This window comes from Clinocottus analis, unplaced genomic scaffold (genome assembly GCF_023055335.1).
Source record: "Clinocottus analis isolate CAN_PGR_092001 unplaced genomic scaffold, fCliAna1.0.p SCAF_24, whole genome shotgun sequence".
Lineage (NCBI taxonomy): Eukaryota > Metazoa > Chordata > Actinopteri > Perciformes > Cottidae > Clinocottus > Clinocottus analis.
The window spans coordinates 9519042-9628733 of NW_027175976.1; the positions used below are offsets into that span (position 1 = coordinate 9519042).

Sequence of the window (109692 nt, forward strand, 5' to 3'; positions counted from 1 at the left end):
TAATTAGAGCGGATACAACAAACATAATTACTGCAGATCCCCATTAAAATTAAATTTAAAAAGTTACTGCACAATATTAAAAAAACGTGAAACATTATGAGTTCCTCTCAGTAACTCCAAGTCTCTACTCACGATTAGCAACACAACATGTTTCACACTGTAACATTTACTCACAGTATATATTTACCTCTTGTACCTCACAAAAGTCAGAAACAAAAAATATGCTTCTGCATTTCTTTAATACATGGTACCCAGCCCCACCCCTCTACCGGAGCTTTTTCATTGGATTGGCTGTTAGTTTCAGGACAACCCAATTAAACCAAAGAAAAACAAAGATTCACTCTGCTAAACAAGTTAGCCTGTTAGGCAGACTTCACATGCTGGATCAACATGTTTACCATTACATCCAAACGGTTTTGGATGGGGTTGAGATCACGACAGCCAAGATGTTTAACAGCAAACTGGAGGATTTCTTATTGCGCTTGCTTTATGTATAAGACAGTCATGTTGGAACAGAAGAGGGACAAACATGGACAGACATGTAGGAAACATTTCACTTGTTACTTCCAGTGTCTCAGAGAAGTGTTGATTAGATTCCAGTCATTAAAGACACTTTAATTTACATTTAGGCACATCATCGATCACATTCTTATCACATGTTGGCATCCGTGGCTACATGCATGTCTGGTCTCATTCCGGTTCAGAGGGTGGTTGTATGAACCATTTGCTCACAAAAACTATCAAAACTAAGCTGCAGGCTGATGGTGTGGATGCAGGAATACTGACAGTAGGTCAAACACAGGGAACCAGAACAGACAAGACAATAATGTCTGGAACACTGCAGCAGTCTGGAAACTAGACCACAAACTGGTGTCCTTCAACAAGGCAAAGACTCGTAGGTTAGGGGAAAGACTGAATTGCCTGTAGGTGTGAATGTGGGTGTGCACGCTTGTATGAGACAGCCTTGTGATGGACTGGTGATCGGTCCAGGTTGTACCCTGCGACCCTGCCACGGATAAGTGAGTGATGAAAACAGAGAATGGATCGGTGACAACGGGAGCAAGTGAAAGAGACTCAGGCAGAAGAAGACAACGGAGCATTCATCACTATGACTCGATGATGCTCATATGGTAGAGACATATAAAAGATCACAGACGGATCATTGGATCAAACAAAAGAAGAAAATGCTTGAGTTCTAGTACATGTATGTTTTAGCAAAAGTCACTGTGAAGCTGTCAAAGTAGTTGCTTTTATTTAAATGTTCTAACAAAGATGGTGTTTGACAGATTAGTTCAAATGCTTTGACTGTAATCTAAAGATTCTCCAGGTGATGTCTGATTATTCGTACTCCATCTTCTTGGAGTGTTGATTGTAAAAGCATAATGAGACAGTCAAGCTGCTTTCTGTTTCCTAGGTTGAACTATTTTCGTAAAAAAGTATATCACGAAAAACAATAAATATGATGAATATCCATGCATAAATAAAACAATGTATACATAACTAAGTCATGTATGAATGCAAAGCTACTTTTAATGAGCATGACAAAATAGGAATTGGCAAGTGGACACAGTTCATATAGAACCACAACAAACAGTGATAAATGTGTTTTTCTGAGCACTGGAATCGCTTCAAAATGGTCTTTTAAATCCTGAGCAGGTTGGGTGATGGATGGACCAACAAACACAGGACTTTCACCCAGGAAACCGCTGTTTGTGTCCCGAGTGGAAACAAGTCAACATTGAGTGATTTCATGCTCAAAATAACATGCTGACTCGTGGGACGGGAACAAACGGCAGTCTCTCGCGTTGAAGTCTCCACCTCAAATCAATGTAATATGTTTGTTGTGGTAAACGTTACTGTAGCTCACATCTTCCAATCCATCACGCTTCACATTGCTTCACAGCCCTGGTTTTCCTATGAGTCATATTTGGAACCTCCTCAAGTACGATGAGAGCTTGTCGTACCTGCTTTTCAGAAGCAGCTGCCCACAGATTAGGAGGCTGGAATAATCAGTGGATCCTTATCAGAGGGGGCTGGGTCTCTTGGTAGACTGTGGGCGTGACTGGGCTGGTTTGGTTCTGCCCTTCAGGGAGATAAGGGCAATCATGCACCAGGATGTCCACAGTGGCCCGGCTGTCAACTCGTATACATCCATTAACTGTCTTTTCCATATATAAAGTGAGGTGGAGAGGCACACTTGAGGGCATATGATGGGGAAGTGTTTTCAGCTGAGCACAGGCTCCTTTAATGCTGTTCTTGTTATCACTTGACTGACTCTAAGCTATAAATAAGCAGTAATATGAATGTAGGGTAAGTCAGAGAGGCAGTCATTAAATAATAAAGAATAAGGAATCTGCAACAAAAATCACAATAAAACAAAGCCTTGGCCTGTTACCAAGGTCGTTCGCTTTAAAAATGGAAAAATTACGTATTTATGGCAAAAAAAACTGATCTCAATGGGGCATGCTGGGAATTTAAATTGCCGCGGGAGGATTTTCGCGCACGGTGTTCAAAAGGTTAATTAAAATTAAAGCGCCGGTATGCATGTGTGTGAATGAGCATGAGTTACTGAAGAGCAGCTGTATGAATGGGTTTGTGACTTTTAACGAGGAACTTTGACTGGTCAGAAGACGACAAACTCAATACATTAATTCCAGTTCAATCCAAGACCACAAAAATACTACACACAGTTTTTTACACAACACACAATTAATTTAGTTGTAATGATTGGAAAAACACTTCTACTCAAAAGGTAAAAAACACCTGCCCACACACAGACACACATGAAAACACCTAATTGAACCCCGATGAGTCAGAGCTTTCACACAACAAATAGACCTCTTTTTTTAGAACTTGGCAAACATGCAGGCTGCCAAAATAAAAAGAAGTGAGAAAATAGGACAACAGCGCAGGGTCCAGTAGACCCTGACAGCAGACCTGATCTATAATCCATCCATCCCTTACGATGCTAGTTATTTTATTTTACCAATGCACCGTAATTTAACTCTAATTATTTGGGTTTCTGTTAGTTTACCATTACATATTGTATTGATTACAGTAAGGTTATTCCACTTTTTTTGTGTTTTGTTGTTGTAAAAAGAAAAAAATAACGGCTGTATATTTTTATATGAAGTTTTTCTATTTTTGTTTTCATCTCAATGTGAGCAGATGAACCGTCCAAAAGCCTGTATGAGATAAGTGGAAAGTTGTTGTTGATGCAAGCCCTCACATTGTTGCAAACATGCTATTCAGAAATAGGATTGTTAGTTTTGATTGCAGAGACGTTCATCTCCTGATTGTCTTGACACAATGGGCCCAAACAAAGGGACCAAAGTTTAAATACATTTTTCTGCTTTGCACTTTGTTTGCAATTTCGCAACACACTTCTTGCAAAAAAACAGTTTCTTACATAAGACACATATTTAATTTTGCAATTATTAGAAAGCCACAAAGATCTCAGGTGAGCTCAACTTGTATACTTCTCTACTTTTATTGGTATTTTCTGTTAAAACCTATTGATGTGTGCAGATGTGTTGAACATTGTAACATGTACAAAGGACTAAAGACATTGGTGTGTTGCTGCTTTGACAGATTCATCAAAACGTTTTATGCATCAATTTTTTTCAAAAAGGCCATACTGAAAAAACATTGTGAAATTTTCAGTTTGATTTTGACAGAAGTGTGATGTTCATCTATATTTCACTGTATTCCACAAGTGTAAAGGGAATCACAACCAAACCCTTTCATTGTTTGTTGTTTCTAGTTTTGTATTTACTAAATATCCAATTTAAATTTACAAAATAAATGTGGCTGACTATCAAAACTTTACACACAAACCAAACCAGACACAATGTTACCAATTTCAGTCCATTTTGAATAGAACGACAAGGCGTTATTGGAGGATGTCTGTTTTCCTCACACCTCTGCAACCATATGTCAATATAATATGAGCTACACCCATACAGCCAGGATTGCATTAAAATAAAAGCAGGACAGAAAAATGGAAGCTACTTTTTGAATTAAATGATAAAGCAGAGTAGTTTGAAAGAATGGCTGGTCTCTAATATTAGCCTGTTTCAAATAGCTGCTTTCTAAATACCAGGTAAATAAAGATACTGGAGAAAATTATGTTTAAATGTATTCTTCACTCTTCACTTGGAGTTTTGTATAATATATTTGTTCTGTTCATTTGTTTGTAGTGTGGTGTCTTTGTGTCAAAAGAAAGAACCTGCCAATCAAACAGTATTTGGAGATGGGAGGTCAAAAGAGCTTTGTGGAGCATGTGTGGCAGTGATTCAGAGTGAACCTTGTGGATACCCTACGAGGAGACAACATGTGATGGAGTTCCCTCTACGATGCCGCTCCAGAGGGGAAACAAACACTGTGAGGTTCCCTCTTACGTCTTTCTGGTGCAACAAAGACGTTTTACTGAATACCGTGTAGTGTGTGACTTATGTTTCTACTTTTCAGCTGTGACATTTTCTTTGAATCCATGTGTTACAGCAACATTTGACTGAGGTAGAGGATTCCTTATGTCAGTTGAGGAAGTTTCCCAAACAGCAGAGGCAAGAAGAAGCCCTGCCAAGGGTTTTATTTTGATGGATAAATAAATGTCTTGAGCAGCTTAAACATGTATTCTATGCTGCCCGATCCAGTCAAAGGTAACAAAGTATAAACATAAAGTTGGAGTGAAATGAAGCCACTGATCAAATGCTTTGGTTTCCACTGGTTTGGAAATCTGGTTACATGCCTGATCTCTTTCAAATAACATATTACATTATGTTATTTTGATGATTTTCTACATGTCCTGTGTATATATTTGTACATACACACATATATAGTAAAGGTTCAGTATTCATGATGCTTTATACCTCCACGTCAACATGACAACAACAGTGTCTGAAGGAAGTCTGAGTCCTGCACATGGAGACCAGCTGGAGACAGTAACAAAGATACAGACAGAAATGTATCATCACAGATATACATTCTGATTTCCCAGCCTTTCAGAAATGGAATCAGGTCTCAAACATCACTTCACATGACTTTGTGAGGTTTAATTGAACTGACAGCACTGTATAAGGTTATTAGTAATTGTATTACAGGCCATCAGATTTATGAAGACTTATGAACAGTATTTGCTCACTAAGTAAAGGACAAGACCAGATAATGCAAATCCATGTTCTCAAGCATTGCTGTGTCAGGAATAGGACCTCACAAAATTGCTGTAACCAAAAGAGAGACAAAAGTGAAGTTAATCAAATATCTGGATTGGTTGTTTTTATCATTTTTAAAAGTCGATCTTTTTGACGGATCCCAACAGACTCTCTGGTTCGTCTGAAATCCATCATTGTCTGTTCATTTATTTTGTATTTGCGTCAAGAGGTTTAGCAGTCTGTCCATGACATCAAGCAATGTCAAACAGCTCTACCAAGTTCATGAAGACTTAACACGGCCATGATTTTATATGACAGTTACAATGTGCTATGCAACCCAGGACTTGTGTCCCTTTGCCATGGCGGATTAAAGCATTATGAATGCTGAAATTATAATCATCATGTCCACCACTTACTTGATAAACCTTGTTATAAGGTGCCATGCATTATAATACAAATGTACATGCATAGCAAGTTGTGTACAGTCTTAGAAAGGCAGGGCTCTTAAGTGTCACGCATTGAGCGTGACTGTCACGCATTTCGGTCTTAAATCACGCCCTCCCGCCACACATCGTATTTCTCACGCTGAAAAAAAACTCCAGGCTATTTAATGTGCCGCAGCGCGCAGACATGACCTGTTGGGCGCTGCCCTCACCACGGAGGAATCAAGCCCCTCCCCCCGTGAGGAGCCACTCATCAGCCAATCAAAAAAAAAAAAGGGTTACAGCCAATCAGAGAAACATATCGTTTGCATGTGTTGTATCCGGGTAAGATGTAATGACAGGCCGGACTGGAGCCGTCCGGCGGCGCGTATTTGTCGTCGTCACCGTCGCTTCTCTCGCTACCCTCTTTCCCCCCCTCCCTCGTCGACGACGGCGGCTCCAGGGCGATATATGCCACGCTTGCCTGCATTCAAAACTTGAGAGCCCTGGAAAGGCATTATGATATCTTAGAGACAATCTTCATATAAATCATTAACAAAATGTCTTAAAAGAAAGCTTCATTCCGTAGATAATCATTAATATATTGGTTTGTTCCAACCACTCAAAGTGCTTTAACAATACATGACATCACTCACCCATTCACACACTGATGGGAGGAGCCACCATGCAAGGTGCCACATCAGTATTATCAATACATCGTAGGCAAATGAAGCCATTTAGGGTTAAATGTCTAGGACACATCGACATGGGCTAGCGGAGCCAGGGATCAACCCGCCGATCCTCTGATTGAAGGACGACCCTGCTAACCACTGAGCCACAGTCGCCCTGTTATTTTTATCATGAAAAAAGGCTTGTGAAAAGGCTTTCATATCCTAAATTACTCATATTAACCTTAAACAATTCACTATTGCCCATGGCCTATAGATACTGTAAGATAGCTGTGGAAAAAAACTATTTGTGGTCCTTTTTAGAATGACAATAAAACATTCTACTAGTGTTCTACTCGTGAGATTCTGCAACAGATGTTCTTAAATTAGATCTTTTCCACCTCCGAGGCGCGTGTAAATAATTCACACAATACAATGTTGTTCCAATCTGTTCATGAGGAAGTGAACAGACACCGGCTGTCCTAAGGGTCCTTTAGCGTTACCCAGGATTTGCTGCTACGCCGACCTTTCCTGTGACCGCAAAGCTGGGGGGAAATTACCATGTCTTAACTAGCCGCTGGAGCAGCTAGTGGATCAATATGACTTCCACCAAGGCGGACACGGGTCAGAAGTCAGCACAGACCCCCCACAACCAATCCCATCCACTTCATGCCATTACCACGCTGTCTTACCCATCTAAAAAACTACCCCATCAACACCTCTGAGGTCATCACGCTAATCTCTTTACACAGTTACATCTGACATTCCAACTTCTTTAACCCCTACCCGACCTCCCCCAGCCCCCTCACCAGCCTCTCAGCCAAGGGCCCAATTAAAACATTTGCTCTGCTTTGTCGCGATCAAAAAAATTGCAGACGCTTGATCCTCCCGGTACTACATGCTCCAACAGCTCGACTGGGGCCCTCGCCAAAACGTTCTCAAAGTTGCTGCATGGATGCCGGCCTCAATTATTTAGTAAAAGGTGAATATTTCACATATACTGGGAATACAGGTCAGGTCTTGTGGATGTTTGCAGGATAAATATTTAAAGATCAATATTTTATGGGCGTGAAAGAGAGCGGAGAGGCCTTGGGGAAATAGCAGGGAAGTACGGATGAAAGGCAAATAGTGACTTAGAGGGGAATCAGAACGCCCTTAGTTCCATTGTAATTTATTCTGTAGCCGAGGCGGAGGTGTGTTCTGCTTTTGAATTAAAGATCTTCAAGTATCTTTAAAGTTTGAGAGAAAAGCTCATGGATTGAGGCTTTTGGAGCCTAGTTTTCCCATCCATCCCCAAAAGGAAGCATTACTTCCATATATTATGGATGATTATGCGGTCTTGCCAATGCAACCCAGTGCATCCAATGTGTGAGGCTAAATATCCAAGCTGAAGGGATACACTGTCTCTGTCTCTATGTCTCGTGTGATATTGGACAGGTGTTGGGAGGTTAATCTGCAAATAGTTGTGCAGATCCTCACCTTCAAACATAATTTGAAATCAAATTGATTGGATCCAGAGCAGATGTACTTCTCAGACTGCAGGTAATCTGACCGGACACAGGAGTTGGCCAATTATTTTTTCAGTTCTTTTTTACTCTGTCGCTGTTGCATATGAAGACACTGGCCCTTGTAATCCTAAAGGGTCTATTGTTCAGAAGTGTTTGTTTGAGTGGTGGTTTATCGAATGTTTATTTATTTTGGAGATGGAGTGTGTGGGGTGTATTCAGGATATGTTTGTAGCAGACAAACATGTTTGAGCCCTGTTTAAAACAATCCTACAAATGGTCCAGAGTCCTGCATTTAAGGTATATATAATCTCTATAAACAGCTTATTGAAGCTGAATTAAAGCTTATTAAAGCTGAATATGCAGAAAGCAGAGTTTGGCATCAGAAGCGTTTTGGTATCTATTTGCAGTCCAAGTAGTATTGCATAGTTATGTTTGCATGAGCTTTGGTTGCATGCAGGTAAACAGTTCCTGTGGATAGCAAAAGAGGGGGAAACACCCCCAAGAAACAATTTGGCTTTGCTAAACTAAATAAAAATGTAGCTCTACAGGTGATGTTGTGAATCCCAATAAGACTTGCATTGGACAAGCTGTGGAACACTTGAGCAACTTTCATACGAATGAATGTGAACCGCTCTCGGACACTGTATCCAGTTCTCTTTATACAACCATGGGTGGAAAGCATTGGCCTTATGAAGTTATGCCAGGTAAGTAAATAAAACCATTAACAAACAATAAGAATTACATGAGAATATGGAGGGTGTCCATGTCCATTTCCTATTATCCATTTCCTCACATAATGTATGGGGTCTAATATATATAGTGAGGCTACTGACTAATCTTGGTCAGAATCAATCAACACAATGAATACAGTCAAGGACATACACTTCAGGGTGTTAATGACCACATATTTACAATGTTATAATAAATGCAAAGCAGCATGATGACAAATATCATGTTGGGCTGAGATGATCCACCCGCTGAATTACACAGTGAGAGAAAGTTGTCATTATGCTGCTGTTATGCCAGATGGGTTCGGACAGCCTCCTTAAAAGCACTTGAAAAGTCATCTATTTTGCAATGCATGAAATAAATGAAAGCCAGGCAGATTACACTGTACATCTGTTTCCAGTTGGAGATGATTATGATGTATAGAGACTCATGCATTATGGGAAATGTGAAAGTGCTGCAGTTATGTTACACTGTCATTATACAGAAAGGGCCCATTAGCAGAAAGAATGCATTTATATAATCAGAGGAAGGTTGTTATATATGTTGGACTTTGTCTTGAATAGTTTTGACAAAATTACTTTCTGGCAGAGAGAAAGATCATAAAATCAATAATGTACTTTATGTATGTTGGGCAACAGCCAGCAGCAGGTTAGCTTAGCGCATGACTGGTGTTACACCACCTTTTCCAGTATAGGAAAAAAGTTAAGACTATAACACGACAACCAAAGAGCATGAAAGAGTCAAGAGAAAACAAAGGTTCTCAACCAGATGTGGGAGAGGTGACAAAATGGTCATGCCACACAAATATCAACGTAACTAGCCTGGCTAACTCCTTCCACTGAAAACAAAATACAACAACAATGGCTTTACAGGCTTATGTAGCAGTTGTGTACTCTTTCTCTCTTGTGTTGTGTATTATTCATTCAGTCACACTTGATCTTGTATTGGCTCTAACCACACGTTTATTCAGGCAGACAGCTCCAGTAAACTCGTGGCACGAAGATAACGTACTGGCATAGTAACAGACACACACACACACATAGCAACAAGCTGCGGGAACACGGAGACAACGTGCTGTAGACTGGGCACATTCAAACAAAATTACATTTTAACTGGCAATGTAAGACATTAGCTTTCTCATAGACCACTTCGTGTTAACAATATCTGACAAAGCAAAAAAACAACAATTTTAGCTAGTTACAGACATTTTGGCAAACTCACAAGCATCATTTTTAACACAGCCAGTTAGATGTAGATTTATATATATATATATATATATATATATATATATATATATATATATATATATATATATATATATATATATATATATTTGTAATTTTTATAATCTTTTGGGGGAATTATTCTCTGCATGTCATCATCCTTAGTAATTAAGGCGCTTTGTGCTGCTGTGAAGCTTTGGGGCTTTAGTGTCTAACTCAAGGACACTTCAACATGAAACTATGGAGAGACCAGGGATCAAACCTAGTGGTTTCAGGACGAAACTCTCACCGTGAACATAACTTTACATAATACCAAGTACACGAACATAATACATCCTGAATAAATACATGGCAAGATGCCTGCACTTTGGTGGAAATGTTTACGTTTTTAAGAGGTTACAATTGCGCATACGTGACTTGCCAATTCTTGATACGTGTAGAGGAAAGCAGCTCACTGCAGCCAGTAATACTGACACAACCTGATGCTCACACATCTGCACTCATTTTGTTTTGCACAGGTCGAACGTTATTGTTATTATCTCGAAAATATATTCAGTGCAAAACAGATTGTTTGCATCCACAATAGGTCACTTCTTTTTAACCAAATATTAGTTATTTTTTCGCACAAATAGAACTTTATTTGCTTTGTTCTAACAAAATTATTGCACGTTATTAGTTTTTCTGATGGAGCAATCTGGTTTACTTGAAAGGGATTTCAATTTTCATTATTCTGTCATTTGAAAAAGCACAGATGGAGGAGTCACATAAAGTTGGACCATTTTGTACCTTTTGTTGGGGCGGTGGGGCCCGAACATTGTTCTTCCTCCAAAGTGGGACGTGACAGAAAAACAGCCACGGGAGAGATTTGGGGTTAAGGCAGTGGTTGTGTGTGCGATGTATGAATGTCAGTTAGGCCTGATGGGCAGGTGGTCCGTTAGCCACTGCTATCAGTGTATGCATATGTGTGAATGATGACATGCAGTGTTAAAGCGCTTTGAGTGCTCAAAAGACATTTAAAAAAAAAATAAAAGTACAGTTTATTTACCTTTTTAGAGTTGTATCCATCTTAGCTACACAATAGGGCAAATAAGCATTCCATTATCCGAAGCGCTTATCCTATTGAGGGTCACAGGGAGCCGATCCCAGCTGTTGAGTGAAGGCAGGTTCACCGTGGACAGGTTGCCAGTTTATCACAGGGCACACATAGAGACAGACAACTGTTCACGCTCACATTCACATCTACGGGCAAATTTAAAATCCAATAAACCTGAGCGTCGTGTCTTTGAACTGTGGGAGGAAGCTGCCACGGGGAGAACGTGCAAACGCCACACAGAAGGCCCGTCCTGGATCAAAGCCAGGCCATCTGACTGTGAGGTGACAGCCCGCAAATAAGCATATTTTCCCAGATGTTAAACTATTCCTTGAAATGACAACCAATGCATCTTTTGCTTGTCTGTCTTTATTTGTATATTAGAATTCATTCACGCATATTTTTCTTTATACATTTAAAAATGGTATAAACACAATATGAGTGAAACACAGATGACTAAAGGCAGCCCTATAGATGTCACATCAATAGTGTATTAGCAGTGGAAACATAATGAGTTTTCAGCAGCAGAGGCCGGACTGTCAGACTCTGGTTGATAGTGATGGAAAATCATAAGGCTCATTTAGCCCTGCTGGTCTTGCGACACTAAAGGACCCTCATTTACATGTCACAAGGTGAACCTGAGCTCTCTATTGACCGTCCGGGGCCAAACTACTGATGTGTATAAATTGCATCTATAACAGCTATGGACATTTGGTTTCAGACTTGGTTAAGGGACTAAATATGTGAGCGCTAATGTGTGGCTGGTCGATCATGGATTCATTTTGCCATTAAGTAAAGGGCTCTTTCTATTACATAGGTGAAATGAATCCCTTTTCATTCTGTCTGTTCAACTTAAAGCTGGCTAAACATTTGTAAAAAATCCAATCTGAAAGGTGACTGTGTGAGTGGCATACCCATCCAGACAGATTACGAGGATGGACAAAGTTGATATTTCTAAGATCATTTAAGGTTCAGACGTGCTTTGTAAAAACAATCATTGGAGGTTTTTTTAATGGCAGGCTGTTTTGATGACAACTCATCACCGGTCACTGTTTTACAAATGTCACTCTCTTCTTTTTACCCTCATATCCACTTATGTCCACTCAGGATCCCTCACAGGAATGCTGCTGAAGGAGTGACATGGACTAAAAATACTTCAGTCTCACAGTCACATTTTGACAGTTATTCATGAAGCTTCCTTCATGCACTTTTAAACAAGGAAAGGTTCAACGCTGTGACAGAAGCATATTCTTTAGAAGTGTAAAATTAGTGAGTGGATATATGACTATGCTTTGAAAAACAATGTCCTCAACAGAAATAATATTATCTGTTTTTTTTCAATACACTACACAAGATAACTAGGACATCAAAAAAATGGAATTCCAGTTCCCTCCTGTAGTGTATTTTAAAACCTATGTTGCTGCTTAGCCTGAATTTTAGGTGACTGTACATTAGCTAGGAGCGGATTGGGTGCTGGGATAGCCTGGGTTAGCTTATCTTCCATCCCAGCTCGCCTCCCTCTCGACTCGGCTGTGATCCTTTCAAGGTCCACTGCGTTTTATGCAACCCACACGTCTCCTCCTCCAATGTGTGTTGTCATATGCCATATACTGCATCCATAATAAAGACACAAATAAAACATTTAACAGATTCTTAAGAGCTATCGACCGCAGCGTCTACATGCGGCGCCTGTGATGACACGTCATATCAATAACAATATTTTAAGCTTTCTTTAATGCCAAACGCCCAAAAAAATAGGCTTAGTTTGAATTTATTTTTGCAATTTATGATTATGATTATTATTTGTATTCTTCTGTATGTTTGCACATGTAGAAGAAATGACTTTGACACACAGATGCATCCAGCCGCAACATCATTCTTAACATAATATGAATATGCATCATACACTTTACAGTTTGATGAGAATATCATCTAGTCCTCATGTTTGGTGAGTGTCTTACGCTCTATCCTGGGGCAAACATATTGAGCTCAAAACGTTGTGGGATGTGAAAATCTTTTCTCAGGTTAAAAAAGGTTAGAACACATTCAGATAACTTTGGCTTCATGTAGAACTGAATATGTATCACATTGAGAATGTATGATTAATGTCCTACTTTGAGATGCTTGATGAATATGAGTCCATTGATCATCTTCACACCACATCTGTGCAGGATGTACGGTTGTTATTTAGCAGCTTCACAGGCTGCGTGTTTAAAAAGCAAAGCATGAGGAGAGAAAAAGAATCAAGAGAGGAGAGCGAGGCGGCGATAATTCCTTCACGGCATCCAGCCTCTCTGCCACAGATGACCCCAGAGTATCGGTCCTGGCGGCCAGCTACAATTATCATTCAACAGGAGTGAAGGACTCAGTTTGATATCTGCCAAGGTAATTTAGTGGGAAAGATTGAACAGAGCCTTTCTCTTTTTTCCCCCTCAGATTGTGAGTCTGCATATGGAGTGTGGGTGCCTCCAGGAGCAGCGGCAGCGTACCACCTAGTCCTACGAAATAGCAGAAAGCTTACAAAACATCTTTTAATAACTATTTACCTGACTCTTCCTTTGGCATGAAAACAGCAAGCCCTGTCGTGGGCTGTGTCAGTGTGATTTAACAGTTTGCTGGGCTACTTTAACCCTCGTTTGGTGTTCATTTTTTGTTACTCAGCAGGTGTTGTGGGTCTGTTGGACCCACTGTATTTTGGGGGTTTTAATCCAACACAATCAAACAATTTTATGTTAAAATACTGAACAGATGTTTTCTTCATCCCAATTAGAAGCAATATAAACAGCAACTATGGTTAATAATTTAATTCAGGTACACAATTTCCACACCACAGAGCCAGTGGACCTGAACACCCTGTGTGTAATATCAATGTGTAGGGGGGGTTACGGTGTGCAGTTGATGAACATTTTGTCTGATATGTGTTCTTTTCAGAAAATGAGCCAAGGCCAATAAGTCTGAGTGTGAAAAAATAACGAATCATATTATTTTTGCTTTGATGAAAAATGAAAACGGGTCCCACAGACTTTTAGAAACCTGAGAAAGGGCCCTGTTTTTGTTATTTTATGTCTCTTTGCGGCCAAATTTGTGTTTCTTCTTGTTGTTTTTTGCGCCTTTTCAATGTCATTGTAAGATCTATGTGTCTTTTTGCACCATTTCTGCTCTTTGTCCTTTCTTGTTGGTCAGCCTTTGTCTCTTTGAGCGACATTGAAGGTAAAGGGGTTGTGGTTCTGCTACGTTTGGCCTTGGGCCTGTGCCTCCGAGGCCCATGAAGTAATCCATCGATGCCGAAGACGTATCATTTGTGATAGGGAAATAATTTCCAGAGTGCATCTCTATCATCCGCTGCCTGTGATCAACACCCATGGTGCTACAGTTGCACCTTCTACCGATGCACATTAATCATTTCCGCATCACTCACTCTGAGCGGCGCTGCATCTGTAATGACAGTGGAGCCCTGTATTGCAGAGATGCAACTTAATTCTCCTTCAACGTCTGTTGCACCTAAACGGTATTTCATAAGCTATGAATAATTCAATCGCTATTATGTCTTTTAAAGAAGTTATTTATAAATCAAGCACGTCTCTGTAACCAAATGAAAGACTTTGCATTACAAGGAAATTAACACATTAGAAAGTCCTCGCTAACTGTTATTCTTTTGACAGTGTTTTGTAAAAGCCTAATCTTTGCACAAAAGCTTATTGTCCTTTCAAGATTACAACAGTTTCAACTGTCCTACAGTTAACTCTGAAGTTCGGGACATGTCGGAATTGCTGCAAATGAACAATTTTCCACCCCAGGCTGCATACATATTGTGGATAAAATCTGCTCTCTTTAATCTTTCTTCCAACACAGTTTCCCCAATGAAGCAAGTGAACTGTGCATGTGTCTACGTTTTCGTGCCTTATTATAAAAATTCGAAATAAATCCAACCCTTTTGCCCACTGTGAAGGGCAGCTGTGAAAGGACTGTTGTGGAAAGTAAGAAGTGCTGACCAGAAGAACTCTCTAAGATCATTGTGCAAAACCAAGGAGAGCCGGCGATAACAAGGTCAGTCATCATGCCGCGGGCAGCGCTCTGTGAAAGGGCCTAACATTGTGTTTGTTGCACTCAATCCGGCTAAATCACATCAGAGCGACCTGGGATTGGTTGTCAATGCCACTTTTTACACAATTATGTCATTATTTAGTGTCATTATAAGGTGTAACATTAACCACTGGGCTGTAACCCAATGCAGCAGCAGAGCCCAGGGCTGGAGCTAAAATAGATCGCTCTCTTATTTATTTCTGTATCAGCAGCTAGATGTAGGGAACTGCTGAAGCTGCCTCCCGGCAATCTGAGGGAGGACACTGAACAACAATATTTCACAAAACACAATGACACACACACACTGTGTATATATATATATATATATATATATATATATATATATATATATATATATATATATATATATATATATATAGTCCTAACCCTACTCTGCTGGGGTGGGAGCACTTAAACTCCAGGTGTAAGGTCTCCACAGGATGGTGGCATATGCTGTGGGGAACCAGAAGGCAGTCGAGCATCATCTGCCGTGGACCCACACCAGGGGCCAAAAATGTTGAATAATATTAAGAATAATAAACATTTAACATTATAAGCTATTTCTGTAAATGAAGTGAACTTGGTATAGTCTGCTTACATTCCTCTACACTGTCACTTGATTCTAACCCAATAGGAAAACACTTCTTTTTTTTTTAGATTCAGCAAATTTCCCAAGCTTTTGAAAATTTTGAATTTGCAACCCCACTGGCTCTGTAAGTGAGAAACAAACAAATTGAATATTTCCCACTGTAATGCTTCCCTTTCACTGCTGTTTTAATGTAAGGGGCTACCGGTGCTCAAGCCCAGGGGCCCGACACTGTGAAAGGGCCCACAAGACCAAGGAGGGTAAGAATAAAATGAAATTCATAGGGGGATAAAAAGCCATGCTTGACTAAGTGCGGTAAGCTGCCCTCTGTTAATTGGGCAGTCAAACAGCATTCAAACTGCACCATGGATTTCATTTATATAACCACATCAATTCAGATTTCTCCTATGTTCTTTTACGTGTTGCTCTTTGAGCAGCACAACACTAACCCAGCAGGGGAAGGGTCCTGGATTTATTGATGAAAGGCAGTGGGTAAATCTTTCTTCAGAAAAGCTTTAAATATATATATGATGTTACTCGCTTCGCATCTTAAGTATTCAGGACCAGGGCTTTACAGCAGCTCAGGGAGGAACTTGTGGCTCAGTATCTCACACATGCAAACGGAAAGAGCTGGGGATCAGACCGCTAACCTTGTGGTTAAAGAAGTACTCTCTGTCACTTAGCCACAGCGGGCCCCATATTTGTCCATAACAATGATACACATGGTGATGTGTGGTTTTATACCACCAGTGTGGCAAGCTAGTCGACCAAAGTCTCATTTTATAGAATGCATTTTTCTACATCACCCCTGACACTGTTTCACAGGAGAGGAGAGACAGGGATTTGTTTGAGATTTTGATGGAAAAACACTTAATTTTTCAATATATCGAGGCTGTCTGGGAGAAACCTTGTAACTCCATATGTTGTCATTCAAAAATGTTTCATGAATCAATGGTATTGGAGCCCCTTTAGGTCTGTCAGTGGGCTTAAGATATTTATGTTTTATTAAAAAGAGAGAGGTAACAGCTCTGGACAGCAACAGTATGTGCCCTATAACAAGAGAAGCATGAACAGTGAACACAGGATTAAAACGGCCAAAATGTCATTTCAATGTGTCAGTACTCTCCTTCGGAATTTATTTCACTTTGATTCTGTGCATAGAAATGAACAGACTTTATAGGCTCAGGACTGTATACAGTACACATGATTGATAGATCTGTTTGCTATTTTATCAGCTTTAAAGAATGCATGGCATTTACCATACTGTTTATGCTTTGCTGAATCCCATCTGGATGCACAGTACCCTCCCATAAATTGTCAAATAATTATGTGAGTTTATCACTTGACATGTTGCTGTATTTATTGTATAGTTGCATGGAGTGTCGGTACATGTCGTATATCATTTGTGCAATACATTATTATACAGTACACAAAGGGGTATTTGACATTTAAACAAATACCTTTTCCTTCAAGAGCTGAGCCAAGTGCAAAGAGCAGCAGTCGACATGCATAATCAGATGATGTAGCATATATAATCACCCATTTATACATATCAAGAGAAATGTCTGTTGCTGCGGGATTATGGCAAAGCGTCGAACTAATTCTCTGTGGCAAACAGGGTGAAGATTTATGTACACACTCGCCTACTCTTATGGTGTGACAAGGAGAGGGATGACCCAATGCATATCTGCTTCACTTTTAGTGCCTGATAGATGGAGCCGTCCAAACATGACGGTACCCAGCTTAATCCTCAGCAAAGACTGTGTGAACTTTATATACCTTCTCTATTGACAATGGTGACTTATTGGAAATGTCGAAAATGTCTTTGTCCCCACTCCTTCGGCTGGTGCTGCTCAGCAGAGGTTTACAATGACCTTTGGCTGTTGCTCGATCAGCTGAAAGAGATTTATGAGGCTAGAATGGCGTTCAAATTCTCAAGTCGCATTTGCGTCTCATTTGTTTCTCTAAAGGAGGTAGTGTTAGGGTTCAGTAAAGCAAATAACTTGGATCATCCAATGAAATGATATTGATATGCTTTCAATGTCTGCTGGGCTGTCCCAATGTATTTTACATGTCAGACTCATTCCTTACTTTTCCAGCTGCATACTAAGCCCGAGCCATTCCCATGACTTATCTTACTCTTACAGAAGTCACTCCGAAATATGGGATCAAACGTGTGCTAGTTACTGCGCCTGCTGATGCACAACATTGCTTTTTTTCCCAATGTTTATCACAAAACAGCTGCAAAAACCCAAGTTACACACATTAAATCTAATTGCTGAGATCACACAGCGAAATTGTAGAATATCTATCTGTTGGTCCAACAGGGAAACAAACAAGCAGTCAAATTTGAGATACATTTATATGATGTCTGTTGCAGATATGCCCCACAATTTATAGACTGACTCTGCGGTCCAACTACAGTAGGGGTACTTGGCCATACTGTTTTAGATTAACAATTTTCAACAACATCAAAGGGTTTCAAGATTAAAACACACACAACACCTAGAAAATGCTGTAGTAGCTACCTGTCAATCTTAAAATGGCCACGTCCAAAATCATATATCACTGTCCATTTTTACTTTAAATGGGACTGAAAGAACCCTTTAATTTGAAAGACCAGATGACCTTCACTTGACCCTCAGGACAACTATCTTAAATACTGGTGCAGCTCTAAAAAAAATAACAAAACTGTCAGGTGGGTGATATCAGTGTTCAGAAATGTGCAACCTACATTGAAATGTATGCGAATGTGTTTGGAGCAGAGACTTCACTCGAGCAGTGCTGCTCCCAGAACGATGTTTAAAAGGACTCGTTCTCTGCACAGCTGGTCAGTGTGCTAAGAAGTGCTCAGTGAACTCTGTTAGATCCGGTGTCACTGCATTTCCAACCGTTTAATTGGAACAGCAGATGTGATAGTGCTCCCCTATGGACTGACAGCTATCGGCCCTTGGGGACTCTGCTGACTGCCGTCTGGTCAAGCCAATCTAGAGGCAATTTGATTTCTTTGAGCTCATCACCTCAGGAATAGTTTTTAGATAGGAGCTCTCTATGACAATCCCATTTTCACACTAATTAAACGCTGAAAAAAAGGAGATTGATAAATAAATTGCAGATTTTGTTAATTACAAGGATTGTCCTCATTCCTCTTCATTTATTGGTATTTAGTAAAGGCAGAAGTGAGTCATCCTTTTGGAATTGCACAACTAAATACAATATTATATATGGGTTCTTTAAATTGAGTGTAAGTGCATATAGGTTGTTGTGATTCACTTCATCCTTACAAAACCATGCCTCTGTTAAACAATTGGACCCAGAGAATGGCACTTACATTTCTGCAACACAAACATACCTTCAGTGGCAACGTTATTATCTTTCTGTGGTGTAAATCGAATGCAGCTTAGGCTGAGTGATGGACCAAAGCAAGACAAATCTTCATCCTTTGAAAAGTGCTGACTTTAAGGCAAAAAATGGTAATAGATTCCCAAAGTGAGGGGCCATTACTGGGGCAGCATGCAAATGATGGGTGAAGAAATAATCTACAAGGTGTTATTGAGCTCTTGGTTTAAGGAGGATGGGAAGGCCTCTCCTCATTCCCCTGTCGAGGCACCGTAATGTGCGGCTTGTAATTAGATATTGATTTGCTTTGTCAACGAGTATTTCAAACTAGTGTCCTCCTCCTATAGAAGGAAGGGGATGCATAAAAGTCTGAATGCATCTTGTTAGGACCAAAATGTAATATCTTTATACAGGTGAGACTGATAATGTGTAAAGTGAATAATTACTTATCTCTTATGGAACTGGTCATTGTGTCGCATAGAAGTAATACCGACAATGTCCTTGGACGATGCCTTTCAATTCGGGATAAGCATCACTTGCTTAAAATGCTTTAGTTAGAAGAAAAATATGTCATATTCCTTTAAAAGTCAATGGCTGTACCTTTCAGGCTCTATTTCTTTCAAGAATAGATTGATAATGCGTTACCAATCAGTGTTAGTTAAGAACTACAGAGATTCAATGGATTGCATCAAAAAGACGACAAGAAAGGACATTGTGCTGGATGACTGGGTATGATAGGTGTAATTTAAATTATTATCCTTGCTTTATGGTGTATACCATGCAGTGGCTTTTAAATGTGAGGGGTTTTCTCTGTAAAAAGAACTTGATAGTCAGGTCAATTAGGTATTGTGAAAATCCAATAAACAGATTTGTCTAGCCAGGCTACTAGTGAAGCTCTCGGGATGGAAATGTAATTTGGTCCACACTTTTGAATTAAATATCTTGATGCAATACTGAATGGATTACCATCTAATGTTTATAGACATTTCTGGTCTCTAGAGAATCCCAAAGACTTTTATAATGTCCTAATGTTTCACAGAGGAGCAATATTGTGTTTTTTTTGGGAGGGGGCGGGAGGAGGGGGTCTGTGGGCATTCATGCTGAATGTGTTGCCATGGAATTTATACAGATTTTGTAGGATGAATGTCTGACTATGTTAACAATTCATTGCAACTGTAAAAAGTGTAAAACTGATTGACACAAACTTTGACACATCCATGAATGTTTTTCCCAGAAAATGAATCCCAATGACTTTTGGGATCCCATCTTTCCCCGGCTGAGCCCCAGGGGCAGCCAGGTACTTGAGACATCCCTCTCTCCAGAAATGTTTTCCAGATTTTCCTTGGCAGCCCTGGGCAAGACGAGATGTATAATCTCTTGGGCATGTTCAAGGTCTAATTTGGGAACTCTCACCAGTTGGCCATGTCTGGAAAACCTCCAATCCTGATTAAATGCCCCCAACCACCACTGAAGGAGTAGTGGCTGTACTCTGACCTGCCTCCAGATGTCTGAGCTCCTCAAACCTTTCTGAAAGGCTTAACCCAGCCACCCTACACCACCTCATTTTTGGTCACTTCTATCGGCGATCTCATTCTTTGGGTCACTACCCAATGGTAATGACCATGAGTGAGGAATGGAACAGAGATGGATTGGTAAATTGAGAGCTTTGGCTTCCAGCTGTCTTCACTGAAACAGTTTGGTCACGGCCTGCATCACTGCTGATGCCGCTCAAATCACATGTCCCTCTTACACTCCGATTTACGCTCAAACGTAAATGAGACTTGAGATATTTTACCTCCCTCACTTGGGGAAGTGACTCAATCCAGACCAGGACGGATCCATTGTTTTCCAGCAGAGAACCATGACTTTAGACTTAGAAGTAATGAGCCGCTTCAGTCAACAGCTATTGAATGGCTGTTTGTTCCCAATTGGAAATATTTGGTTTTAAAACCACTCACTCTATGTAACACCTTACTGATAGCAACACTCTGGTATTCTGGTTCCAACAGAGACAATTAGTCATGTTTATAAGTGAGGAGATGCAGGTGATTCGTGTCTTTATGGCTGAACTTGGCAGCCATACTGGTTGATCTAGCTGTCTACCTAGTGGGGGATGGACTGACGAGATACTGTGATTCTGACAGGTGAAAAAAATGCAAGATAAGATAATAACTCACCAATTACCACATGTCATCTGGTTCACTGGTCCAATCAGTGATGTGTTGTGATCAGGAGGTTCAGGATGGTCAAGGATAAAAGCACTGAATGAAGTTGTTTTACCTAAGGTTCAGGAACAAGATTACACTTCACTTCCCATTAATTTGATTGTGTCTTGTTAATTCCTCCACCTGTGCCCCATTAGCTGAATCTCCAGCTCAGACCTATATACAAGATATACAAGTGTCCGACATATTTCTCTCTCGCTTGTCTTAGTTCACACAACCGTCCATTCAGCACTGAATCCACACATAGGCCTCAGCCACCACCTTTTTAGTTTTATTTTGTATTTCTTTCCTCACTGGTATGTTAATGTGATTTGTTCTTTTTCATTGTCTATTTAATTGGTTTATTCTGTTCTAATTTGAATTGTACTTTTTTTGTGGACATTTTGCATTACTGTGCAATCCTATTTGCATTCCTAATTATACAATTTATTGTGTAACTACAACAATGCTGAACTCAAAACAGATAATTTTTGCAAAAAGGTGATATTTCAACAAAAAAACAATATCATGTAAAGCGTAAGTAACCTACTTTGACTTGTAGTTCATCAATGTATATGTGTGTATATGTGTGTGTGTATATATATATATATAGATAGATAGATAGATAGATAGATAGATAGATAGATAGATAGATAGATAGATAGATAGATAGATAGATAGATAGATAGATATGTGTGTGTGTTGAACAGGTACTGTTCAGTAGTAAGGGTCCCTGTGAGGGTCAAACCACTCCTTCTTTGGTCCATGTTCAGTCTGTTGCTTACCTTAAAGATGTTAAAGACCAGCCATTGATCCAGATGAACCGTCTGTCAATCAAACTCTTACTGAAGTGAGATGGGAGAGAACATATTTTCAGTCGAGAAATATTTTCAATGTCACTCTTTGATACTCTTTCAACAAAGAAATTCCCTCCATTTCTGATATAATGGTTGCTATTGCAGCATCTATGCTAACCTCTTTGTGAGCCGCCGCCTCTCACACAAACCTCATCCACGGCTGCTCCTCACAGGATGCTGATTGGTCCGCACTCTTGCTTACCGGACAAAAACACATTACTGACAAGATGGATTTTTGTGGGATGTCGGATTGTCATCTGACCTCATGACATTGAAAAAATCCAGCTGCAGTTCATATCTAGTTTCAAGCCAAAATAATACAAAAAAAAAGTTGAACAGACTTTTAAATACAATATAATTATTAGCAACAGAGTAAATACCAACAGGCTAGTTGTGATTTGTAGATGAAAGTTTGAACAGGTTTTTGAACAGGCTCATGTGGAGTTTATTATTTTTGGGGTAGCTCAAAACTATAGAGTGCAGATCTGAAACTAAAGTCCTTTGACTCATTGTGTAAGTTGTTTAATATCGTGTTCACTAAAGTTATAAACTAAACCGAATGAAGGGTTGAATCCTCCTAAACTGCACTGTTATCGGACATGTCTGCGGTGTCACCTGATCTGTGTGTACAAGTTTTGCAGATGAAGTTTGGGGATAAATAAACTGAGGCCAATATCAAAGAGATGGATATTAAATCCTGAGCGGATGTGCCAGCTGATGATCAGGTATCTCCTCCTGTCACGCTGCAGTCAGCGCTCGGCTGCTTGTGCTCGTTTGTCAGTAGTTTGATTTGTCTCTACGGTCTTAAACTGATGTATCTGTCTGACGAAACGAAACAGATGGCCAAGGCTTTACCTGGGTGATTTAGGCCGGTGTGGAGTCAGCAACCTGTCCATCCTAATAGCTTTCAGCAATAGTGAATGGCTTAAAGTAAGGGATTGGATCCTGACTTTCCCCATCTTTGAATTAAGAAATCCAATACACTTGTTTTCAAATGAGCAAAGGAAGGATGCAATTCTACATGAATCATATTAATAAGCATCTCGATTATGTCTTCTGATGTGTATCTCTATTTTGTGTGGCTCACGATGTAGATATTTGTTTATGGTAGATGGTAAAGATATGACTGAACACACATTATCCCAAGATATCATTTAATCTGACAAGAAGAACAACGGAATTTGTGGACTAACATGTATTGTTGTTTTTTTCCCATTAATTAGACCTGTCACTCAACTGACATCATTTACATACAAACTCACACAACTATTTCTCAGAGTCCAAATGAAATGGCTGACCCTCCAGTAGTTCCAGTGCAATGACAGCAATCTAATTCAATGGATTCATTCATAGATTTTTTATTCAGGATCAAAAACATGGTTTTCATCAGAGAGCAATCCTCCATAACTCCCATATTGAAGCCTGGCAATAAAGTCAACAGTAGATGGAAACTGAAGAGGATGTCATGTACAATGATCAAGAGAGCGTTCTGCAGAGCCCTTAGCTTGTTCCGTGTGCCAAAGATCAAATACAAATAACACAGCTGGGCTTCCTGCATGTACAACCTCAACTGTGCAACTTTATTTTCATCTGGGCTTCGTCCCATTATACGCATGAAATAAACTTTTCAAGGAAAACTAATACGATATGGCCCAATTTTCTCTTCGGACTTGTATGACCTATTTCCACACGGCTTCGGTTTCGACATTTTTTTCTCTTTCTTTTGTGGTTGGTTTCCAATATCTATTGCAGGGTGTCATTTGATTAATTTAAGTTTCAAACGTGAATAGAAATATGTTTGTATCTCTATCTGTTTATTTTACAGATTAGCCATGAACATAGCAGATGTACAGCAGCTTGTCATTTGCATAAACTAGCATCTAACCCCAGCTAGCGCGTGCTTCTCTCTGGATTGTGGCCAAGAATTGATTGAATTAACTTCATTTCTCAACATTTCCCACCTACTCCACCCAAAGCCAATTAACTCTTGTGCATTTTTTATTGAATGATAAACTCATCTCCATGTCTAGCTCGTACTCGCTCATTCCTCCTGCAAATAGTCCTTCGCATTATGAATGTAAATATTTGGGACTACAGTAAATCTGTGTTGAGCTGCCGTGAAAGAACTGTCGTCCTGAAAGTCTATGGCTGCTGCGTAAGAGGTGACATCACTCATCTCCTTGAAGGTATTTCCTTCTAGTTGCTTGCCGTACTTTAAGGTATTATTTTTTACCAAACAGCCTATTCTTGTTCACCATCATGTTCTTCTTCTTGTGTGTAACCTTGCTTCCTTGTAGGGACTCTCATCCTTCCCCACAGCACATTGTGAGCTTCGGAGCCTTCATCCCTCTCTCCTTCATCTTCTCTGTCTCCCCCCAGCCAGGCTTTTACTTCTCCGTCACCCCTCCGCTGCGTCTGCATCAATACTAAGCCCTTTACGTGATCCTTGGCTGGTTCAATAATGCTGTGTGCTCTTTTGGGCCGAGGCTCCTCCAGGGTCCTTTCTTGGCAAATAAGATATCGAGGGGACAAATTAAAACGCCACTGTGATTGTCTTTAGACTCTGTTGCAGTGGCTTTGGGGGCAGTGATGCGCGGCAGGGGAAGGCTGTGAGACGGTGGAGGACAGAAATCCACATGGAGGGATTTTGTCTGATGTCTGCAGCAAATACAATTAAAGTACATCATCAATTTCCCTCCTACTTTGAAAACTGGACTATAAAAATACATCCTTATCAGCTAAATCACTGAGCTGTGCTCCAACAGAAAAGAGTATTTATTTCCTTCGACAATAATGTATATTTTTTTTAACAGCCATTATTACACACTACCTCAAGACAGGAAGTTAAATAGGGCTGGGGAATTAAACGGCTTTTACCAAAACTGATAATGTTTGTTATGACGTTTTTGACACTGGAATTTAAAGAGCACAACACCAACGCACCAATGCACCTGATACTACTACTACACATGGTTTATAACCAGGGGAGGCAGCCTCTGTCAGGAAGAGAAATACACAGAAAGCATTTCAACGCAACAACCTCTCCATTTGGAGATGTTTTTTTCTCGTGAGGAAGATTGTGAGATTATCAAACTAATGTTTTTAGTCAAAAGGGAACTTCCATGCTCGTGATTACATCTTCAAGACGAACAGGAGCAATCGTCAAAGTACACTTCCACTCCATTCTTACACACACACACACACACACACACACACACACACACACACACACACACACGCACACACACACACACACACACACCACTGCTCTGGACATGGTCTGTGGAGGACTTGAACTGGTTAGCGCTGTTTCCAAAGCCACACAGGCTTCATTTAGGGATAGAAATAGAGGACCCTTCTCCAAACAAAGCCCCCATGTACCTTTTTACTGTTTTGGACGCGTCAGAGACCCCATGTCAATATACAAGTTTGTTTTCAGATAAACGTTAAATCAATGTTCTTTCCCTTTTTGCTCATTTTTGTGTCTCTTCTAACTTGTGATAAATGTCTCTTTAGCTGCAAAGTGCTCCATTTTGGTCCTTAATACAGTTTATTTTATAAAGCCCAAAGTCACAAATACAATTGTGTGTGAGGGTTTTACAGTCTGCACACATACGACCAGCTGGGCTCTGCTTTTATATGGAAACAAGCTTAAATACTTTCAGAGCTAAAAGGAACTGCAGACTGTTTTATTACGTTTCACATTACTCTCAGTCTTTTCTTTCATTTTGAAAACAGTGCATAATATGAGTGCCGCTTTATTAGTTCAGCAGGTCATTTGAAAGTTGCATATCCTGGCGGTGTGCAAGTGGCTGGATCTCCTGTTTTCTCCATGGAGTGAAACATCAGCAGAGAAGGCTGCTGTTACAAGAACGACCCGTTTAGCCTTTACCCCCTCTCTCTCTCGCGAGACGTGTCACTTGTTCCCAAAATCATTGAGATCTTCGTGGCGTTCCCTCCACGTAAATGATTGACGTCTGGGCGGGATCGGCCTGAGAGATGCTTTGAACTGATGATGACTCAATTTGCTGGGCCAGCCCAGGTCAAGGCCCTCAGATCAATATGTCAATACCACAGACAGTCCTGAGGCACATGTGCATAGAAAGCACACACATGGGCGCGTCTCACTCACACACACACGGTAACTTGCATGCTTGTTCACATTAATACACATTATTCTATGTAAAAAGTATACTTATTATTCAGAAGTGTAATATAACAAGCTTATATTTATTAATTCAATGCAAGACGGTCACGTAACGATCATGTCAGTGTGCTCACGGTGCTGCAACCTCACTATGCAGCACCCTGGGTGATGATTAATTTAGTATTTTATTAAATATATTTTAATATAATCTGGACGTCCTTGGCCAACAGGAAATCAATTCATTGTGCTCGGCAACAAACCGGCATCTGATTCTGGTTAGAAGCTTTAAAGAAACAGGAAGTGAGGCCTTTAATAAACATTCGTGAGCTCGTGGCGCTTCATGGTTCATTTTTCATCTCGGGAATAGTCGAACAAAAAGTCCCACGGTCCATGAACTCGATTTATTCCAGAGCACGGTTCCCGGCCTTCATAAGCTTCTGGAAATGCTCAGTTGTTCTGCAGAGTGCAGAGATTAGAGAATGTATTAATATTTTTTAACAAACACAGTGATATGTGAAAAATAAGATACTTATACATATTTCCTATGATGACAACCATCTGTTCAGTGTATTTTTGTACCACTCCTATCAGAACTTCAATAACATCTAGCAGGAATAATTATTCTAAATGAACCTTACATGCGTGCTCAGGAGCTCCTGTATAATTCAGGTGCTTTGCAGCATGCTAAGGTACCACCGCTTCTGTAAGAGTGACTCTCATTAAATGTATGATTTGATGCATGCTGTATGACACTGCTGCTCCAATATGGATGACTAATTATATGATGATTTCCCACTTTGCACACACTTTAGTTCAGTCAACCAATAACCTTTAGTCTAATCAACAAGTCATTAATTGTGCTCGTATTATCTATTTCGCAGCAGAGTGGCGAGCTTCATATTACTTGAATGAAAAGCCAGAGAGACTTTGATCATTTGAATTGGCTAAGAACATATCGTGCATTAAATATGAATAACTTCATGATGAAATGCAAATTACTGACCTGCTTATTTTAAATGGGAAAGAAATCATGATGTATTCTTTAACAAATGTAACGACGTTTAAAAATGTAAGCACCAGCTGAGTAATATTCATCATGTGAAATCATGGATTTTTAATGACATTGATCACAAAAAACTTACAATTAAATAATTAAGAAATGTAAACAAGCTGGAATAAACATATTCTCCTTCTCAATGAAATAAATGGTAAATAGACCTGTACTTGTTCAGATATGTTCTCGTCTTCTGACCACTCAAAGCATTTTAACCCATTCATACACTGGTGGAGGAGCTACATGAAGGTACCACCTGTCCATCAGGACTAACATTCACACTGATGGAGGAGCTACATGAAGGTACCACCTGTCCATCAGGACTAACATTCACACTGATGGAGGAGCTACATGAAGGTACCACCTGTCCATCAGGACTAACATTCACACTGATGGAGGAGCTACATGAAGGCACCACCTGTCCATCAGGACTAACATTCACACTGATGGAGGAGCTACATGAAGGTACCACCTGTCCATCAGGACTAACATTCACACTGATGGAGGAGCTACATGAAGGTACCACCTGTCCATCAGGACTAACATTCACACTGATGGAGGAGCTACATGAAGGTACCACCTGTCCATCAGGACTAACATTCACACTGATGGAGGAGCTACATGAAGGTACCACCTGTCCATCAGGACTAACATTCACACTGATGGAGGAGCTACATGAAGGTACCACCTGTCCATCAGGACTAACATTCACACTGATGGAGGAGCTACATGAAGGTACCACCTGTCCATCAGGACTAACATTCACACTGATGGAGGAGCTACATGAAGGTACCACCTGTCCATCAGGACTAACATTCACACTGATGGAGGAGCTACATGAAGGTACCACCTGTCCATCAGGACTAACATTCACACTGATGGAGGAGCTACATGAAGGTACCACCTGTCCATCAGGACTAACATTCACACTGATGGAGGAGCTACATGAAGGTACCACCTGTCCATCAGGACTAACATTCACACTGATGGAGGAGCTACATGAAGGTACCACCTGTCCATCAGGACTAACATTCACACTGATGGAGGAGCTACATGAAGGTACCACCTGCCCATCAGGACTAACATTCACACTGATGGAGGAGCTACATGAAGGTACCACCTGTCCATCAGGACTAACATTCACACTGATGGAGGAGCTACATGAAGGTACCACCTGTCCATCAGGACTAACATTCACACTGATGGAGGAGCTACATGAAGGTACCACCTGTCCATCAGGACTAACATTCACACTGATGGAGGAGCTACATGAAGGTACCACCTGTCCATCAGGACTAACATTCACACTGATGGAGGAGCTACATGAAGGTACCACCTGTCCATCAGGACTAACTAACATGCATACACTGCTGGCAGCCCCTAAGGAAGCAGTTTGGGATTAAGATTCTTGGCCATGGACATGCACTAGCGAAGCCGGGGATCGAACCGCCGATCCTCTGACTGAATACTGAGCAAGAGCAGGAGTAACAGCTGACACTGTCACACAATCTCAAAGTCAACACGACCCTCAACAAACAAGCGACAGTAAACGCTTCACTAAGGACATATCTCTGGGTCGTATTATATGATTATGTGAGGTCACATTTCAGCTCCCACCTGCCGAGCTCATGGAACTGATGAAGGACGGCGGTGCACTCGTCTGAAGAAGAGAACGAGTTTAACTCGACAACATGAGGGACGCTTCAGCAGCCGCACACTTCACCCAGCACATATTTTGATTCCTGTAGGTCCTATTTAAGTATTCCTTTTGATGACTTCTTTTATATCTCCCTTCATTACATCCCGCTTATATAAGCTTTTTACATCACCAGTGGGCATGTAATTATCCGTGAATCCACGGGGAAAATAGCCTGCGACCAATATGGGCATCTTAAGTGTTCTGAATATTTGTCTCATCCATTTTCTAATTCAAAGAGTCAGAGGCCCTTTGGAATTCCCACCTCACATCTTTCATGCCTTTACACTCTTTGCACAGTATTTTTAATATATATATATATATATATATATATATATATATATATATATATATATATATATTAAAAATTTCTTTTTCATTTTTTCCTGCCGGCTGTGTTCCTGGCTACATTCTCAACAGAGGATGAGGGGAGTGAAATCAGAGGGGGCCGTCACAACACAACCCAGCGTGCAGCGATGAAGATTAATGACGGTCTGACCTGCAGGAGCCTGAAATCAGGGTTGATACACAAAACAATGTCTTTCAAAGAACAAAGCCTTCCAGAGATATTTTCTCCACGTTGCCTTAAAGCCCCCATCTGTTGATATTTGCTGTAAAGTTAAGAGATAATGTATCCGGCGTTCACCTGTGGGAGATTAATTGTGCAACATGATTAATTATGTAAACAGTGTTATCAGGGTGAGATGCTCACAGATCGTACAGCCGGACATTTGGATTCTGTCAGCATCACTTTGTTTACTCTCATTAATGGAGCGCCAGCGTCCAGCGACAGCAGAGCAACGCGGCGGCCAGCGGGCCGCCTCATGCATATTCCTCATCTCTCCATTACACAACGCTCTAATCATGAAATGAAAGAGGAAACCATCCAGAGTGTATGACCTTGTCAGTTTGGAATAAGAACAAATCAGTATTACCTGAGAGAAGGATATGTCCGGTTGAGATTAAAAAGAGGACTTTAATTTCCACAGAGTGAATATATGCGCCTTCTACTGCCGGCTGTCAGCAGGTTCCTGATGGAGGATTGCAAGTCTGTTGTTAGTTTGTTTAATTGTGTTTATGGGATTTCAGCTCCACATATCAATGCAAATAACGTTTTTGACGGGACAACAAATTAGGAAAAACAAACAAAAACACTCACATCTTGAATAATTTAACATGAGAAGAATCGTGAATCAAGAACTGAGGCTGAGACTGAATTGAATGTGCTGTTGTTCAAATGAGAGGGACGCTCCATCATAACAATTGAGCTTTCCTTTGTTAGTTAGTGAAGAGAAAATAAGTGGAATTCCTGTAGTTTTTGTGAAAAGATATGACAAAGCAGTTTTGTAGAAAGCTGGAAGTGTAACTTGGGTCCAGCTCTGATGCTCCTGTGTTTAGTTCTGTTTGTTTGCCAACTTTCACAAACTCAGACCTTTGATCTTTCTCCCTCTTCATCAATATTCATCACAGATGAGTCTCAGTTACATTCTGGACTAATAATGCTCATAATGAGTTATGTCTCTGTGAGCTCTGGCTGCCACTGGAGAACTTGAATAATTACTTCAGATTCAGTAAAGTCAGCATGACACGCAGTCAGTCAGCAGAATTACAGCTTCCTCTGCAGGTCCATGTGGTGATGATGATGCAGGGTGATGCCCACACGGCAGACTCATTTGTATAGTTTTATTCAACACAGTAAGACATGCTTGATATTTATTAATATCACTCCCTCCATTAAATACACATGGCCATAGTTCTTTGTACTGATGGATTTATTCTCCACCGTGTAAACGCCATCATCCTCAATCCAGCAGTTTAAACATACATTTCACATACAAAAGAAGTTAGCCTTCACTTTACACCATAAACACGTAAATACGCACGACGAATCAGTAACTTGACGAACGTTCCTCTATGGAGGAGTCCAAATGAGTCCAATTGGAACACAATAAGAATACTTGAGAAATGAACGCTTAGTCTTAAATCCTTTAGCGGAGTACTAAAACACTCCTACATGTTCCTACATGTTCCTACATGTTCTTCAGGAGCTTGGAACCATGAACTGTGTGCCAGCACAACATTAAACCTAAAGATAATTCCCACATGTCAACACAAACAAAATCAATATTCAAGAAACGAGTAAAACAAATATGTAAACACACTTATAATAACTGCCCAAATAACTAAACATTATTGTATGAAATCCCATAATGCACACAGAGGTGTCTGTGTCTTGTGCAGAAGATGAGATGATGAGTGATCAGAGGCAGACTGATCCATCCATCTGCTCACTCAAATGAAGAGGAGGCCATGTGACCATGACGCCCACAATGAAGTCATCATCCCAGGGTTCATGTCTCAGCATCGTGGTGTCCGTGGTGATCGTCGTCATATGTCAGGGCAGCGGTCAGAGCTCAGCATCATTGACAACATGTCAGCTCGTCCTTCTAATGCCGATACCCGAGATCGTCTGGATGAAGCGTGTGGATGAAGCGTGTGGATGAAGCGTGTGGATGAAGCGTGTGGATGGAGCGTGTGGATGGAGCGTGTGGATGGAGCGTCCGGATGGAGCGTCCGGATGGAGCGTCCGGATGGAGCGTCCGGATGGAGCGTCCGGATGGAGCGTCCGGATGGAGTGTCTGAATGGAGCGTCTGGATGAAGCGTCTGGGTGAAGCATCCGGATGAAGCGTCTTCCTTACGCAAACGTTTCACCCAAGTTGAAATATTTAAACTTGTCTGAAACACCCAATTTTTCGCGCCCGGCAACTATTCGCGTCTGTCCTTTGTAATCGAGTCCCACGAGAGATTTACAACACTTTATCAGTGTGAACGCAGCATCGGGGTTCTCTGACCTGAAGGTTCTCTGAAATGACCTCAGGGTTCTATGCTCTGATCCTAAAGATATATTTCCTGTGACTTTATGTACTGTCATTAAAACATGTTGTAAAACAGACACCTTCAGTACTGAGGTGAACTAAACCGTTATTCTTCTCTTCAACTTGATATTCATCTTCTCATTTTATATTTACTAACCTCTCAAACGGTCCAACAGCTGGAAGAGCCTCCGTACAGGAGACGCATTTAAAACTCATTACCGTGTGTGTTCTGTTATGGATTGAACATCATGAAAACATCACACACGAAAACAAGTATTTTGTCAGAGCTTCAATATGTTTTTTTATTTAATGAAAGTACTTCAACTCATCCCATGTCTTATTTGTGAAATACGTCTAGTAATAGAACTCTAAATACCTCAAGTGTGTCTGAAAAAAATGCATAAATCATAAATGCCCTAAAATCACACTCTGGTCTTTATTTGTTTTAGTGTCTAATAGTACTACTTGTTAGGCTTCATAGAAATATGATTATGCATTGAAATAACTGAGGATCATGACACCATTAAAACACGATTACACTTCAACGCCTTTCTTTTCCTTTCATGCCGTCACAAGTTAGTCGGAGTACTTGTCCGTCGCTTCAAGTGGAGGAAAACGTGTTTGGAAAATAAAAGAGAGGCGTAGCTGGAGGCAGTGTGTGTGTGTGTGTGTGTGTGTGTGTGTGTGAGAGAGTGTGTGTGTGTGTCTGCGTGTGTGTGTCTGCATGTGTGCAAGGGTGTGTGTGTGTCTGTGTGTGCATGTGTGCGTGTGTGTGTGTGCATGTCTGCGTGTGTGTGTGCATGTGTGTGTTTGTGCGTGTGTATTTGTGTATCTGCATGTGTGTGTCTGCGCGTGCATGTGTCTGCGCGCGTATGCGTGTCTGCGCATGTGCGTGCATGCGTGTGTGTGTGCACGTCTGCGTGCATGCATGTGTGTGTCTCGTGCGTGCGCGTGTGTGTGTGTCTGCATGTGTGCGTGTGTGTGTGAGTCCTGCAGTGTGTCGTGGTGCCGCGCTGAGCCGCTGGGTGTGAATGAGAACAAAGCGAGCATCAGCTCATCAGAGGCAGTGAGTCCTGCTGCTGAGTCCATCCCGGGGTTCTCCTCACAGGCTCTCAGGCTGCACAGCCACGCCTTCATCCGCTCGCTCTGAGAGGAATAAAGGGGGTCAACACATGAAAAAGTGAGATCTCAATATCATTTCCTGCATATATTTTTTCGCACTTCTTTAAAAAAGAAAAAAAAGAAATTAAAATGCAGGACAGGCAAGGACGTGTCGGTATGGGACATAGTCTTCCCTGAAGTCAGGACCTCTTATCATCAAATAAATGTATTGAAAAAAAGAATTATGCTAATTCCTGATTGGCCAAAATACAGGAAATGATGCCCCAAGGGAAGACGTTCTCCCTTTGTTTCCAATTAACAGCCAGAATAAAATATTGACATTGTGTTGATTGGAAATCAATTCTCTCCGCCTGCATGCACGTGTGACCCACTGACAGTAAAGCCATCAAAAAATAAATCATAACGTTTGAAATACGAATAAAGTTTCAGACTATTTTGCCATTTTAGACAGAATCCATCTATCCAGAATATTCTGGTTTCACACGGGGAAGGAACAGCGGTCTCCTGTTTTGATTCTTGGCTGTTGGACTCCACCACGTTCTGTCTTGTATTATCAATTCTGCGCGATGAAACTGCCACTTTCATGATTACGTGCATGACATAGGATGTTGTTTCGCGGGAAATCTACGACTTATAGCACATTATGTGTTTTAGTTGTCCCGGTGCATGCTGGTTGAGAACAGCCTGACGGCATGGAGGACGTTCCCACTGTAACTGTGCTGCGTCCCCATCATACGAGCTTCCAGTGACATTTGTCATGAAGCGTGTGTGGGGATTGTTACACAAGCTTCATTCCAACCCTGAGCCAGGCAGGATTTATACAAAATCTTGCAAGCTATTGTTATACTGCTTGATAAAGAAGTTAAAATCACCTTCACCAAGTTGACTCCCAAGTAGGAAGTCTTGGTGTCTCACTACGTCCCAACAATAATGATTGTTGATTACCTGCCTTATTTCAGAGAGATGTTCATATATCAGATGGCGTATTGGAATCAGTTTGTTCATGATGTACAGGCTACTGGATGGTCTGGATGCTTCTTCATGAATACCTAATCATGAAGGTTAAGGAAGTGTCCTTCAAAATTATTCATAAATATTCCCCTGCCAAATGCTGTATGCAAATAAACAGGAACTTCTCTTTTTATGATAGATATTAGAACAATAGGTTTAAACTAGGGCTGGGCAAGTTAACACGTTAATATTGCGTTCACTTTTTAATCAATTAACGGCGTTAATTACAACTCATCCTACCTTTCAATTAAAAAAATGTAAAGAAACCAAACTTGTGATGAAAAGGTTTATATGTGTTGTATGAGGTTTATCAAAAATTATAATTTGATCAGTATAGAAATCGACCGATATTTCTCCCCGCGAAGAAACAAACACTAAATCTGAATGAAGAATCTCAAACTATAAGAAGTTCAACCTGGATAACTGTTGAACTGAACAGCAAAGTTAAATTACTAATGAATAAATACATATGACTCAGAGTAATAAAGAAGCCTGCCTAAATAAATAGCCTATATGAGAAGTGAACATTAAACTATTAGTAAATGATGAATGTGTGTTAGTTTGTCTGCTCGATCTCAGTTTAAACACAACTCACAAATATGTGGAATCAGTCATTTACAAATGACAATCACAAACAGCAGCAACACGAGGCTTTTTCTATCAAATATTGTGGATGGATTTTGAAAATTTGATTAATCAAAGGAATGGAAACTCCAGGAGACGAGCAGGGAGCGAGGGGAGAAAAGTCAAGAAAGATTTTCAATAGACTAGACACCGACAAATGACGTCCAATCAGAATGTGTTAGTTCAGTAGAAAGAAAAATACACAAAACTGGTAAAACAAATTAAAACACTTTTTTTCTGGTAACAGCAAAATGAAAAAGCTGTGAATGCCCTCTGGAAGGACTGAAATGGAGCTTTAACAGCAACACTTCATAAGTGTTAATGACTGTCTGCCTGCATTAAATATAATGTGCATGCACTTTTGAGGTGTCCCTCACACTAGTGAGGGTTGTTTGTGTGTCCAACGTAAAGTCACACAAGGATTCTAAAAAGCTGCTTTCGGATCAGCAGGTGAAAAGCAGCTTTTGTTCAACTTCAGTTAACCTTTATCCAGCACTGCACAATGAATCATTTTTTAATCAAATATTAATATTGAACTCATCTGTATCTCCCTTTTTATAATATTATTTGAAAGGTTTTCCATGTGCACATGGTAACGAGGGTATGGTTTTGGTTTGAAGCACCCTGTTGCGTTTTGGACCACTCGTCATTCTACTGTTTGGTCCAAAAAGTCACGCATGAGGAAGCACAAGCACATTGTCGACACATTATTGTCAGTAGATAACACAAGACACATTATTGACACATTATTGACAGGAGGTAACACGAGACACGTTATTGACACATTATTGACAGGAGGTAACACGAGACACATTATTGACACATTATTGACAGGAGGTAACACGAGACACGTTATTGACACATTATTGACAGGAGGTAACACGAGACACATTATTGACACATTATTGACAGGAGGTAACACGAGACACATTATTGACACATTGTCAGACACAACACATCAGCACACTGCTGGTCTACAGGAAGAAGACTGCTTCTGTGTTCACTTGCTACCGTAGCAAACAATGCAGGATTTATACTTCCTTAAAACGTTGCTTTGCACATTTGTTTGAAGTCAGGAAATCCAACAAACATGTTTGACCGAAAGGATTTTAGTCTTGCTTGTGTTCCATGTCTGATTCTCTAAATTCTCTTCACTGAACAAATTTGCTATGAATTGCTTGTTTCAGCCCAATGGATGTCTCCGGTCTATCGGCCATGTTTGCTGGTGAGATTAAATCATGATGAAGGGCCCTTGGTATTGCTGCCCATTTAACAGGCGTCATCATATGACCATGTGAGGCTGCGGCTGTTTGTGGGTGACGTTAACAAAATGGAAGTGATTCTAAGGTATTCATCTTCCAGCTTCCAATGATGTGTCAAATGTTCCGACAAGAAGTTAGATGCTGAGAACGGTCTTTCTTAAGCAAAGTGATCCAATGTTTATTTTGTATTTTGTCTGTATTAGTTTTCATTTGAATGTTGCCATCATATTAAAGTTTAAAATGTATTGTGAAGGCAATACTTTATGATCTTTTCTAACGCCAAAGAACTATTTCCCCCTTGTGAAGAAAGGCACATATTTGTTTATACAAAATATGCATATTCCAATCTTCTGCAGCATGCTCACGATACAAGGCTTTAAAAAGGGATGGCTAGTGCTACATTTTATTTATTTTAACCCCTTAGCTAAAATCTCCTAAAACTGCCAACACTGCACACACGTCCATCTGAATGTTGGCACTGAATGAACCGATAGACAGATACAAAAAGTGCAGTATCAGGGTGTGGAAATATATTTAATTAATTATATTCCAATAAAGTATTGAATCATTCTGATGCTCTAAAGGCACCAACATATTACAATTTGAAAAATACTACATTTGCCAACTTAAAATGAAAGGACTTCTGGTGTAAACCACGTCCGGTTTCTATCGGAATAAATACAGATATATAGAGACAAATAATGTTGTTAGTTAAACTGATGCAGGTAAAGATGATGATAGAATAATGTCTTTGTCCACCTCGAGTGTACTTGGCACTGGAGAGAGTGGGTTCTGCTTATCTAGTAGTTTGTGTTTAACGTCTGCATGTTCACGTTTGACTATGTATGACTCTGAGAAGCATGGAATCCTGTTTTGAGGCAAATTGTCAGGTGACCTGTCAACAAATTGGAAACATAAAACAATTTATTCAGCTGCTGTGCTCAGAGCACATTATCTGTCCAATTGTGTCTACGTGTATTCAGTTACTTCCTCTTGATAACTTGTTTTTTTACATTTCACAGCTCAGATCTCACACGACTAAGTCTGACTCAGAGAGCACATGGCGGACGACGACGATTTAATAACTCACACAGTTTCAAGTTAAATGTCTTAAATGAAGATAAGTCAAGTGAGAAATGTAAAACATGGAGTAAATCTTCTCTGGACGAGGGGGATACAATGGCAATACAATGGATACAATGGCAATACTGGATGAATGTTGTGCTGCAGGAGGGGTATTGGTGCAATCCCCTGCATGACGACAGCGTTCAGGCTGCAGCCTTTTTGGGAAAATTTTTCTGGATGGTAGTTGTATTGTTTACTTCTGTAATTGAAACAATGTATGTGTGTGTATATATATATATATATATATATATATATATATATTGTGAATATATTCTACAAGGCGTTGACTCTGGTGTTTCCTCTGATGTTCAGATGGCTGCAAAGTAAATGTGGAGGGATAAAACACTGTTTGTGAACCCGGCTACATGGATCTTCTCAGCTAAGCATCCTAGTCGATGTGCAGGCTTTGGGTAACACAAAGGATGAACTCCGTGCCAGCATCAGTTTCCAATAGGTTCAGAAACTGTAATGTCCTTTACCCGTAACATGCAGCGCCAAACCGCACAACATGTGAGAACAGAGGCCAATCATCCGGAGCCAGTGGGCATGCTGGTCGAGACGCCTGCCTGTAATTGGTAGAGCAGAGGGAGGCGGGTTTGACCTGTTCTGGGACCGCAGCGAGTTAAGTTAGACAGGAACCAAAAAAAAACGTATTGATGAAGCTGTATGAAAACCTTTACGTTAGTGTAAGCATGCCTCGTCACTGGTGTCAGTGTAAGCAATAAACCTCAAGCTGTCTCTGTTTGTTCCCCTTAGCTTCACAGAAACGCTCTTGACCACGACTACATGCCATTAAAAACACTACTTGCTGAGGTCAAAGTATATTAACAAACTGTGCACACAGTGAAGCGAGAGGTCAGGAAGATCCGTGGCTTCATCGTCTTTGTAGCTCAGAGGCAGATGTTTTCCCACCTGTCTTCGTCTCTTCAGGGCCTGTGGACGGTCCACGCCTTTGGAGCAGAGAAGAGCTTCCAGAAAGCCTTTGAAGCTCATCAGGAGCTGCACTCAGGTTCCCCTCATCACTCTTAGGTCTACCATCTTTAAATATGAAGCGATGGAGTTAGTCCGGTATTGATAATGTATTACTTTTCCTAAAGTGAGGCTCCTCTTTTCTCTAGTTAGCACCTCTTCCTGTTCATCGATTGGACAAGACCTCGTTCTGTTAGGTGTTGGTCAACCCAACCCCGCTGGATAAGCCTCAGGCCTTCAACAACAGTTACATAAGCACATTCCTGAGCACATCTGATCCTCTTTATCTGCTCTAATCTTCAGGCTGTGTGACTTTATTGATGAGGGCCTGTGTTCTGGATTCCTTCCAATCCAATACATCCCATAATTGTAATTGACACATTTGCATAATACCTAGTGTCATGTATTTGATATTGCATAATCCATAAAGAGTTATTTATTTGTCTTGATCCTACATGTAAACTCATAATATACAATTTCTCTCTAGGAGTGAGATTTGACCTCTCAACACAGAACGCAGCAGGACCAGATGCTCATTGATCCTAAACTAAAATGAGCTGACCAACTAAAGCCAGTGTTCAGAATGATATTTGACCGATCCCTGGCTCAGTCCGTCATACCTTCATGCTTTGACAAGTCCACCACCCTTCCAGTGCCCAAGAACACACGGCCAGCTTGCCTAAAGCACTACTGACTAGCAGCCCAAACCTCTGTAGAGAGGTCCTTAAAGCACCCCTTGCTGTGCCCCCTGTACAAACACCGCTGTCTGCCATGTTTTGCCCTCAACTGCATCCTGAGGTTTGCTGACCACACAGTCGAGTTGGGCGTGATCAAATATAATGAAAAGGTCGACCTGATTTCAGTAGAGAACCTGACCTGCTGGACGGTAGTGACCTGGGCGCTGCAGACCGATTCAGTAATGAAAAGATAGAGCACTTAAGAATGTGAAAGCGTCTTGACGGGGAACATCACTGCCCGGTGCGAAGCAGCACAGAACAGAACCACGAGGCTCCACACGAGTTGCTTGTTCAGCTGAATGTACAATCAATTATATTAATGATATTCGCAGGTGCAGAGTATCTTAAACAAAGCACAACGGGTCATGAGCTAATGTCCTGAAAAAAACAATAAATTAAATGTTTACATAAAATACGTTGTAAAGAAGTAAAATAAGACTTCTCTAAACTCTTTAAAATTACAACGCAACACTGCAAAATAAAACCACAATAACAAAACGTTGAACTTATGAAGACAGAAGAAAAACTATTATAAGGGTTAAGGATGAATTTATGACTATCACAGTCTCTTCTAATAATTCATTGATTTCTTAATTATTTCACAAGGGACCACTAATTCATATAGATCTTTGGCACACATTGAATCAGAAATGTTTAGATTTTTCCTAACTTGTACACCAATGCCTGGTAATTCTTCACGAGTCGACTACATTTCCAAATATCAGTCATATAAGTCAAAGAACATAAATCATAAATAAACTATTTTATTTTCTAAACAATGTCCTGATTGTGAGCGACTGCACTCCACGGTCTGATTGTGGGACAAATTTATCACATCAAATAAACAAAGATTTGCACATTTATAGCACAACTAATTAAATGCAATCAGAACCATTTTTCTGATTAAACCGCTCTGGGTCATAAAACATTTGGCAAATGAAAGGATTTGAAGCTGTCCCAGATACTATCTTTCAAACTTCTGCCAGAGTTTCCTCCTTCATCTGGGAGGTCAGAGGTCACACTGGACACAGAGCAGCAGCCTGCAGCTTGAGGGACTCGAGGCAACGGGCAGGATGTCTGCTGACAACACAATGTCTCCACATCACGGGGACAAAATACACAATGTCTCCACATCACGGGGACAAAACACACAATGTCTCCACATCACGGGGACAAAACACACAATGTCTCCACATCACGGGGACAAAATACACAATGTCTCCACATCACGGGGACTAAACACACAATGTCTCCACATCACGGGGACTAAACACACAATGTCTCCACATCACGGGGACAAAGCACACAATGTCTCCACATCACGGGGACTAAACACACAATGTCTCCACATCACGGGGACTAAACACACAATGTCTCCACATCACGGGGACAAAACACACAATGTCTCCACATCACGGGGACAAAATACACAATGTCTCCACATCACGGGGACTAAACACACAATGTCTCCACATCACGGGGACTAAACACACAATGTCTCCACATCACGGGGACAAAACACACAATGTCTCCACATCACGGGGACAAAACACAAAACAGGCAGTTGGCACACTTGTACTTTAAGTGTATTATTATGCTCCCTTTCAGACACAAGTAGCAGTTTAGTTTGTAAATATTTAGCTATGAATAAAGTATAACATTTATTTCCTTGGCATCAACTCATGACTTGTGACTGTATTCTCATCAAGGGGGTAATTTCCACTGAGGGACTTGGGGAACATGCACCACGTGCTTTTCAAAGTCCTTTATTTGTCCTCTTCACTTAAAAGTTTCAGTTGGATTCAACCAGTAAAAGACCACGAATGTGTGTCCTTGAGCTGCCACACACACATCTGAAGAGCAGATTTAATTAAAAAAAATGTTCATCTGAAATTTTTGAAATTTGTTTTGTTATATTTGTTAAAATGCTCTATATATATTACACCGACAATTAGATGCTGCCTCTTGCTGGTTTAAAACAATGACGCTATTGGTCTTACAGACAAAAGTAATGTGTGTGTTTATTTGCCTCGAGAACTGAGCGGAGGTCAAATAAATGGTCTCGGTCGTACAATCAAAGACTATCATATGACAGTAAAGAAGCCTTAAGATAAGATACTTTAGCCGTCACAAATACCATTAAAGGCAAAGTTCAATCGAGTTTTGCATTTGCAGCAAAGACAAAGAAGGAGACTATAGAATGAAACATTGCATATAAACACATCTCTGAAGTCACTGGAAGGACAGCTGTCACAGGTAGACAACTGCTCACAACGACAGAATAGAGCAACAGAATTCCACTTAAAGCCTCACTGAGCAACACTGAACCCAACATGGTGGCAGGGCTATCATTAAAGTCCTGGGAGATGGAAGGATTACTAAGAGGACATGTGATGCAACTGTATGTATGGCCTCTACCGGCCCAGAGACAGTTCTGGAGTTCTGGAGATTTTCATTTGTCATTTCCAGTCATGAAGAAGAAATCCCAACAGCGCTACAGACCTTTGGCAAAGAGATGCATCTTAGTGAGTGAACGTGGAAGGCATCGTCCCTGTTGCAGTCTCACTTTGTGATTTATAGGATAATGAGATGGTGGAACATTTACACACAAATCTTTGTCTAGAATCCAGTGAGCACGCGTGATTAACAACATGACTGAAAGTCCGACGCATACGTCTTTTCTCCCACGAGGACAAATAGATTATTATTTATTTATCGGACAATTATTCAAAGTCTGTTGCAGCACAGAATTATATCACCCTGGAAGAACTGCCATGCAGGTGTGTTCTTGTTCAGGACTTCATCAAGAAACATACACAAAGAAAATCCCTGTATATACCTTGGTGCCAGACTTAGACCCCTGGTAATAAGCAAGCAGCGCTCCGGGAGCAGAGGTGCTTTATATTACCAAAGGTCAACATGTGAATGTTACTTTACCTCCAATTTACTTCAGACCAGATCAATGATAGCCGAACACAAACAAGGTATAACTTAAACTACACACATCTTCATAACGTGTGACGACGTTAGCGGCATCCACAGCTCGTTGTCAGGGTAACGTCGCACTTCTTGAGTTGAACAGAGTGAGAAAACACAGAAACGCACAGAGACCGACATCGAGTGCTCACACATACACAAGAGCAGCTCACTGTCGTCCCATCGATCCCCGTTCTGTGGATGGGCACTGATGGCAGTAATGAGATAACTTATCATGTGAGCATCTCCGTGAGGCTGTCGCCATGCTTTATGCTCGGTTTAATATTTACAATGGTACTCTTGGTTTAGCATGTTAACATTTGCTAATAGTAGTCAACACAAAGTACAGACAAGGCTGATGGGAATGTTATTGGTTTTGCAGATATGGTCACAGGCCATTTAAATCTGATTAAAAGTCAGAGGATCACCAAAGATGAGACAAAGGTAAACTGATAGTCAGAAGGAGAATATGACAGCAGGTGAAGAGGCCATTCGGGCACATATTATTTGCCTTTTTGCCAGGAATGTTCCTCATGACTAGATTCCTTGACATTCAAATGCAAGATTAAACTCTAGGCTAGTCAATATACAAGGGCATTAACGACCAAAGATTGCAACTTTAATATCCACAAATTGACTTTGTAGATATGTGTGCTATATGTGACTGGGTGAATTGCAGCAAAAGTTGACATAAACACAATTCATTTTTCCCTCCTTTGTTGGTCAAGAAGGGATTTTAATACAAATATGTTTTTATTTCCCAGCACTACTGCTGATCTGAACCCGCCTCCGACCTTTTAACCCTCAGGATGCATCAACATGTCCTCTGAAGTAGTAAAGCAATTTACCTTTTTACAGAGAATTTGAATTTAACATTTTATTCAGTTTCTAGTTTATTAAGTAGTGTATTGTAAAGAACATTTTAATTGTGTTGGAATAGAAGTATATACTGTGCAGCTACTGCAGCAGTTTCATTGCTCAGCAGATAGTTAACAGGGGACAGAAAGAGCCCAAATTCAGAAGTACTGCATGCATGACGAAGATTTCTGATGCTAATTTTATGGTAATGTATTCCACGAGCTCACTATGAGAACTAGTGAGGTAGCCAGCTCCATTACTCCTTCAACTAGCAGCTTTTTGCAATAAATGCAAAACCAAACTACAGTCCTGTGTGCAGATTAAATACCAGCAGCGTTTTAGTTAACAGGGAATACATAGTCCCTGTGCAGCTCATCTATCATGCACAATATGCTGACCGTTCACTTCTTATGTACAGGGGTCCTCTACAAAGAGAACCCTCTAGTCCTCCAACCCTCCATTTATACCTCCCTCCATCCTCGGGGAAATAAACCAGCGGGAAGAAAAAAAACTCAGGTTGAACTTGGCAAGTGCCCAGCCACATCCAAACACTTAGAAATAAATGACGAGGCGCGTGAACAGTCACAATTTGGACACTAGCGCTGCCTGAGCGGGACGTACCGTTTGTGGTCTCCACATCACAATCTGCATCTAATATGATGTTGCTCTCCCGCGCTAGCGGCCATTACCTCAGCGTCGTGCCACTTTGCTTTGTTTGAGGAGTAATGTGCTCCCCCGAGGCTCTCTCCATCGGGACGCCACAGAAATCGCCTCTAATGACTCACTGGGACCACGAGAGCGACGGTAAATTGCCATGAAATGGTGCCATCAAGCTGGAGGTGAGAGTGAGCTGAAGACAGTGTCATCATGAGAGGAAGACATTAGGATAGAACACACACACACACACACACACACACACACACACACACACACACACACGCGCCCGGACAGTTTCACAGATAGAGTCTCACGTCTTCACATTACGTGGGTTAAACACACCATGTGGGCAGTTTGTGCAGATGATGCTGCAGTATAGTGGCGGTTCAACCACCGGCCACACACCGGTCATAACGCTCTGTCAAACCAACCGTGAGCTCACTCTCTTGTCATGTTTTTAACAGTAACTTGCAGACTTAATTGACGGCATCACTATGATTATTTTAACCCAAGCGACGATCTATTCCGAAACCTAACCAAATGTTTTTATTGCCTAAACTTAACAGAGTTTTCTGTGGAGCCAGGTTTCTTTTTATATAAATGGGAGATGGATGGATGGGTCAAATAAACAGGACTTTCCCCCAGGAGGCCGTTGTTTGTGTCCTGTGTGAAACCGAGTCAATGGTCACTTATTTTACTTACGGCAGTATCGCAGAAAGGATACTTTATTGAACCCAGACCACACTATGCCTTCAGCCTAACTCAATACTTTTGTTGTTTAAGTAAACTTTAAAAAAATAAGTAATCCTACATTGGAAGTTTATTTTGAAAAGAACCTGTAAGCGTATAACAGCGGAAACTGAGAGGAGTACCCAGAGGGCCGCAGTTTAAGGCTTAAGGCTGCCATAGATACAAATGTGTTGTGTGCAGCTTTTCAGTTTTTTGCTCTTAGTGAGGATTTCGGGCCACAATGTCACTGATGGATTATCACAAAATGTGCTTCAAACATCCATGATCCCTTCAGGGTGAACTGTGATAACTTTGGTGATCCTGTGACTTTTCATTTCTCGTGATTAAAGCATAATAAAAATAAGTGTGAGTTAGAGTTCTGTCAAACTGCAAAGCAGTAACACCTTTATCTTTTTAAATCCTCTCCGCAGGAGGACAATGTCCTTCAGTACGCTGCCTGCTGCAGGTCTTTAACCCGCCTCCGTGTAAAATGTTAATCATGCTTTTAATGTCGTCACATTAAAACTGAGCTGGGGAACGCACAGATGAGGAGACGCCTCTCCTGGTGCAAAGACAAAGATATTACCTGCTGTCACTCTCCCAGCGCAACACCAATGTCTTTCAGTTATGGAAATTACCTTATTATTGTTTTGTTAAGAGAAGGTAGGACTTGCTGGTTGTCATTCTGTTGAACTTAAAGATCTGAGATTGGGAGCGTAATACTGCGTTCACCCTGTAGCGGCGTTTCATCTGTGTTTTCATTAAGTCACTGAGGAGCTGTGAGTTCTCTTGCACGTGCATTCAATTTTCCTTTACTTTGTTTTTTATTATAGCAGCAAAAAACGCTAACAAAGAACAAAAAATAATAAACATTATACTGTGAGCATAATTCTGAATATTAAATTATAGAAACTTCTGAAATTTCAATTTATCATAAACACATTATAAACACTTGCACGTGAAATTCGCAATGCGTTTGGTGTGTGTGAGTAGATTACATGCAAAGTCGATGCACAGACGCAAAAAAGTGAATTTCCCAACGCGTTTCATGTTGGGCAAATTCGCGAGAGTTGAAATTTTACAACTTATAGATGGATTATCACAAAATGTAGTTCAAACATCCATGAAAAATGTGCGTGAAATTGCGTCAGCCAATCAGCGTTGAGAAGCTCCGCCGTCGTCACCACCGTCCTGCCGGTGTTGAATCAAACTGCTGCCGGTCCCCATGAAGGAGCGCTGACATTCAGACGCTGTTGTGGGCCGACGCATAATATTATGAACCCAGACGGCATGGAGTTACATGTTTAGGAATTTAGTAGCAAACAATGGTTTTCGCCTGAGGGCGAGTGCGGAAGTCCGCGAGGACGCTGTCGGTCAGGACGCCGTTATCAACTGTAACCGCCGTATGAGAGCAGTGCAGTCCGGCGCAAACTAGCCAGTGGGGCACGCTAACACACAGTAAGAGCACCCGCGGCTGGCCCGTCATGGCAATTCAATTCAGTTTATTTTGTTTAGCCCAAATCACAAATACAAAATTTGCCTTGTTGGCCTTTACAATCTGTACTCATGACATCCTGTCCCAGGACCTCACATCGGAACAGGAACTCCCCAAATAAAGATAGTAAATACCCTTTCACAGGGAAAGTGTCGGGAAGAAACCTTCATCGAGCAACAGACGAGGATCCCTCTCGCCGGATGGACAGAAGTCATGTCCATCCGGGGACAGCAGATGTCATGTGACCAGAATGAACGCAACGGACAGCACATATGAATAATTTCTGTCGTATTCATGGCATAACAAGTACAAAATGTCAACAAAGCAAAGAGATGACAACAAACACAGAGGGAGTGTTACATAATTCAATCCATTCCATCTTTACTTGAGTAACCGTTTCTGCTATATTAATGTTCATAATGTGAATTAAGGCTCCTTGAAGTATTGTGTCTTCAGAGGTCGTTGAGCTGGACCCTCGCCCCGTGTCTTTCTAATGGTGCGTTCACACAGAACGCGTCAAAAATTTAAAAAATCAAAAAAAGTGTTCACACCAAAAGCAGCATGACTAATTGCGGCGCCACAAAAGGGGGCGTGGCTTATCTCAGCCGCTTCTCTCCGGTTAAAGAGCGATCTTTTCCGTTATGGACTATAGATAAAATAACTACAAAATCTGTTGTGGAAGTCACAAACACGTTGAAAACATCAAACTCCTGAATGAAGCTGCGTTTTTGCTGCCGGAGTTGGGAAATTTCAACTCATGCGTCAACCCGAGTTCGCCCCGCGACCAGCAGGCTGTTTGATCTGCTTCTACGCGTCTGACGCGCTGCACGCTGGAAAATACGCGTCTACGCAGCTTCTACGCAGCTGTTCATTGACTTTGTGTGTAATCTAGACGAAATCTTGACTCCTGCTTGTAGACCAGAGCTGCAGCCCCTTTGCTTCCTCCACATGCCTCCAGGTGATATTATGCTGCAGCCGGGGCAAATGTTACAGATAAGACTTGTGTCTGATAGCGATGATACTGCCCATGATTGCCACCTTACCGTGAGCCCATTAGTGCTCTGGCATGCCTGTTGTTATTTGGCCGTAGCCGGTTGTTTACAGCAGTAAATACTGATGGCCAGAACAGGTGCTGCAATGGTTTCTGCTGGCTGCCGGCCATCAGAAGCCTGAAATGTGCTGAGAAGTGTGAGTTTGGCTGAGCATCTGTCCCCCATTTCTGAGCACAGTGAGGAACTGTTCTAAGAAATATTCAGAAATGTACTTCTTTTCCTTTCTGATCAATAGTTTGACACAGACAGGCCAAAAGACTATTACAGAGGTCTGTCTGTCAGCAAGGTGTGTGACACACACACACACACACACACACACACACACACACACACACACACACACACAACACCATTGAAACATGCAAATTTACAATATACAATATAAATAGTGCAAATAGGTCTGTACCATTAACTCAATCATATAATCAATAAAAAAGAGAGCAGATCATATTCCAGAACAAGTCTTGATGCAGTCCCTCAGTGTTTAAAGCCTACATAGAATAAAAGGCTGGCTGGCCTTTAGGATCTTAAATCGATGGCCAGATGGGAGCAGCCTCAAAATATGTCTTGTCTTCCTGTGTACAACCATGATGAATATATTGCAGGGCACAATCTTGGAGTGCATGATTTTGGCTGTTTTCACTCAGGCTGCAGAATCATGCTTTTTTGTTAAATGATGAAACACTTTCAACCAGGCCTCTGGCTGCCGTTTCAATCTGGCTGGCTCTCATAAAAAACTCTACGAGCCCTCATTAAAAGTTCAGGTCAAATCAATAATTGTGCCAATGTACTTATTAAAGTGTTCCAATTTCACACAGGCATTATAAGATCTTTTGTTTTGGCCACACTGACTTTCTAGTCTACTTGTCTGACAGTAGGTCTGAGGTAGAGTGACCAAGTACGCATCCTCATGGCATTGGCCGCGTTTCCCAGATTCGTTAAGACGCTCTTAAGCGCTAAGAGCATCTTAGGAGCGCTGTGAAAGAAGGACGCGTTTCCCTGAGTCGTTCTTAGCTTAAGACGCTCTTTCACTAAGAAGGAAACGTAAGATCAGTCTGACCCACTCCTAACAGCCTTCTTAGCGACAAACGCTCACTGCAGCCGCGTCAGGGAAAGTTATTTCTGACATTCAAAGTAATACTAAAACCATGCGTAATGAGGAATGTGCGCCCACAGCTGCAGAACACTGACGCAAGAAAAATAGCATAAAAAAATAACGATATAAAAATAAAGAATTTGTTCTTGTAGCTACATAAATAAAATGAATCAGCATTACTATCACTCATTACGTTTTCACACACATTCGGCATCTGAATATGAGTTTACGTTAGTTATTAAAACATCAACAACCCTGTGGTATTCTGTAGATATCAGCAAGCTGACAGGTGTAACTGAACTCTGCTGAACCTCATCAAGAGAGGCTCCACGTCTAAAGGCGTTGCTGAAGTCCACGTGAGAGACACCACGGCTGCAATACGACATAATCTCGTTGCGAACCAAAAGCGTCGCCCTGTGCTGTCGGACCGGGCTGTCCAAGTACCGGCTTCCCCGTGTGGAGACCCAACGCCTCGTCACACTGGTGTCACCACACATCCAGAGGCCAACCCGCTGCAATGTTGCCCTCAGCCTGCGTCTTTACGCATGGGGAGCTTCCTGGAGGTGGTGGGGGACGGCACCGGCCTCAGCAAGGCAGCGGGTTCACGGAGTGTGGCAGCGTGACACCGATCCTCCTGCGCCATGCGGACACACATCAGAATGCCACCACACGGGACGAGGTCCACCAGGTCCACCGTGGATTTCATGCCATGGCTGAGATCCCCCGGTGATTGGTGTCGAGGATGGCACACACACACACACACACACACACACACACACACACACACACACACACACACACACACAGCGTAATTGCACCTGTGTGTGGGGACCATAGGGTGTTGTGCGTGAGTCATGCTCTGATAAAGTGGTGGGTGATCGATTAACCTGGCATCGATTGATTTGGTTTCATCACCACGGCGGTGGACAGCTCCCACTAAGAGCGTCTTATGAAGCTTCTTTAGCGAGATCTTAAGAAGGCAGTTAAGAACGCGTCTGGGAAACACTCGTATCTTAGCGCTCCTTCTTAGAGAACCCTTCTTTCGAGCCTTCTTAAGTCCTTAAGAACGATTGAATCTGGGAAACGCAGCCATTGTCTGTCAGCAGAAAACCAACAAGGGCCATATTAACAGCATGTTTTAACAGCTTGACCTGACTGCTGTGGACAGTCACATTTCATTTGTGGAAAGGTGTAACAGCAGTGGTGACAGCACATAACCTTGTGGTGCACCAGTGATTAAAACAAGCTCTTCTGTTTCTACTCTGTTTTAAACTCTCTGAGGGTGTCCGTTAAAAGCTTTCTAGCCAATGGATGACACCAAAATTCACATTCTATGTATGACCAAACAGTGTTGATGATAAATTTAGTCAAAGTGGAGCTGGGCAGCTTTGCCTACATGTACCAGGATGCATTGCGCGCAAGCTTCTTTCCAAATGTTGCATCAATGCAACATTTCCCCTAGTCACTCGACTCAGCTGCCAGGAGACAAGACAATGTAAGTTATTGAGGAGCTACAGTATTTCATATTTAGATATTTGAGCACAAACTGCACAACTGCTCAACTGTGCATTCATTTGATATCTTCAACACTAAACTCCCGACAAACTCCAATGGCTTGCTCGTTTCCAGAGTGTTTGCTCTGGGGAGCTCTGAAACCAAGCCAGCCTGGAAGTTCACTTTTGTAGCCTGTGAAGCTTGGCCCCTGGCTACCTAAAGAAATACATGCTGGAATAGCCTTTAGCTCTTCTTTGACAGGAAGTATAGTTGGATGAATACAATTGGAAATATCCAAATAATTCAAATATTTTGGAAGTCAAGTCAAAATGTTCCGTTGCTGTGTATTGTGGGGACGTGTAGGGGTATTTGAGGAGATGGAAAAATGGAGCTTTCCCCAATTGAGTGGTGGCCTCTACTTGTGCTTGTTCTGGCCTGGTTTCACTTGTTCTGGCGCACTACATAGTAAAGTCTGAGCTGTACGTGCCTTGTCTTTGCATCAGCAACAGAGGGCTTCATTAGCTGATGTTCTGAAGCTCCTCCACACTCTTACCGTTTCAACAAACACTTGGACTGTTGACAATGTCTGCTTGTGTTTGGATTTCTGAGAAGTGTGTGTGTGTGTGTGTGTGTGTGTGTAAAGAGCATGCCTGCACATGAAGTATATCTGGTAATTCTCCCCCGTAATGAATATATTCATGATGCCCTGTGACTGTCATGGATCCAGTATTTCCTCCTCTTCGTGCATCTCCAGCTTAGCCTCTTGTGCTCGTATAAAAATGGCAGCAGTGAGTTTATTCATGGGCCTGAATATTAAGTGCGAGGTCACTCTTCCCCTGTGAGCCAGTGGCTCAGCATTTTACAGACAGATTTACGCTGCGACAAGCGTAAAGTTGGCTGCGTGTACGGGGGAGAACTGTATTTCAAGCCTGCGGAGGAGGAGGCAGACAAAGTACAGTACAGAGCTAAAATGTTTTGATTTAATACCCCAATGTGCAAGAAATCATTGTATTATAGTTTCAAAAAGTTGTGTATTTTGTGTTTGGGGTTATTGGTGAAGTGCAACCGATTGTAATTGAACCCTTTGAATCTTTTGAGGTTTTATTTTTTTTCAAAATGTCGTTGATTTCTCTATAACACTCATTTATATACTGCACTAACCTATATGGATAATCTATAGACATATAGTGCTGCATGCTCCACAACACACTCTTCAATGTATTTACCATTCATCATCTATAAGTTTACATAAATAAAAGGTACAATATTTATTCCAATTAAATCACTTAGCGCCCCATTTGTATGCTGCAGGCTCGTAAGATCAATAGAATGTTAGAGACATCTCCCTGACTAACTATCTATAGACCATTTGTGCTACATTTATGCACTCTCAGAATAATCAGAAAAGTGTGGGTTGGCTGTGATCAAAAAACATGATCAAAACTAAAGCAGCACCGAAGGTAATAACCCAGTTATTAATTGAAACTGAGCAATTTTCTGTTTATTTTCAAAAGAAGTTGATTTTCAAAATTGCGAGAATTCAGTCTTGTTCTTCTCGGGCTAAAGACTAGTCCTGCGGTGCTAAATAGCATTTCACAGGCCGCTGAGGCAGGTAGCGGTGTTCAGCTTCACAGACAGCTGGGAAGGATTTCAGCAGGTCCATGTGATCCGCTGAATAGGCCAACTATCCATATAGTTGTTTGGTACTGTCATGTGCATGAGAGGACTGCAGGGCAGAGGAAAAGTCATCTTCATCAGATGAACTGGACCTGGTGGCATCACCTAGCTGCACAGAGGGTTCTTCCATGTGCTGCTTGATGTAGCCTGCTCCTGAAATATAGTGGTCCCAACCGAAGGTGTGTAACTTGAGGTTCATACGTGTAGTTGCATGCACTGTCCATGCATTCAGAATGAAATATTACAAAGAGTCAAAATGTACACCCATACACTTATTTTTCACTATCCCCATGTTATCTTACCCATTATGATTGTGGCGTCATCCTTTGTCTAAGTTGTTGGGAATTTTTTAAGAAGAATGGCAGCTGCGATCAACTCAAGGTCTCCTGGCATGTGGCCAAAACGAGTCTTTATTCCCACCTGTCGAGCATCCACCAAACGCTTGCAGTACTTCAATGGCAACTTGAGTGTCAGATTTGGCTGTCAGCAGGTTAATTGTTGGAAGTAGCCACCCCATCTGGGCATTTGCCTCTGCTTGCAAGATGTTGGTTGCCTCGGCGACTGGGCTTATGACAGCAGCATATCCGAGTTCAGCTGATTTGAACCTGTGATGAAAAAAAAATGAAATGAAAAATGTTTTATAAAACTACATAACCATTTCATCAGATTCAACAAATAATTGCTGGATGAGTAATTAACTCAAATCAATAAATGCTAAGTGGAACTTGGGATGCAATGTGAAACAGTTATTAGTGCCCAAGAAAGGGCGGGGAAACACATATACAGTTCTGGAGACATTCAAAACATTATGTTCAATTATGACGAAATAATGAAAACATACATCATTCTTACTTACATTGGAACCTTTCGGTCTATGCAGATGACTGATGGCCCCCTCTCTCTCGTCTTTAATTATCCTCAGTAGTCGTTCCACTGCCAGGAACAATAAGTTCCACCTGCTAGCATTTGGGCACAGCAGTTGCAGGAAGCAAGCAGCTACAACAGTTTCGGCTGCAAGTGTGGATGTTCCACATTTGTTCCAAAGTGCATTACACTTGCCAAATGTTGAACTTTACACTTTCTTGAATGGTTCATTGACTGTTCATTTTTTTCAATTAACCTATTAGGGGCGTGGCTCAGTACGTCAATACATATAACTTCCAACTCACTTGGCCGATCCTCACAAACTTCATAGCATATGTCAAAAAAAAATTACAAAGTGGAAAATGCACCCATCTTGTAGAATGACCCTGCTGCTTCCATCATGAAATAAGTCAGAGTAGATGTAGTCGCTCGTGAGCTAGCATCATAGGTAATATAAAAAAATACAGTTCTGCAAAGAATGGGAGAAAAAAACTGTCCAGAAATAGGTTTGCCAAGCTTGTAGAATCAACTCAAGATGACTTGAGGCTGTAATTGCTACCAAAGGGGCTCCAACAAAGCATTGAGCAAATCAGTAAATACTTATGGACATATTGTGTTTCATTCAATAAATTGGACATTTTTCACTTTGTCATTATGGGGTGTTGCGTGTAGAATGTTAAGGGAAACCCATTTTGGAACATAACAATGTGGAAATAGTGAAGAGCTGTGAATACTTTCTGTATTCACTGTATCCAACATTTGATTCATATATGCCACTGCTTTAGTCAACCTGAGACCTTTGATAAACCAATTTCCTTCACCAAAACAGTTTGTCCATATGACTAAAGTTCACAAGCGATATGAAGAATTTCCAAAATCAAGATTCAATTTTTCAGCTTTCAGGCCATAATTGCTCTTTACACTTGTGCCGTATGACAATGGTGCCTCATTATATAGAGCTGAGATTGTTCTGCAATTGTTGATGTAACATGGGTATGTAACACATCTCATATGCAAGTGCCTTTTTTAAAAAGGTGAATTTAAGAAATTATGTAAAATCAAGAAGATGACCTTAGTCCCCAGAGGGTTGAACCTAAAAAGCTGCTCATGTCTCTGAGAGACAATTGTCATTACTTTGAGTCGCGCTGGTCTCAAACACTGATCACGTTACTGCAATGTTCAGGTCTTCATGTCGTCCCTCCTTTCATCCATCTCTTCTCTCGACACTGTCTACTTCTTAGGAAACGGAAAACGTATGTCATTGACAATAACAGGGTTTATTTAATAAATGTTCTGGTGCTTTTTGTCCTATCAAAGCGTCTTCCTCATTAGATGGAGTTTCCCTGTTATGGAAATAGACGTTTCCAATTTCAAATTTTATATGTGCTTCAAGGACACTGCTTCTATGTAAAGACAGTAACCATGGTGACGGTGATGGCAACTGAGGATTTGAACAAACAACTGATGCTGTTGTTTTTCTGTTGAACAATCTTGACTCAGCTCCACCACCCATCAGCCCATGATTTATTTAGTGTCAGGCTGGTAAATCCCTCCGATCCAACCTATGTCATGAAAGAGTAAATATGTATTAATACATTAACATGAGACAGTCTTTATGTGTATGTATGTATTTATGCAACATCTAAGACTGCACTAATCTTCTCAATGCTCTCAGCTTATGAATATTCATGTTTCAATAAATTAATCTGATTATTGTCGGCGAGTGGGGATAGAGGTTGATCTGCGTGTCAGCACATTATTTTACCCCTCGCAGAGAAACATGTCCCCAGTTAACATGACTGCAAGGTCACATGCAAGAGGAAACGGCTCCAATTAATTACCAGGCCTGTGCATTAACATACACTAAATGGATTGAAGCAGCCCGGTGTTTACAGAGACAGCTTCACACCACTCTCCCTCTGTAGGTCATATTTTAAAGATGCTATTAATCTTCTTTTTAATTATGGATAAAATGCCATTGTATAAAGCTGGATTAGATGCACAGATTGATCTTTTTTCTTCTTCTTCCGGAATATATCTGCTGACAGTGTGTGGGCTTGTATAATTATGAGGACGCAGAGGCGAAATGGGGGAGGGGGGGGGGACGTGTAAGCAGCCCAACAACCACCTCACACAAGGCTGATGTCTTCATCCGAGCTGATGAACGGGGCAGCACGAGTTTGGGTCAGACACACACGTCTAACTCACTTTGGCTCATCATTCTTTTTTATGAGCAACATTTTTTTTATAAGATAAAATGTTATCAGATGGTTTAAGTGCCTTGCAGCAACACCTTTGAAATAAACCAGGGGCATAGGTTTACCAATATTTGAGCCAACTCATTTGCGTTATTATGTGAAGTCATATTAGATCATTTGGATGTGTTCTCCCTCTAGCTACATCTTCAGGATGACCTAGCATGCTGGCATTTGATTGGCTGAAAGTTAGAGGGCAATCTGAAGGCTCACGTCACGTGCTAATATCGTACTTACTGCCACACGGAAGAGGCGCAAGCTGATCGGTGTGCTTGAGGTATTTTAATACAAAAGCTTTAGCCTCTCTGGCAGCCACTCGTGTCCTTGTAAATTTTTGATTCATTTTTTTCACGTTTCGCTAAATTCGCTGTTCAGGCGATCTTTAACAACCCAGGCATTATTTAATTCATTGTTGTTTCAATCACCTTGTTGACACTTACATTTTTAGCTGCCTCCGCAGTCGCTTGCTGGGTAAAGAAAGTGTTACCGCCTGCCTCCTCACAACATAAATTATCGACGACAAAAAGTGACGTCAAAAACAAAATTCTCTCTTCAGGCGATCTTTAACGACTAAGCCAAAAACCCACAGAAATTATTTCAAACACCTTTCGGGCAGCCACCTCTAACAATTCACGCACACACTTAAATTAAGAGAAAAGGACATGGGCGGATCTGTTGCTGATATTGTTGTATGTAGGGCAAAGGAAAAAAAACACATGACCAAATATTTAGTTGCAAGTCCGTTTTTTCTTGTTGAATTTAGTTACCAATAACAAAGTATTTGCAACAAACTAATGACCCCCCCCCCCAAAACATAACTTAATCCCCTGCTTCCAACAGTCCTGAAGTTTGTTGGCGTTTCCAAAGTGAGGTCCTGTGACAAAATCAACATAAGGTCCCAAGAGACACCTGGAGAACTGGAGCTCACCCCCTGACCCTGTGGACACACACTCAAGCACATCCCGAGTTAAAACCCTTATTTAGCCAATTTAGAGCTTCATGCCCCTGGTACTCTAGAATACGAGCCTGCTATTATTGTCAATACTGGGGGAACAGTAACTGAACTAACTGACATTTGGGTTATTACACTATACTGTAAAAAAGACACCAGCGATACTAATTGACATTTGGGTTTTTACAGTATGGTACCATACCCAAATGTCAGTCGGTATCCCCAGTGTCATTAGATTTTAATGTTAGTTTATACGTTATTACTTTTGCTACTATTCTATTACCTATATTAATTTATACATACTCCTCCTGAAGGGCCTGCTCATCCTCAGCTTGTAGTTCCAAATGCAGCATTGACACCATTGGTATTTTAGGCTGGGCGGCTCTTAACTCTGCCAGCAGTGAGTGTCTTCGGCCTCTTCAGTTTGGCTAACTCAATCTTACGTTTGTCGATTGAATTACAAATGGCCATTTTTTCCTAGGTGTAAATCTAACCTGGGGCCATGATAGTCACATCTAAGGACTGGGCATGGATCTTTTCTTATGTAAACCCGCCTCCTCCCTTTCCCATTTCTCACATCATGAAACCTATCAAACAGGTTTCATGATGTGAGAAATGGGAAAGGGAGGATGCTGATTAACCTATATACAGCTTCTAAAGTTATGAGCAAAAAAACTCACAATGAAGGACAAGGAATGCTCAACGGGTTTCAAAAGCATGCTGAAACTCGCAAAAAAGGTCCGCTGACTCCAAAAGGAGTTAAAAGTGGTGAGTGGGGCTGGCTGGAAGGGAAACAGAATGATACTGGTTGGCAGTTTCAAAGTCCAACAGGTTGAGTCATAGTTGAGTTGTTTCCTGTTTTATTTTGTAGTTTGTCTGTTTCCCTGATTGTTTGAGTATCTCCTTTGATTGTTTCAGTCCCTGTTGCGCCACACCCGGTCGTGACATGGTGAGGTCCGTCCTATACCATGTCTCAAAGGGGAAGCCCAACCTCTACACTCGGGAATTTCTTGGACATCGAAGCTTTCAAGAGGTAAGTAGTCTTCTTGCATATGCAAATTAAGCGGCTATGACACAAGCCTGATATGAACAGTGACAAAATCAGAGTGTTTTTTTGTGCAGCTATTTGAAGCTTCTGCAAAAAGAAAAAAGTAGCAAATTCTACCTCGAACATGCAGTTCTTTCGCTTGGAACAACAACCCAGTCAGAGTCTATGAAGTCTGGGTGGGTGGTGAGCGGCCGGGCATTGAACCTCTGGGTACAGGACCAACACTGATCGAGCTGTGTTAAAGCTGCCATACAGCATACATCTTTCAAAGTACCTACATTGAACCAGTGATACAAGGGCGACTGTAAAAGAAGAATTAAAATAGTCTAAACTGGGACTCGAATATGGTACCTGTTGGAAAGACTTAAACTATAGCGGCAACGGGTCCACCAAGTGTGGATGCGGGTCTTCTTGGGAGGTCCACATCACTCTAATAGACCCAGACCGGTTGTAGCAAGTCCAGGTGTTTCAGTATGTTACTCTTGAATAAGAGACACAAGCGATACTGACATTTGGGTTAATACAATATGCTATGAATAGGAATGGGACAGCTGTTTGTGTCATAAGACATCACCTTGACAGAGCCCCAAAATGTTGGATGCAATATTGAGTTTGGGACTCTTTAATTGAAATTTCTTACACACTTCACGGCAAAGGAGACGTTGACTGCCTAATTCGCGAATTTTGCAGGCTCTTGTCATGCATGAGGTAAATGCTCAAATGCATTTACTTTGTTAAAATCATCATGAAGCAAATGTTTTAAGACATTGACTACTTTTGCTTGCATTGGCTTAATTTAATCTTAAATCCTTTATGTTGTTTCTGTGTAAATTGAGGCATTCCATTGCACCAAGCTGAATATCCATGTGCCAATCCTCAGGCTCTATATGGATGTACAAAGAGACATAAGGATGGACTTCAGGATGCCAGAGAGGCCTTAAACGGTCTGTTGACCATTCTCCACCAGGAGAGAGATCATGGCTTGGGACATAATTTGGAGATCCTCATTTTTGTGTTTTGGCTGGCTCATGGGATGTTTTACCAGGTGACGCCACAGGCTTTTGATGTGCCAAAAACAACAATATTTGTATTTGAGTTGTGCACAAGATCGTGCACAGGATTGGGAAAGAAATTCGCCGACGAAAATCCAGTCATCTCCTTCCCCAGTCCGAACACCTTGGAGAAAGGTGGCTGAGGATTTGTAAAGCTGGCACAGCATGAGGCCTTTAATAAAGCCCTAGATGGCTGTCACATAACCACCACAAAATAGCAAAGGCGATTATTTCCATTAGAAGTAAACCCACAGGCCTTGTGATCCAGTAGCCCATTCACCAGATATCAACCTACACACATTTCCCAATGTTTTAATATTTAGGGGAACTAAGACGCAGTGGTGGGCCGTCAAGGCCTGTTAAGCCTTCACTGCTGGCCTAAACAGAATCACAAAGGGGTAGCTATTTTATAATTTAATGATTTTTCACAAATACACTGTATTATTGTTCCCCATTAGCTTATGTTCTCATTGCACAGCTTCTGTATTCCTATGTTGCTCTGCCTTCAGCTGGTTTGAAGGAGAAGCTTTCATCTAATCAAACGTTTTCCTCCTGTGTCGCCATGTCAGCAGAGCACTGATTGGTCAGTGGGGTATCACGGTGAAATGCGGAGCTCGACACAAAGTCCACAGGGTGTAAGCTCCTGTGAAACATGTAGGATCACATAGACAGGATGGAGGGCAGGTAGATGGATAGTTGTGTGGAAAGACCAGGCAACAGGACAGGTGGTCTGAGGAAATCTGTTTTCACTTGCATACATTGCCGATGATCAGTGTTGATAAGGTATCATAATTAATGCTGTTTTGTTGATTTCTTGTGTACTGTGTTGTTTCTTAGAAAAATGGACAACCCCACTAAACTTCCCTCGTTTAAACACGGAGAAGTGGAGGATGTTTGGCAGTCACTCCAACTCGTCACTGAGTATTACATGTGGTGGATCGGATCCTTGATTGATATGTACATTAGTTTTTTTTGTAATTGCAGTACACGGCAATGGATTTGACTGTCACACCAGGACGTTTATAACCACTTCCTTCAGATAAGCGGTGAAACCTTGGCGTCATAGTGCGACACCTGCGAAAGCGCAGGGCACAGGAGCAGAAAATGATTCGGCTGCATCTGAAAAAAAAACCTTGTCTGCATACAACAGAATATAATATAAACAAAATGTCAATCCAAAAGATAAAGTAACAGGGTGACCTCAATATGCAAACACATAACAGGCACACACTTATCCAAACTCAAAACCAGAAGAGTCAGAAAAGCTGTTGAACGACAACCTCGGTGTGCCTCAAAGCTGATGGTAAGTGTTCTGCGAAGTGAATATCTAACAATTACAACTCAATTTTGCACATTAGGTGTGTGAAGTGTGAGGGTAAAATGGATGGTTAGCATTCCAAACCAATTAACATTAAACATTTCCTTTTTTAAGATGTAAAGAATAAAAGCACACAGGCAGAGAAGATAGAGACGGAAAGCACTTTTTAAAGATGATTTTACTTATTTGTAATATTTTTATTTCAGTTATTCAATAAATGTCTTATTTTGGTTTATGTGATTGTCTATTTTTTATGAGGGAATAACTTTGAGAGAGTGTATGTGTCGTTGTCATTTAGACAGAGATACACTTTGATTATATGGATATTATATATTCTACATAACGGAATGATGTCATCCCTAAACTGGCACTGTTATCCAAAAATCCACAATTGAGATTCAATTTCCATGCAAATTTACAAATACCAGCAAATTGTGCTAATACAGCATGCATGAAGACACAATGTTATAATCTAATATTAGTTATCTATAGTATTAAAGTATATATCCCTTTATGGTTCAAGTAACCATATATGGTCACTTCCACACCCTGTACATATGACGTCTTTTCTGCTGCTCAGTAAATCCAAGAAACACATGGTCTTTACCCAGCCAATCAGCAAAGATTGCTCTACGTCTCACCACCGACCTTTGTGGAATTTAACCAGTTAGAAGAGACCAGGAGCGCAGTGAACTTTTTTCTGGACCCCAGAAGAGACGCGTGTGCAGCATGACTGTCTACAATCGCGGATCAAACGACTAAAGTAACCATGGTAAGTTGCTGAAACTCACACGTTATGCCTAAATAGTTGCATGTGCATGTTTTTTGTGGATGACTTGGTGAAATTACGCCATGAAAAACATAGGTATCATATATGATCATACACCCCTTTTACGTTGAACCTAGAAAATGCGTGTTTTTGACCTTATAATAGTTTATTGCTTGTGTTTATTTTTTTATGATATGACTGCTCGTCTTTTTTATAGCAAGAGAAGCCAACCCTGCCAGCTAACCCTGCTATCAGTGATGATGATGTCAATGTGGCAGACCCAGACTTTATCCTGACCACCCACGATGAGAACATTAGTGTATTGTGTGTAATTGCTGCTATAATCCTGTAATGTCCCCATTGCGGGACTAAAAAGGATTCTTAACTTATTTCTTGTATTTTGTATATATTTTATTTTCACTAAACGGGCAAGGAACCATATATGGTAATTTGGTGGATGTTCATTTTCTACCTACATTTTTTTTTAAATGTCACAACAGTAAAGAAGTAGTATGCCCTCCAATATCGCCATAGGGTTGACATTTTGAATTTCAAAGTATTTCAATGAGTGACCTATAAAAAGGATATATACACACAATACGTACTACTAAAGTCACAAACCCAAGGGAAAACCAATATTGAAAACTATTGCTCAAAGGCGATGCACATGCAAGGGGTTACAAAGACAATCTGGCAAGTGACAAAGGAAAGCAGAGAAGCTATGCGAGGGGTAAACACAGGTGTAGGGAATGAAAAATCAGCAGACAAACGCATGGAAAGCAGGTGAAGGGGATGACCAATTAGGAAACACTTGGGAGAGGCCACCGGGAGGCAGGGGAATGGCTGAGAGCAAGTGAAGGTAATGAACAATCAGGAGACAGATGGAAGAAACGGGGTGTTACAGTATTTATTATTTAATAGGTCTATGTATTAATTGACTGTAGCTGTTGGCTCTACTCTTGTCGATGACCACTAGAGTTAAAATGCCTATTCACAACATTTTCAGACCTAATTATTTTAGTCTTTTCACATCACACTTGCTTAATTCAAGTTACCCAAGTAATTTCCTTTTTTTTTTAAATACAAAGCTAGTGGGACCTCACAAGTGTCAACTTTTCATACCATGTGTCTAACTTTGCAAAAAAATAAATAAATCTGTTGCCGGCGACAGAAAGTAATATACAAACTCAGATCCCCAATCCCTTCACAGTTCACACGTCAAGTGTCTCTGAGCACGACACTTAACCCCTCACCCCTTACTACCTCTCCTGTCAATTAACAGTCTATGGTAATGGTAGTAGCACTGCTAATGGCCTTTTATTGATGTTCTATTGGAAAGTGCAGTTAAAGAAACTCACTTCTCTTGAAAGATAAGTGACAAGAAAAATGTAGGTGGGCCATGTGTTTAACTCAAATTTAGAATCCAGAACATGCATTACAGCTATATTGATTCAAAATACAAATCTGTTTAATAAAACTACTGTTTTGGAGTCACTGTGATGCTTTGTCATGGTATCGCAGCTCCTTTCCCACAAACCTTCTAATGTGTTACATCAATCACAATATGGGAAAAAAGGATCTCATTGATACCAAGTGATTGGCTAAGTTATTGTCAAGTTATTGTAGAGCAATTAGGCAGTGTTCATGTTTCAGTAGTTCACTCAGTAGTATGTCTTCATTTAAAGAACTAATAATTTCGCCAGGAATGTATATACAGTAGAACCAACAAACAATGGAAACACCAAGCATCCACAAACAAGCACTGGTAGGTTTATGAGGCATGTGGGTCGACAAAAATAAACCAGCTCTGCATAAGGTGCAAAGACCAATCATGCAGCGATTAAGTGAGCAGGAGATGCTTAAATACTGGCTTGATTGCAGACAGGAAGCAGCTGCAAGAGCAGGTGAAAGATTTGTCTGATGAGGTGAAAGTGGTAGGCAGGCGGATTGGAGAGGAGGCGGAGTGAATGGAAATGTACTGAATGGGAGCTGAGTGACTGGGCATGCAGAAATGTCAACTCCCAGCCCCTGGATCCGAACATAACAAATAACATAGCGGACTATTTACCGAAAGTATGTGATTTTGGGCTTTGCAAAATAAAGTGAATTGAAATTAAATTGAAAGGTGCAAGTTTTATTACAATTTACGTGTTCAAATGTAAGTAAATATTTATCTAAAATGTAGCATATGTAATACTATGTATAGGGCCATTTCTAATTAAACAACTACTTTATTTGTCACCTACTGAAGACGCAATTTAAGCTTTAGTCATGCTAACAGGAGGTAACATGGCTCTATTTGCTTTGGTGGTAAGTAGCTCGCGGGCTAGCAAGCTAGCGGTCTATGTTGATGTCTTTGGCATTATGTTGTTAAAGTTTTAAAAGGGAATAATGTGGAATTTTGTCATATTTACTCGCAAAGCAAACTCCAACCCGTACATTTCTCTAATCTATGATTCTGTTGCACTGTAGCTAACGTCAGCTTGATATCTATCTCACTCGTTGAAGATATTATGTGCTTGTGGATGCAGCGTGTGCACAGACTGCTCCAATACTACGACGTTACATAGTACAAATTACTTTGTCATTCAGAAATGCACCACATTATACCTGACGTTAGTGACAGTATGACCATTTAAACGTTAGTGTTCTAGGGTTGAGACGTTCCTTCTTGATACCAATTGTACTTAAGGCTGGCTCAGGTTTAGAGTTGGGGCTGGCTCATGTTTGCCTTGGTTAAGCCCCTAGATATGCTGCTGTAGGCCGAGACTCGACTTTCTATGATACACTGAGCTCCTATTTTATTGTGTATTAATTAATTTCCCATTAATGCACATAACTTACTTTGCTTCTGGCGTGTTGAAGAAAATCAAAAAATCGTAACTTAGACCTTCATGTCCAGTCCACTGCTTAACTTAAACCTTTTATGTCCGGTCTATTGCTTATCTTAAAGCCCGCTTCACAAAGACAGGATGTTTGAAATGGAAGCAGAGTTTACAGAGCTTTTTTGGCGATCTCAGGATATTCAGGATATTCTGCCTTACTTTTAGACCAGAATACCGGCGGAGTTAAAGCAGACTTTTAAGTTTCGTTTTTAAGGTAACGTGTGTCAAGAGGCTCAGATGCACAGATGGATGTATCCAGTCCTTTTTCAAAATAAAACATTTTCCCCAGCTTTTTTTTTTTCCTTCTTAAAAATAAAACCTTTTTTAATTTATTTTTATAAAATTAATTTATTTCTGTGCAGCCCGGTACCAACCTACCGGTCCGCGGCCCAGGGGTTGGGTACCGCTGTTCTAACCTATTACATTTATCCAACATATTACTCCGACTTATTTAAATTGTCAATGTTACAGGACATATTTAAAAGCCCAAATAGAATGCTGTTTGGCAAAATGCCTAAAATAAATATGAACATCAACTTTTGTATGCTTATCTTTCATCAGTTTGAACATGTCCTCAAGGAGGAAGGGAAACATGGGTTTGTCTGTTTAGTAGGCGGTGAGGAATGGAGTGACTTCTCTTGCTACGCTATTGATGATTGCCACTTTCACAATGAAGAGAGGATCTGCACAGCGGCCCTTCAGAACCTTAATGGCTTTGTCTTTGGATTGGGTAGATCACCTTTTCCTACCATCTCAATGTAGGCTTTTACATGTGGCCAGAGTAGCTTTCCTCTTTCCGACACATTGACATTTTCGATCCATTTGTCTTTACAAATCAAAGCATGTTGGTGCTTCAACCAATTCGGACGGGAAAGCGGACGGCATGTCACATGTTAATGTACGTTCACTTGCATCGTGAATAATTCACACTGCGAGTATGAGAGCTTATGCCTGCTTATATCTTTTTTTAATAAGCATATTAAATCATATCAAACTCAGCGTAAATGAATGACACGAACATATGAATATAACAAATTTACATGACTTTTGGGATTTTATTTTTTTCCATGACCTATCTTAATGAAATAATTTCTTTCAATAAAGCAACAAAAGAATGGAAGTGATGATAATTAGCGACCTCCAGCTCTCTCCCCCAGAGATGAATGCATACCTTAATTATTTGAAATGTGCTGATAATGATATTTATATACTGCAATGCAGCAGAATGGAACCGCGTCACCAGGGAGAGGACTGTAAGGGGGGCTTCGCACAAAGTGTAGTGAGGTGTCCACGCTCAGGTGCGACATTCTAGATACAGGTACCTCATGACGCTGATGTGGGTCTCTACAAAGATTAGAATCCAACATTAAAGTTAAGGAATCAGGGCACAATTGACTTGTTCACTACACAAAGACATACCTCAAGTGAGTTCCACAAATTCTGTAGTCTTTTTTATTATGATTGTGATTTTAAACAGGTCTTCAAATTTTAATTCCACATTTAATTGATGATGAATTATCCACATCTTGAAATGTTGGTGTTTTTACATCTAACCAGTTAACTCTGGTGTGTTTGCCTGTTCAGTTCTGTTTTGTTTGTCCTGATGTGAACTCTTCCAGACTGCATGGAAACAAGGGTCTCAGTCCACTTCCACGTGAATTGTGGTCATTATATAACTTGTCTTATTTTAACATTGCATTGATAGGCTTAACTACTAATGTTCAGGAAGCGATCTGTGTAATAAACATCTTCATAAGATTTTTTTAGATTTAAACAGAGGCAATAACATATCACTTTTCTCCCTTGGAACACAGACTGGATGGCATTGGTTCTCAAACTGTGGGGTTCGACCCTCTAGTGGGGCGCGGAGGTATTACTAGTAGGTGAGCAGATTCTTAAAAAAAATCCTTTTTTTTTTTTAAGAATCCTTTATTAATCCCACAGTGGAGGATTATTCTCTGCATGTCACCATCCTCAGTAATGAAGGAGCTTTGTGCTGCTGTGAAGCTTTGGGGCTTCAGTGCCTTGCTCAAGGACACTTCAACATGAAACTATGGGGAGAAAACAGGGATCCAAGCAGCTCCCTTGGTAATCTTTTTGCCAAATATGAATTATTTTTTTGCACATATATAACTTTATTTGCATTGTTTTAACAAAGTGATTGCACATGCTATTAGTTCTTGTCAGATGGAGCGATCTGGTTTACTTGAAAGGGATTTGCATTTTATTTAATCTATTAATTAAAAAAGCACGGATGGAGGAGTCTTAAAAAGTTGGACCATTTTGTTCCAATGTTGTCGGGGCAGTGGGGCCTGAACATTTTGCTTCCTCCAAAGTGGGGAGTGAAAAAAAAAAGTTTGAGAATCACTGCTGTATTGAAAGATGGTGGAATGAAGCCCAAACATCCCTGATCTTCCCCTAGTGGCTGGCTTCAGAATAGTTCATAAATCCTGTCATAGTCTAATGCATTTGGGCATATACTGGGGTTATACAAAAGTGGGAGTTATGCATCTAAGCGGGACACACAGTTATCCATTAAAACCATCTGAGCAAGTTAAGAAGCCTCGAGCAGACGTGCAAGAGTTAAGAAGATTACTGGGACTGGTGAATTATCTTGGTAGATACATCCCTAAACTCAACGGTAGGACAGCTGCTGTATGAGCTCCTGGAGGACAAGAATACATGGACATGAAACCATGCACAACAAACAGCTTTTGGACATCATGGAGCTGTTGACAACTGCACCAGTACTCGCTTTCTATGACTTGTTCAAGCCCTTGGCTGTGTCAGCGTACGCAAGTAGTTATGGACCAGGGGGTGTACTCCTTCAGCTCCACGGGGAGCAGGGAAACTGTGGCATATTGCTATCCAGGCGCCTCACTGAAGCAGAAACGCTCTACGGCCAAATAGAAAAGGAAGGCCTGGCTGGTGTGTGTGGGCATGCGAGAAGTTCAATAGATACCTCAATGGACTTGAGAAGTTCAAGCTGATCTCTGACCACAAGCCTTTAGTGTCTCTCATTAACAGCTGTGGAAGAGGGAAGGAAAAGGCTTAACAGGCTCACTACTTCAACCGCCTGGCTCCATGATGGCGGTTGAAGTAGTGAGCCTGTTAAGCCTTTTCCTTCCCTCTATGCAAACAGGAGATGTTGTATTCTCCAGGTTGGATCATAAAAAGCCGTGGTCTCTGCCAGCGTTGATCTCAAGCGAGAGCCCCACCCCGAGATCCTTCGTCATCAGGACACAGCATGGAGCAGAGCTACCAAAGCAACCAGTGCCGGTTCCCTAACCCATGCCAGCAGAGCACTGGGAGATCCCAAGGACAGACATACACTCTGATGGAGCCACCATGTTAGAGACGGCTCCTGTCAGTCAGAGTGTGGCGACACCCACAACCCCTGTACCCAGTCAGACTGGGACCAGACCTGGACAGGGGTACGAACAAGTAGGAACGTGCAGATCATATGGCCTTTGTACTGACATTGATGTGGATAATGTTTATTTGTTGGTGGATTGGAAAAAGACCTGTGTATGTTGAAATGTCTCCATTTGAGTTCATCTTGGTTTATGCTAGGTGCTGTTTGAATAGACATTTTCAGCGTAACTTTGATGTTATTGACATAACACTCAAAAGAGCGGGAGATGTCATATATGGTAGTCTAATGCACTCACTCATATATTGGGGGTTATAGGAAAATGAGAGTACTGCATGTAAGGGACACACGGTGATCCTTTAAAACCAGCTGAGCATGTTAAGAAGCCTTTATTGTCTTGATTTACAAATCCCAAAGGTGGAAAAAAAGAATCATGTAAAATAGATTATATCTGGTGTCTATCATTTAAGGTAGTTCTTAGCTAACTAATAAGTCTGATCTGTTTGGTTTTAATTAGCTATTTGATGTTAGGAAAAAAAGAGAATGTGATCTGAGTAAAGTACGGGAGCCAGGACCTCGATGACGCTGCTCCAGTCCCCGGTAGTTATCTGTGATTTGATCTGGAAAAATCTTCATTGGCATCTCCATACTGACTCACTGTGCGTCTTCCTAACTGGGCTAAATAGCCCCAACAACATGTAACTTCATCTCCTGCTGTTACAGCACCTTGACAGTAAGTCAAGAATACAAATTACTAATTTGTACCTTCCAATTATTCTTGAGAACAGCAACTTTGTGGAGTCTCCACTGGGTATGGACTGCAAATGGACAGCATTTTGTGCTACACACACACACACACACACACACACACACACACACACACACACACACACACACACACACACACACACACACACACACACACACTCCTGTAATCAGTAAACGACTCTACCTCGCCACCCGACAGGCCTGTGGCCAGTTGCTTGGCAACTGGTCCAGCCCTAGAAATGGTCCAGCAAATGACTCCCTTTAAAACAGTGATAATAAGATAAGAGATAAGGGGTGTTAATTGATGAGCTTGAGAGGGCGAGTAGGGGGGAGTGGTTTCTGGACACAGACAAACTTGTCTCTCCCTGTTTCCAGTCCTTATTATTTATGTGATATGATATATTCTTGCAGTATATATCTTAGCATACAGACTGTATTCTGTTCATACTGTATATTATATCGAGAGTAGCCATCTGTCTTACTGTTCCACATTGTTTATAGTCTATATGTTATGTGGTGTATATATTCTGCATAACTACACTTTATTGCTTTTTGCACTTCTGGTTAGATGCTGAACTGTCATTTGTTATCTGTTAATGACAATACATCTGCATCTAATCGAATTTAATTATTTGATTTCTGAGAACCAAATACTAATTTCTGTGCTTGATATTAACAAATGAAGCTTGCCATGCGCCACACAAATGGTAACACAGCTATGTGTTGTCGTTTGTGTGGAGCACGGTAAGCTTCATTTGAGCTCTTTTTGAAGGTAAAAAAGTTCAGTTTACCTGAGGTAACAAAAAATAATTTCCACAAACATTACATTTTCTCCAACTGAGATAAAAGCCAGAGACAACGCCTACATTTGAAAAACTCTAATAGACTGACCTTTTGTGGATAATTTAGTTGCTCATGAAAAGTCTTCACAGTGGGCTGTGCCAGTCGCTCACAGTCACTGTGACACCGTTACCGTGGAGAGTCGTGGTGCTGAATTGGCTTTTATGGTCTTGCCCTTATAAATTGACTTTATTCATGAGGTCAAACACCAAAGAAAAGAATATCAGAAGAAACATCTACATTTTGCTGACTTCATTGAACTTGTAAACTAGCTGACATTCTAGTTTCCAGAGAAATAAAGAAATTTAAAGTAAAGCTGAAGGAAAACCAGTTGTTCCAATCGTTTTACTGGAGCCACCAGTGGCGGGCTGTCACACTCGATGTAGGCCCCTGACGTTCCGTATAGTCCTATATGATCAATATGCGGTAACGGATCTCTAAAGGGTGTGGACATCACTCATGACACGTTTTCTGCTTAATGTCATTAAAGATCCACCGGTAAATCAAAAATGAGGCGTATCTACTGATCATAATGTTCCATCAGGACAGTTTAATTTTTACTGTAGCTTTGTGGTCCAGAAGCCTTCAGAGTCATAAATGGGCCACGTTCCTTCTGAAAATAAAATGCAGCATTCCAGTTATTTGAAAAGAGCTCAGACCTTAGTCACAAGTCTCTTCACAAACAAAGTGGCAGTTTCTATTCAGTGCAACTGAATACTTAGACTTATTGTTGAGGGCTAAAAAAATGTTAACTGCTTTCCTTCCTCATGAAACATATTATGCAAAGCCTTTATATATATATATATATATATATATATATATATATATATATATATATATATATGTGTGTGTGTGTGTGTCTGTGTGTATATTTGAAACCATGAATTGTGTGCAATTTTTAATGGAAAGTATCTAAAGCCTGCTTGAAAATTGTTTAAATGTGTTAACAGTGTTATTTGCATGTCATTTACAACAAGTAAAAGTCTAGTCAAAAACGGCGAGCCATGGTCAAAATGAAGATGAAATAGAGGGGTCTGAAGTCATTTTCTTGACTTTACATAATTTCTTAACTTTACTTTTTAAAGGCACTTGCATATGAGATACACACCCATGTGTTACATCAAAAATTGCAAATCAATCTTATCTCTCCAATGAAGAGGCACCACTGTCCTAAGCCACAAGCTATATATATATATATATATATATATATATATATATATATATATATATATATATATATATATATATATATATATATATCTTGATTTGGGAAGTTCTTCATATCTCTTGTGAAAACATTTTACTTTACTCATGTGGTCCAACTGTTTTGGTGATGGAAATTGTTTTACCAGAGGTCTTAGGTTCACAAAAGCAGTGGAATATATGAATAAAATGGAAGATACTTGTAAATAAATATCTACTACCAAATTATTTAGTAACATTTCCTCAGTAGAAATGTTGTCTGTCTCTACTTTCATCAACATGAGAGACAGACTGAGATGAAATGGGACTGAGGATTGACAGCTGAGTGTGAAAGAAACTGTTTCTGAGCCTGCTGGTCCTGGGACGGCGGTTTCTGTAGCGCCTCCCAGAGGGGATGATGGGAAACAGTCTGTGGTTTGGGTGAGTGGGGCCCCTGACTGTGCTGTGCGCTCTCCGCAGGCAACGCTTGAGGTGGATGGACTCAATGGCAGGGAGTGGAGTACCGGGGAGGCGCTGGGCGGTTTTCACCACCCTCTGCAGAGCTTCCCGGTCTGAGGCAGAGCAGTTGCCGTACCAAACTGTGATGCAGTTTGTCAAGATGCTCTCGATGGTGGAGCGGTAGAAGTACCCCAGTATTGAAGGACACATGTGGATCTTTTTCAGTTTTCTCAGGAAGAAGAACTGCTGGTGTGCCTTCTTGACCAGGGTTGAGGTGTTGAGGGTCCATGATAGGTCTGAGATATGAACACCCAGGAACCTAAAGCTGGAGACACACTCAACCTCAGTTCCATTGAGATGGATGGGGGAGTGTGTGCAGCACTTTGTCTGCAAATATGCACATGTTAACACAATGTACATAGTTCAGTTTCAGTTTTGTTTTTTGAAGAACAGTTTTCAGAACAAGAGCAACATATGTACTCTGTGTGTGTGTGTGTGTGTGTGTGTGTGTGTGTGTGTGTGTGTGTGTATGTGTACTATGTACTCTGTGTGTGTGTGTGTGTGTGTGTGTGTATGTGTACTATGTACTCTGTGTGTATGTGTGTATTATGTACTCTTTACCAGCGCAGTCATGTGTCTTGTTGCGCAGAGTAATTTTACAGTATAGTGAAAACCATTGTTTTTGCAGCGTGTGTGTGTGTGTGTGTGTGTGTGTGTGTGTGTGTGTGTGTGTGTGTGTGTGTGAGGGGGAGGGATTTCCTGAGTGTTCGTTGGGTAGTTTCACACATGTAGATCAGAGGTAGCCAATACGGTGCCTTGTCGCCCGCAGGGTCCATGTGAGTCGCCACGAGACGTGTTCTAAAAATAAAAAATTAAAAAATATTATCAACCGACCATGGTCGCGTTTAAACTCTTCTCTGTATCGCAAACAGCGGAGTTCCGCCCCAAACACGGCGCGCACACAGGTGAGCACACACACACACACACACACACACACACACACAGACACACACACACAGACACGGGCGTGCACACAGTGGACAGAGAGAGAGAAAGATGGCCAAAAATATGTTGCGTGCTTTTCACGATGTGATTTGCTGCTTTAAGCTAACACTATTTTAAGCTAAAGCCCGCACACAGGCTGCAGGCTGGAGCTCCATGAGCAACATTTCTGACTTTGAGTATCGGGAGTCTCTGGGCGCAAAAGGAGATGCTGATCTGTTAACAGGCTGCTGCGCATGCGCGCCGATCTTTATGAGATCTCTGTGAGGTTTTTTCTTCTGTTGCGTCTTTTATCAGAAAACGGACCTCAGCTCAACATTAAGCATGAATTGAGAGTCTGTATCAAATCCACAAACCTGTTTTAAAAAGATATGTAGAGGAAAGCAGCTCACTGAGCCACTGATGCAACCTGATGCTCACACAAGATGCTCTGCACTTATTCTGTTTTGTTTTGCAAAAATTACCTTGTTTTCCACAATGAGCTATTTAGTAGTAACTAAATATTAGTTTTTATTTTTATTTTTCGAACAAAGTGATGAAAATATTTTTTTTCTAAGATCATTGTTGTGGAAATTGTTAATAATTATTGTGAGGAATAATTAACATTGATATATGATCAGACATATCAGTCACTTCACATATATTATAATTAAAATGTGATCTGTGGAACTTTGTTGTTCAGTAAGTTTGTATCAAACAAGTAGCCCTTCATATTATTTTGTACCTCGAAGTAGCTCCCGGCTTCAAAAAGGTTGGTGACCCCTGATGTAGATGAACACCTGAATTAACAAATCAAGATGGAAGGCGGCGCTCGGCACAGACTCCACCGACTGTGATCTCCTGTTAGAAGTGAATAGAACGACACAGAACCTCCAGGATCTGGAGCATCTCTGAACAGCTTAATCTCATTTCTGCTCCGTTCTCTCGCCGAGCTATTAACAGAAATATCCCATAAACATAATAGTCCGGGTCGGGGGCGGACCAACTCACTGTTATATGCTCTGCGTATTGAGTAAATGCTCATCCTGTCTCAAAGGCTGCAGAGGAACAAGTTGTGGCCCTTTTATCCTCAATCTACTTCTTCCCGTCACTATAAAAAAGCTCATGACCAAAGGTGAGGGCTGGCTCTGCTCCCTCTTCACCTTGATGGTCTGGTGAACCGAGTGGACCATTTAGCAGCTAAAGAGCTGGATGTTGCCCCCGGGAGTTGGTGGAGACCAAAAACAGAGCAAAAAGAGAGAGAACATGACATCTACATGCATCACGTGGACACACACACACACACACACACACACACACACACACACACACACACACACACACACACACACAGGACTCCAAATAAAGGATCATGTAGCTTTGGTTGATGCTGGATGTGGCTGTTGACATATCAACTTAAAGAGTGATTTGTCAATGTGGCTAAAACCAATCTGTTATTCCGCGTTTGGTCCAATGAAGGAAAGACACACGTTGTTGTCTGAGTCGGGTTGCCATGGGCCCTCACATCACACGCTTCTGTTTCAAAGAGCTTCTCAAAGTCCTGCATTCCTTCTGCGTGACAAATCAGTGTGCCGATACAAAGTTCAACCTGACACTTTAGTCAATCCCACAGAGCAGAGCGGCCATCTTCAGCCTGACACATGACAACGAGGAAGGTCTCACTTCAAAATATTGAAGCTGGGGACTCCCTCTGCATCAGTCTTTATGGAGAGAACAACAAGGTGTCGCACAATGTCATCCACGTCGCCTCCTTGACACATCAATCGTCAGCCAGCGGTACTAAACACGCCAGGTACCAGGCAGCCATCGTCTCCGGTCCTTGACTGGGCTCCCCCAGCATGCATCAGGAGGCCAATGAATAGCAATCTGGCCTTGCCCCCTTCGATGCTTTGTGAGTCTGTTGTGCATAATGCATTGCAGCAGCAGGACAGGGGTAATTACCACAATCAGAGGAGAGGATCATCAATCTCAGGTGAACCACAGGGAGTAAATGAAGCAGAGAGGACAAGGAGGAGAGAAAGATGAGTCTCTGCATGTAGAAGAGAGGCACAGGGAGGTGGAGGGGAGGAGAATGAGCTCCGTGTTTGTTGGTTCCGACAAAACTTCAAGGTTTCATTTCAGAAAATTGCCGTCCGCATAATTAATCAGTGAGAAACTAATTTTTTCTACTTTCTGTCTTTCTTTCTCCTTTCTTTCTATCACTTTGTTCTCACACAACCTCCTTCAAATCAGTGGTTCCATCTTCTTCAGCACAATTCTTCCTTCCTTTTCAATCGGCGCTCAGTCTGTCACCGTTTTCATTGTTTTCTTTTAATCCTGTTACGCCTGTGGTCATATTATTTTGTGTGCTTGTTTTGGCGTTCCATGAATGTGTGCAATGTGTCTGTATGCAAATAGCTGCGCCAGGACGAGGACTCCATTGGTCGGGGCCAGGACGACGACGCCGTTGGTCGTCTGCCCCTGCAGCTGTTTGACGGAGGTTAGTTATTGTGTTTTGCCTCTTTCATTTTGCAAGTTAGATTTGTTGCTTCTGAGGTTTTATATCTGTTGGTTTGTGTCGCTGCCTCGGCTCAGTGTGTTTTGGCTTCTTTTATTTTGAGTTTTATTTATCTTGAAATCAAACTCAAATGTTTCACATACGATGCTTCGTTGCTGATGGAAAGTGAGTGTAATCCACATTGTGTCGCAAGTCTCTTCTCCCGATCTAAAACTGGACATATACTTATATTTAAATCATCAGGAGTTCACTGAATAATTGAAGAATATGAATCTGTTTGTGTGCATTTCACTGTGTCTGCACGAGGGACCGTAACAGAGAAATAGTTAAATGTAGTAGATTAGTGTCCGTAAAGTGCTATGCTAATCATAGTTAAAAGGATTTGATGGCAGTACAGATGATTTCATTCCCAGTGTAGTCAAATATTATTTTCTGTTTGTTTATTAATAGTCAGCTCTGTGGCTCTGCTTTGTGGTGAAGTGATGTTGCAGATTACTGTATGATTTATTGCCTGCATGACTTCTTGTTTCTCAGTGGTGAACTAGTGGCAAAGGTCAGGTGCACTGAGCTGAGTGTGTTGCTCCTGATGTGAGTATTTTATAAATATTCTGCCAAATCTTTTCAGCTTTGGCTGCTGCAGAATGCAGAAGAAACAATTCCCCGATAGCTGCAGAATCTTCGATGGGAATAAAGTCACTGTTGAGCAGCTTCAGAGGAACATACACGACCGAATGATACTTGAAAGCTAAGATAATATTGGGTACACCACAAATAATATAACAGAGCAGAATCTCAAGTTAATATTGTATAGTGATATAAAACACGAGACGCTGGAAAGAATTATTAAAGTTCAGTATGTTCAGCTCATTTGAAGTTTATAAACTATAGCACATGTTCTTGGTCCAGGCAGAGCCGTGATATCAATAGTGTAATACTATTCAGGGCTTAAAGTGTGAACTCGTTTCTAGATCTTTTCAGGATTTTATCAGAAGACTTTTAACATTTTTGATGCTGTGTTTATGAACATATATTGTTCATAAAGAAGCGAGCCAGCAAACAAAGCTCCAAGTCTATTCGCTCACAAACTAAAATGCATAACAAACTGATCACAAGTATTCTCATAAATGTTTTCTATATTCATTAAACAAAACTAAAAACACAATAACACTAGCGCAGTAGTGTTTCCTACTCACCCGTTTCCATGCACATCTCCTGATGGTCTGTACTGTTTACATCATGTCATCTCCCATCCGTCCACTAGAGGCCGGCTGCAGGAGCGCTTTGTGGTCAAGAGTCTGGCCCAAGGACACACCACCACAGACCAGCCGGGGATTGAACCGCTGATCCTCTGATTGAAGGACGACCCCGGTTTGCTCATGATAATACCGTTGTTGACATTTCAACTTTGTGATAATAAACTTCTTCAACCCCATTACTTTTGTGATTTGTGCACAAATCATTTTGATTTTCTCATCTTCAGCGTCTCATGACATCGACGATGGTGAATGAAAACCCGAGGTGTTGGCCTGGGGAATGGCAGTTCCCTTGAAGTTATAGTTTTAGAAATTAATTACAAAAACAAAATGATCATTTGGTGGCCCTTCAGCTGGCGGCGCCGCAGGAGACCACCTGCTGTCGCTGTGCTGCGCCAAAGCACCGGCTGCCTGGCAGCCTGGAATCAAACATATTCATAGGAAGTAATGGAGCCGGTGTTCATCTTTTCTGAGCATTAAATGGTGTGTGTGTGTGTGTGTGTGTGTGTGTGTGTGTGTGTGTGTGTGTGTGTGTGTGTGTGAGAGTGTGTGTGTGTGTGTGTGTGTGTGTGTGTGTGCGTGTGTGTGTGTGTGGTCCTCTTCGGCCTGCAGGCACATAACTCGTGTGCCCTCCGCTTGAACAAATTTGCTGACGAAGCTGCCAGGAAGTTACCGAGCCCGAGGAAGTTATGTCTCCTCCACCTCCAAACACACACAACCTCCCTTTCCAAAACCACCAGCAAAGCTTTCTTTACAGATGCTGTTGTCACAGGTTCTGATCACATCATCCTGAACAGAGGAAAAATAAAACTGAGAGCAGGATTGAGCACATATTGGACTCTGAGAGGCTAATAAGAACTATTTTTCTGGACTCTGCCTCCCAAATACTTTAAAGTGAGCCTCCGCGGGGAGTGTAATGAGTTGTCCGCTGTAACAGAGTAGAAGCCAGGCTGAAAAAAAAGAGAGAAAAGGCAAAAACCATCACCCAAAGCCTAATGCACCAGCAGCACCCCAGGGAGCTGTAGGAAGGTTTATATGGGCCACTTATTCTGTTATGGTGAGGTGGGGGAGGAAAGTGATGAGAGGGAAGGAGAAACACAGGAGATGGAGCAAGAGAGGAAAAGAAAACAAGATGCCTGCCCTCAGTGAGTGTCGATCTCCACCAGGTGTGTCTGCAGAGACTACGGCCGTAATGACTGATTCAATTCATTCAAACCACAACACCCCGTCTCCACTGCAGTGTGGCTCACGGCTCACTCATCACTCTCTCTGCTTCTGAGCAGAAACTGGAAGTCCTGCTGTTATCTAGTTCATTTAGTAAAAACTACAGCATCTAAAGCAGCGTTCATTTAGCATTCCTCTTTGAACAGCAGGTGTAACCCCGATGTGTTTAGCAGGCAGCACTGAGCCTCTGGAAAGAGAAACCGACGCTCTAAAAGCAGCGATTCTCAACTGGTGGGTTTTTTCCATCCTGTGGTTTTAATTTGAAGGGACTTTTTTTATGCAGTGGAGTGTCGTTTTTTTTCAGCCGGCTGTGGTTTTCACTTGTTTTGCTCTTGTCCCTCCATGTTTTCAGCAGCGTGTGTCAGGTTGGGTCAAACCATCCTGATATAGGGCGACGCTGGGTGTTTAGGATAATTAAATTAAACAGCTTTCTGAATACAACATTCACAACTGATGGCGCTGCCTGCATAACACTTGAAGGTCGTGAGGAGAATTGAGTGCTGCTTAATTTTCTATAAAGCACAATGTTTTTCAGTATTTACCTCCTGATGAGGTAATCAGAAGAAAAGTTAATGTTGAATATATGAATCCTTTTGAATTGCACTTTTTGTATAATTTGTTTTGAATTTGTGGAAAAGCGGCTCCTCAACACAGGGACATCAGTAAAGTGTTTGAGAATACATACTTTGGGGTTTTTTCATTAAAATGCAGTTAATTGAGTATAAAAGGGAATAGTTTCCTCTCTAGCGTCGCCACTAGCTGGTCGTTTTGGTTTATCATTAAACTTGTTTTTGTGTATATATCCTGAACTCTCTCAGGTGCAAACTGCACCGTCTTTTCATTAAATACATCTGAGAAGTGGAGAATGTTCCTCCATGTGTCGCGGCTTGTCATTCAGGGGTGAAGGGAGTCCTGGAGCAAAACCAGTTGAGAACCACTACTTTAAAGTTCTTTAAACTTGCATTATTCATAATAGCCAGCAGGGGGCGACTCCTCTGGTTACAAAAGGAAGTGTGATACTTCTCTCTTGATGTATTCCCTCAGTAAACATTGTAAACATAAAGCAGGGGATGCTTTAGGGGCGGGGCTATCTTGGAGTATTGTCCAGTCTGGGAGTAATCTCTGTTTTTATCTTCTAACTTTAACCCTTTCACAGTGCGTTTTCAGTTTGTGAACGTTAATCGTGACCTTGTATGCAGCGTATTTGGCAAAGTGCAAAACTCAAGGCTTCACTTCGTCAACACAGTGTTTGAATCAAGAGAGGAGGAACAATTACTAAACAGCACTGCACTGGAGGAGAGTGTGCGGTGTTGAAAACAGGACCCAAACACTGATGAACCGTTTCAAAAATCTTTAATAAGGAAAAAACAAGGACCGGCTGGAGCACAGCCCGGGCCCAAAAAAGCAAAAGGCACTGAAACTGAATCAATTTGGGACATGAATGGGAAACTGAAAAAAACAGGACAATGACAAACACCACGGAGAAAAACAGTACCAACCGACAAGGAGACGGGAGACACAAGACTACGAAATAAAACAGGAACCAAAACTCAACCCTTGACAGAGAGTTGTTGATTATTTGTAGTCCCTACAGGCCGGTTAAGAGGAGTTGGGTGTCAGCAGTCGATGACGATATATAACAGTTATTGAATTATGTTTGTAAAGAGTGTGAATGACTGCGGCCATGAGAGATCCTTAAGCATTTCAGATGAATATCATATTAGGCTAATGGGTCCAGTAGTATCAGACAGCGGGCGTGGACAGACATGGGATGAACAGAATCACACAAGCACAGTCACACCTCATTGAATACATAATCTCCTGGTGGAGATAATGAAACCCAGACATGGTAGAATAATGGAGGGCAGGAAAAAGAGAAAAGGAGATGAGAGAAGAGGACAGTAAAAGAGGGGATACATGGAGAAGTGAAAGAGGATTGGAAGAGATGAGAAGAGGATAAAGAATGGAAATCAGAACAGACGAGAGCAGAAGAGTGAATGCAGAAGAAGAGAGGGGAGGAAACAAGGAAAGGAACACAGCAGGTGATGAGAAAAAAGGAAAGGAGGATAGTAAAATGAGAAAAAAATGAGAAAAAAGAAAGAGTGAGACAACTGACATACATTCAACCTCTTATATAATATATCTTCAGAGAAGAATCATTGCTGAAGACTTTGAACAACATTCTGTATTGTTTTTACTGGGGACCAAATCCAGCTCACACACACACACACACACACACACACACACACACACACACACACACACACACACACACACACACACACACACACACACACTCTCTCTCTCTCTCTCTCTATCAGCTGCATTTTGGTTACATAAACCATTGAGGAGCTATTTGTCTTCCTGTAATGTACGATTGTGCACCACTGCTCCTATTTCAAGTGTACTTCTATTCGTCATAATAAGGAATTCATAATGGCTGCACACCTGCTCGGGCTGAATTATGAGACAGAGGCTGCTGTCAACATTTTTCATAAAGCTCTTCATCCACAGTCTACAGCCAGCATGTTTATCATCTCTCAATGTTCCTAAAAGATCAAAGCCCAGACTGTACTTCATAACTGGACATTGGGCAACTATTTAATTGAATCTGGAAAATCAAAAAACTGGTAAAAAGAAAAAGAGAGACTGAGCCGCAATGTTTCTCACCAGATTAACAATGACTTTCGTTTGTTTGTTTCACCTTTTCTGTTCTCTTTCATTTCTGTTCTCTTTCATTCTCTTTCAAACATTCATTTAAAGACAACAGAGTTGAAGTCAAACTGAAGTTCGGGTTCACCATGTTCACTGTTTTCCATGTTCACTGTTCACTGTTCACCATGTTCACTGTTTACCATGTTCACTGTTCACTATGTTCACTGTTGACCATGTTCACTGTTTACCATGTTCACCATGTTCACTGTTCACCATGTTCACTGTTCACCATGTTCACCGTTCATCATGTTCACCATGTTCACTGTTCACCATGTTCACTGTTCACCATGTTCACTGTTCACCATGTTCACTGTTTACCATGTTCACTGTTCACCATGTTCACCGTTCATCATGTTCACCATGTTCACTGTTCACCATGTTCACTGTTCACCATGTTCACTGTTTACCATGTTCACCATGTTCACTGTTCACCATGTTCACTGTTCACCATGTTCACTGTTTACCATGTTCACCATGTTCACTGTTTACCATGTTCACTGTTTACCATGTTCACTATGTTCACTGTTCACCATGTTCACTGTTTACCATGTTCACCATGTTCACTGTTTACCATGTTCACTGTTCACCATGTTCACTGTTTACCATGTTCACTGTTTACCATGTTCACCATGTTCACTGTTTAGCATGTTCACTGTTCACCATGTTCACTGTTTACCATGTTCACCATGTTCACTGTTCACCATGTTCACTGTTCACCATGTTCACTGTTTACCATGTTCACCATGTTCACTGTTTAGCATGTTCACTGTTCACCATGTTCACTGTTTAATATGTTCACTGTTTACCATGTTCACTGTTCACCATGTTCACTGTTCACCATGTTCACTGTTTACCATGTTCACTGTTCACTGTTCACCATGTTCACTGTTCACCATGTCCACTGTTTACCATGTTCACTGTTCACCATGTTCACTGTTCACCATGTTCACCATGTTCACTGTTCACCATGTCCACTGTTTACCATGTTCACTGTTCACCATGTTCACTGTTCACCATGTTCACTGTTCACCATGTTCACTGTTCACCATGTTCACCGTTCATCATGTTCACCATGTTCACTGTTTACCATGTTCACTGTTCACCATGTTCACTGTTTACCATGTTCACCATGTTCACTGTTTACCATGTTCACTGTTTACCATGTTCACTGTTTACCATGTTCACTGTTTAATATATTCACTGTTTACCATGTTCACTGTTCACCATGTTCACCCTGTTCACCATGTTCACTGTTCACCATGTTCACCCTGTTCACCATGTTCACTGTTTACCATGTTCACCCTGTTCACCATGTTCACTGTTCACCATGTTCACCATGTTCACTGTTCACCATGTTCACCCTGTTCACCATGTTCACTGTTTACCATGTTCACCATGTTCACTGTTCACCATGTTCACTGTTCACCATGTTCACTGTTTACCATGTTCACTGTTCATCATGTTCACCATGTTCACTGTTCACCATGTTCACTGTTTACCATGTTCACCATGTTCACCGTTCATCATGTTCACCATGTTCACTGTTCACCATGTTCACTGTTTACCATGTTCACCATGTTCACCGTTCATCATGTTCACCATGTTCACTGTTCACCATGTTCACTGTTCACCATGTTCACTGTTCACCATGTTCACTGTTCACCATGTTCACTGTTCACCATGTTCACTGTTCACCATGTTCACTGTTTACCATGTTCACTGTTTTCCATGTTCACTCTTTACCATGTTCACCATGTTCACCATGTTCACTGTTCACCATGTTCGCTGTTCACCATGTTCACCATGTTCACTGTTCACCATGTTCGCTGTTCACCATGTTCACCATGTTCACTGTTCACCATGTTCACTGTTCATCATGTTCACTGTTCATCATGTTCACTGTTCATCATGTTCACCATCTTCACCGTTTATCATGTTCACCGTTCACCATGTTCACCGTGTTCACCGTGTTCACCGTTCATCATGTTCACTGTTCATCATGTTCATCATGTTCACTGTTCATCATGTTCATCATGTTCACTGTTCATCATGTTCATCATGTTCACTGTTCATCATGTTCACTGTTCATCATGTTCACTGTTCATGTTCATCATGTTCACTGTTCATCATGTTCACCATGTTCACTGTTCATCATGTTCATCATGTTCACTGTTCATCATGTTCACCATGTTCACTGTTCCTACTGTTCACTAATCCTACTACTTCAACTTCTCTTTACACAATAAGCCCTTTAATTCAGTACAGTGTCAGCTTTTCAGAATACACAATTCACACCGAATTGTTTTCCAAAAAAAACACTCCACAGACTAAATTACTTTGTTGTTTTTTTACATGCAGATTTCTTCCTGCGGTTGTTTCTGCCACTCACCAGATCACTTTGCACCATGGATGCTCCTTTGGTGTCAAATGATGTACAATAAAAATGAATCTGCTTTCCTTTTGTGCTTCATTAGATGATCTGTTCAGTTACATCAAATCTGTTTGATTGGGCTGCCGTTATCTCATGAAAATATTGAATGGCAGATAAGAGTGCAGGGCCTGTAATGGTGGAGATGTTCTGTCTCATGCAGCCAAACAGCTGGCTAAAGATGGCCACTGTCACCTTTATTTATTGGCTTAATTCTAAACCTGGCATTATTTCTCAGACACTAGAAGCTAGCTGAGGTCGTAAAGCTAAATGCTCTGTTATGAATCAATACATCAGACATAAGAAATTCTGCCTAAATGTTGACTTTAGCTTATTGATTTGTATATTAAAGTCTCTCAACTGTGAAGAAAGAAAATTCTACTGCAGTAAATGTGTGTGTGTGTGTGTGTGTGTGTGTGTGTGTGTGTGTGTGTGTGTGCGTGTGCGCGTGCGTGTGCGTGTGTGTGTGTGTGTGTGTGTGTGTGTGTGTGTGTGTCTCCAGTTAAAATCTTTCACGGCTACATTTGTCCCCTGTGCACTTCAAGGGGATGTTTTATGATATCTAGATGAAAAGTTGGAGGGGCATCAATGTTATAAGGGTTCCTCTGGGATTCATGAATGTTTAAGCACAGCGGGGATTTTCTGGCACTCACTTATTTCCAATGTGTGTGGTGAAAGAAAAAAGTCTGAAGAGGTGAAAACTCCAACAACACTTTGGTGGTGTGAAGAACAAATGACATGTCTGACCATCATGTCATCTACAAGCCGAACCAGCTGAAAATAAAGTAGTTCTTTGTACTGGAAGTGTTGCTAGAGTTTTGACTTCAAGGACAAATGTTCATAGGAAATATCATAGCAATCCATCCAATATTTATTAGTATTCTAAGTGTTGACATAGGTGGTGGAACTACCTGCATTACAGTCTCATAAGCAATGCAGTGTGGCTGAAACAGGAAGACGATTTCATACATGGCTGTTTCTAATATAAACATGTTTTCTGGTACTTTTGCAAAGAACAGTTTGTGAATTTAAAGGTGATTTTTCAGATTATATAGTTTAAGAAACAGCAACCCTGTAGAAGACATCCTTTCTCAACTATCTGCTGTTAATTATTCTATCTCCACTATTTCGATTTGTTTTTAAGAGAAAAATAGAAGAAAAAACAATAAAAAAGAGTGATTGTTGCTTCTTTACATCTTATCTGGCTTTGTAGCGAAAGAATGAGCAAAACACACTGCAACAGAGAACGAGGAGGGCGTGGAGGCGAAGCAATGAATAATAATCAAAAGAATCGTGAGACGGCATAGATGTCCTCTGCTTCACTTTCAGACATATCTTAGATATACGTGGGCACAAACTAATTAGTGCTGATCAGAACAACAAGGTCTTAGAAGAGTTTGAGGATTGCAATCACTGCAGGGCAACTTCGCACGGCTCCCTGCAGAACATCTATTTGGATAAAGATGCCTTGCAGCCAGAACAGCGTCAGAGTTATTGGCCTCTCACTGGGTCTGTGGCTCTCACAGCGGCACTGATGACCCAGCACTTTGAAAAGTTGTGTCCGAAATAGATGATGAAAGGCATCAGGACACCTATATATATATGTGTAGGAGGTGAAGACAATGTAGAAAGTCTTCAGAGCAACATGGCTCTGTTATCCAGTGTATATCTTCCCTTGAAGGAAGCTTATATTCAAAACTCAACAGGGATGTTGGGCCACTGTACATCACTGAGAGAAGGCCTTCTTAAACCTTTTCAGCCCCAGGTCTAAATGAGATACTTATTACACATTCAGCTTTTCAGTTTGGCCTTGGGCTTAAATATTCAAGGAATAAATCATATCCCTGTTGCGTTGGGACTCATGGAATCATACTTTCTTATGGTTTTCCAAAAATAGAGCGCTGACCCAATTTTGGACCCAACCAGCAGCGTAGGACTCTCTGATTGAAAGTGACTGTGGTACATAGTGCCTTGTCTGTTCCATTCTCACCCGTCTGCAGCATCCACTGTACCACCTTGTCGCCAACAGGGACCGGCCTCTCTCCAGCTCCTCTTGTCCTCGTCTTGCCCGGCAGCGGCAAACAGAGACGCGGCTCTGTTTCAGAGCTGAGTGAGTTAAAACCATATGAATATGAGCGTTGTGACAAGGGGAACTGACAGAGATGTGCCTTGAAGGGAAGCACATGCCGCCGCTTGAGGCGATATGCTTACGCATTTCAAAAGTATCCACAGCAGCAGCAACAGGTCAGGCTTACGCAGATTGAGTTGAGCTCCTGCCTGGAATGTATCCAGCCAGGGCCAAACACAAGCTGACATGTAGTGTGGTTATAGGAGGAGGTATTGTCATTATGCAACACAGGGTTCTAATGGAGGCCCAATGTAGCAAATCAACGCTTGACAAAGAAGAAACAACTCGTGCTATAGTGTCAAGCATTTGATAGTTCAACATCAGGATATTGTTATTTCATCTGGTGAGGACTGGTGTGGATGTCTCCATAGCTCCATGTTCTTGGTAAAAGGATTCAGTGTCAAAGTTCTGATGCACTGTGTTGCAACACTACGTGTACAACGGGTGTCTAACATATACATGATACTGACATTATGTGTGTGTAACTTTGTATTACATGTCTTTCAATTTAATTCTGTTCATTTAGTAAAGCCCCAAATCACAATTTTGCCGCTGAGGGTTTTACAGTCTGTACACGTACAACATCCTCTGACCTTTCACCCTCACACAGGGTCAGGGAAAACTCCCCCCAAAAAAGCTTTAACCAAGAAGAAAAGGTAGGAACGTAAAGGAAAAGGGTGGAACCCTTTTGGAGAGCAACAGAGAGGATGAACAGAAGTACAACAGATGTCATGTGTACAGAATGAACAACATAACACAACACATTCAATGCACATGACTCGTAGGAGATGTAGTCTTGCCTCATTTGTTTCTGTCATCTGCTGTTTTACTTGTGACCTGCAGCGGGGCTACAATGATGTGCACACTCGGCACGTTATTGTGACATATCTCTTCATACCAAGCTAATAAATGCTTCAGCTTATATAAGATCACAAAGCAATAGGTCATTATTTCCTAAAACCAAAGTACCTTGTTAAAACTTTTCCTCGTCATGACATGAGACGCTAGTATGCTGCTGCACTAAACACTCAGTGAGGTCACCTAACCTGAGCCCAGACCAGAGCGGTGTCCGTCCCACACCGTATCATCCACCTGCAATGAACTGTAAAACATGCAAACCATCAGAACTCCTCAAATCTGTCCGAATGAAAACACCCACAGAACCCAAGTGAAGCTTCCTCTCCACTCACCTCTTGTATTGCCATATATACTGTACAGGTGAGCAATGTATTGATAATGTATTTAAATCTGAGATTGATATTTCCAGTAACGATGTGGTGTAATTCTGAAAGGAGACCTTGCAGCCTGATCTGGAATAGGACCACACTGGTCTCAGGAGGACTGTATATGTATGTCTACTGAGCCATTTAAAGATCTAAAGAAAGAGATCTATTGGCATTAATTAAATATCATATTAATATGAATGTTTTCGTTCGGATTGAGAATAAACCGTTTATATCTTCAAACAGTCCTGTATGTCCTCATCACAGAGCCGGCCTTCCAGTTCTACTGTAGCACAGAGCGGACCAAACAACCTGCTGTGGTTTTAGAAGCAAACACAAGAACCCTCTGGTGGGCTCGAGGAATTGTAGCATTTATTTCTGATCAGACGGCATCCTCTGCTGTAAACTCACCAGTCAACCAGCTGTCTTCTGCTCCGCTGGGGGACGAGGGAGTGCAAATACACAAATACGCAAACGCTCTCTCTCTTTTACTCCACTACTCACTTCCCCCGACACAAACACCGGCTCTGCTATTCTCCAAATGACCCCCGCGACTCTGACAACATCTGGCTGGGGATATGGCCGTTTGCATCTTGCTGCTTTTCCTCTGACCGCTGGTTGCTTCTCACTCTGGAGAAGCAACCAGATGCATTTTGATCATTCAAAATGCATCCCCTCAAATGAAAAATACAATCTTATTTCATTAACAGATATCAGCGCTTCAGTACACAGAAGAGAACAGCTTTGCCTCTCACTAGTTCAATCCCAGAGTAGCAATAGTGCCTTCATGTTTAATACTGTACTTTTAAACACTGCTTCCCATCTTCCTCTGGAAAACAATCCTGCATGTGTCCTTCTTCATCCACCTGGGTGTCACAGTCTAAACGCTGTACAGAACCCGGTACAGGCTGCCAGCCTCCTCAGCAATGGCCTCATTTGTCTGCAATAATTATACTAATGTCTCAAAATGAAAACCTCGATAATTTATTGATGATGGATGCTAAATGTAGCAGCTCAGGATGACCTTGACTTATTGCGTTGCAGGGGTCTTGGCTGGAGTTCAGATCTGAGCTCAGTCCAGGAGGCTGAGACTGACACCAGTGACAGGAGCTGCCTCCTCTGGGCTAAAAGGCTCGGGAAAGGATCCATCTCTTTTTCCTGCAAGGGAAGGAAAGCAATACGCAGGTCTCTTAGCACTAATGTGTGCTGTGGCCGCATTACTTAGGCCTAATTTTTTCACATTTCAGTTTTCAGCTCCCTCATGTCTGGGCCCCGGCCATCCAAACACCGGCCAAGTCTCACTTATTCGTGGCCCCACGCCCCGAAGCACCCGGCGGACCATGAAATGACTTCATTTCACCACAGTGAGATGCAAATGACTGGTGCTACAATAATATCCCACCGTTATAATAAGAGGGGGGCGGGGGGGCATTTTGAAAAAAAGGACATGCGTTGTTCTGACACTTTCTCACGTAAGGACAATGACTTCCAACATAAATGCACAAAGGGCTCGGCCCTCATAAACACAGATTAGACGCCGTTCTTCCTCACTGACGTTACAAGGATTTTCGCTTTGCTATTACGGGTTCCTGCGTAATGGCTTCACTGCTCTTGTTCTACTCATTTCCTCTTTTCTGAGCTGTTCAATATAATGAGCTCCTCATTTCATCTGCATAAAAAGCTCAATGACCCACCTATCAGGCAGCCCATCATTTTAAAGGCGGCCAGTGATTACTGGGCCAATTAATCTAGAGATAATGCTTACATGTTTCCATATGCCAATGAATGATCTCGTGGAAGACGTGAGGCACTGTCCTACATCTCGTCTGCGGTGTTGTGTAGTTGTAGTTGCTCTACAAACTGCTGCAGAATTTAATATGCAATAAAAAGTCATGTCACATCCTGCTCATAATGCAATTAAATCCTGCTGGCAATATCATTTTTCAAATTTCCAAAACATCTGACTTGTTGTTTTTTTTTACCTTCACAGCAGAAAAAAAACACTTAAATGTTTTATTGAAACAGTTTAGAACAAACTGACAAACATAACAAGACAACACTATTGAATTGATGTCACTTTGAAAGCAACACATGCATCAATTATGAAAACAGCCCAGTTTTTGTGGAATAAAAAAATGGTTTAAGGCTTTTAACACCAAGGCTTTTGTTTTTTCCGCCCTGTGATTAAATGGCACGGCCATATATTTTCATATTAGTTTATTAGCCTTTTTTTCCCAGATCCAGGTTGATTTATTCCAGGTTTCACACCGAAAATAAAGGAATCAACCAATCACATTGTGCGGAACAGACATATTCAAGATGCACACGACAATGTAACCGAGGGTTATGAGTTTTGTTCCTTTCACAATAAAAGCCCTCGACACTGTTTACCAGAGAACAATTTAAAAAAGTAAACTCAGTGAAATAACCTACAGTAGCTTACGCTATACAAACAGAGAGAGGGCAAGCTCAATTCGTGGCATGGGCACCTCACAGAGGCGTGTCCGGTTTTCACCGCAGATGCCGCGAATGACGTCGAGCCATGTCCGGTTCACTTCCGGTTCCCACCCCAGATATCGTGGCATGCCCCGGCATCTGCAGGTCATGCCAAGAGATCTCTTGGCATTATATATATATATATATATATATATATATATATATATATATATATATATATATATATATATATATATATATATATATATATATATATATATGTATATATATATATATATCTCTCTCTCTCTCTCTCTCTCTCTATATATATATATATATATATATATATATATATATATATATATATATATATAGATATAGATATAGATATAGATATATATATATATGGAACACTTAAATCCAATAGCTAATCTGACACAAAAAGAGATAAATTGTGATGTGATATTTGACATGATTCACATTAAAATACTTAAGTATATTGAATAGCTCATAATACAAATTAGATTTGGTTGGATAAATATTAATGATGAGTTCAATTAGACAAAGAGGCAGATATTTGATTCAATATACATATGTAATAGCAAGAATACCAATCTTTAATTTATTTAACCAATATCAAAACAGAAAATGACATGTTGAAATGTTTGAATTCACATGATTTAGATGCCGGGATTTAGATGCTGACGGGAAAACCGGATATACCGCGACGTGCAACCAAACATGGCTACGTGATGCCTGTGGTGGTACCGCGAGGTGCCGCGACTGGTACCACTGGTGCCGCGGCATCTGAACGGAAAACTGGATATGGTACCGCTGGTGCCGCGGCATCTGAGGGGAAAACCGGATGTGGCTCTGCGAGGTGCCTGTGCCACAAATGGAGCTTGCTCCTACTGTACAAACATTTCCTCAGACAAACTATCTGTGCAAAACTATTCAAACCTTTTTTTCGATAGTGTTGCAATTTTCTTAAATTCACATCACTGCTGGTGTGAATAGTTTGAAGTGGTGTAGGCGTGTGTTTCACATTCCCATGCTCTGTAAAGGACTTTAGAAGTAAGAACACTCAATGCTGTTTACATCCTGTTTGCTACTTCTTTTAAATTTGTATTAATTTAGCTCAAAATTGCATTCGTATTAATTTAATCCTCTGTGTTCTGAACTATTATGTAAGAAATGATGTAATTTGTCATATACCAATATCCAACATGCTCTTTTTTTCTCCTCATCTTTGACCATCAGGACATCACGGGCGATGTGGATCCAGCTTGATGGCTGACAATGTTTTTGAGGCGGGTGGAGTTGCATTTGTCTGGCGTCTGGGCAGCGCTCATGTAGTCAGCTCAACATAGGTGGTGTAGAGTTTCTTAGCACCGTCTCCTCCCAGCAAGATGGCTGCGGGTTCGAATCCTTTGGCCAGCCTTCTGTGTAGAGCTTATATATTCTCCTTGTGTCAGCATGCGGTTCTCCAGGTTCCTCCCACAGTCCAAAGACATGCAGGTTAATAGTTAACTCCCCATTGCCCATCGATGTGAATGTGACAAAAAACTATTGGTATCTTGCAATGACATGTCCTGTGTACTCATTCAGCACCACGGACTGCTCCCTACAGGCTGAAGGAAGGAGGAGGAGAGGGAGGACCGGAGGAGGAGCCAAGAGAGAAATCACGCTGGGAAAAGGATAAGCGGGTCATTTTAAATACACTGAGTGAAATAAAGGTGGTTTATTTCATTCAAATATACAGAAATACATTTTGAAGAGCTTAGTGGTGATACATGTATCCCTACAGTTGCCACAGCCATGAGTTGTGCAGCAATGCTGAGGTTGGAATTAAGTTCAACTAAATTGTTGGCGTAATAAAGCTAAGAATGTGTGTGCTGGTTGTTGCTTTCACATGGCGCTGACTGGAACCAACACCTGGAACCAAAGGTCAATGCAAAGGGTCTCTCTCTCCATGTTCACAGAGCTGTCTTTCAATGTGCAGCTTGAGATGACCCTTAAATAGAAGTCTACTTCGGTGAACAATAAAGTAATTATCTATCTATCTATCTATCTATACATACTGCCATTTTCTTACTTGTCCTCTCTGCTCGTGCACCTCTCAGTTGCCCCTGTGCATGTGTCCGGGCCGAATCGATTTGGCATAAGAAAAACAGGCCTAATACGCAGTTTAGCCAATCAGTGATTAGAGATATGAATGATGGACATATATCATTGATCCAATCAGTGCCACGCTCAGTTGGCACTAGAGTGCATGCGTTCCGTGCTCGCTCTCTTCAGAGCAGACGAGGCGCCGCCCATTTTAACAACATGACAGCGGTGAGTGCGATCAGGAGTTGAGCACTGCTCTTTAAAAGGAGAGCAAACGCTGACTCTGTATAGTCTCTCCTCCAACAGCCGCTTGAGAGAAGAACTTTGCTGGAGAAACTAACGGTAAAAACACCAGATCAACCGGGCCTCACCGTAAGACAGCAGACTGCAGTCAAAGGGAAGAGCTTCTGTGGAGACGGCTAAGCTTCACTAGCAGTTTGCTAAGCTAGCTGCAGGTCGCAAACGTGCTAATGTTACAGGTACCAAGATTGGTACCTGACGTTGTAGATTTTGTGATCCTGGAACACGACACACAGACGGCGACACAACTTTATGTCTGGTCACTGCCGTAACTGTTCAGACTGAGGAAACGTCACTCGCGACGTTGTGGTCGTAAACTGCTTTACTGACGTAAAGTCCGCTCACCCCTTAGCAGGATAACACAGGATAATACATCACCCTGCCTCCTGCTGGCGACAGGGTGAACTGCACTTGAATACCGGGTTGACATTTCAGTTCTGTAAAACAAAGAATTATACTTCTTATATATACAAGGTTCTCTGTAACCTTTTTAAATACACATGTGTAAACACACTGCTGGGCGTCACACTAACGCTGTATTTTACTTCCCAAGGTTGCTTTTTAAATCAACGTGGACCGATCCAGCATGGACAGCTAAAGAGTAAGGAACAAGAAGAACCCAGAAAACTCCGGAGTGTTCAGCTAGTAAGCTAGCGGATCAAGCTAAGTCAACCCGCGAACGCCAGACTGCGTCAAAGACGGCACAAAACAAGCTGTTTGACCCAATTTGTGTATCGGCTTTAGAAACTGTGGAATGATTAACATTTTTAATCAGATTAATCACAGGTTTCTGTGGAATAATCATGATTAATCACACATTACCGATGTTCTCGGTATATTTTTGTAAAAACATAAAAATGTATGATAAAAGACGGATATATACATTGTCATTTATACATTGGGTTGCTGTTGTAAACAATGCAGCTACAGGCTGTGAAGTGAACCCCGTTATCGTTTCATCCCGCTCCACAGTCATCTAAACAATCTTAAACTCATAAAAAAATAACGAGTTGTGCTAAACTATCAAAAAAAAAGTTTGTTGCTGAAATTCCAGTCAATTATTGATGCAGCGATGTTTCATGCCGAACTAGTTTCTTCAGAGCCTAACAGGATATTTGTCGTGAGTTGAGGTGACAAGGTGCTCAGTGTTGCCAGATTGGTGATGGAGAAGTATCGTACAAAGGCTCAACATGGTTGTGTTTGGAGGATAATTATCCTGCATCTGGCAACCCTGAGATCAGTCCACCAATGACAGTTCTCTTTACAGTCAGAGCTCGCGCAAGAATGTGAACGTAAGATACCGTTTCAAAACTTGTAAGGGCGTAATAACTAGTTCGTTAAAGACCCAGAGAAACATAAATATCCAACGAGGCAAAATCCTGGACGTTTTTGGAATCCCTGCTAGACGCATTTTTAGGTCTGGAAAAGAGGACATGTCCAGGAAAAAGAGGATGTCTGGTCACCAGGTAATTCTCATTACTCACAAAGGTCCAGTGATCTTGTCAGCGCCACATGATCCGTAGCAGCCAAGTCATTTTCTGTTTTGTTCTTTCCAGCTTTATACAGTTGGTGGATTTTTGTCATGATTGTGCGTCTTTGCGGTGCTTTGATGCTTGGGTTCCCCGTTGCCACTCGCAAAACTTTGGTGAACCCCTCATCCTCAACAATATTAATTTCGCAACTGTGCTACTCAGCTTGTCTCAGGCAGACTTAGTGAGGGGTCTTTGTTGTTCAGTGAGGCTGGTTTGACGCATTGCTCTTGAACGCCCCTCGCCAACCAACATGATGCTCGTTGAGATGTTGAGGCTGGTTGTGCTGGTGAAACAACAACGTCTTCCCGAGTGAACATCTGACATCTACGTCTGACTGAATTACAGCGGTAATAGGTCAATAAGTATATTAAAAGCTCATTCTGCGCATGCGTTAAATTCGTTAAAAAAAATTATTGCATTAATCCTGTAATTTAATCATAATGCGTTAACACGTTATTTTTTACAGCTCTAGTATATATATATATATATATATATATATATATATATATATATATATATATATATATATATATATATGTATATACATATATATATATATATATATATATATATATATATACATATATATATATATGTATATATATGTGTGTGTATACATATATATATATATATATATATATATATATATATATATATACATATATATATATGTATATATATATATGTGTATATATATATATATATATATATATATATATATATATATATATATATATATATATATATATATATATATGTATATATATATATGTATATATATATATGTATGTATGTATGTATGTATGTATACAGAAGCTATAGAACAATACGAGCTTTCACATCAGTCGGTGAGGCAACGGAAGCGAGTGTGAACGCCTGCATAAATCACCTTCAAAGTAAAAGCAGTGCCGTAGTGATGCATTCATGGCGTTTATCTTATTTATTTATTTTTCATGTTTGACCTCACGCGGGCTGGTGAAGCTCAGGTCTGAACTACACCGTCTAGAGAGATTTAATAATAATAATAATAATAATAATAATAATCATTATATTTATAGAGCACATTTCACAGACAAAGGTCACAAAGTGCTGTACTGTCAAAAAATAAAAAACATGGTAAAACACATTAATTAATGGAGCAGCCCAAACAAATTAAAAACAAGTAAAAACAAATTTAAAAAAAAAACATTAAAACAACTAAAAACAGGTAAAAGTAGATTAAAAACAGGTTGTAGGTACTTAAACAAACGCCAGATTAAACAGAAACGTTTTTAGTTGGTTTTTAAAAGACATCACCGAGTCAGCAAACTGAATTTGTGCAGGTAACACGTTCCACAGCTTCGGAGCTGCTGCCTCAAGAGCTCGGTCACCACAGATCTTGAAGCGAGTGTGTGGGACGGACAAAAGATTCAGCTGGTTAAAAGCGATAAGCCCCTCCCAATGCAAAAAACCCCCCATGCAGTTAACGTATGATCAAATTAACGCCGTTAAAGAATTGCCAGATTCATTTTGCGTTAACATGTTTATCTGCCCAGCCCTAATTAAAACATGTAACACAACATAGCACACAGAAAACACCTTGCTGAATGTTGTGTCAAGACATTGCAGCACTCGGTTTGCTTGCTTTCGCATTCACAAATATCCGATCCTATCTTCTCCATATGCTTCCAGAAGTCATCCGGATGTGTCGAGCACTGGGAGGAAAAAGACAAAATGCTCCCTGACACCAACTTGGCATGTATTGAAGTGCAGCATCAAAGACAGCTGCTCTGTTTGTGCAGCGTCAGCGGTGCAGTCCATTATCACACAGTAGTAATTTGTTTGTTTTACTCTCTCTATTAGCTTCCAGTGTCTTGTCTCCAATTAGTGTGACTGTCTCATTTTGTTTGCTTTTCCTCATGTAGTGGTCACTAATCTCTTGTTTCCCTGTTCTGCGGCGTGTTTGCTCATCACTGGGTCAAACTCGGCAAGCAGCAACATCGAACCAAGGAAACGGATACAAGGTTTTGTTCTGCAACGGGACAGACTCTCCAATGAACCTCTTCATTAAATCAGTCCACTTTTTTCTTTTCAGCATTGGCAGTTTTTGGTAAGTGCTGTCAAGAGGTTAGTGTGTGTGAAACCTCTGAGACTTTGACTTCACCAGATAGCACACAGCAGAAACACACAGTTGGGTGATTTTGAGCACACTAACCTCCAAATAGTTCCTCCATTTTTCATCTTCATAAAATATCTGTCCATAACATGATGGCGTGATTTATGGCTCCATGACAAAATAGTGTCCTTTAACTGGGACTTCTAACAATATTGATTCATTGGTCTGGCAGTATGGGTTGAGCCGACGTGTCTGTGAATGCTGGTGGCGGCATCTCCCTCCACGCTCTCAGTTGTAGGAATGTCATCTTGTGGGGCTTGTTCAACAACTCCCAAAATGTGTTTGGGTTCTCATTGCTCTGCAGCAGCATCCCTCGTATCGCTAGCCCCAGGTGAATGGCGAGCGTGCTGTGTCGGTGGCGCAGGTGCTGTCTTCGGCAGGCCTTTAAAGATGCCGCCCCAAAGAAAGAAACCGCTTTTGGGAACTGCAACTATTTGGACTTTGGGTTTTCTTGTCAACTATTTTCCAGCTCTGTTGGTTTTATTTTCCTGTCACAAGTGAGGGCCTTGCCAGCTACCTGCAGCTGCAGTGTTTCTGGCAGATACTGATGCTGAGATGTGAGCCGAGCACCTGATACACGGCTGAGGTTGTGATTCTGCTCCATGCCCTTCACTTTGGTCATGTGTCCCTTCGCAACAAACGCTTCCTTCTTCACTGTGATCTGTTGTTCGTTTCTCACAACTGTATCCTGTGTGTAGGCTTTACAGAGTTCATGCATGAATACTGAGCTTCTTTAAGTGACAGAGAAATAGAAAGGCCATTATTTACCCGAACAAAATATCAACAACAAGAAATCTTTCATCTTAGATGCCACATACATGTCGACACACCGACCAATCAGAGCAGACATGGCTTTTTTATGGGAGTGAGTCTTACAGAGACACGCACTAATAGTTTTATGGCCACAGCAATTTGGCTTTAAACGTGACATAGCTCAGCGACTACATCCGTTTTGAAATGTCTTGTCTTGACTTGTGTAGCACTCATCATGACGTGTTCATTCACTTACGCACACACTGCGGTGGGCCTCCTGCCTATCATGTCCATTAAATCATTCATATCCATTCATACATGGTGGGAACAGCCTACGGGAACCAGCGGTTAAGCCCAAGGACACGTACACATGGACGAGTGTAGCTGGGTATCGAACCGCCGATCCTTTGATTGACCCGCCCTTCCAGAGAGCCGTTAACAGTTGAGCATCCTCTTCTTCTACAAAAACTATACAGCATGGCCTTTGATAGTAATGCTTGTGAAATATGTGTGAAAACGGGGGAAACTACAAAATGTGTATCGCTATTCACCATTTATATTAATGATACCATTTATGTCATCATTTTAAATGCCTTCCTGTGGTGTATTTATCTGTTTGAGTATTTTATCTATACACTAACTGTCTAATATATTGATTGCACGTATGAATCTAACACTGGCACTTAATAGCAAACACAATAAATCTGTCTCCTCTGAGCCGGAGATATTTTCTTGTATCAATCCACCATGAATGTGTCTTTGAGAGAGAAAGAATGCAACTATCTTGGCATCTGACTTTTTAACTTTCATTAAAACGTCACGTAGTGGATGTTGTCACTAACTGCAGGACTTTGTTGCTTCCAGATGACGAGATCAGTCTTTTTATTATGCAGATATGTACTTTGTTATTCATTTATTGAAGAATACAAATTGTTCCATATGCAATTATTTGCACAATTCAAACAATAAAAATCACAACAGAGATAAATGAATATCACAGTGCAGAAAGAGACAAAATGCTAACTGGGCTTATTTGATGGTTTCATGTACATAATATATTACAATTTACAAAATGAAAAATGCATAAGATAGACAACAAAAGAAAAAAATAATAATTATGAATTCATATCGAGTCTGTATAGGCATGTGTGTGCATGTGTGTGTGTGTGTGTGTGTGTGTGTGTGTGTGTGTGTGTGTGTGTGTGTGTGTGTGTGTGTGCATGTGAAAGTAGGCATGGCTGTGCGTTTGTTCAGGTATTGCATCAAACCCTGTGGCATAAGCCTTGGTAATGCTTCAAGTCCCCATGAAGGAAAACCGCTAAACATGTTGATATAACAGTTAAAACAAGAAAGACATGAACACTAATCCATAACAAACTCTTACAAAACAGAAATTAGACTTTATTTTAGGCGACCTTTAATACATTTTATAGAAGGACATTTCTTTGTTAGGTGGGAAAATCCTTCTATAGTTTGGTTCCCCGAAATCTAACAGAAAATTGACCTCTGCTCGTCAGTAATTTAGGAGGATGAAGATGTGAAGATTGACAAATTGAGTAATAGTTAATCTGTGAATTGACTTTGAAGAAGAACTTAAAATGATAATAATAATAATAATAATAATAATAATAATAATAATAATAATAATAATAATAATTCCGACAAATGTTGTAGATGACACTTGAAGCATCTCCAGAGATTCAATTTTAATTTTAGTAAATCCTTCGAGTAAGTAAAGCCACGTATATTGAATGATTTAGTTTCACCTGTTGGACATGTCATATGACGACATGTGACATGTGACATGACGACATGTCACATGACGACATGTCACATGACCACATGTCCAACAGGTGAAGATGTGAACAAGCTGCTGCAGTAATGTTTTACCTGTTGGACAAGAAATGCAAAAACGTTGTCACGGCCAGCCGAAGAGGTTTTGAGATCATCAATTATGTCACGTATTTCTTGAATATCTGGGGGCATAAAATGAGAGATATTAGGGATATTTGTAGGAATAAAATGGAGTGGATTCCCATGACAAGCTGGAATATTGTGAGCTAAATTCTGGCCGATGTTTATGAAGAATTCATCATATTTTTGAGCTTGTCAAAGATAATTGTCACCATCCAGAAAGACTGAAGGAAGCTCTTTGGTAATGTTTTCTCTTTGCAGCACCCGATTTATTACTTTCTACTTGTTGTTTTTATATCATTTGAATACTTCAGAAATGTTAGACTGAAACATGTCTTTTGTGCAGATCTAATGGTTTGGGTATAATTATTTCTACTGGCTCTATAAGCACTGGGAGGAAGAGCAGTAGGAGTTGAATGACATTTTCTGTACAGTTTATTTTTCTTCTTCAGCAGCTTCAGTAAATTTATTATTCACCAGGTTTACTAAAGTGATTGCTTTTATTGATTGAATGACAAATTGGAAAACAATCATTGAAACAAAGGTTAATAACTTTCATAAACTTGTGATATGGCAAATCAGCGTTTTTTTCATATAAATCTTCCCATGCAATACTAGTAAGAATATGATTACATTTAGAAGTATTTGATTTGCTCATAATTCTTTTCTGCATCATTTTCTTCGTATGTTTAGCTCACTTAATCTCGAGTGCAGCGGATTGAAACATGGGGAAATAATCAGACAAGTCGGAATACAAGAATTCAATTTAAAGTCACTGAATTTGCTTTATGAATAAGAGGGAAAAAGTAAATAGAGTAAAGGATATTAAGAAAATCCTAGTCGTTATGAACAAACAGAGATACTCCACCTCCAGATCTGTTCCCTCTTACATAGCCGGCTTGTTCCCCTCTGACCTTAAACGAGTGTCATTACTACTGGCAGGAGATTATTACAAACATTATAAGCATAACACTTTTGCATCGGTTTAGGCAGCACAACTAGCTGGTACGTTTAAGGAAAAAAACAAGGTTTAGGTTAAAAGGAGTTTATGTACATGCTGTGAGTTCAAAGTTCAAACGGCAGTTTACGTTGACAGGAACAGCAACAGCGTCTCTGTGAGGTCCTCTGCTTTCTTAGTTAAATGCTAAGCAGCTTCTGTAAGAACCGTCAGACACAAGTTATTAGGCTGCCAGCCTATTAATAGAAGATGGCACATTTTCACGCCAAACATTATCATTTGCCAACAGATGCACGGGGGGAGAGGGGAAACGCACTAAAACAGTCCATTTAGAGGCGAGGAATAAAATGCTATTTGTTTTAATCATTAAACAAGGGGGGAGTTATTGCGCTGATGTATGTGTGGCGATATTACGTGACGCTTAATAGCTCGGCTGTGTGGTGATGAATTTCAAACAGCCAGAGGTCACGCAGAGTACAATAACAATGGATGTGTAGATATGCACGGAGAGTCTATGGGGGTGGGAACGAATGCTCATTCGTGCTCCTTTGTTTTCTGCATTTTCATCTCTGAAATCAAGGCGCCAGACACCAATAAACGTGGGGCAGATAAAGCCGCTCTCTGATTGGCTGCTGGTTGTTGGTCTGTCTGTGTGTTATCTTGAAAGCAGAAGCAGCGTTTTAGAGGTAAAGACACTGTATTAATGTGACTGCAGGCCTTCCTTTGGGTGCTATTCCAGTATTACTACTGTGTTAGTTGTCTGTATTATAATGACGAATACAACTGCGTTTGTATTTAATCATGGAAGATAATATGATGTCAAGATATCTGACGCTCAAATAAAACACAAAACAGCAGCTACAAACACTAGGCCATAAAAGATCACTTTATTCTTTAATAAAGGTCTCGCTCCTCCTGGTTGTTTAATGGTCTGTTACAAATGTGTGTTCCACAGCATTCCAGTGGTTGATTTACTGAACGCACTGCCGTCAAGTACAATATGAAGGTACTTGTTCTTTGCTGGAGGCCTTCAATGTTATGCCACAGTGTTTTCTCCTTCTGTTTAACTACATTTCAGAGGGGGCCATTGAACTATTGCTGAACATTAGGTTTGTCTGACGGGTCCAGATACTTTTCAGATTTTACACAAAAATCATCCAACACAAACGTGTTGGATGAATTTCCCTCCTCGTGAAACATAAACAGGGCTCCATGGTGCAACTAATGGTAAGAATCTCCACAGGGTAGCTTCAATATTTAAAAGAAATATCTTTAAAACCTGTGCCCCTGTTGCTGAATGTACAGTGTTTTAATCTACTTTGGAAATGTCCTCACTTTTGGGGAAATTACAGAGAAAGCTTAAATAACATTGTAAATAATAAACCATAACACAAGGATTATTCTTCTCTTATCCCTCTTCCATCCCGATTTTAAAAGATGGTGTGGGCAAAATGGCAGACAAAATTCATTTTTAAAGGAAGAGCTCCCAGAAGTTGTCCATGTTAAGCTGCAGAGGGTGTAGCTAATAAAGAGGGAAAGAAGGGCACAGTAGTAGCAACCAAATACCATACATACCATTGCAACAGCACATTTCACTTTTTCAATAACAGAAAACATAACTCAAGGCTTTTATAACCATCCAACAAGAATTCAGCCATTGATGCCTTTTATTCTCAGACCTGATCGTCCTTAACCGCCTCACATCCAACGCACAAGGACTGAGCCCAAGAACAACGACTGAAAGAAACTTTCATCACTAAAACATTCATCAACACATTATTGTTGTCTGACAAAAGATAAACACATCAATATTAATTTAGGAAATATACAGTTAATTTGCATGTTTTCTAAAAAGAAAAAAGGGACGGCATTGAGGTCCTTTGTGATTGTAAGAGTTGCATTAAAAGAACTACAAATTAAAACAAAAAAACAATGACATGAAGTCATTTCGAACAAGAGCTTCAGGTCCATTTTGGGATGCTGGAAGTCTCCTGCTCTCTTCTGACCAAGTGAGCAGAACAGAAGCCCATGAACGCTCAGAGCTGGCATTACGTTCTCGAGGTTCTCAACAAAAATGTTCGACGCTGACATCCATTACTGCAGAATAATTTGGTTTCTGTTGGGATTAGAGGGCAATTTCATCAAAGGCTCCACTTCGTAAAACCTACACGAAAAAAAAATCCTGGTCCAGAGCGTCCCCTGCACTCCTGTTCTGGGACGTCGTTCCAGCTGTTGAAGACGGAGCGAGCGGGAGAACGAAGAGGTTGAAGCTTTCGAAGCTGAAGTAACTCTGCAGCGCGTCCTCGCCAACAACGACGTCGCTCTCACATCACTGGAAGAAGGAAAAACATTCACAGCTGCACCCCAGACAACATCCTCAAGAACAGCAGGCACTGTACACACTATGTCCTCTGCACAATGTCCCCTACGCTATGTCCCCGACGCTGTGTTCCCTACGCTGTGTCCCCTACGCTATGTTCACTACCCTATGTCCCCTACACTGTGTTCACTACCCTATGTTCCCTATGCTATGTCCCCGACGCTGTGTTCCCTACGCTGTGTCCCCTACGCTATGTTCACTACCCTATGTCCCCTACACTGTGTTCTCTACCCTATGTTCCTACGCTATGTCCCCTACGCTGTGTCCCCTACACTATGTCCCCTACACTGTGTTCACTACCCTATGTTCCCTATGCTATGTCCCCGACGCTGTGTCCCCTACGCTATGTTCACTACCCTATGTCCCCTACGCTATGTTCACTACCCTATGTCCTCTGCACAATGTCCCCTACGCTTTGTCCCCTATGCTGTGTCCCCTACGCTATGTTCACTACCCTCTGTCCCCTACACTATGTCCCCTACGCTATGTTCACTACCCTATGTTCCCTACGCTATGTCCCCTATGCTGTGTCCCCTACGCTATGTTCACTACCCTGTGTCCCCTACACTATGTCCCCTACACTGTGTTCACTACCCTATGTTCCCTACGCTGTGTCCCCTACCCTATGTTCCCTACGCTATGTCCCCGACGCTGTGTCCCCTACGCTATGTTCCCTACGCTGTGTCCCCATACACCATGTCCCCTACGCTATGTTCACTACCCTATGTTCCCTACGATGTGTCCCGTACGCTGTGTCCCCTACGCTATGTTCACTACCCTATGTCCCCTACGCTATGTCCCCTACGCTGTGTCCCCTACGCTATGTCCCCGATGCTGTGTCCTCTACGCTATGTCCCCTACCATGTGTCCCCTACGCTATGTCCCCGATGCTGTGTCCTCTACGCTATGTCCCCTACCATGTGTCCCTATACACCATGTCACCTATGCTATGTTCACTACCCTATGTCCCCTACGCTATGTCCCCTACGCTGTGTCCCCTACGCTATGTCCCCTACGCTATGCCCCCTACGCTATGCCCCCTACACTATGTGCCCTACGCCATGTCCCCTAAGCTATGTCTGAAGTTCAACTCAAATCTGAAATATATTTCTGTGATGATAGCAAAGTTATTCTCTGCAGGTAACCGGTCCTCTTAGAGGACAAACGCTCCCTTATATACAAACCCAATAATATATCATATTTGGGTTTTGAGTATGAATTGAAGAAGCAGACTTCAGATGACAGCTTTGTTTTTTCTCTTGTCATTTGAGGCACACGGCCGTCGTGTATCCCAACATGTCAGGACATATTCAGCTGTAACTGTCACCAGAGCTGTCACCGACACACTAAACCATCTTCATTCTACATACTGCTCTCTGCAATACTGCAGCTTTTGCACCTTTTCTCCGGTTTGTTGTGTCAGACAGGAGCACCTGCAGCACAGCAGGGACGCTGGAGGCACATTGTCACAGTGTGTCAGGTGTCTTTAATAGCTTTTAATCAAAGATGTTGCAGAGGTGAAGATGGATGCATTCATTTAGATAATCTAGCAGAGGGGAAAAGTGTTTGGACCAGACCGGGACTGCCGGTGTGGGTTTGTATTAGAGCACTGCCAGAGACTCAGACTTGATTGTGTGTTATCTTTAGCTGCACTGCACATCACTTCAGTCTAAAGTAGCCCTTGAGACGGGCTCTATCTACAAGCAGCTCTCAGGCCAGATGATACAGCTCTTTAGAGGAACTTCTTATTTTGCAGGAAACAGAAACATTTCTCCTCACTAACCTCATGCTGCAGAGAAACAGATGCATTATTTGCTCTTGTTTTTGCTGGGCTAGAGCTTAGTTTGAAAACCTTAAAGCTGTCATAAGTATTTCTATATCATGACATTCTGTAGCATATTGCTTGTAGCGATGAATTATAGCAACCCTATAGTTCCCCTCAGCTCTACGGTTCTTTCAGGCTTTCTCATAAGTCTGCTTGCAGGTCAAATGGTCTGTACTTGTATGGTCGCTTTTCTAGTTTTCTGACCACTCAAAGCGCTTCAACGTCATCATTCACCCATTCACACACTGATGGGAGGGGCTAAGGTGCCACCTGCCAGCTAGGAGCAATTTGGGGTTCAGTGTCTTGCCCAAGGACACATCGACATGGACTAGCGGAGCCAGGGATCGTCTGATTGAAGGACGACCTTGAGCTACCACTGAGCCACATTCGCTTCATGTCGCTCCACTAAACCCAACGCAGCCTCCTCCACCTGCACCAACTCTCCATCAATCATCTAGAGATTGCTGGGGAACATAATAGAGCATTCAGAAGCCAAAATATGTTTCTTACAACTTGGTGTGGACCAAAGAGCTAAACAGTGGACGTACATTCTGTGCCATAAGATGATAAAACCACCAGTAGCCAAGAATAAATGTTGGCATTATGCATTTCTGCAATACATGGCATACGTTGAATGTGGATGTTTTTACAGGTTTGAAAGTTTGGTGACAAAATAAGTGAGAAAAAGTCGCTTAATGGAGGGTGACAGTTGTGGTGGACAGGTCACACAAACACAGGACTTTCACCCAGGAGAACGCTGTTGACTTCACACTTCCATGAGGGGAAGAGGTAAATCTTGTATTTGTTCATTTTGGGCTATACTATATAAACTGAATTGAATTAAAAGTTATTCGCCGTTATATATTTGGATCAATCCGCAATTGTAATTGCGTCGACTTTTTAAAAAAAAAAAGAGCCACAAACATATGATTCTGACAGGGAACTCATGGATTCGTCATGCATCATCAGCACTAAATTGACTAATTGGGGGACATCAATTGACAGCACTGTAGTGAACCTAATGTGTTTAATTGAGTTCTCTGAGTTAACAAAAAGTCATCAAGAGATATCTAATTATTGGAAAGAATAATCCAAAATGTGATTGACCCGTTGAACCCCAGAGCCCCACGTTTCAGGGGCTGGATTCTTTATCAGGAGGTCTTCCTCAGTCTCCATGTCCTCGAAACCGATACCAGAGCCACTGACATGACAAAAGAAACGACACAGCTAGCCTCACAAGAGCATATGAGTCCATTGTACAACTTTAAAACACAATTTAACCATAAATATTAACATAAACCAAAAGTATGACTTGAGAGGACTTGAAAGTGACTTGAGAGAGCTCCCACAGTTATGGAAATATACATTTTCGTATCGCTAGCCTGATGCTACACACGACTAGAGCAGCTTTCTGGAAAGCTTGTTAGGCTCAGCCTAAGTAAGATATCAACCACATTTTATTCCAGCCAAAAAACTGGAATATGACTGACTTATGATGGAACGATACTCCACACGGCCTTGCTTGGCCTGTAAATGAGCGTCTGCTTCAGTAGAGGCCCTACATTGTGAAACGAGAGGTGTTCAAGGTCCAGAGAGAAAGTTTGGGCATTTTGCCCCTCAGCGGTTCTAACGCTACGGATCACAACATGTGCACTAAATAAATTACTATTACCACTACTAAATATTTGTCTTCACTTCATCAAAATCAAACTGTGTAGAGATACCATTAACATGTAATGCTATTTTATAGCATATCATTGGTATATTATTTATAAATAATATAAAAAAGTATCATCATTTATAAATGATAAATATCATTTGAAAGCAGAATATCCAGGAATCTTTTTTTCTTCTTTCCTGTGTTCTATCAATCAATACACCAGTAACACACATACTGCTATGAACCTTAGTGGTCAGCCTCACAAGTGTTGTATGTATATTGTAACTTTAACATTATTCAAATAGCACCTGTGGTTAAGGAGATATTCTGTATTTAATGGGTATGCAAACCTTTCCAATTTTTGAGAAAACATGGCTGGGGTTCAAGACACAAACACTGTCAAACAAGTATGAATCTTTTACCTCAAAACAAGCAGAGTTACTCTGCCTTGTATTCTCCTGTGAGAGGTGAAAGTTTGAACTCATGTCTGTTCTTGTGAATTGTTCATGTTCTCAGGTCTCTCGTGAAAAAGAGATCTGCGTCTCAATAAGACTACCTGATTAAGTCAAGATGAAATAAAATACTGTGTATTTGCTGCATTTCACTCAGTTTCTCTAAAAAGGACTGAAAGCAGCAAATAGACAGTACATACACACACACACACACACACACACACACACACACACATATATACATACACACACACACACACACACACACACACACACACACACACACACACACACACACACATATATACATACACACACACACACACACACACACACACACACATACATACACACACACACACATATATACATACACACACACACACACACACACACACACACACATATATACATACACACACACACACACACACACACATATATATACATACACACACACACACACACACACACACACACACACACACACATATACATACACACACACACACACACACACACACACACACACACACACACACACACACACAACTATTGAGGATATCTCTCTCTGTCTGTCTGTCTTGCTGGTATAAGTTGTGTGACCCCTCACCTTTGAGACTTGTAATTCAACACAAAGCAGACGCTCTGGGCTCAGTAATAAAGTAAATCCCTGAACTTATCAAGAAGGCCTGAGGCCTTCGTGGGCAGCCCCATGCGTACATACTCTCAGTTGAATAATGACTGAAACAGACGTTGGACACAGTCCCAGCAGGGAGGTGAAGGCACCGCTTCATCAGTCCGCTACTTTGGATCAGACTGAAACGTCTTAACAACTATTGGATGGATCGTCATGGAATTTGGTTCACATATTCATGTTTTTAGGCCTCCATTGGAACAGAGAAACACAAAAGGTTGTAGTACAACCAAAGTCTGACCACTAAATTGTTAAAGTTAAATGATTTATTACTACAAAAGGACATTCTGATAATTAACAGAGGCAATGGAATTCAACTTTAAATTTAACAAATAGAAAATCTTGCGTTCACAAAAAATGTGCAGCTAACTGATGAGGACTTTGAAGTGAACAATATCTCTGAGGTCTGACCTGTCATTTAAAATGGCAACATGTCGGGAATGGATCAGCAACAGACACTGCCCAGTTAGAGACCACACACTCACAAGGCAGGAGGTCAGAACACAGCCAATGCCACAACGATGTCACAGTCAGGATGAACTGTCTGAACCGTAATGATCCTCCAACTTGTCACCTTGCAGCACCATAAGCTCAACATTTTAAATTGTCCAATACTTCATGACCAGATACTTTGCCACATTTCCATCAGCTTCAGCTGTACTTTCTATTAGCTAAAGTTAGCACACTCAAAACTAAGATGGTGAACCCAATTGTCCCTCCTCACTGCAACAATTTTGACATGTCACTGCAGGGTAAACACAGGTGTTCATGATTATGGTCCCATTATATTTAATGTGTAACAGTTATTCCATTTGAGACAGCCTGCACAATATCAGAGCCCTCGCCCACATAACTGGAACAGGTCCATAAATCACTTATTAGCGTATCAGGGGCGAGTATTGGCAAGTAAAACATAACCACAATGGTGGCAGCCCAAAGTTCATAACCTCATAACCTCTCTCCATATTCGCTGTCTCTGCTTCCACTGTAACTTATGAAGAAACATGTTAAAAAACCACCAGGCGAATACTTTCCTATGACTAATACAAGTGATTGCAGATCTCTAGTTAAAGGTGAGGTTCATTCATATATTTAATTTAACCTTTTGGAAATCGTGCGCAAAAATCTATCCACGCCAATTTTAAGTCCCAGCATGCCCCATTCAGACAATCTTTTTTTTTTTTATAACCGAACGACACAGTTTTTTGACTGAAAGTCCTTCCTAACAGACCAAGACTTTGTTTTATTGTGGGTTTTTTTTGTTGCAGATTCTAATTCTTTAGGTCCTAATCTTTCCAAAAAGGTGTCTTATTGACGCTGCAGGAGGCTTTTTTAGGGAATCTGGCTCATATGCTGGATGTTTACAGTTACGATCAAAATATCTTTTGAAAGTGATTTTTTTTTAAATATACATTTTTTTCCAAAGACTTTGCTGAACAAATACAGACAATAAACACAAGTATTGGAATTCATTTGGGGTATACAACGACTCAAACACAGGAAAAAGGAGGTCTGGAGACAAAATTGGTCCCACAGGTTTCAAAGTGTTAATGTTGGGTTATGTCTACACAGATAATTATTTCCACATCGACATGACCTTGACATTGAGAACTGACATTTCTTTCATCCTCACGGCTGGTGATGTGGGAGAAGCAGCAGAGTACGTCGACTGTCTCACACTAAACCAAATGCCGAATGGAGAGCAAGCCGTGTTCCTTGAGAGACAATACACAATATCATTTGTTCCATATTCCCTCATTCCTGCAGTGATGAAAGTGAGAATCAGTGAGTTATGAATATTAACGCAATGAGTTTCATGATTAAACATTGCTAAGAAGCAGGTGAGACGGTGGAAACCTGAGCTGGCGGCTCTCTGTGAGGGCGTGTATCCACAGCGACTGCTGTCAGGCTGAAAATTCACAAATGGCCTCCATCCGTTCCCCAGACCAGTAGAGGTGTTTGAGGCCAACAGCCGTGACTGCGTGGGAGCCGGTGAACAGCAGCAGAGCTGCAGTGTCTGCTGTCCAGCAACATTTACTGTCATCATATCCTGAACTTTAGTAACTTTATAGTTATACTGCAGGAACATTCAAACATTGTTGTAGTTGTAAAGATGTACGCGCTCGCCATCAAAGAACCGGCAGTAGAGCTCGTTTGTGCAAACAGCTTATGACGCACATTTGCTTATAGTTTTTATGATGCGTGCGGTCGATTATGACTTGTTTTAAAGTGGAGATGAAATATGAAATGCCTTTTAAACCCATTGAGATCATATTCTTGGTCATATGGTGCAAGCCTCGCATTGGTCCCTGTGATGAAAGACATGGGCATTCTTCCATTGATTTTTGGATTATGCAGAAAATAACCTCTGGTAAACACACGTGTGGTTCATTAGTCTCTCTGTTGGAGATACAAATATGAAATATCATTATTAATATTGAAATCTATACTAATAAAGTTATTGACATATACGTAACAATGCACCATAATTATGTGGGAGCAGTAGCCATAAAAGGCATTACAATGGAATATTAATAAATAATTAATTATTACAAATTATATTGAATAATATGATTTTGTTGACAAAACGAAAATAGCAATATAGTGTTAATTAAACTATATAACTAATAGAAATTACCATAATTATAGATAGTAAATTGAAGGATTTTAGAATTTTGACACAGCAGAAGTTGGCAGTATTGTACACAATATTAATTACACAATATTAACTAACATAGATGACTAAAATAAACGAGAGAGAGAGAGAGAGAGAGAGAGAGAGAGAGAGAGAGAGAGTCTTTGTTTCTGTGGTTATGCTGCATGGATAAAGTGAACACACGAGGTCAGATCAGAACAAAGGGACATGTGAGCGGGATCCTTTTTAATTTCCCCTCTGCTGGACAGACCAAGGCCGAGCATAATTGATTGTGATATGTGTGATATGTGTGATATGTGTGGGATAATGTGTTGGGTTAGAAAGGACGCTTGGTCTGAAGCGTAGCTAACAACTGTGGCGACGCCAGCAACCCAAATATCCTGACGACAACAACACCACAGCTTTAACACTCTGATTGTGTCTCTGTGAGGCAACACGGTGTCCAAGTGTCCCTTGAGTTGTCGACATAGACACACAGCCTGCACCGGTTAGCTCTCCTACCAACAGATATGAACCGCACACTCGCCACCGACGAGTCCAGAGCCGTTAACGGGCACCATCACAATGCTTCCAATCTCCGATGTTGCATCACAATCTGAACAATAATGTTTTTCTAAACCTAACCAAGTCGTTTAGTTTCCTAGTCACACGTTGACACTGACACCGTGTGACCTTTTCACAACATTATCCAGAACGGTCTTACTTGTGGTTTTGAGAGTCATTGGTCATGCTAAACGTTACCATGTTGCAACCCCAGTTATATCGGCTCAGGCAAAGCCGCCTACTGGACACCATGGGTAATACCTTCTCAAATCACAGACACGTCTTGGCCCAGTGAGAAGGTGCATCAGCCCATCAGGACGGGCCTACAATAATGAAATGTAATGTCATGCGTGCATGAGGTAGCACACCTCGCTGCCTGAGTGAGTGGAGGGCGATGCCTCCTGATCCATTGAAGAACAGCTTCCTGAGGGTGGAACGCTCTCGCTGCAGGAAGACATGGCTGCTGCATACACTTTAAACGTAGCATGAGACAGCCCTCTATTCTTAAAAGACTACAACAAGGAGAGAATAGACCCAACTCCACATGACAAGAGCTTCAGCTTCTTTTCCTCACACCGGCCTTTGGGGCGGGCAACAGTGGATCGGCTCTTCGTGCCTGGATGCTCTGTTTAACCCAAACGGACAGTCCGGCCCTCCTTTGAGGAGCCACGCTGGGAAAGGATGCAAGGCTGAAACAATCCACCAGACCTGCACCATGTCTCCAGTGGCTGCTAACAGGATGCCGTGACACTCTGGAGTGGAGCAGAGCCGGACACAACAGACACTGACGAGGTTCTTTAAGCGGACTCCACCCGTAGAGGAAGGCAGTCAGCAGGTGAATCGCTGTTCACTGACTTATATACTGTCCACACATGTGTGGGCAAACAAGTGCTGATTGGATGGCTACCTTTATGCAAATTAGGGCAAACGCAGGCCTGTTATTAGGGGAGAGTCCAAAAGAGGGCTGGGCCTGTGTGAACTAGAACAATTCAGTCGTCAATCATATTGCCCATGCCCTGCTGCCAACAAATAACACGAATAACAGTTTCAAATTCATGTTGAATTTGTTTTTTGCACGCAAACAAAATACAAGTGACATAAATTGGTTTTGACTGAATATTTCTTCAGCAACAGTGTTTTTCTACACATTTTCTTTCAGTACCTTTTTTTGAACTGTACCAGGAAGATGGTTTAAATAATAAGAATGTGCTATTTGATTTAAGCAACCGAGAGGTTTGGGAGCCTAAACGTTCTCAAGTTGTTCATCTCGTGTTTAAAACTGCAACATTAAATGAATCTGTCATGTCGTTTGAGGAGTTACCAACAAACAACCTATTAACCCTAATGGCTTCAATGCAGTGACTTATTCATAGCAGGTTTGTGTATGGATGACACAACGTGAAATGAAGCAGTGAACCTACAACTTAAAGGAAGTTCAGAACTTTTGACATTTTTTATTGAATTTCCTGGTTTGAGTAAATTAAACTTTGGGTTCATGTGAAGAAGAAATAAAGTCCGAAAGACTCCGTAACGCAAACCAAATGAAGCAGTATTGTGTGTTTGCAGCAGACGCCTGTGTTTGTTTGAGTGACTCTACAACTCCTCATGTTCTGCCCGGCTCACATTCAGGTCATCCGTCAACTCAGACATGAAGACATTTGACTCCCTCGCGACCAAAGTATCATTTACGCCAGTTTATACAACTTCATGTTTATATTCTCTGCGTGAAAAGGTGAAATATAATATTCACTCAGGCTCTATTCTGAGAACTATGTTAGTTTTATGCCATACAATGAATCTCAACATCAACATGGCCGTGGCTTAAAACGATAGATTTATGTGGACACAAAAATTAGGATACACACATTGCTTTGACTTAAAGGGAACACAACTTTTGTTTTGTTTTGTTACAAGCAGAACCTTACGGGCCGCCTGCAAGAAAGACTTTTAGTGCTCAACTTTTAGCTCAGCATTTTTTAACAGTGGTATTGCAGTTTTTTTTCTAAATTAAGAAGCAGCATACATCATCCAATAACATTAGATTTTGCTCCAATATTAATTTTACTGCTAGTAAGCAAATTCCAATGTTGTCCCAAAGGAGAATGCAATGGTGAAATGTCTTATTTAATTGTATTGCTTAAATGAGCTATAACTAGATGCATAATGTAATGAAATATTACCCAAGTCCCCCAGAAAGCAACAAAGCACATTAAATAATAAACTGTGAAAGTAATAAAGAAAACTATACCTTGACATATACGAATAAGTTTCCCTAAAATGCATCTTGATTTCAAATAGAAAAACACATTCTTCTACTCCACAATGTCTGATGAATGATCTGTACATCTGGAGCTTACACCAAGTTATCAAATAGAATGATTTGTTTGCACAATCGGACTCAGTTATGATATGACCAGCTTGTCACAGGTTTGCTATTTCTCATTTGCTCTAACGGTGTGAATCAGATTGCAAATGAAAAGAAGTCATTGTGTGCTATTGCAGTGATGTAGAGATACATATTCAGCAGCAGAAAGCTTCTGCCTCCCTGATGATGTGAATAAAGTGAACACATCGTGATGTGCTCTGAAATATTACAAAGCATCTTTCCACCGCAATGGGCAGATGACTCATCGCTTAATTTCCTGACTCTGACCAGCCGATGGACGAGAATCAATCTTTATGCTAAGTTTCCCTGCACTGATCCGGAAAATGACAGGCATTATCCAGATTTACATTTTATCTCCCACTAAAATAATGACAATAAATCACGGGGGTGTCACGGCTGTCGATAATTACAGAGTGAACGGCCAGTGAGGAGTTTGTCTTGGAAAGTCCTGTGATCCCCGAACAGCCGAGTAACGAGGAAAAGGACGACAGTGAAGAATGAGTCTGCTTCGCACACATGGATGAGCAAACTGAGCATGTATCATAAATAAGTGATTTTTGTTTGCTTTGGTCGAATGTTGCCTCTGTGTCCTCACTGGAGGATGTGAGCCTGTTTTCAATGTCCTCCCGTGTGCTGCAAAGTAACAGTGATAGATTCAAATAATAACGAGTACTCAGGTTCGCCGTGTCCATAATTTAGCCTTCATTCACTTTTTATGGAGCCATTCGTGGTGACATTCCTCAAATAATGAATGGCAATTGCAAGCCATCATTTTTCCAGTTGCTTTAGTTAAAAAAAAACAGGCTTCTGAATGTAAAGCAAGGCTCATCCGTCTTCCTGATGTGCTCGTGTGTCCGTTGCATATCTGGGGAACGGGGCTTGTCCTCTGCATCGACAACAGAAGACCTGAGATATCAAAACAGCTTTTAAAGAAGGAGTCATCCCGGTTTGCGCAGCGGTGGGGGCGGAGCTTCAGGGCTCTGTAGACCAGAGTGGAGCGTGGCGTTCTCAGGGGCCCTCGCATGCCGCGGCTCATTGACTGCAGTTCACTCTCGCCTCTGGATGCTGATGTTACAGCCTTTTCTTTACCTCCCTGGAGTCAACGCGCGGTGAGCGTTCAAAACCCGGAACGCGTACGCACCAAACGGCCCCGCCCTGCTGTGAGCAGCAGCCAGTGTGTGGATTGTTCAACCTCTGAGAGCATAGAGGCCTGAGCTAAAAGCACCAGGGGCCTTTTAAGGCTAATGAATCCTTGGCATTCTTGTTCCCCCTTGTGGCCGACGGTGAGAGGAAGAGCAGCCAATTCAACTGCGGCGTCTTTGTGCGTTCTGCTACTTTACTATCTTTTCACAGTATTTTGTGTGTATTTTTTTGAAATGTTGTACAGTAAAAGGCTTCAAGGTTTAGTGCTGGAAAACAAGACAAACAACTTCCTAATATCTGCTTTGAAACTGTGGATGCATCCCCCTGAATCTCCATTTTGAAGTTGCCATTTAAAAAATCCCCAGTGGCCAAAATTCCCAGAAGTGGAAAAAAAATAGGTTTCCATCGAAATGTTTGCAACTCAACAACTATATGTGCGGAAACTCAAAGGACTAAAATTATCTCCAATGAAATGTGCCAGCCTCTGATTTTTATCTGGTGTGGGTGATAGCACACATGCACACACACACACTGCTCTTGCATCTTCCTTTAGCAGGATGAAGGTGAGAACATCAAGCATTTATCTGACGGGCTCAAGTGGAAACACACTTCGCTGTGTTTGTCATTTGCATTGGCTCCCTTCGGGGTTGGAGCGTATCTTATATCCGTGCAGTATTTTTCAATTTGACGGGAGGACATTGAAAGGGAATGTGTCGTGACCCGTGCAAGAGCAGAACATACCTATATTACCTGTCAGCCGTCCATTAGATGTGCCGCTGCTTCGGGTCAACATATTAGAAAGTTATCGAATGAAAATGGCCTTTTCTTCAAGTAGCGAAATGTCAGCACTGCTGCACATACTCACAGAAAGGATTACATGATAGAAATATTAATATTATACACTTTCAATTGTATGCATACTTTACATCCAGTATGTTCTTTTGAACTGTTTTTGTACTGATGTTTATGTGTTTTTCAAGGAAAAGATCATATTTTTCTATATATTTCAGACGAGGATTGAAACAAAAGAAATGTAGG

At 41.1% G+C, this 109692-nt stretch overlaps 1 pseudogene; it reads right to left on the reverse strand.

Annotated features, from left to right (window-relative positions):
- Window positions 1-50315: 50315 nt before the first annotated feature.
- LOC137794322 (uncharacterized) lies at window positions 50316-91909 on the reverse strand (annotated as a pseudogene).
- Window positions 91910-109692: the final 17783 nt, after the last annotated feature.